Source organism: Pteropus medius, unplaced genomic scaffold (assembly GCF_902729225.1).
Source record: "Pteropus medius unplaced genomic scaffold, Ma_sr-lr_union100, whole genome shotgun sequence".
In the NCBI taxonomy this organism is placed as follows: Eukaryota; Metazoa; Chordata; class Mammalia; order Chiroptera; family Pteropodidae; genus Pteropus; species Pteropus medius.
This window is the reverse complement of record NW_024354503.1, coordinates 14,449,081-14,586,641: the sequence shown is the minus strand read 5'-3', so window position 1 is coordinate 14,586,641 and position 137,561 is coordinate 14,449,081. Positions and strand designations below refer to the sequence as shown.

The 137,561-nt window shown below is 50.5% G+C and overlaps 8 protein-coding genes across 30 annotated transcripts; 5 read left to right on the top strand and 3 right to left on the bottom strand.

Moving 5' to 3' along the window:
* Positions 1 to 29,190: 29,190 nt before the first annotated feature.
* On the bottom strand, positions 29,191 to 40,328 carry MRPL14 (mitochondrial ribosomal protein L14). 2 transcript variants are annotated; one of them, XM_039854832.1, is made up of 3 exons: positions 40,224 to 40,328; positions 31,732 to 31,823; positions 29,191 to 29,680 (listed from the first exon to the last, which is right to left on the bottom strand). In XM_039854832.1, the coding sequence occupies exons 2-3, from the start codon at positions 31,800 to 31,802 to the stop codon at positions 29,314 to 29,316; spliced, it is 438 nt and encodes a 145-aa protein (XP_039710766.1). In that variant the 5' UTR covers positions 31,803 to 31,823; positions 40,224 to 40,328; the 3' UTR covers positions 29,191 to 29,313. The 2 variants fall into 2 exon arrangements, with proteins under 2 accessions (XP_039710766.1, XP_039710767.1); XM_039854833.1 differs by lacking the exon at positions 40,224 to 40,328 and adding an exon at positions 32,085 to 32,260.
* TMEM63B (transmembrane protein 63B) lies at positions 39,632 to 63,762 on the top strand. Of its 6 annotated transcripts, XM_039854826.1 has the most exons (25): positions 39,632 to 39,969; positions 40,612 to 40,756; positions 46,045 to 46,227; positions 46,567 to 46,646; positions 46,899 to 46,937; positions 47,916 to 48,006; positions 49,472 to 49,509; positions 50,546 to 50,688; positions 50,783 to 50,834; positions 51,490 to 51,598; positions 52,208 to 52,278; positions 55,325 to 55,405; positions 55,884 to 56,007; positions 56,597 to 56,730; positions 56,875 to 57,012; positions 57,138 to 57,291; positions 58,239 to 58,345; positions 58,592 to 58,678; positions 58,869 to 58,934; positions 60,159 to 60,321; positions 60,877 to 60,982; positions 61,945 to 62,112; positions 62,353 to 62,468; positions 62,612 to 62,692; positions 62,967 to 63,762. In XM_039854826.1, the coding sequence occupies exons 3-25, from the start codon at positions 46,069 to 46,071 to the stop codon at positions 63,156 to 63,158; spliced, it is 2,499 nt and encodes an 832-aa protein (XP_039710760.1). In that variant the 5' UTR covers positions 39,632 to 39,969; positions 40,612 to 40,756; positions 46,045 to 46,068; the 3' UTR covers positions 63,159 to 63,762. The 6 variants fall into 6 exon arrangements, with proteins under 6 accessions (XP_039710760.1, XP_039710763.1, XP_039710764.1 ...); XM_039854829.1 differs by lacking the exon at positions 40,612 to 40,756; XM_039854830.1 differs by lacking the exon at positions 46,899 to 46,937.
* Positions 63,763 to 72,989: 9,227 nt separating this feature from the next.
* Positions 72,990 to 83,830, top strand: CAPN11 (calpain 11). The gene is made up of 21 exons (XM_039854837.1): positions 72,990 to 73,274; positions 73,651 to 73,720; positions 75,585 to 75,703; positions 76,465 to 76,598; positions 76,770 to 76,938; positions 78,164 to 78,247; positions 78,345 to 78,430; positions 78,669 to 78,743; positions 78,920 to 79,080; positions 79,295 to 79,461; positions 80,723 to 80,734; positions 81,031 to 81,242; positions 81,544 to 81,583; positions 81,682 to 81,750; positions 81,837 to 81,894; positions 82,019 to 82,083; positions 82,365 to 82,433; positions 82,886 to 82,964; positions 83,059 to 83,175; positions 83,633 to 83,691; positions 83,804 to 83,830. Exons 1-21 carry the CDS (start codon positions 73,029 to 73,031, stop codon positions 83,828 to 83,830), a joined length of 2,118 nt encoding a protein of 705 aa, XP_039710771.1. The 5' UTR covers positions 72,990 to 73,028.
* Positions 83,831 to 96,528: 12,698 nt separating this feature from the next.
* MYMX (myomixer, myoblast fusion factor) lies at positions 96,529 to 97,416 on the top strand. The gene has a single exon (XM_039854610.1). The coding sequence runs from the start codon at positions 96,919 to 96,921 to the stop codon at positions 97,171 to 97,173; it is 255 nt and encodes an 84-aa protein (XP_039710544.1). The 5' UTR covers positions 96,529 to 96,918; the 3' UTR covers positions 97,174 to 97,416.
* Positions 97,417 to 98,626: 1,210 nt separating this feature from the next.
* Positions 98,627 to 111,666, top strand: SLC29A1 (solute carrier family 29 member 1 (Augustine blood group)). Of its 15 annotated transcripts, none has more exons than XM_039854598.1 (14): positions 98,627 to 98,906; positions 103,956 to 104,081; positions 105,236 to 105,318; positions 107,279 to 107,360; positions 107,475 to 107,671; positions 107,773 to 107,912; positions 108,193 to 108,327; positions 108,419 to 108,516; positions 108,676 to 108,754; positions 109,189 to 109,313; positions 109,551 to 109,659; positions 109,896 to 109,981; positions 110,370 to 110,569; positions 110,975 to 111,666. In XM_039854598.1, exons 3-14 carry the CDS (start codon positions 105,290 to 105,292, stop codon positions 111,084 to 111,086), a joined length of 1,392 nt encoding a protein of 463 aa, XP_039710532.1. In that variant the 5' UTR covers positions 98,627 to 98,906; positions 103,956 to 104,081; positions 105,236 to 105,289; the 3' UTR covers positions 111,087 to 111,666. The 15 variants fall into 15 exon arrangements, with proteins under 15 accessions (XP_039710532.1, XP_039710538.1, XP_039710530.1 ...); XM_039854596.1 differs by having other exon boundaries at positions 98,628 to 98,896; positions 103,956 to 104,065; XM_039854601.1 differs by having other exon boundaries at positions 98,628 to 98,896; positions 103,956 to 104,065; positions 105,200 to 105,318.
* Positions 111,667 to 119,432: 7,766 nt separating this feature from the next.
* On the top strand, positions 119,433 to 125,345 carry HSP90AB1 (heat shock protein 90 alpha family class B member 1). The gene is made up of 12 exons (XM_039854589.1): positions 119,433 to 119,589; positions 120,959 to 121,105; positions 121,377 to 121,583; positions 121,678 to 121,837; positions 121,993 to 122,126; positions 122,232 to 122,540; positions 122,979 to 123,144; positions 123,350 to 123,540; positions 123,654 to 123,801; positions 123,957 to 124,225; positions 124,514 to 124,847; positions 124,964 to 125,345. The coding sequence occupies exons 2-12, from the start codon at positions 120,959 to 120,961 to the stop codon at positions 125,071 to 125,073; spliced, it is 2,175 nt and encodes a 724-aa protein (XP_039710523.1). The 5' UTR covers positions 119,433 to 119,589; the 3' UTR covers positions 125,074 to 125,345.
* Positions 125,346 to 125,530: 185 nt separating this feature from the next.
* SLC35B2 (solute carrier family 35 member B2) lies at positions 125,531 to 129,032 on the bottom strand. Of its 3 annotated transcripts, none has more exons than XM_039854606.1 (4): positions 128,873 to 129,032; positions 128,135 to 128,328; positions 127,783 to 127,937; positions 125,531 to 127,063 (listed from the first exon to the last, which is right to left on the bottom strand). In XM_039854606.1, the coding sequence occupies exons 1-4, from the start codon at positions 128,881 to 128,883 to the stop codon at positions 126,125 to 126,127; spliced, it is 1,299 nt and encodes a 432-aa protein (XP_039710540.1). In that variant the 5' UTR covers positions 128,884 to 129,032; the 3' UTR covers positions 125,531 to 126,124. The 3 variants fall into 3 exon arrangements, with proteins under 3 accessions (XP_039710540.1, XP_039710541.1, XP_039710542.1); XM_039854607.1 differs by lacking the exon at positions 128,873 to 129,032 and adding an exon at positions 128,665 to 128,769; XM_039854608.1 differs by lacking the exon at positions 128,873 to 129,032 and adding an exon at positions 128,660 to 128,762 and having other exon boundaries at positions 127,783 to 127,933.
* A 609-nt stretch (positions 129,033 to 129,641) lies between these two features.
* NFKBIE (NFKB inhibitor epsilon) lies at positions 129,642 to 137,005 on the bottom strand. The gene is made up of 6 exons (XM_039854609.1): positions 136,381 to 137,005; positions 133,969 to 134,071; positions 133,024 to 133,246; positions 131,869 to 131,957; positions 131,462 to 131,701; positions 129,642 to 130,713 (listed from the first exon to the last, which is right to left on the bottom strand). The coding sequence occupies exons 1-6, from the start codon at positions 136,746 to 136,748 to the stop codon at positions 130,648 to 130,650; spliced, it is 1,089 nt and encodes a 362-aa protein (XP_039710543.1). The 5' UTR covers positions 136,749 to 137,005; the 3' UTR covers positions 129,642 to 130,647.
* Between the last annotated feature and the right edge of the window lie 556 nt (positions 137,006 to 137,561).

The window sequence follows — 137,561 nt, the reverse complement described above, 5'->3', positions numbered from 1 at the left end:
TAGAACCTGTCAAGGTCAGGCAGTATCAGAACCATACCTAGAAACCCCAGCTTTCCAAGAGACTGCCCAAGTGGGCCAGCAAGAACTGAAACCTGAAGGCTCAGGAGTTCCTATGCTCTGTGATGGCTGGGACCAGGGAGCAGCCCATTGGTTCTCATACTCAGATTCAATACCAATTCCTCCAGGAAGCCTTCCAGGCTGATCCACAATGAGTTGGCAGTGTCCCCACCCACCGTCCCCCTCACACACCCAGCTTTTTGACCTCCCAGAGGATATTCTCCCCTCCCCTTCCTCACTCCTGGCCCATCATGTAGGTCCTGCTAACTGTGGGTTCTCCCCATACTTTGACCCAGGAACCCCTGAGGGCAGGGCCATGTGGGCATAGAAGGTACTATGCCCAGTCACAGGGAGGCTTGGAGCAAAAAGCTCTTAGAAAGGACACAGGACTCCGTTTAAGTCATAGAACCTGGAAAGGACCAGCAGTGGGAAGTTACCTCAAATGTCATCTTGTCCAGCCCCCTATGACCTCTCAGTGGGAGGCAGCCTTCTGCCTCAGCACCTGCATCGATGGATGTCTCTTCATATAGTCATTCACTCATTCATGTATCCAGTAAACCTCACCCAGACATCTTCCATGTCTCGGGGGCCCAGGCAACCCAAACTGTTTCCAAGGGCGCGGGCTAAATCCTTAACAAATAGAGTCTGGGGTCCATAGGTCGCCCTTCCTGATGCTGGCTCTGCACTCAGTGAAAGTAAAAGACGCTGACCAGCAGCACCACTCTCATTTATGTGGTACCGTGGCATTTACACACCGCTGGCACACCCTGGGTTTCATTTCAGACCCATAGCAACCCTCCCATGTGGTACTGGCCCTCCTGGATGGGTGGAAGATGAGTCTCAGAAGTGGAACAGCTTTGCATCTGGAAGAGAGGTCAGACAGGGCTTGGCCTGGATCACTGCACTCCCAGCCCAGAGTTCCCTTTACACACCCACTCCCAACTCTCCACCAGCTGGGGTTTCATGTGGAAAACAGACTTTACCCAGGAGGAAAGAAAACATGATTTAGGCTCCTAACTATAAAAATAATAACAGGGAAGACAGGTCAGAGGCCTGCTGGGTCCCAGGCACTGTGCTGAGTTTATTAAATGCAGGAGAGTTGAGTGTTAAACCCAGAACTCCCACCATCCTCCTCTGGGGCCAGGCCTGCAATGCCCTGGGCTAGCACAGCCAGCACATGCATGAGTGCACGCACACCCCCAGGTGGCATGAGTCCCTGCACGTCCCAGGAGACGGGGTGTCCCAGCCCCCTCACTCCCCTCTGATAACCCAGCAGCTTCAAGCAAGACAGGCACGTACCCTTCAGGCTGGCCACGTCTGGCACGTGCCAGACCAGCTGCTGGGGCCCAGGTCTTCAGCCCCTCTGGGACCTAGAGGGTGACCTCCTGACTCTTCTCAACCTCAGGAAAGGGGGTGACTTCCCGGGATGAGAGGCCCAGAGCCTCCACCCAAGGCCCTCAGAGCCGGCATGTGCTGCAGGGCTGGGGCTAACTGAGGAACCTCAGGGATCCCCCTGGCTTCATGTGGGCATCCAGCCCCTGGGCACGCTCCAGGGAGATACAGAGAAACAAAGAGAGGCTCGGGAGGGACCAACAGGGCTCCAGCAATAAAGGGGGTGGCGTGGGGGTGGCAGAGGGGAAAGTAGGAGTGAATTCGGGAAAGGTGGAGGTGTCTATGTGAGGTGTTTGGAATCAAGGAGAACTGTGGAGCGGGCTTAGCCAAGGAATGCTAACGGGGCTTCTGGGATTTAGGAAAAGGAGGATCCATGGGGGCATGGGGACTCTGTAGTAGGCAAGCTGGGATAAAATCCTTGTCCTGCCACGTATAAACTGGATGACCTTGGGCAGGTGGCTTACTCTCTCTGAGCCCCTCAGTATCATCCACAAAATGGGAATAATAATAGTCCCCACCTCACAGTAGGTGAGGCCATGGGTGTAAAGCACCAAGCACAGTGGCCAACATATAGGATCTGCCTGACTCACAAGAGCTGTTGTCAGGAAAGTCCAGAAAGGCTCTGAGAGCAAACTCTGAAAACTAAGCCTAGCCTGCCCTGGGGCCATCAGAGAGGGGCTTTACAGAGCAGACAGGCAGGGAGGGCCTGGCGGCATGGACACTGTGCCCACAATACCCTTGTCCCTTAAAGGATGTGAAGGGGCAAAAAGGGAAAGACATCCACTGCTGCCATGCTGGCATCATTCCTGGAGATTCCAGAGGGTCCTGGGGAGCTTTCCTTCACCCTATGCCCTCATAGTTCACACAAGGGGACTGAGGAAAAGGGACTTGCCCAAGGTCGCTCCGAGGGTGAGGCTAAAAGGCAGATCTGCTAGCCCCCAAGCCATCCTCCTCTTTCCTGTGAAGCCCCCTGGCCTCTGTTTAGAAGGAAAGCCATGGGCAAAGACCACTCGACTTTAGGAAAAAAGAAGACCTAGAAACCGTGTTCTCTGGAATTGGAGGAAAAAAGCTCCACCCCTCTTCCCACTCAGAGTTTTAACTACGACCTTGCTGAGGCCTGCAGAACGCTCGCTTGCTCGCTCTCATGCTTCCTCCAAGGCCCAGACCGAAGGTACCGCCTCCGAGAAGCCCTCTCTGACCAGTGACAACAGTGGTCCAAGCTATGTCCTACAGTCCCCTCTCTCTGAGGCCTAGCTACCACCCTGGTCAGTGGACATGCTTCCCCCCACTGAGCTGGAGTTTTTGAGGCCAGGGGCAGGGTCTTAGTCAAGTTGGAGGCCCCAGGTCCGACACCATGATCCAGCCTAATGTGGGTGTGTGTGAAATGAAAGAACCTTGACCAGTTGGGCCCAGACCTGCCTGGGGCAAGGGCACCCGGGGGGTAGGGACAGGGCTCTGGGGCAGCTGCTATCCTGCCCTGGCCAGTCTCTCCCTCCCCCATGCCTGTGACCCATGCTAAGAGTAAGTTCCTGGTGCAGGCTGTACCCTGTCCTGGACGCCTGGCATTTACCGAAAGGGCAGAGACAGTGAGAAGGGCCTCACCTGTGCCATCCACTCAGAAAGGAGCCGGGTGGCAGGCAGGAGGGAGAGGCATTAGGTTTCAAAGTGCTTGAAGATGACAGAATGACGGCGGGTGCTTGCCATGTCAAAACCAACAGAGGGTTAGTATCTAGCCTAGATAATACAAGCAACATCTGCAGAACAATGAGAGGACAGCAACCCTACCCCAAAACGGACAGGAGCTATGAAGAGGCAGTTTAAAAAGGCAAGACTCTAAAAGCTAAAAAGCATGAGAAGTGCTGAAAATTAGACATCACTTTATAGTAGAGGGGCAAAAATGAGAAAGCTGGACAGAGCCCAGTACTGGCAGGGATGTGGGGACACAGAAGCTCTTTGCTCGGCAGATGTAGGCTAGGCACCCACTCGCCTTGGCTATACTTAGTGAAATGAAATACCCGTGTGTCCTGTGACCCAGCAACTCCATCCCTGATTACATCCTGGAATCTCACCTGGGACCCTACCAGCCAGGAGGAAGGAGCCAGGCAGCTCATTCATGGTGGGAGGAGTGGGCAGTACTTGGTGGGGCTGCACGTCATGGAGTATGATGAAGCAATTTGAAGCAACAAAGCTAGACAGTGTGTTGTGAAGACCCATCACACAATGACATTCATCAAAGTAAAAAAAAAAAAAAAGTTTACAAAACAGCAATACCTGTTTGAAACATACAAACAGGAAGGGAGGCATCAAATACGGAGAGGAGAAGGGGAAGGTGTGGAAAGGGCATAAAAAGGAATAAACACAGACAAAATCAGAAATGCCAGTGATGCCCGCACAGGCCGCTGTGAACGGAGTGAGACTAACTCTGCACCTGAGGGCCATGAAGGGGACAGTCCTCAAGGACTGTGGCATGAAGGTAGAGCCAAGAGCCACGTGCATCAGGGAGAGTGCCAAGCTGACCTCAGATATCACCTCCCCCATTGCCCTCCACTGGCAGGGGAAGGTCTTGGCCAAAGTCAGTCTGCTGCACACTGAGCTGCCCCTCCCCCACCTGGAGCCATTCTCAGGCCCTGGAAATGGAAGCAGAAGGAACCTCAAACCTAGAGCAATGGGGGTTTCCTGAGCTGGATATAAGGAGGAAAGAAGAAGCAAGTCTTTGGCTTTGCAGAAGTCTACCATTAAGGGGTTTTTTTTCTTTTTCTTAAAGAAGAGTCTTTATCTCTAGATGCACATTCAGAAATATCTGTGAAATGATATGCTGTCTGAGGTATGCTTCAAAATAATCTAAAGGTGCAGGCAAGGGAGAGAGGATGGGGATTGATAAAACCAGATTGGCCACGAATGACAGCTGCTGAGTCCGGGAATAGGTGCATAGGTGTTTATTATGTTTTATTCTCTACTTATGTGTATGTTTGAAAGTTTCTATAATAGAAACTTAACAAAGTTCCCAGGAAGAAAGTCTCCCATTTGAGGAGATTAGTCCCTGACCTCAGGGAGTCCCCACTGTGATGGGGAAAACACAGCCCTCTGCCTTCTGGGTGGCAACGACTCCTTGCTGCATCTTCTCAGCCCAACCTCCTGGCCAGGCTCCAGCCTCTGGTCTCGGCCCTTATCATATCAAGAGTCCGGCCCCGGACCTGCTTCTAAACAGACCTGGTTCTGGTTCCAGCTCCACCAGCTTGTGGCCTCAGGCTTCTCACCTTAACAGCACGTGCCTGGAACAGAGGAAACACCCAGTAAATTCCGCTCCTGTCAATGGGGAGACGTCTTCGCTGGCCCAGCCCCTCCCTGACCAAGTCTCTGTTCTTATTATGATTGCTCACCTCTTGTTGCCTCTGCATCTGAGTATGTATAATGAGGACCACAATAACTGGTGAGTTTGAGGGTTAAATGAGGCAATGTTTCATAAATGCTCATACTGTCGCCAGGATCGGGGGAGGGAGCTGGCCAAGATCACACAGCTAGGTAGCAGCACAGCTGGCTTATTCACAGGTGCAGGACACTGAGTCAGCCACGACCCCACCCCCTCTGCCACCACCACTATGAGGCCTGTAGGCTGGTAGACAGAGTCCAGGGTGGTGTCCCTGGGACCAGCCCCTCCAGGCCCCAGTCTGACTCCCAGAGCCACCAGGAACCCTGAGCAGGTGAGATGCAAGCCAAGGAAAGGAGGTCTGGGGAAAGAGGAAGGCAGAAGCCTTTATCTTGCAACCCAGGAACACAGAGGGGTCCAAAGACATCTGTCTGGGAGAGTGTGTCCAGACTCAGGGGCTCTATCAGGGGCTGCTGGGCAACTCCTAAGTCAGGAGTCTTAGCTGGGCCTGGGCCCTCCTTTCATGACGGTCATAATAATAACAACCGACACTCGTAGAGTTCCTGCTGCAGTAGGCCCCCTCTATCTGTGGTTTCGCTTTCTGCGGTTTCAGTTACCTACAGGCAATCACGGTCCAAAATATTAAATGGAAAATTCCAGAAAGACACAGATCACGTTTTAAATTGCACACCATTCTGAGTCGCATGATGAAATCTTGCTCCATCCCGTTCCGTCCCACCTGGGATGTGAATCATCCCTTTGTCCAGCGTCTTCACGCTGTATGCGCCACACGCCCATTAGTTACTTGCTAGTTATCAGATCGACTGTCACAATACCGCAGTACTTATGTTCAAGTAACCTTTATTACTTTAATAATGTCTCACTCACAACTTTTATCACAGTATATTGTTATAATTGTTCTATATTATTGTTGTTGTTGTTGTTAATCTCTTACTGTGCCTAATTTATAAATTAAACTTTATCACAAGTAGGTATATATAGGAAAAAACATAGTGTATACAGGGCTTGGTACTATCCTCAGTTTCGGGCAACCCTGGAGGTCTTGGAACGTATCCCCCTGTGGATGATGGGGGACTACTCTATGTACAAGGCAGTGTTCTATCTGCCTTATGAATGTTATCTCAATCGATTCTCACAACAATCCTAAGAGGCCAATGTTATTATTGTCCCCACTTACAGATGGGGAAACTGAGGCACGGGGTGGGTAAGTAACTTTCTCAGAGTGACTCAGCTTGTAAAAAGCAGAGCTGGGATTTGATTCTAGGCAGTCTGCCTTGAGTCTGTGCTCTTAACCATCCCAATATACTCTCAGAGAGTGACTGCCTGGCTTCTTCTGAGACAGTACTTCTGATTCCCCAGGGGTCTGGTGGTTGTTGGCCATTGGGGAAGGGGGTGAAAGGGCTTTATCACAAAGGGATGCAGGTCAATGGCCATGCCTTTTTCTCTCATGGGAGCCTGAGGCATCCATTCTCCATCTGCCTTATGGGAGCTCAGATGGTGGGAAGACCAGGCAAGGCAGCAACTGGTACCGTTTACACCACAACACATGGGACGGGGTCTTTACCTTAGGCAGCCATCATTGGCAGGTGGGCAGGACCTTCACTCTTCTCTTGCTCAGAAAAACAGAGTGGAAAGAAAGTGAGCAGGGAATGCAGAGAGATGGGCTTGAATTTACTCTTTTTTTTTTTTTTCTTAATTAAAATCATTCACAGAAAGTGAACCAACATCGGGAACAAATTACTTGTGAAGCCCCTTCACAGCCAGACAGAGCACAGCCTGGAGAACCTGTCTTCTGTTGAACAGAGCAGCGAGGGCATCCCCCACCCTCTCCCCCAACCCCTCTCCCTCCTCCTTCCCCTTCCTCTTCCTGGAAGCTTGTCCCTCTGAAGAAAAATGGCATCTGGTACAGTGAGTAGGAGCATGGTCTTCAGAGGCAGACAAAACCAGGGCTCCAGGTGAGTGCTGCCACTTCCGGGCTGTTCAACCCAAGACCACATATTAGTTGTTAATCTCTCTGGGCCTCAGTTTTCTAATCTGTAAAGTGGAGATAATACCATCCCCTCACAGACTTGTTACAAAGTTTAAATGAAGTAATGTACTTAAAGCATTCAGCCTGGGGGCTGGCACATAGTTGGTGTGCAGTGTTGGCTATTAGCATTACTACCGCTTTCAGGACCAGCCTCAGCCAAGCTGCAAGCTCCTTTGGGGAAGGAACTACATCTTGTCTAACTTTGTCTTTCTCGGCATTTTCCACAGGGCTTGGCACACAGTAGGTGCTCCGTGTCTTATGCTGAGTTCCCCGGAAGCAGACCCCGAGATGGGGATTCCCAGTAGGGAAGTGCTCCTTGGGACACAAGAGGGACAGGGAGAAACAGGATGGGAGAAGAAGAGGCAACAAGGTGAAGAGGGTGCCTTCGGCCTGTCCCCAGTGTAAGTTACACCTCAGGGTTGTCCCCATCTGAGGTTAGGGAGCTGGGCCTGCTCTCACCTGTACCCCAGTCATTATCTAAGGGCCACCTTGGATGATAAACTTCCAGGCACTTCTGCGTGCAGTAACTGTGAGCAGTCTGCAGAGAACACACACACAGAAGAGAAAGCACAGAGGGCAGGGAGCAAGCACAGAAATAGAAAAAGGGTCTCGGGGGCTCTGTTACACTCTATAAATATCTTCTGGGTTGAATGGAAATCCGTCCTGGCCCCGCCTCTGAAGAGTCATGGTTCCCTGAGGACTACAGGGTGTTGGAGGCTGTGGAGGGGATGGGGACTGCCAGGCGGAGGGGAGCAGCTGTAACCTACTCCGCAGAGTCTCGGATGGTTGGAGCCAGGAAGGTCTCTGCAGTGGCCAGCCTCTCCCCTAGCTGAGCAAGTGCAGGCTGTGGCTACCTGAGATGGACTTCAGAGTCCCTACTATGTGCCTGGCACGCATGCTGTTTTTTCACTCGTTTCATCCTCATAACAACCCTAGGTAGTATCCTAATTTAGACATGAGGGAACTGAAGCAATGGAGAGAGTGAGAGACCTGCTTGAGGCCCCCTGAAGAGTTAAGGGGCAGAGAAGATCAACATCGTTAGTCATTTAAAACAGTGGTCCCCAACCTTTTTGGTACCAGGGACTAGTGCTCCTATGAGAATCTAATACCTGACGATCTGAGGGGGAGCCGAGGTGATGATGCTGGCACTGGGGAACAATGAAACTTCCCTTGTTCTCCCGCTGCTTACCTCCTGCTGTGAGGCCTGGTTTCTAACCAGCCACAGAGGGTACCGGTCCTTGGCTCAGGGGTTAGGGACCCCTGATTTTAAAAATGCAAACAAAAACTACAATAAGATACCTTTTTACACCCACTAAGATGCCTATAAAAAGGAAAATAAGTTGTTGGCAAAAAAGGTGGAGAAATCAGAAACGTCATATACTGCTGGTGGAAATGTACAATGACGCAGCTGCTGTGGAGAACAGTTTGGCTGTTCTTCAATAAGTTAAACACAGAATTATTATATGACCCAATGATTCCAGTCCTAGTATGTACACACACAAAAAATTGAGAACAGGTGTTCAGACAAAAACCTGGACAAGGATATTCACAGCAGCACCATTCACAATAGCTAAAAGGTAGGAACAACCTGAACGTTCGTCAACTGACAAATGGATGAGCAAAATGTGGCATATCCATACAATGGAACATTATTCAGCCACGCAAAGAAAGGATGTACTGATGCAGCGTGCTGAATAAAAGAAGCCAGTCACAAAACGCCACATCTTGTATGATTCCATTTATATGAAATGTCCAGACACAAAAAGTGGATTAGCGGTTGCCAGGGGCTGGGGGAGGAGGAATAGGGAGTGACTGCTTAATGGGTACTGGAACTAGATGGTGGTGATGGTTGCACAACATTGCGAATATGCTAAATGCTACTGAACTTAGCACACTTCAGTGTTCTGAACTGTTCATGTTTAAATGGTTAAAATGGTAAATTTTATGTTATATGTCTTTTACTACAATTTCCTAAAATGTTTTTTTTAAGTGACGTAAGGGTAGAGCCTGGACCAGACCAGTTCTTGACATTCCTTCCCTGGGCCAGGGAGTGGCTGACACAGAGTCTTAAAACACTTTTGTGCTTTGATGCACCAGAGAAACTAAAGCTCTGGTCTTAGGTTAAGACAGACCTGGATATAAATGTTGGCTCCATCACTGGTTACGTGACCTCATACACACACATTGTGTCTTTCTGGGCTTCAGTTTTCTCATCAGGAAAATGGAGATAAGAAGCAGCAGCTCTCTCTGTCTTGGGCAAAATTCAATGAGTTAACACACGTGGAAAAGCCCAAGCATAGTACCTGACACACAGTGAGGCTCAGTCAAAGCCGGTCCCTTCCCTCCCTCCTGTACCCACACATGCCCTTGACATTTAGCCCAACCAGATTTCACCTGGACAAACACCTTCCTGGAGGCTGTATACACAGTAGCACTTAGTCCAGATTTCCTGATGGATCCTTCCCATGGGATATTTGTACTTTCAAAGAAAACTAGTTAATCCACAGAAGGCCTAAGTGATATAGAAAAGTAAAGAATCTCTGGATTCATCCAAAAAATATCTGGGATGGAGGAACACTTCCTTTTCCCTCTCCAGTCACAGAGCTTAGGCTTCTACACCACTTTCCTTCTCTCTCTCTCTCTCTCTCTCTCTCTCTCTCTCTCTCTCTCACACACACACACACACACACACACACACACTGGAAATCCCTGAGCCAATAATTACAAAGAACTGGTCCCTGCCCACGTTCTCACCTGTCCACAGTACAAAATGTCAGTGTAAGAAGCCAATCGACCTTTCTCAAAAGGACGAACTAGTCTTTGTTTCTATATTTTTGGCATTAAAATGTTCATTTTTTAGGATATAGTAGTAATAAGAAATTAATTTTTTAAACTATGTCTTTACTTAACAAAATAAGTTGCCAGCAACCCTTATATCAATTCCCAAAATGACTTTTTGAAATTTTATTGATAAATCCTCAAATCTGAGGAGCATAGCTCTACTTGCCCATCCCCCAAGCCTCCTTTTCCAGGCAGAGGGTGAATCCTGCCTCACTTGCTCAGTGGATGGGAGGAGGACAAGGCTCTGGGGGTCTGTCACTGCCAGGGTGGCTCTCTTCAGCCCCTTCCCATTGTCCCCATAGCAGTGGACTGATTTCAGGCCAAGTGCCACAGCCTCGAGGGCCAGCCCCCGCATACCAACAGACTGGTTCCTGTGTCCTGGCACAATAGACCTGTCTTCCAGCAGTGCAGTGGGTGACATGCAGCCACGGCATTCTCCCATTTAACGGACCTCCAGTTCGGCTTAAGAAGGGACAAGCCGTATTCAGGGAACAAAGTTCCTGTGAATCAAATAAGGCTTCGTTAGGCTGTGTGGACCTCACTCCTCCAGGGAGACTCACAGCCCAAGCTCCCCAACCTGAGAGGGGCCTGTGGGCATCACTGGGACCTCCTGGCTTTCTCCAAATCTCTCAGGTTAGACCAGACCTTTCTAGGTCGCTGGCCTACCAGCCAAGGTGATTCTGGCTTGGCCAAGGCCTCCATACAACAGCCAGGAATGTACCCCAAACTTCCCGCTTAAAATCCTTTGGCTTGGAAGCAGAGTCAGTGGTAGAGACCTGGTGCCTGCCTGGCATATCCCACTCTGGGAGAGGCCAGGCTCAGCCTGACATGCATTAGAAGCCTTTTTTTCTTTCAAATTTTAACATATGATTTTATTAAAGCTGGGCAAATTGGTGAGGCATACCTCGGTTTCTGGAGATATACAAATGCATGAGGCTGGCGTCATATGCAAATGTGGCTTTACAAATTGGTTTTATTTTCTAGCTGTATTTAATGAAGTGTTCAGAATTACCTACTTAATCAAGAATGAGGAGTGTGAAGGGGAAAAAGGGAGAAAAACAAGAACGGGAGTATCAGGCAGCAAATACAAAGGGCCCAGTCTGGGCCAGGCCCAGTCCTCGGTGCTAAGAATGCAGACAGGAAAGAGACACAGCCCCTGCCCTGACGGGCTCCCAGATGATCAGGCAGAAGAGGCAGGTCCAGGACTGACACTTATGAAGTATATTCATGCTCTACAATTCCAGGGAACAGGAACCCCATTCTCATGGAGCTAACAACCAAGTCAAAAAGTAGGGAAAGTACAGACAGAGGTAAGCCAGAGAAGAAAATAAACAGAAGGCAAGCCCATGACAAATGAGGCAGGCGATTTAGATGGTGCTTGCAGAGGACCTCTCTGAGGAAGTGACATTGGAAATGAAGGGGAGGAGGATAAGAAGAAAGAGTGTTCTAGGTCGAGGGCAGCGAGTGCAAAGGCCAAGAGGCAAGAAAGATCTTAGCATTTTCGAGGAAGAGCAGGGAAACCGGCATAACTGCAGCATGGGAACCACCGGGTGAGAGGGAGGAGATGGGTCAGGCAAGGCCTTACGGGCCGTGGTAAGAAATGTACATTGTATAATAAGAGCTTTATCCCCACTTAGCAGATGAGAAACCCAAGACTCGGGTTACCTACCTTGCCCCAAGCTACACAGCTGGTGAGTAGCCAAGCTGCGACTCCACCTCAAAGTCCACGTCTTCTTTCCTCCACCCGCTGGGCTGGCTGCTCCGAATGTGGTCACTGGTAAGTGACTAATGACAACTGATTTAATGACAGGAGCATGGGTGGTCAGTTTGCCAGGGAAGTCTTCATGGAGGAGCTAACAACTGAATCGGGCATTTGAAAATGAGGAGGACTTTACCAGGTGGACAAGTGGGGAGGGAGTACATTCAAAGCAAGGAGAGAGCGTGAGCGAAGGCAGAGATAAGGAACATGTGGTTTGTCTGGGGGATGAGAGGCAATGAGCTGTGGAGCATGGAAGTCATAGGAGACAGGTGTGAGAAGGCAGGCTGCGCCAGATGACAAGAGACCCTGAATGACTATCGAGGATTTCTGAATTGACTCCTGGGCAATGAAAAGCCAGGGAAGGTTCTCCAACAGGCTAAACTATTCTGTGTTTCGGGAAGATGCCTCTGGTGCAGGAGCCAGGAGGGGCTGGGGCTGGAGGGAAGGAACAGCTAAAATAAATGAGGAAAGGAGAGAGGAAGGAGGGAAGTGGTGAGTCATGAACTGCAGATGGAAGTGGGGAAGCAGGGCAGGCCCCTCAGATCCCAGAGATAACCAGCATTGCTAATCCCCAGCCCTCTACAAGCCGGTGGGTGGGGCGGTATTTGGGAGAACGGAGCTCAGGCAGTAGATAAGGAGGTATTTTTGCAGATCCCAAGAATGAGGCACCACACCCCGTGACTCCTGCCCTGCCGCACTCCACCCCCCGCTGGGCCTGGTCTCGGTCCTTGGTCCATTCTTAGCCATTAGCCCTGACCCCCAACAGCCTAGGGCTGTCCATTCATGCCCCCACAACTCCCAGGCCCATCATCTTCCCTCGGATCCCCCAGACTCCATTATCTGGGGAGCATAAAGGGTGGGATGTCAGCTTCAGAGGGTTGGGTGACCCTCGAATACTGATAACAGCCAACCCTTAACAGCCCTCCCTCTGAGAGGGGCCCTGTTCTAAGTGCTTTATTTTTACTTATTTCATCTTTATAACATCCCTACAAGGTAAATACTATTGTGTTCCAAGGAGAGGAACTGTGGCACCAGGGACTTTGACCCCTGGCAATCTGGTGCCAGGGTCTGCGTGTAGACTGTCTGTCCTGGGCCTTCTGTTAGTCATTGTTCTCCATGGGCTCTGAGTGTCTCTGCCCTTTCTCTTCTCACCCTTCTTTGTTTTCATGACAATTCTGCCAGATGCTCCGATTTCTGCTAGGAGCGAGGGCTGCATGTGGGGATTTGGCACCTGGGCCTCAGCCTCTGCCCCCTCGGGAACCAACTGCCTGCCTGCAACAGGGAGATGGGAAGCTCACCTGATGTCAGAGGGCCCCTCTGGGGAGGCAGGGCCAGCCTGTATGAACCCTCGTCACCCTGCACCCGGCACCAGCGTGGGACCCGCTTGGACCTGGAAGCCTGCCACAGCCAGCCCCAGGCAGCCCTCTCCCACCACTCTGCTCCAGGCGCCCAGCCAGGCAGACCCTGACCAGGATTCCCTGGCACCAGGATCACCCACCAACTCTGAGATCCGGGGAGCTGGGAGCCCTCATGCCCACTAGATGGCGAGATACGCCAAGAAATGTAAGTTTGACGGCCATGCCTCCCCTCTCACCCAGAGGGACTGAATTTTCACCACACACCCTTTGTATTTCTCTCTTTTATCCCTATTCCTCACCGCCGCCCCGCCCCCATAGCCAACCATTTGTACGTGTTTCTGTAAAACATGAGCATGTGTTTTTCAAGTTTTATACTCAGTATTTTTAAAATCCATCCATGTTGCTGTTGAGCACATTTAGTCCCTGGTAGGCACCCTCCATATTTATTTCCCCTATCTGAGTGTGCAGGGCAACCAGGTTCCCTCCAACACCCCTCACCATTCCAGCCATTAGCACCATTGCACTTGACCCCATGGCTCTGAGGACTTAGGGAGTAGAAATGCCAGGTCACAGAGTACATGCCGACTTAATGTGATGTAGCACCACTAGCCAGCTCTCAACTCACCCATCCTTGGAGGATTCTTGGGGAAAAGGCCACTGGCCTCCCACGATGGCACAGCCTGGCATCTCTCCCAAATCCTTTCTGCTTGGGCTTTAGGGGAGTTGGAGAGCTGCTGGCTGGTGGCCTCTGTCAAGAGCATCTTGCAAATGTAAGACCTTAGGTCCTGCTGTCTACCCTAGGCTTGCTCTCTCCACCTTTATTGAGTGCTCACCAAGGCCACATTGGCCCATTAAAAGCCCCACATCCCTGTCTTCAAGAGTCTTTCTGATGCCAAGGCCCATTCTTTCCCTCTTCTCCTTACCACAAAACCACCCCAGTTTTCTGTACTTCCCCAAGTTCTCTTCCTCAGCTCATTTTCCATGTGATCAGTTCTGTACTTTCTAGCTATGCGTCTATGGGCAACTTATTTATATTCTACAACTGTCCTTGTCTGTGATATCCCTTCTGGCTTCTGCACACAGCCCTCTCTCTCTGATGCCCTGCTTCCCACACATTCAAGTAGCTCAAACTTCTCCTCCTCCAGGAAGTCATCTTGGATTGAACGAGGTGTGGTGCCAAAGCCATTAACCCAAGTGTCAGCTAGTAAGAGCTTAAATATCTTTTGAATTGAGATATGAAATAACAATACTGGCTATGATTCATCAAGCACCTGCTATGTGCAAAGAGTTATTTTTCCTACCTCATCTTCACAAGAGCCCTGGAAGGCAGACATCGTCCTATTTCACAGATGAGGAAGTTGAGGCACAGAGTGTTCAGCCTCAAGCCTCATGAACTCAGAGTTCAAACCTAATGACTTGCCCAAGGTTACTGGCAGGTAATTGTCAAGGTCAGAACTGGAATACAGAGTTGTTTAACATGAAGACTTTCCCCTATCCCATGCCACCGCCTTCAGAACCCCTTCCTCCATCCTTCCTTCACCCATTTACTCAGTGTGTGTGCTGCGTTTTATAATTAGTTTTAAATACATAAATAATACAGGGACATAGTCTCCTTATAACAGAATTAAAGCACTATAGATAGGGCTGTGTCGCCTTTGACCAGGACCTTCCACCCTCTCCAAAGTACCACCACTATTAGCAGTGTCTTGATATCATTCCAGCCCTTTAGAAATGCATTCACATGTATTTTTCTACATGTAAGAAATAAGTAATATTCTTGAGTGCTTTTATTTTGTTTTATTTTGCATAAATGATATGTGCGTATCACTCTTCAATAAACTTTTTCCCACTCAACAATATATCTGGGAGAGTTACATCTATTTATACCTATGCCATCCTTTCTTGGAACTGTTGTGTGTTCTGTTGCATAGAAGGGATTTGTTTATTGAATCAGTCCACCACTGATGGCCAAATTCTTTCCAGTTCTTGCTATTAAATGACTGAAATGAACACAGACAAGCAGACCTCCTTGTATACTTTGATATGTGCCCTTTCCAGGGCACAGACAGTCACCTCTTCTTATCTGTCACACTGTTAAGGAACACCTTTCACAGTAATACTCAACCTGGGAGCCACTGGAGGCCTCAGGGCCTTGAACCCCTGAAATCATACCTGAAGTTATCTATGCATGCCTCTGCTTCTGTGGGCTACTGTGGGAGAGGATCCATCACCCTCAGAGGGCTTCAGGTTTTCAAAGGGCCCCCTAAAAGCTAAGAAGCACTGACCCATGTTAATTTTTGTGCTTTTATATAATACCATGTTATGTGCTCAGAAGGACAAGGTGGATAGCATAAAGCCTCTTTCCTCCTAGTGTTTTTGCCAACAAGGATTCCATCCAAGGCTGAAAGGACCTTCCAAGCCAGACCTCGGCCTAAGTCCTGGTTCCATCCCTCTCTGTAGGCAGTTAATTAACACCTGAGCCTTAGTTTCTACTTTATAAAGTGAGGCAATATCTGCTTCATAGGTATGAAGAGTGAATGAAATCACCTGTGCCAAGCATCTAGAGCACGCAGCAGGTGCTGCTACGTGTCCCTGCCCTTGGCCTCCTTCCCTTCTGGCCAAGCCCTTTAGACAACTAGAACCTTCTCCAGGGCAGGAACCAAGGCTCACCCAGAACCTATAACCCCCTTAGGCTCAGAGCCTAAATCTGCCATGGACAAATATAGAAGTGATTATGCTGTAAGCAGAATCCTTACCCGGCCTCTCTGGGTCGCACCCCGGTGAGCACTAGGAAGCCCCAGGACAGGTGCTGCGCCTGAAGAGGTCCTGCTCAGGGGCAGCTCTGAGATGGTGGGAGGTAGAGGTGTGAAGGTGGAGTGTGAGTGTGAGTGTGAGTGTGTGTGTGTGTGTTGTGTTGGGAGAGGCAGAGACCAAAGCGGGACCAGGATTTCCTGACAGGCAGGAGCCCCAGCTCCTTCCCTTGAGGAGATTCCGGAATACTGGAGCAAACCTGCAGTCACTTACCAGGCACCAAGGACTGCTCCTGTCCTTGGGGAACTTACAGGGAACGAAAATAAGACAGCTGGGTTCAAACAATATTTCCAAGTACCAGCACTGTGCCAAGTGCTGGAGATAGAAAAGGACTTTATTTTATTTTTTATTTTTTTGCTTTCTAGAGTCTGACATGACACTCCCCTGGAGTCAGACTCTTAAATCAACAAGCACAATCTCACATGTGGCACCCAAGAACAGAAGCGTGTTCAAGGCCGAGACAGGTTAGAACGGTGGACTAAACTCTGCTCTGGGGCCACAAACCCAATAGGAGAGAGAGGAGGGGGCACTTACCCTGCTAGGCCCTGTTGACCCCAACCCAGGTCAACCCAGCCACCTTCTCATGCCTCCCATCCCCACGTGGTCACTGAACCCTGCTAGACAGACCCCCTCTACTGCACAGGGGGAAGTCATGGGGCTCAGCACCCCAGTACACTGACGACCCTTTCTTCATCCTCAGCTCTCCCTACTTTTGGGCAGCTGGTCCCCGCACCTTCTCCACCCTTACACCCACTCTCAGCGGAGAACTGTCCTCTCTGAAGGCCTTCAGGAGTGAAAGAACCTCAACATCCTGCCTACCCCCCTACACACACACACACACACACTCACACACACTGACTTCCCTGAGTACACAGTCTGCTGCCAGGCGCAGGGACCCAGGTGCCCTTCACTTGCTCCCCTGCCACTCCCTCTGCTGGGGTCTCCTTCCATCAGGCACCGTAGCCTCCTCTCACCTCAGCAGCAGAGGCTAAGCGACTGCCATTTCCTGGCCCTGGGACCTTAGACAGTTATTCCACCAATCTGAGCTTCAGTTCCCGCATCTATAGCACAGGGCAAAACCCAGTGCTATGGATGCGGGAACTGAAGCTCAGATTGGTGGACTGACAGAAACTATCTCCTAAGGTGTTAGGAAGACAAGGTGGTATCGGCACTGAAAATGCTTAGAAGGGGGCTGGTAGGCAAGGAGTGTTCGTTAAATGTGATTGCTCCTGCTCTACCCGCTAGGCAACACCCACAATACCTGAAAGGGCACAAAGGCACCATTAAATCATCATTAGGTGGGCAGGAGTGCAGAGTCCAGGAATGGCACAGAATAGCTGTTTACCCTTCCCATCAAATTATCCTTCAGTCTAAGTCTGATGAATCCCCAAATCCATCCCTCCTAGGGTCTCTGCCCTTCTCCACCCAAGGCCTCCTGGCTCTCTATCAGGCAGTTTTGTTCCACTGCCCTCCCAGGGGTCTGCTTCCTGGGGCCTGGAGGGAAGGCCTTCAGAGTGAAACACAGACTCTGCTAATGGGTCTTTTCATGCTGCTAATATTGACCTTTTAGCACTTACTACATGTCAAAAGTTCAGAAATAACAGAAGTTAGACCAATGAATCACTGAAGTAGTAATTAGTAAAAGTTTATTGTGCACACACCAAAAAGATAGTTTGCAAAACCGAGAGCACTCAAACTAAAACATGGAATGAGGCCCAGGGGTACATTGCTAAGAAGAAGCCTATATAGTGAGAAGGCAGTGACTATTCCTCACAAATTTGTTATAATATTAAAATTTTCTTAAATGATAGGAAATCGGTCAGTGGATACCTATCAACCTTAGGTAACAGTTTAAATTATGATTTCCAGAGGCATAAGTAAGAAATGATACAGGTGAAGTTAGTCTTCCAAATTAAGCTAAATTAAGTTTTGATTATATGACTAAACTGGTTTTGCCTACTCAGAGAATTTTCAAGACTGGTATCCATTTGTTTTTTATTTTAACACATGTTAGCACCTTACCAAAGACTCCCCCTCTCAGAAAGGGGAAGAACTCATGTATCTACAAAAAAGTTGCTCAGGTCTCTACCAGCCTTAAATAGTCTTTATGTCAGCCTCTAGCTACAGCCCATCTGCTCTTAAAGAAGTCTTACACACTCCCAGTGACAGTCCTCTGCCCCATCCTCTTCTCAGGTAAGAGGCGCAAAGCCTCTGACCCAGATCTCTGCCAATGATAGCCATGTGGTCACGTCATCCATTCCTCTGCAGACTTCATTTCAAAGGGCCCCTGCCACATCTGACCAGGTTGATCACTTCCTCCTCACAGCTCACCTGCCTTCCTCTAGGACTCCACTCCCCAGGCCTCCTCCTCCCACCCTGACCATTTATGTCTTCTTGACCTCCTGTCCAGCTTCCTCCTCCTCCACCCACCTCTTAAACATCAGTGTTCTCCAGGGCTCTGCCCTTGTCTTACTGCTCCTCTCTCCTTCTCCTCTCCTCAGGTGACCTCGTGGCCAAGAACCATGTACGATTGATGCCTCTGATATCTCCCCCTCTGTTCTCTCCCCTGACCTTGTGTTCAGTGTAGCCCACTGTCCCCCAAATACAACTCAACAACCAGAAAAGAACTCCCTTCCTCCTTCCTGCTCTGCTCCCAGGATTCCAGACCCCTTGAGAAGCCCCACCAGCCCCCCAAGCCAAGAGACCTAGAAAGAAGGCACCCTGGCCTCCTTCCACCTCCAATCGATCACCAGATCTGGCCTTTTCCACCGCTGGGGCAGTTTATGATCTGGTGGCCCAGCAGCTTTAATGCTCAAGGTGCAGGATGCATGGATGCACTTTATTTCAAGGACGCAGCTCAGAGGAGGGGCAGCCCCTGAGTGCAAAGGCAGGGCTGAGGAGCTGCACAGGGCAGTGGAGCGGGGAGCAAGCCTCACAACTCCAGTCACAGGGCAGTCTGACCACGCCTCCCCCCACCAAAGGGGATGCTGCAGGCTTTGCCCCTTCCCTCCTCAGCCCACGCCACCACCATCCACCCAGAGCTGACCAAGCTCCCCTCCACCACCTGCAGGTTGCCCTGTGTACAGCTCTCCCCTCCCTAGCCACTCTCCTTCACTGTTTGCCACCATATGGTTCTTCTGAAAACAAGACTCACCCTTCAATAACCTATCCCCAAATAGCTTGGTTGTGCTAACCTGAATTTCTGGACCCCTACTCTGTCTCCCAACATGACTTTTCTCTATGCCAAAGTATCTCAACCTGCTAAATACCTATTTTTCCCCAAATATTTCTTGACTGCCATCCTCCATCCCTGCCTTGTCCTGGCCTAATGTTCTGGTCATCTCTTGAACTTACAGATTCTCTACCACCTGCCTGGCCCTCACACCATGCCCTTAGTAGGGGCTCCTCTGTACAGCAGTTGGACAATCTTGACAAATGCACATCTGGGATGAGGAGCCACTGACAATTAAGGCAGGGCAGTGATAAGGTCTAAGTCCTGGCCCCAGTGTGACCCACATCTGTCTCCTTACTCACTACGGTCCTCTAGGACTCCCATCTCACTGGGTGTCACCCTCTGTCACTTGACTAACTCTAATTTTCCAGCTTTCAGGCATCTCCTCAGGAAGGCTTTCTGAGTCTCCCAGGCTAATGATGGCCATGGCATACCAGCATCCTAACACTTACTGCAGAATGAACCAATTCTGTCACCTCCTGGGAGCTTCTCCAGGGCAGAAACCATATTTTGCCCATCTGGGTCCACACAGTAAATGTTTGTATCAGGAGGGGTCTGAGCAGGTAATAGGTGGGCCACTCCAGTTAGGATAATTTGAGGAGGGTATAACAAAGGGACTATTTGCAAAAGTCTGGGCTAGTACAGTGGGTACTTCAGTGCCCTGGGGCCCCTGAAAGGAGCGTGGTGACATACCAACAGTCCTACAGAAAGAAAGCAGGAAGTGGGGGAACGGGGACTGGTGGGGGCAGTGATAAATATCCCACACCCTTTGTTTCCTCCTATCCTTCCAGCTCTGCTGGTGCCCCCCGCTGGCCACACCCAACTGGAAGTCAGAGGGCACGGGAGCTCCCTGATGCAGTTCACACAGATTAGTCTCCTGGGCACGGAGCAGGATGGAAAGGGGCAGGAGGGACCCTGAAGGCAAATTAAGATGCCAATCCTGGGGCTTAATAAATGTCAGTAAACGAGAATTTAACTGATGAGACATCTGAGCAGGGCTGCACAGGATGAATGACTACCTCACCCATAGAAAAGGACATTCCGAGCCAGACACATGCAAAGGCACAGCTGTGGGCTCAGCTTGGCTCATGCTGGGCATGGAGGCAGCAGCAGTCGTGTGGCCATGGCCGCGTGGCTGGAGAGACAAAGAGTGAGTGGAACAAACCCCACTGCCACTCTGGAGGGACCAGGTGAGCAGAGCTGTCTAGCTGGCCTACACAGGACTTCCTTGGCCTGGTTTTCCAGTTGAGGAATGGGTTTGGAGAAGCAGAGGCAGCCTTACATGGGTGTGTGGAGGACACACACATTCATCAAACATTGGGAACCCACTCAGTACTGGTGCTGAGGGCCACACAGTGAGCCAAGATTAGAAGGCGGAGGCCCACTTCCTTGGTCAGAGTAGATGCTCAAGTTAAGAGGGACAGGAAACAGCACTGATAAATAAGTCAGGGAATGGGCCTCTAGCAGGACGCACTGCCCTTGGCTGGCTGGAAGGAGCTGACCTAAGAGAGAACTGGAAGCAACTGTGAATATCTGCAGCGGTCATCCAACTGATATTTCCGGAAGACGATTTTATAGCTGAGGGAGAGCACATTACCAAGAAATATTTCCACCACAGGTCAGTGCAGCAGAAAAGAGCAGGAGCAATGAGGTCAGACAGGCCCGACTTTGGAGCCCAGCCTGCCACTTACTACCCATCCCCTAATTCTTCTTGGGCTGGGCTTCTTACTCATACATTAGGCACAACAATGACCTGTCATCGTGAGGACTACTTGGAACAAAACGTGTAATATGTCTAGTACAAAACTGGCACAAAGTAAGCCCTCAATACATTATTTTCTCTTCTCTCCTCTTACAACCATGTGCTACAGACCCCAGGCTGAAAGAGATGTGATTTCTACATGGAGATGATTGATGGGCAGCTGGATTGTCACAGTAACTCAGCAACAGTGTGCCAAGCCAGGGTTAAGGAATCTGTGATGGAGGAGGGGGAAGACTGCTTCTACCACTGGAGAATGGACCACACGTTCTGAAAACTAAAGATGGACAGGGAAAAGCAGGACAAATCAAAAAGTGACTCCAAAATTATAAGATTTGTAAAGTAGGAAAGTTTCTGGTCCCACTGCAAGGGCAGTCGTGGGGAATGAGGGCAGAGGCAGAAGCCAAAGCTCTGAGAAAAGTGACTGGCCAAGTTGACCCAACCCATGAGCAAGTGACTGAACCCAACCTGTAGCCTTGACCTCAGCCCCAGCCCAAACCTCTCGTGTGGACTAAGTCTCTCCATCTGCACTCTGTGAGCCAAATGCCCATGTCCTCTGATGGCCTTGACTCTGTCAGTCTATTTCTCAACTCTTTAGTAAGCTGCAGCCCTTCTAAATTCCTCATTACTTGCTCTGCTTTTAATGCTCAAGTCTGGGCATTGAGTAGATAAAAGAATGGTCAAGTGCAGAGTTTCATAGATTTCAGTGTGGGTTTCATTCCTATAATTCTACACCATTATTTAGGAACCAACAGTTCACTATGACTCCCGGCTGTCCTCTGTCCCCTTATACATAAAGGTCCCACCTAGTCTTACGCCAGGATTTCCCACCCTTGGCACTATCAACAGATAGTGGAGACTGGATGGTTCTTTGTTGTGGGGACTGTCCTGTATATCACAGCATGTCCAGCAGCATCCCTAGTCCCTATCTACTAGATGCTACCCCCAGTTGTGCAACCAACAATTGTCTCCAGACATTGATAAATGTCCCCAGTTGAGAACCACTGCCTTACCCCTTGTAGTTTTCTTTTCTCTTAAACATAGTAAAGATTTTTAAAATTCTACTTTAGTCCATTATTAAGTATGTTTTCAACATCCTTCTGGATGAGGAAGTTAGAAGAGACACGATCGAGGAGGATGGTAAAGTTCTGTAAAGTTCTGCCACCAAGAAGCAACCAACAGCTTGGGCACTGAAGATCACTGAAGCCAATTTATGGTAACGTACTGTCACTTTCCATCACATGCATCTCTCCTCGTTTCTTTTCTGCTCTTACTCCCTTTCTTTCTGTTCCCTGCCAAAGCCCAAGGACTGCTGATTGCTTCCAGAGATATCATTTAAACCCAATGAACATGAGCCAAGGATTGAGCTGTTTAAGTTTATTTTACCCCTTCCATCCATTCCGTATTTACCCAGCCTGAAGGGATTGCTGCCCTCTGAACCTCTGTAGAAAAAACTGCCTCATAACTCACTTGCAATTACTTTTTTAAAATTTTGCCTGAATATTTGAAAGTATTAAAATTTTTATGATTGAAAGCAAGTTTAGGATAGAACACAACACAGTCTTTCATATTTGGAAAAGAAAGAAACCAAGTTCCAGTTAAATGTTCCTTTTTCATCCTGGCTAGTCGTGGACAGACACACCAAAGGTATGGCCAAAAGCCACACCTCATCATGGGTTCTCTCCAAGAAAGCACACACTGATTCTTTGGACATGAATGTGAACTCCAGTTTAACAGGGTTATCAGTCTAGACCTGTCATAGGAAGGCATCCTATGAGCAAGAAACACTGGGCATCCACCCAGTGTGGGTAAAATCCACTGGGAAAGGATCTACATAGAGATATGCAACCCCCGTCCAGCACCAGTCCTTGAAAATACTCCATCAATGTCTTAATTTTTGCTAATTCCTATATTTGACATCTGTATACAGACTCCTAAATTGAAAATCCAAATTTTAACTTCTGAGCTCTCAACATTTTTTGTGCACCTACTGAGCATGAAGGGGACAGCGGTGAACAAGACGAACACGGTCCTGAGCCCATGGGGCTGAACCAGTGACAGAGGTGTGAAAGTACTATGCTGGAGGGTGCCAGCCACAGTAGGGGCCCTACAGAGCAAAGAAAAGAATACTGGGCCCAACTCAACCGCATATGTACTGAGTTTTCTATCTATAAAATAAGGACATCAGTCCTACCTACCACCCAGAAATGTCACTGAGGCTAGAGTCACAGAAGTTCGAGGCTGGAGGAAACTTTAGCAGTAGGCATGAGGTGAAATCGCGAAGGTGAGAGCATTCTACAGAGGGAGAGGCTTGCCAGCAGCGGTATTCAGAACCCACGAGGAGCCTAATTGGGAAGTGCCCTGCTACTCAGGAGAAGGAAGAGAAAGCAGTGAGGCCAGCTCTGAAGCTCTGGCACCCAGTGGGAAATGAAGGGGACTTCAGACCACAGCAGCAAAACATCCTGCTCCTCCTCATCCCATCACCATCGCACACCCAAACCTCCCTGTCACCGTACCTCAGGAAATTGCACACTCCGCTGCTAAGATTCTCCCAATCCCTCACAAGCAATGCTGCTCTCCACCCCTACAGGTATGGCTGAGTAGGTATGGCTCTATGCAAAAGTGTTTTCAGAAAGTTCATCATGTTTTCAGACTCAGTAGTGAAAAACAGTGCTCACACTGAAAAGAACTGGACTAGGAACCTGAAAATCTGCATTCTCATCCTGAATCTCTTACTTTCATTGTGAAATTTGAGGGCCTCCTCAGCCCCCAAGTCTACATGGTCATAGTGAAATGTTCAAACCATACCAGTTTTGTCTTGAAATAAACTCAAGCCACAGTTGAGTTAGCCCTGAAATGCCCTTGCCCTTGGTGAGAAAGGCACCCTATGCATTCCCAGCCTCATGTCACCAAAGGGAATACTCGAAATACACGCCAGACTAGCAGTGGTTACTTAGGAGGTGCAAAGTTCTCCTTTCCTTTAGAAACTCACAACACACTTGAACAGAAGTAACTTATTAACTTGACATTTACCTAATACCTACTATGTGCCAGGAGCTGGGAACAGAGAGTTAAAAGAAATACGATAGTCACATTCCTAAACTGGAAGAATACAACCCAAACCCAAGCCACAGGGAGAGGGGAGGGGCAGTGCGAAAGGCTGGGCTGGAAGCTGGAGTGGGGGCAGCAGCAAGTGGGCTGGACAGCCAACACTCCTGATCTCTGAACTGTCCAGTCTCCATCAGCCAGCGCGGAGCCAGGGAAAGTACATATCAATCACAGGTTTGGTTTCATCATCAGAATTTAAACACAAAGAGGCAATATTCCTTCTATTTTTTTTTGATCCTTAACATTATGTTGAAAGTGTCAAACCTTAAAAAAGTTGAAAGAATAGTACAATCGCCATATACTCCTCATTTATTTTCATCAATTAATACTTTTTTGCAGACATCATGACACTTCACTCCTAAGTACTTTAGCATCAGGCTTTTTAAAAGCAGAAATACATGATCTTATAAATAAAGGGAATGGATAAGACTAAAATTAATTTTTATATGTAACAAAAGGAAGAAAAAAGGTATATACACAGTCTCTCTGCATGCAGTTTAATTAAGTCCAAAGAGAAGCTTATAGGACTGGAGATCTGCAGCAAAAGCTGTTCAAAATAAATGGAAAACTATATAACTAATTCTCAATTGTGTGTATATTGTGGAGACCAGCCTGAATAAATGAAATTCAAAGACAACCCTGAAACCTCATTTAAAGCAAGAGTGTCATGCTTCTTCACCAGCAAACCTTTAACCAGAGCTGGCAGCAAAATGATAAGTTAACTCAGTTGGCTAAGGACATTGCCAGTAAGGTATGTAGACAAATGAAAGCTCCACTCCCTGGCCTAAGTGTGCCAGCCAGCAAGGGCACTGGGTTAACCTGTGAGGATGGGGCGGCACAGCCCACTCCCAGCCCAGGAAGTCCGTTGGAAACCAAGTGAAACATCCCTTGAAAAGGCCAGTATTCAGGAGAGGTCTCTCATTCTCTCCCCTCCCTGACCTCAGGAGGTGGGACAAATCCAGGGAGCCTGGAGCAGGTGTGGGGAGCAGGGAGGATGCCTCTTATCACTCCCAATTGACCAAGAGTTGCCTCTATTTGGCATGTAAACATTTGGCCTAAAATCAACTGCCAGTCCAAGCTTTCATAATATCCAAGGGCATCCCAATTATTCAAGAACTCTTGTGACATTCTCAAAATCAGTTTAAATTCACTTTCATTTTTAAAAAATGCTGCAGTATGTCTTATCAGTCAGCCTGTCATAATATCAAGCAAATGACAACAGATTATCACTGTTCCTGAATCTGGCTAGAAACCACTGGCTTTAATAAAAATCATAAAGAAACTGGCTTGATAATGAAAGTTGAGAAACAAACTGATGACTGCTTTGAGCCTAGGAAGCCTAAATACTTTGAAAAATTATTACTATTTGGCAAAACAATTCAGCAAGTGTCCAGGTGGAAAAGAAGAAAACAAAATCCTGAAACTTTTCGTTAAAGATTGAATTACAAAATTAGAGGAAGGAAAGAAACGTAGCTGCTGGGACAGATTTGAATTTCAGTTAAGTACTTAATTCCAACATCATGCAATTTTCATCAAAAACAAGAATTCTCAAAGAACATATGGGAGCATGAGGAGCCAAAACAGGCAATGAGAGGATGGAGCATGGACGCTAAGAAGACTGTGCCCAGGTGAGGTCAGAGGTGGAGAAACGAGCCCCAGAGAAACCCAGTGGCCCACCCATGCCTGAGGGCTCTTTCTCCTGCTGAGGGAGGGACTCCCCTCCTTGTTGGGACACCAGAGGAGGCATGCCTCAGATAAATTCTACCTAACAGTGGGCTCTCTCCCTGTCCTCAGCTGCCCTGTGAAAGGCTGAACTTGAGTTTCAGAAGGGAACTGCCTGTCATCCAGGAAGTGGCTTGGCCACCCCTGCCAGAGGTGGTTGGCTTCTCACTGTTTTTCCAGGAGTGTTGATGGTGACAGGATGATTTCTGCACATTCTTTGGCCAGGTTCCCATATGTAGCCAAGGGCACACCATTCAAGGTGGCTGGAGCAAGGGCTAGTCAAAGCCATGCCTGGTTTACTCCAGAGGCACCCCACTGCTGAGTCCCCTGAGCACCAAGCCCCCATAGAACCCCTACCCCCAACTCCCAAATATGTGGCTTGCCCAAAGTCACAAAGCTAGTTAGTAGCACAGGCCCGACTAGAACCCAGGTGTCCCAACCACAATAACCAATTCACAGCCCTTTCTACCACATTTCTTTGGCCGTGGTGAGCAGAGGGAATCAAACCATGGGTGGAGCTGGAGACTTGAGCGGACACTGTGATGAAGTCTGTGAACCCAGAGAAATGAGGCTCTTTGATCTGTCAGGGGCAGCTTCTTCAGGGCATGGAAGGGAAAAAAAACAAAAGCAAGTTTATACTCATAGGGAAACATAATCTGTGATTATAAATATTTCATGAGCAAAGAAAGCAGTACTGGCTGAGAGGCTAGGGTGGAAAGGGTGGACAGCAAATTAGATCCCAGTTTGCTAAATGATAGGGCAGCTGGAACAGCAGCAAAGCTGAGGCTATTCTGGGCTGTGTACTGCGAGGGCCTGCATCACAAATGAAGCGTGGGCTCTGGCCACTGGCTTTGTGGAAACCACAGACTTCCAGCGGTCAGCAAGAATACCTAGTGGGGAGTGGTTGAGTCCCCACTAGAGGAGGGGACAGCAAGGACAGTCATTTGAATGACTTGGGTAAACCTCAACAACTGGGAGGCAGGTGAGGGGATGCAGCAGAGCAGCCAGTACCCTGCATACTCGTGAAAGGATGAACACACTTTCTGCTAAGGATAGAGGAAGAAGTTAGCCTGACCCCAGAAAGCAAATGACCTGCAAAGCTAGAGGGCAGCACAGGTCAAGGGGCACTAGTCAGAGAAAAGGCCCAGCCTCTGAGCAGGTGGTACCAGGCTGAAAATACCAATTCCACTTTTCTTTTATCTCAGGACAGGGGTCTCTTCCTCCCACACCCTTTGAGAAGTAGCCCAGAAAACAGAGAAATTAAGAGCTTGCTGACTACCAGCTGCTGCAACTGGAGAGACACCCACCACTGGCAAAGTAGGCCTGGTTTGGGTGTGATTCCTCCTCCTTATTAGCCAGTTGCCACTGCAGCAGAGCAAGTCAGCTCCACGTTCTATTGGCCCTTCCAGAGGCCAGATGAAGTGGGATATTAGCTCCTAAAATACCCAGAGGTGTTCTTAATCAAGCTTAGTCAGAGGAGCCCTAGGGAGAAGTGCACTCCTCAACCGGGAAGACAGAAAACTAAAAGCTTTCACTTCCTTGCAGTCAAGGCTTAGTGGGCAAGAGGCTCCGAGGTGTCCAGGAAAATTGAATCACTCTCTTCTAGGATCACAGCTAGTGAGAAATCATCTCAAGGTGGAGAGGACACATCAACCGCAAAAGACCCCATAACGGTGTGGGAAGACCTGAGTTAAAAGTCATGGGATTGGGCTTCGAGAACAGTCTTACCACTTATTAGTCGTAGGACCCTGAGAAATGTTACCTCATAAACTTGGCGTCCTCATCTAACAAACAAACTCAAGGACTGTGAGGAACACCAAGAATATGTGTATACATAAATGCCTTCAAAATAGATACCGCTTTTCCAATTTAAGAGATTATTTATATCCAGCTACCTACTTGACATCTGTTAGATGTCTCAAAGGCACCTCCATTCAGATGCCCCCAACTGCTCTTCCTCCCCCACTCTCAGGCCTCTCTTCAGGCACCCCAGCTCAAGGTTTGGCAACACCAACCATACAGGAGTGGAAGCCAGAAACTTAGGACCCATTCTTGGTCCTCCCCCACCATATTAATACATTACCAAGTCCAGTCAAATCAACTCCATCTTCCAACTGCACCTCCTAAATTTAGGCTTCTAGTCCCCTCTATCATCACCATCACCACCTAATCCAACATGTCATCATGTTGCACAGTCTCCTACAAAGCCTACGCCCATCCATTCTGGCCTCCCTCAGCCCCTCTCCACAGAGCAAATCTAACCATGTCTCCCTTCCCACCACCCCTACCACTGCTTGCTACAACAGCATCCCAATGCCCTCCAGATAAGGAAACCTCCTTCCCGGAGCTTACAAGGCCCTGAAAAGTCAGGCCCTGCTCCTCCTCCAGCCTCACCTGAGCTACACCAGGCTCCCTCTGGTTCTCCCTGCTCCAGCCACAGTGGCTTTTTCTTCGAGTCCCTGTTACGTACTCCATTCCCTTCTGCCACAGGGTTTCTGCACATGCTCTTTGCACTGAGTGGAACATTTTCCCTTTCTCACTTACAGTTAATGTCTAGCCATTTATTTTTAACCACTGTTCTTCTATCACAATGTCTGTTCATTCTTCAGAATGCAGCTGATACAATTCTTTCGCAGGAAGATGCCTCCAATCCCACTGAGAAAATCTAACCCCTCTATAACAGGCACTTGTTACACTCAGAGATTTGCATTTGAGTAAATATATGATTTGTGTCCATTTTCCTTAGGACACTATAAGCTCCATAGGACAAGGGCCATATCTGCTTATACTCACCTTTGTTTCCCACTGCTGGCACATGCTTAGTGATAAAACAGCTAATATCTGTGGAGTGCTTATTATCATCAGGCACTTATAGGTACTAACTCATTTAACTCTCACATCAACCCCATGAAGTAGGTATCATCATTATAGCCCTATTTTATAGGTGAGGAAACTGAGAAGTTAAATAATTTGTCCGAAGTCACTATGTGGTAAGTGGTGGAGTCAGGATAAAAATCCAGGCAGTCTGGCTACAGAGCACGTGTTCTTATAATCCTTAAGCTACTCTGCCTCTCTGAGGCCACTGGAATGTTTAATGAGGATATTTTGAACGAATAAATAAATGAATTCATAAATGATGAGGTTCTATCAAAGGAACTACGGGAGACCCCAAACCTCCCCAAGATGACCAGCAAATAAAACAGAAGACAAATTCTCACTCACCTGCACAGGCCCACGATTAGGTCATCTGCAAAACAGAAGAGCTAGTCCTTTTCCCCAGCAGTCAAGGGAAGAAGCTTTCTGCTACAGGCACAGAGGAATGCTTTGGTCACTAGCAGAGGATACGCCACAGTAGAGAAAGGACTACTGTCTGGGTTCTGTCAGAGCCTAAACGCAACATTCCACTAGATTAAACAAGTCACTCTGCTTGTATTCATGCTAACCCAGTAATCTTCATAACCGTTTGGTATCTCAAGCTCTCTGACACAGGGAGAGGATAATTTGAATGTATAAAAAAAAAAAAAGTTTGCCTGGTTAGAAGTGACAGATGCCACTGTTCATGTACAAACGAGCATCTGGTCTGTATCTCCTTTTTCAGAACCAGACACTCCTGGAGGAGCTCACAGGCTACTCCTTATAAAGACTGCCATCTTGTATGGCCAGACACAGATTGGCCACCTTTTAACTGCTTCAGTACCATCTATCTCACAAACATTCTAAAAAGCTCAAGAAGAAAACATATGTGAAAATGTTTATTTGTCACAAGACACTGCTCCCCAAACTCCCCTTCAGCAAAGGCACAGTTCTCAGAACTACTGCATTCATGAGTCCCACTGCAGCCTGCAGCTGGGCTCTGTTCACACGAAGTTCTGAGCAATGGCCAGCACCTTGGAAAACTCGCCTTCCTTCTGGCGTAGGCTGGTGGGGATGGGTGTCTTAATTCGGGTCCCCACAGGGTTCCCATTGTCTTCAATGAGGACCACGTTGTTGGAGTCAAACCTGGGGGTCATCCGGGGACCGGGCATGCGATGCCCCACAATGAGTGCCTTTTTCTTCTGTCCCTTGATGGCCAACAATATCCGGTCGCCCACCTTGCCCACCCCATTCTTGTTATAGACATGAATGCAACGAGGAGGGCGATGGTACGGGGTGTTCCCCAGGGCACTGTTGTCCACCACACGCACCCGTGTCATCTTCTGAATTGCACTGAGGCTCCTGGCAGTGCTGGTGGGAGAGAAAAAAGTTTGAGGTATGTATGTATCGGTCCTGGTCAGGGTGCAGAGGCCTCTGAGAGGGCAAGGCTTGAGACAGAGCACACATTAGCAACAACGCTCTGAACATAGCACAACCCAGGGCCCTGACAGAGTCAGGGGCTTATGAGGACTTCTCTGTGCCCAAGACAATTCCCTTACAGCCAAAAGCTTCTGCTGCCAGGTCAAGATCTTGATTTGGATGGGTTTTAAAGGCAACCTGATTTTCTGTTAAACTTCATGGTAGCCTTAATGTAAAGCCTTTGGTTTCCAAAAGGACTCTGAGAATTAAGGGAATATCTTATGAGCCAGGCTTCACCCACTGCCTAGCCTGTAAAACCTGCTCCCCCAGAATACAGGTTGCCAAATTTTCTCACCTTTATGTTGCTGGGAGCCAGAAGATATGAGTGAGTAGGTTTGCTAAGGGAGTCCCTTGACACAATACAGCAGAAACTAGAAATAAGTCGAGGTAACAATCTTTTGTTTTAATGTGTTTTTCCCCACTAGAAAGGAAATTTTTAAAAGGGTACCTGTTAAAGGCAGATAAGCTATTATTAAGCAATTTGAAAACAGTGGAACTTCTACTTTCCTAATGTTACCACCTTAAATTCTGCTGCTTTCCACGGTAATCCCAGGTCCTCTCCTCTCATTCCACATGCCTACTCTGGGCAATTTTATCTAGTCCCATCGATTCCAACTAGTAGATTCCATTTACAGCCCCATCTCTGTCCTGTATTCTAGTCCTGTATTTCCACTTTAAACTCACATGTCCTACAGATACTTCAAACTCAGGGGGTCCCACGCTAACCTCACTGCCTCCCTTTGCTATCTTCCTCTTGTGGCTGCATTTCTTATTGAGATAATGGCTTCTCCAAAAACTCCAGCTCCCAAGCCATATACCGCTCTCCTCATCAATGTCCCTGCTGCCAAGTTCTATTAAATACCATCTCCTAAGCACCTCTGTCCTCTCCCTCCACCCCATCAACACTTCCTGAATTCAGCAGCTCACTCACTTACACCAAGATTGTCACATTAGTGTCTTAACTGATTCCCAGTGGACCTCACACTGCCAACCAAGAGCTCTTTTTAGAATACAAAACTGAGTCTACTCCCCTGCTTAGAATTATTCTATGGTTCCCCGCTGTCTACACTGTCAACAACCTGGCCCCAACTTACCTGCAATCTGAGGCACATTATCTTCTACCCCTTACACACCCACTCTGTGCCCCAGTGGCCAGGAACCCCTGGAGGTCTCCAAACACACCATGCCTCTCAGCGCCCCCAGAGGCCTAGACAGGGTCTGCTCCCCTCTTCCCTTCGGGGAAGGCCACCTTCACTCTCCTTTCCTCCTCGTCCTCCCTTAGGAGCTCTGACTCAGGCCTTCCAGGGCACCATACAAACCTTTATGTTTATACTTGTCACATTTTCTTAGAGTTATTTGTTTCCAAGTTTGCTCCCACAGCCAACTGTGAGAACTCTTTCAGGGCAGGAAGCAATTCTTATTCATTTCTCTATGACCAATCCTAGGCACAGTGCTTAGTAAACGCTTGTGAAATGAGTGCACGAATGGGGTCAAAAGGCATCTTTGCCTAAAGGAATGCAACCAGTGCTCTCCCCTGGCTTAGCATCTAAAAGGAGGGGAGGTTGTCACATTTTATCAAGCTTGAGTTTTTAGTAATAAGCATGTAATTTTCTAAAATGATTCTATTTTTAAAAGAGAAAGTTTTAATGCACTGGAAGAATGATAGAGTTGAGAGATGTCAGGTTCACTACAAGTCTGGTAAGGAGTGAAAAGTTTCTTCTACCATATGCCATTCTCTATTCCGCTTCCAAGAGCACTGTCACCTCCTTACCTATGCCCTTCACTCGACCTGACCAAACCCCAGCTCAGTCTGATTCCTTTAGCTTACTTGACTCCAAGCCCACTCCCCTGAGTTTCCACGCCCACTCTAGTCACTGTAATGTCAGCGTTGAAGGGAGGCTTACTCAAAGACACAGCTTTAAGAACTTAATGGGAAAAGTTACCTGAAACAGCACTGACTGAGTGCTCTGCTTACATGTGTGAAAGGGCCCCTGAGCCCAGTAAAGAGAGCCATGGGATCCCCAGAGGGCAAATCCTGCAGGAAAAAAGGAGGAGGAAAGGATTTAGTCTAAGTCAGTATCCTTACTCAGAGCCAGTTTTTTTTGTGTTTTTTTGTAAAAGACTGTTGGGGACTTGTGTGGGAGATGGCACTTCTAGCACAAGATCATTAGTCACTAAATATAAATCTTAGTGGCTAAAAGATACGCAGATGAGTAGCTGGAACTCTAGCTACAATTTTGCTGATTCATATTCTAACTGAGGTCAAAGAGCTAGAATGGTCCACAATGGCTCTCACCACAAGGAATGCAACGGCGCAGAGGATCCCTTCATCATGACATCACTTCCATAGGCGGGGAAAGCATGAATCCTCAGGTACACCCCTGGCCAGCGACCACCTTCCAAGTCCCCCACAGAGGAAAACTCACAAACTATTGCCTTGTTGACACTCATGGCCTCCTGAAACCAGAACTTTTACTCCCTGAAAGAAAGCAGATAATCTGAGCAACTGCCCAAGCTGTCTGTCACCACATCACCTCTCTCCCAAAGGTAAAAGCCAGAATACCTGGACAGCTCCAGGCTAGCAATGAAGAGCTAAAAATGCCCCTGCCAAGTCACTGACCAAGGTGTCTATTTGAGTCAATCTCCCAAATAATACTGTAACACAGAAAAACTACCTACCCCATACTATAGTTAGAAGCTAGGTTTGGAAAAGTAAGCTAGAGGTAAAAGAGCAATCACAAACCCAACACTGGTGACTCAAGCTTCCGGAACCTCAACCTGTGGCTCCCCAGCACAGTTTCTTGCAACACCTGGGCATGAGTTAGGGGCACGTTGAAGAAAAACCTACAGCCACCTAGTATTTCCGGCTGCAAAATATGCTTGTTCTTCCATCTAAATATTTGGCTGCAGAGGGCTTCATTCAAGAGCTCTGCTGAGAAAAGCCTCTACCAATGTAGTGTTTACACACAGCGCTGCCTTGTGTAAGTTCAAAGCTCCTCTGATAAGGTTTTATTTAATAAGGGTGGAGGCCCCCACCCCACTATTTACTTCCACAAGAATATCCAGACCCTTAAGACAAGAATATCCAGACCCTTATTAACGACAATTTAGCCTGAAATCGCAAGCTTACTCTCCCAATGTTTTCCTTAAGGCAATCCAAGGAGCGCTGGCCAAAATGTAATTATGATCAGAAAATTAAATGCAAAAAAAAAAAGGCAGCTAACTTACAGAACTAACATCTGACACACAGAATTGAATACTATTAGATGAGGCCAGCTTCACCTTTATAGCTAGGTCACTCTACACAAGAAACTGAGCTTTAGTTCCCCATCTATAACACAGGTTTCCCCATCTGTTAACACGCAGTTTCCCATCTGTAACACCTACTCACAAGGTGATCATGAGATAAGCCATTCAAAGCATAGAACAGTACCTAGCACTCAATACCTATTAGCTATCTTCAGCAGCAGCAGCAGCAGCAACAGCATCATCATCATCATCGTCGTCACATCATCTAGTCACATCACTTCTTATTTCACAGATTAGGAAACTGAGATACAAAGAGATGATGTGACTTATGTACAGCCTCACAACTAGCCGAAGGCAGAACCAGAACCAGAAGTGGACCCAGTTCCATTCAAGGTACTTTTCACAATACCCTACAGTCTCACTCTGCCATACAAAACTCACTTCACACAGGGTTAAGAAGCAGCTTTAAGGGTTGTCTGGTCTTTTTTTGTTTCTTTTATGAAAATATATTGAGTAGCTATAATGTATCAGGCACTAGAAGACTAAGTGCTTTACGTTATCATCTAAGCCTCAAAAAAACCCTATGAAATAGGCACTATTATCAGCCTTACTTCATACAGGCAGAAATGAGGCCCAGAGAGGTTAGATAATTTGCCCAAGGTCACACAGGAGTGACAAAGCTGCAATTTGAACCCTCGTACTCAAGCTTCTTGAATCCATGCTCTTAGTCAAGAGTTAACATGGTAAATTTAAATATTTTTCCAATTGTTAAATCATCCTTGTTTCATCAAGAATACTGACCTCACATGCACATTTTACTCATACTCAACTCGATGTTTCCTGAATCAACTGAAGTGTACACAAAGACTAGGTGAAAATTATTCACTTTAATCCAATTTAAGTTTTGAAGACAATTTGTAGTGTAGGTGGCAAGAAGAGCTCCATACTATGAGCAATAACTGAAAATTGGCTTTAAGGAAAATATATAGCTCTGAAAAGCAGTCCTCCTGGTCCAGGCTGCAGTTACCTTCAATCTCAGCCAAGCTTTCCCATCTGATGCTGGCGGGCCCTTGCTCTCGCTCCCTGGGAGAGAAGAGGCTCCTCAGCTCCTCCACAGCACCGCCCACATTTCCTGAGAATGGTGACACCCTGTCTCTCCACTCAGCACTGCTTCCTCAATAACACTTATGTTAGTCCAAGAACTGCAGAAGTGCCTGGGGGCTTCTCAGAACTTTCCTGACTCAGGTATAACAAATGGCACCATTCAAAGCACCTCTCTAAACTCTGCAGGGCAGTCTATGCACAAATCCAAACCCAGGCCTCCTTCTCCATGCTTGCTCACAAGCTATACCCTCCCAAACTACACCCATCTCTACCCAGCTAAATCTGACCCAGCTCCAAATTTATCTCCTCCATGAAGCCTTGTGTAAAACTGCACCATCAGTTGCTACCTCTCCTGCACACTGAGGACATCCGGGCAACCTGTGCCAAAAGGACTCTCATTGCTCCAACTTTCACTATCCAAACTCAAAAACTGAATAAAGTTAAATGCTTCTTTTAAGATAAGGCTGATATCCCTTAAAATTCTAGTTCTTGCTATTCACTATCCCAAACTCAGAAACCACAGAAATCTTGATAATCTGGCATTTGAACTTACTATAGAAACTCAGAAATCACACAGACTCAGATCATGAGGATTATCTGTACTGCTCTCAAACACAAGAGTTAACACATTCCCATCTCCAGGGAGCACTTCCATTTTCACAAGAAAAGGCCCAATTCAAAGACTTTTCACTTTTCACTAGCGGCTTGATGGCTCTAATGGTGACCTCCAGATGCAAAGGACTTAACTCAAATGTACAATAGTAAGCCTTCCTATGAACTTGAAAGCACAAAAGAACCAAATATATTCACTTATTGGATGTATGTTCTTTTTTCCTCAAAAAAAAAATCTGTGATTCCCTCCACCCCCACCCCAGCAGGTCTCCACTGAGGACTGCAATAAACATTTGTTGGATAAAATAAATGAGGTAGCCAACAGAAAGATAGCCCCTACTCATGGCTCCAAACATACTGTTGAGCTCTTATCTCTCAGGAACCAGGATATCACACAAACATGCTTTAGGAAAACCACGGTGCTGGTTGTGGGAGGATTAGCCCATGCTATGTATACAGACCCCTGGGATCATCTTCCAGGCCTTGTGTCTACACTGCCCACGGTGGAAAAACACCTCATCTCACCACTAAATAACCGGTTTGAATCAGAGAAGAGTAATAGAGGCAGCAATTTACTTCAAAGCAATTTTGATTGGCCTTGATGTTATTTCGTAGCATAAATCCATCCTGTAGACACAGCTCCTGATTCACTTCAGATGTAGTCTATATATAATGCTTTGTTTCAACACAGAGTTTTGTGTTTGCATAGAAAGTAATCCCAACGATATTTCCTCCTCTACAACACTCTCACTCAGAGGGGGTCAGGTGTTCGGAAGACTTCAATGCCAGAGATGGCTTTTCACGCCACTTCCTGGTCAGCATTGAGTATTACCCTCCAGGTTTACAGTATGAATCAAAACCTCTCCACAGAGGGAGAAAGGGAAGGAAGAGTAGAGGAGAGAGAGAGTGGGGAAAAAGGGGTGAGGGAGGGAGGCAGGGAGGAGGGAGGGGAGAGTAGGGGGGAGGGAGAGGAGGTGGGGAAGGGAGGAAGGAAGAAAAGGATAAACTACTTAATATAATCTAAGATCCATGTTCATTTTCCATCCTGATTTAACTTTAAAGATCTCCCTTCAGTTGTGGAGGCCAGGGAGAACTGTACATTTCAGGGGCACAAAGGTGAGTTTTTCACTTGACATCACCTTATAGGTCTCATTGGAAGGACACTCCGTGAGGGCAGGGGACATGCCTGCCTGGCTGCATGCTCAGAACCCAGAACAGTGTCTGGCACACAAATGCAGCTCAATGAGTATCTGTTAAATGAATAAAATTAATCTGCAGTTGCAATTCATTCTGCAGCTCCATGTTGGGGAGGGCGGCGGGGGAGGGGGGGTTGTTGGTCATTCTTGTACCCTTCTCCCAGGTTCCCAGTGATTTGAGCCTCTTACTGAGAGCTCATTTTAAGCTAATTTTAATATACAAAGTCTGAGCTGAAACAAACAAACAAACAAACAAAAAAGAGCCTACACCTCTGATGCTTTGTGGAAATCTGGAAAATACCATTACTTGAGCTTTGAGGTTCATGGAAATGTATTTAGTATCATAGACTTATGTAAAATCATACATTGTTTCCATATGAAAATTTCCATCTGTTAGGAGCTACCATGTTACATACATTTCAAAGGCCTTTCAAGAGGAAATAGGCTCTACAGAAGAGATAAAACAAATAAGTTCCATGGTCAAAAAAGAGTGCTTCAAGGAGGTTCTGTTATTAACAGCAGGGAAAAGAAACAGTAAGAGAAATCAAATGCAATGCCCAGACACAAAAAGGACAAACTGCCAAGTGTGAGGATGTAAATGTCCTTCTTAAAGCAGGAAAAAGCAGTGTTGAGGAATCAAGAAAAGGAAATCCCAGGACCCCGTATTGTCCTGCAGACATAACCTCTGCCATCTCCTGCAGCTTTCACCCCAATCTGGACAAATTAAGTACCTTATTGCTGCTTAAAAACTCATTACTGTTTTGTTGTCCAAAGATCCTCTCCTAGGATTATTTTTTCTTCTTAACCTCACACAAGTATAACATGTTACAAATTCTCAAAGTACTTTCACCCAGATCACTTTCTTGGATGATTTCATTCCTGAGCACCCAATAAAAACACAAAGACAAAAAAAAAGAGCAACAGTCCATAGGGGGTTCAATCAGCTAAGGATTCTGAATGGTTCTGGGGGCACAATAAAGTACCATTTTGCAGAGTAGAAATGAAGTCTGAAATAATAAGCAACTTAATGACTTGTCCAAGATTAGTATATGCTGCATAATACCTGTACAGCTAAGATGCTACTTTAACCACTAATAAACTTCACAGAATAAAAAAACACAGCCCCACACAGGGCAAGTATATTTTCTTCTCTATCAAGCCTGTCACATAATCTTTAAAAACTCAGGAATTAAAATTTATTTTCAATAAATACCTGCACTACATCCAGCACAATCGATAACAAAAGCTGAAGTTGATCTGATTCACCTGCCAAGGTGAGTCTTCGCAGTGTCACTGTCAATAAGCAAAGTATTCCTCAATAGCTCAATGGGCCATCTCTGCCACAGCTGCCACTGAGGACCCCATTTCTCAACTTGATTCACAAAAGAAAAATGTTTCCATGGTTTTTGTCCTATATTTACTTATTCGTTCACCTCATGCCCTACCTTCTTAAAAAATATTTAAAGCAGTGGTTCTTAAATATATCTGACAATTCTCAAATATTCAAGCTGATTTTTCAATGTGTAAATTTTATCTATTCTGGCTTTGCTCCCCCTCCATCCCCACTTCACAAGTGTGCAAACACCTATAGTTCAGGAATAATCAGTATGGTGAAAATCAGAGAGTGAAAATTGTACAAAGTTCTACTGGTGTACATATTTCCATCCTATTATCACCTCTAGTGGGCAAGAAGCCAGGCTTATGGAGCTGTAAGGTGGGCAGAGGGGCAATGGGGGAAAGGAAGAGCCCAGGGTAGTCCCTGGACTCAAATAGGAATGCTGCTGATGGAAAGCGTACCTCCACCCTATCCTCCCCTCACCTTCTGCTAAGTCTGTGACCTTGGAATCAACTTCTCCAGGCCTCAATGACTCTCTGCCAAGCAGGGGTAATTAGGAACAAAGAGGCATGGAAGTGAATGTGCTTTAGCTTCACTCATGTAAGTGATTGTTTTAAAGTGGGAAATCTCTTTCTGAATTAACCGATAGGGGCCAGATCTGCAGGTTAAGCAGTTTGTTTCCCAAATCCTAAACAGGGACAACAGCCTCACTCCCTGATTCTCAGGGCAGAACTACAGGTGTCTCTTTAAGATCAATCAATCCTAAAAGTGCTTTTTAGCTTAAAAGATATGGAAAGTGCTCCCTCTCTTTTCTAAAGGCATTAGATAATTTTTTAAAGTTTTGATAGGCAGACCTTCCCACTTTGAGTTGTTTCACTAGTGAATAATAAGCAGTCTAGTATCTTTCTTAACAAGAGAGCATATTACCTGACCCAGAGCAACATTTCTGGTATCTGAATCTAGCCCTCTCTTACACGCTGGTTGTCACTGTTAGTATATGTATAAAATCACGCCAGGACAAGCTACAACCCGGAACAAACTATCAGCCTTTAAAAAGGAAGGCTAAATCGTAACCTGGTTTTTGAGACCTTCCCAAGCTCCCAGTCATAAAAACTAAACAATATAAAAATCGATCATATGTGGATCCAGGTGTCATAATCCAAGACAAGAGTGGGGCAAGACAGGCTTTAAGGACTCCTGCATCCTCTAAGATTCTAGATGCTGAGTCTAAATAATGATGTTCATTGCCCAACAGAGTACCTCCTGAAATATGGACTCCAGGGAAGGTTTTTAACATTCATATTCAAGGGCAATAATAAACCTTTTGGCCACTGTTATTTCATGGATTCCACAGTACACTAAATTCCATTCTCATTTCAGGCTTTCTGGAATGTTTCCTCTTCCTTCTGTTAACATGTGGTGACCCTAATCAGGCACAGGCAGAAATGGATCAGGAATCCACATGCTCAGATTTATAACTATACTATTAAAAATAATACATAAGAAATGCTTTCAATGATTCTCAGAGTGATCCTCAGTGATCCTCCAAAAACCAGATAACTATGGCCTCCATTTCCACTTTCCAGATATCCATTACAAGTGCTATTTAGCAATGGATCACATCAGCTTTACAACCATATAATCAACTCATTATGTAAAAAGATCCATAGGAAATACACATCAAAGAAGCTCTAAGGGTAAAATGGACAATTCTATCCAAGAGAAAAACAAAAACAACTAGAACAAATCCCTTTTCATCTAACTGCTCATTCCTACCCAAAACAATTCCCAGAATCCAAAGCTACAAAGACGCCTGCCACCAGGCAGTCTACCAAAGACAGCTTCACCTTATCTTCCTTTCTGTCTTTCCTAAGTAAGCCAACCTACTTTCTACCACGACAAAATCTTCAATTGCAGGTATTTCCAATGAGTGAAAAGTGAACTGTCTTCTTGCGCAGTATCCTCGGGGAAGGAAGAAACCCATTCTGTTCCTGGTGTGCTAATGAATCCTGCTGGACAATTCTAAGTGAGAATTCAGGCTGCGGAAGGCAAGAGGGCAAAAGGAGGATATAGAAGACGAATGTTTCGAACTTTTCTGTGACACACTGAAAGAAATACATTGTCTCACACCTCAACACATTCGCACAGGTTTATATACTTGAAGCAAGCGTTAAGAAACAATACTTAACCCTTACTAAAGACAATGCACTGTGATATCTTCGACTGTTTTTAAATGACAGCTGTGATCCATTCAAATTATTTCCAACTAACCAATGGGACTCAGTTTGAACGGGAGTTCAGGTCACCGTCTTTGTGTGGGTGATAGACACATGCGCGTGCACACACACACACACACACAGAGCTATCTCCCTCCCTCTCGCCCTCTCTCCATCTTTCCAGCTTTAATCCCTAGCAGATGCAGCCTCTGGTGAAATGAGAAACCAGGGAACCCCCTGGAGCTGGGGAAGCCACTCATCGGCAGTGGACTCACTCTCCTCACCACAGAAGAACCTGACAAACAAGTCACAAAGTCATCTCCAGACCCAACCTGGGAAGGGGAGGGAGGCCAAGAGAAGCGGACAAACTCGAGGAGCCACGCCAAAGCGACCGGCCGAGGCCACCTAACGAAAGCCTGACCGCAGCTCGCCATTCCACAGGCCGACCCCACATCCCTGGAAAGATAGGTGAGCGCTGGCCGGGGGCGGGCGCTGGGGCACAGAGGCCACGGGAGCCCCCGCCGCTCTTGGGAAGTGAAAGGGAGGAGGTCTGGGTCAGAAGTCTCCCCTCCCCTTGGGGACCCTTCCCACTGCCCTTGTGCACCCAAAAACCCACTATCTGCCCACTCCGGCCTCTTCTCACCCACCCCACGGAGTGACCCTCCCCTAGCGCAGTGAAGAAAAGGGAGTCAGACGCTCCCGTCCCCACCCCCACTTCATACCGCTCTCGCCGCCCCGGAATATCCCGCCGCGGGCCTCGCAGGCCAAGCGCCGCCTTCCCCCACACCCCACGCGGCCTCCCCACCGCGCCTGCGCGCCGGACTCAGCAGGACGGGCGGTGATCTGAGAGTGCGCGCGCGCGCCGTGCGTGTTCTGGCGTGGGGGTGGGATCTGTGCGGCCCCGCCCCCTCTTCCCCCTCCCTCCGCCGGCTCCCCCTCCCCCGACACTGCCGCGGCCGCCGTAGCCCGGAGCTCGAGCACCAAGACATTTCTCTTCCTCTCCCTCTAGCTCCCCGCCCTTGCCTCTAACCCGGGGCTCCGAGCTGGAGCCGAGTCTGCGCCTGGGGGTGAGTACGCGACCCTTCCCCAGCCTCCTCTCTTTTCTTTGAGGATCTCACCACCACCCAAAGAAAAACCCCGGACTCAGCTGCGCGTCCTCTCCCTTCAACCTCCTGCGGGACCCAGAGGTGCCCGGGCCCGCGGGACCCAGTGGTGTCGCGCGCTGCTCCCAACCCCGAACCATCCTGAGCCAAATGTGAGTCCTCTGACCTCTGCGGGGGGTCCAAATGTGCACCGCCCTCTGTCCCCACCCCTCTGGACATCCCGAGGGGTGGGACCCCTGCCCCCGGCCCCCTAGAGCCACTCTTCTCCCACCTGTCTGGTCCAGGTGCGCGTCCTCTCCGGGGTTCCAGCTGCACCCCATCAGCCCGTTGTCGCTGTGGGTAACCTGCCGCCCCCGCCCCTGAGTTTTGGATTTCAGGGTCGCCAAGTCCGATGGCTTCGGTCTCTTTTATGTTTTCCCCTGCTCCCGGAGCTGGCCCAGGACAGGGGTTCGAGCTCGGGCAAGGGCAGGTTTCGTGGGTGCTGGCACGAGGCTGGCCGCTGCCCCCAGCGGATCTAGGGACTGGTCGGCGGGCTGGGGAGGCGGCTGGCTCCGGGAGTGTGTCCTCTCCTTGCGCCCCATACAGTGCAGTTCATTCATGAGCCGCCCGGGCCTGCGTTGGAGGGTGCGGTGGGGAAAGGATTCAGCGGAGAATCGGCAGTGGGGCAAGGCCCTTTTGGGGGGAGGAGGCGGGTTTTGTCCCTCCTGGCCTTCTTCATCACCTAGAGAGGACAGTCCCAAAGCTTTGGCGCCTTGTTCCCCAGAAGAGAAGGGCGTTTGAGAAGTGGAAAGGAGAGGTCAGAGGGGCCAGCTGCCCTTGGGGCTCTGTGCTGCCACCTGCCTGGATCCCCTGGGTGGAGGTCTGGCAGCTCGGCACTCCACTTCCCCAGGGGTTCTCTACCCAATACCACTCTCTAGCTTCACTCTCTAGCTTCTACAGCAGCCTAGGAAGGATGAGGTTGTATCCAACCCCTTCTGAGGAGAGGCCAACAACCCTGCCTCCCAGACAAATGTGAGGAGGGGAGTAGGTAGGAGTGTCTGCCAGGCTTCCAGGGCCTGTGCTTGCAGCATGATGGTCTTCCAGGGCACCAGAGGGTCCAAGCCCTAGCATGCCCCAAGTGGCACATGCCGAGGCCTGCTGTTGGCTCGCCCAGCTCAGTCTTGGCCCATGGGTGGATGGATGGGGATGTGGCAAGGCAGAGGCAGGTGGTGGGTAGCTAAGAACCCCCTTTTGGACATCCTACAAGTTCCCACCAATTATAACAATCTTAAAGACCTCGGTTCAAATTTCAGCTCTGCAATTCTTTAGCTATGTGACCTTGACAAGTTACCTAACCTCTCTGAACCTCAGTTTCAATTAAAAAATGTGTTTACTATCACTTCCTTTCAAGATTTATCATGGGGATAAAACTAGACAATACAGGTAGAGCCTGGCACCCTGCCTGGTAGTTGATCAATAACAGGTGCTCTTCTCTGAACTTCTAACCCATCCTGGTATAGCATCACCCTCCCATACCCCCACCTCTCAGCCTGCTACAGAGGGATCAGGTATGTTTGAAGGGTTTAGGAACATTCCCTGCCTCTCAGTGGCAGAGTCCCAAACGCAGTATAAGCCCTTAGGTCTAAAGAAGCCCATCCTGACTGAGGAGCTCTGTCATATCAAATTCTGTTTTATTTTGATTTTTATCGGTTTTCCTCCACTAAACCAACCCCTTTTATTCCACACTTTATTAATAACAGTAGCTAATTTTTTAGAACCCATTATTTGCCTTTTACATAAGTCATCTTGTTTAATCCTCGAATCAACCACATGATTGAATTATTAGCCCAGGATAGTGAAGTAATTTGCCCAGGTCAGAAGCCAGATCTGTCTCATCTTAGAGCCTGTGCTCTTAACCACCAGACTCTGTTGCCTGCCTTAGAACCTAAAGTCACAAACCCAACGTCTGGGGGCTACAAGTTTGCAAGAGGGAAGACAAATAATAGGGTGTGGCATTTCTCAAGAGTGGTAGCTGGCAGCCCCCAACTCCCTGGTGGAAGTGGCTCCTCTGTTGGCCCAGGCAGCAAAGTACAGGGGTTAAGAGCATAGGCTCTAACCAGGCTGCCTGGGTCCATATCCAGATCTACCACAGACTGGCTGTGTGACATTGCGTAAGTTATGTACCCTCTCAGTATCTCAGTGTCTTCCTAGGGTTGTGATGGGGAATAAATGAGTTAATATTTGTAAAGTGTTTAGAACAGTCCCTGGCACAGAATAAGAGTTAAATATTGATAAATGCATTCTTTTCCTACTACTATTATCCTCATCTGTGGATAGTTTTGCCTATCCTTCTGAAGTTGGTAGAGGTAGAGTGAGGATATTAGTATCTGTTACAGATTGGAAGACTGAGTCCTGGGTTACATAGTAACAGAGCTAGCCTCCATCTTCATCTCCTCCCATCAGACCACACTGCCTTCCTGTGATCCCAAGACCTAAATTAAATCTTCCCAAATAACTCTGTAAGAAAAAACTTGTAATTTATAACTCCCCACCCCTACCATGCACACACTTCTTAATGGTAAAATGACACCTTCAGTTAGCTAGAAATAAAATCTTCCATCAGTCTCTACATAATTCTAGCTAAAAGCCTCAGTGTCAGACTAGAGAAATTTCGAGATATAGCTGGCTCAGGCAATCCCAGTGGAATGGAGGAACTATCCCCCCTCTTACCAACCCCCCAAAAAACTCCCTTATTCTCTTCCCTCACAGCTGCTCAGTGAGGGCTTTGAAAGCAGCTGCCCTTCATGAAACTCAGCCCAGCACCCCCGCCCCCACAATTAAGAGCTTGGAGTAACCCGGTCAGCAAGCAGAGCCACCAGCCCTGGCTCCACCCTTTACCTGACCTGTGACCTCATTCGAGTTGCTTCTTCTCCGTGGGTCGCTGAAAACGGGGATAATGATCTAAATGATCTAATCAAGGCTGCCTTGCTTATGATGTAGGTGGAAAGATCAATGCAGTTGTGGAGGGGAGAGGGCTTTATGACTACAAAAAGGCATATAGCAGGTGGACATGATGATTTCAGTTACTAAGCATCTATCTGGACCCTCACTCACCCTACTGGATCCCCTTAATGTCGAAGCCCCCAGAATGTCTCACCTAACTTCCAAATAGAGATGAGAAGGGGAATGGTGCTCCAGGGGTTTGTACCCATTACATTGTGGGCTGGTGGTACCTTGGAATTGGAGAGGGAAACAGGCAAGGAGTGGGAATAGGCTGTCTTGATTTCTGGAGTACATTGGAGTTGGGAGTTAAGGTGCGGGGAGGGGAGACTAATGTAGAGGCCTTCCAACTACCACAGACCCAAGATACCTATAGCTACTTTTAACATCCTCTGGTGACCCAGGGTTCTGAGTACCTTATGTTTACATACGCAGGCTCCCAGATAAACCCACATATGCATCCCCATTTAGATACCGACAATTCACTTCATATCCGTGGACTGCTATGCAGTCACTTAGCTTCCCCACCACATACACACATGCAAATACACACATCAACATGTATTTACATACCTAAAAACATGTATGTCCACAGTGCTCTGGTGTTCTCTAGCCAGAAAACATTTAATGAGCACATATGAAGCTTCCGTGGTCTTAGGAGTCCTGTTCTAGGCACATCAGAAAAAGCATCGTGGTGCCCTGAAAAGTGTTCTTAGCTTAGAAGAAAGTTGTCCTAGGTTTGAATCCCAGGTCTATTTTATTAGCAGTGTGATTGAGAAAGCTGCTTAACCTCTCAGCCCCTGTGCCCTCATCTTAAAATGACAATGGCGTCCAATTCAGGATCATTGAGGATTAAATGAAATCATGTATGTATTATTCTTGAAACAGTGGGCACTGCTACAATTACTAAATTGGTGGGGTTTGGGGTTTTTTTGTTTGTTTTTTGTTTTTTAAGGCAACTTGAGCTAGAAAGGAAGAGGGAAGCATAGGACACAGGGCAGTAACTCCTCTAGTCTTCCTAACACAGACTTTCCAGAGACTACCTGGGACCAAGTGAAACATATAAACAACGCCCTCGACCTGAGAGCTGGTGCCTCTTGCCAGTTGAAATGTTAGGGAGGGGGCGGGAGGACCAGGGATTGGTGGGCAGGAGAAACCCTCTGAGTCACCCCAGGGGGCTGGAGGACACTGGCTTCCAGAGTTGCAGTCATCGATTCTGGGTTTGTTGTTCTCTTTGTCTGGTTTCCTTTCTTCCCTGGGGACCCCCCCCCCAAAGGCAGCGCTTCAGTGTTGTCAGCAGAAGGGGCTCCCAGGGGCCCTCCAGCAGGATGGGGGTGGGGCGATGATGCCACGGCCACACTTCTCCGCCCTGGGAGCCTTCCCAGAGCCGTGCTTAGCCCCGTCCCCAGGCACTTCCAGAACCCAGGCAAAAGGGCTGCCTGCCCGCTCCCTCCTCCTCCCCACCCCATCCACCTGGATCACTGGACTATCGAGGGCTGGACAGCCTGGCAGTAGCTGGAAGCCGGTACCCGGGCTCAGGGGGCTTGGGCGGGCTAAGAGGCCCCCGCCCACTCTCCTTTCTTTTGCCAATGGAAATGCTCGCTGGAGGCACGGCGTTCCCATCCTGCCCTGCTCTGGAGGCAGGGGCAGGACACTCTGGGAGTTGTAGTCCTCACACATCTCAGGTGACTCCCATGCAGAGATAATTGGAGAGAGATGTAGCTGCTGCTTTGGCGGGGGAAAAGGAATGAAAGTAAGCAGGAGTGAGGGGTTAGGCAAATAATGCAAATCCAGAAATCCTTTTTAACTGGCTTCCCACTCCGACCCTATGCTCAGACCCCTACTCTGGGAACAGAGGGGGCAGCTCTGAAGTCTTATCTTGAAGCCAGGTGTATTGGGAAGGTGATTAACAGAGCTGAAAACTAAGCAAACGGAAATATGCCATTTTTCTAGTGGAGTAGAAAAAGCAGATCAGAGTGAGGTAGCTGGTCCCTGACCCCTCCTCCCTTGACCTAGAAACCTCTCCTCTTAGCCTTAGATCCTCAGATCTAGGACCCCTCCCTCCCCATCTTCTCTCAGGCCGGGTTCTGCCCCTTGCCTTAGGCAGGGAGAGACAGAGACAGAGATAGCATTTTGGAGAGTTTGCTTATGTATGGAGGTGGTGGGAGATAGATGTTAGAGACTCACAGACAACTTCCAAATTAGCAAAACCAGTCTCCCCAGTCCAGATCTGGGCCAAGTTCCCCAGACCTAGGGTGAGGTCACAGCCCAAGAGCCAGCGAAGGTAACTCCATATGACTCAACCCTCCCCTTCCTAGGCTCTTATCTCTGGAAGCCAGAACTTTCACCCACCCAAGCAGCCCAGTGATCTGCCCTCACTGCCCCTTCCCCACACCCACCTTGCTGGAGCCATAACAAGTATAGGGGCTGAGCCTAGCTGACTGATCTGCCCTCTACCCAGGAGGACCATGCGGCAGTAGCAGCCATGCTGCCCTTCCTGCTGGCCACACTGGGCACCACGGCCCTCAACAACAGCAACCCCAAGGACTACTGCTACAGTGCTCGCATCCGCAGCACTGTCCTTCAGGGCCTGCCCTTTGGGGGCGTCCCCACCGTGTTGGCTCTCGACTTCATGTGCTTCCTTGTGAGTGCCCATGCGCCACCCCCACCCTTGGCACCCACACTCTGTATGTAGCTGGCCAACACCTGCAGCTCTAACCACTCTCACCCGACCCTGACTCCACAGGCTTAACTGCTGATGGGATCCCCATCACCCAGCCCAAGCCTAGCCTCTGACCATTCACCCAAGCAAGGGCCTTCCCCTTCTACGGTGCCCAAGGTGTGACTTCTAACCAGCAGACCCACCATGTCCCTAAGGCCTTCCCCTTCTAAGACAAGATTCAGGCCCCTTTGCCCCTGCCCTCCTGGCTAGTCATGTGGGTAAGTGGTCTCTCCACCTGCCAACCACTCCCTCTTCCCTCAGGCATTGCTGTTCCTGTTCTCCATCCTCCGGAAGGTGGCCTGGGACTATGGGCGGCTGGCTTTGGTGACAGATGCAGACAGGTAAAGCTTTGGGACTCTTCCCCACCCCTATACACACACATACACATACACACATGCACGCACCTTGTTCCACACTCCTCAGGGATAGGAAAGAGCCAGCCATCTCTCATCCCCCTCTGTTGGGGGACGAAGAGAGACCAGTCCCAGAGCAGGCATGGAGAGTATGAGGGCCCACAGTTGGGCCTTTGTCCCTTTCCAGTCTCCAGGGACCCTCCCCCACCCCTGCTAACTTTATCTGTTCTCTGTCCCCAGGCTTCGGCGGCAGGAGAGGGACCGAGTGGAACAGGAATAGTATGTGGGGCACCAGCCCCCTCATCCCCACTGAACCAGCTTTCCCCTTTCTTCATCTCTCATGCTTCTCTTCTCTTCCTGCCAAATTGCTGGTTTCTCTTTGCAGTTTTCTCCTCTGCAGGCTCATGTTTCGGATTAACGCAGGCGGTGTGCTTTGCAGAGCAGGGGCTCCCCAACTTGTCTCTGCCTGACCTCCCCCCCTCCCCCCACATCTCTCCCTCTGGCTCTCTGCCTGGGAAAAGTCTCTCCCCGTGCACCTGGCCTTCATGGCCCTGGTTGGCTGGAGTGGAGGGGCCGTCCTCCCTGAAACTCACAGTACACTCACCCTGTTGGTCGCAGAGACAAGGTTGGGTGTCACCAGTGGCTTCCTGTTCCCTAACAGCTAGTTCTTCATATTCCAGGGTTCTCTGCTTACTTTTTCAGGAGGCCTGGGAGGGGGGCTGCCCAAGGAGCCCCAAGTCTGGCCCTTTGTGTCACATCACGGTCTCTGTCTATAGGACTGGTGTTGGAGCTGCGGCAGCTGCTGGGGTCAGGGAAAAGGGCTGATAGGGGCCCACCTGGGAGACACCTCCCAGCCCTCCTTACCCCCACTCTCTGGGGCTCTTCTAGTCCATCCTTTTTTTCACCTCCCTATTGCCCTGTGCATGATATTGGCTGGGTTGCCCCTTTCCCCCCTGCTGGTCGGCTCTGGAACTGCAGGGCCCGTTCACATTCTTACTTCAACCTCCAGGGGCGATGATGAAGACAACCTCTTCCCTCCGCCAGCACCTGGGTCTGTGCCCCCAGATTCCCCTGAAGGCAAGAGGCAGATTTAAGGAAGGCAGGGAGAGGGCAGTCATTCCTCTCAGCTTCAGCCTCTGCGCTTTCTGTGCCTTGTCTACCTCTGGAACTCTGGAGAGGGAGCCCATCCATTTCACCCCCACTCCCCAGGGACTCTGACTCACCAGGCTCTCTCATCTCTCATCTCCCCACCCCCAGTGTGGCCTCAGCTATGCACGGAGACAGTCATGACCGGTATGAGCGTCTCACATCTGTCTCCAGCTCCGTCGACTTTGACCAAAGAGACAATGTGAGTGCCCTCCCCAGACTTCTTAGCCACCACACCCCTCCTCTAGAGCAGATGAACTCAGCAGCCTCTAACTTCCAGGGAGTTGGAGTCAGGTACCCATGGAGTGTGGCCTTCTCCTCAGCAAGGGCAGTGCTTGTCTAAGAACCATAGGGTGACCACCCATACCCAGAACCTCTGGCTCTGTCCTCCATGTCAGCCTCCAAACCAGCACTAGTCTAACATCCATGATTTCAAACTTCGTTCCACAGTATAATTCTGCGCCTGCCTCTGTTGATTAATTCTAAGGACCCGTTTTTCCTTAAACATGATCTTAGCAGTAATAATGAGCCTTCCACGCCACCTAGCAAAATATACAGAATCCATTGTGTTGTTCAGAGGTTGCAAGTTGGCAGCCCCTTGCTGGGCAGGTAGAGCAAGTTGACCAGCTTGTGAATTAGAGCTGAGTGACAGTGGCCCCTATGGACAAGGCTTGTTTCCGGTGATTCACAGCAGTCCCCAGACCCCTTTCCCATCAGAACCAACACTCTGGTGTTCCCCACTTGGCCCCCTGTCATTCTGCCAGGGTGAGATTCCTAGTCGGAACTCTAATCCTCAAGCCCTAGGATGGCCCTAGTCAGTCCAGCTTAGGCTCGGGCTCTCAAGGGTGGTAGCTCCTGTAGCAGCTGTAGCAGAAGAAGCCTATCAGCTTCCTGAGTTGGATTCATACTGGTAAGTGGCTAAGCAAAGTTATCACCCCTAGCACCCAGAGGTGTCCAGGTGGTCCTCAGACTCAGGTGATATTGACAACTGGTAGTATTGTCCCACATCTTGGCTGGAAGGCACCTCTCTCTCCCAGCTTGTGTTGAGCCTGGACCTTCTCCTGGTAGGGAGGTCAGGAGGGTTCTCCCTGCCTAGCCCTCCCCAGCTTATCCCCACCCTGCTCTGAGTGGGGTCTCTGTCTGAAGACAGGTCTGAAGGCTTGTGGGTCAGAGATTGCAGCTCATAGCGACCCAGGGGTTTGGTCTCTCTGGGGTATACCAGAAGATAAGTGAGAGAAACTCAGGCAGTGTGGCCCGCCCCTCTGCTTTTGGCAGCCATGTTGCAAACTCTTCTTATTAGCTACAGGTCTGGAGGTCCCCACTACTCTTCCTAGAACCCTGAATCCCACCCATCTCCATCCTGGGACACACAACTGCAGGACCTCTGGTTCTACTGCCCTGTTGGGTATTTGTGGAGATCTGTAGCTCTGGGCCCGAGAGCACACAGATAAGCCACTTTGGCCTTGGTTCTTTTCTTCTTCGAGGGCTGGCACCTTCCCTTTCCCCCCTCTCTGGGGTGAGTTAGTTTTTTTAGGGGATTGTGGAAGCTGCACCAGGGTGAGCCAAACCCGGGGTGATTATAAGAATTGGGTGGGTGGGACTTGAGGGGAAGGGAGGTTCAGGGTGGTGAGCTGGGGGCTCCAGCTGATAGCTCTCTGTCCCCCCAGGGTTTCTGTTCCTGGCTGACAGCCATCTTCAGGATAAAGTAAGTGAACAGTCTTCAGGTCCTAAAGAAAGGAAGAAACAGAGAAACTTCAGAACCTGTCATCTCCCCACAAAAGCTGAGGCCAGCAGCTTTGAGGGCCCTAGCGCTCCTAGCCAGCCCAACACTCTCCTCCCTACTCCAGGAGCCCAGGTCCTGGGGCTCTGGCCTCTGCTGTCCTCTGAGCTGGCCTCGCTTTACTCCCCGACAGTCTCCTGTGTGCCCCCTGCCTGGAGGGCCCACTCTTCTCACAACTCTCCCTGCCCCTGCCACCCTGTGAGAGCAGGGGCTGGAGCCCCCACCTCGGAGCCCCCACCTCAGAGCCTCCATGCAGCCAGCAGGTGGGGGCAGCAGGCAGGCTAGGAGCAGCCAGCCAGCAGCAGGCAGGAGCCAGTATCCAGCAGGCAGAAGTCAGGAGATCGGGCCACAGTGCGGCAGGCAGGCAGTGAGCACTGAGAGAGGCAGGAAGCCGGACAGGTCAGCACCACCACTGCCACTGGCCCCCCAAAATCCCCCCGCCAAGTGTATCATGTACTGTGCTGCAGCAGCACCCATAAGGTGCCATTGCTGCCTGAACCCCTGTCTTCTAGTCCCCATCCAGTCTCCTGCTTCTGACTCTTCCTGTCACCATTCCTCCTCCTCTTGCCTCATCTTCCCTTTGCCCACCTTCCTCTTCTCCTTTCTCTTTTCTCTCTACATTTGTCTTCTCTCTCTGCAGTCTTCCTTCTCTTATTCCTTCCTCCCTCCCTCCTTCCTAACTTCCTTCCTGTTCCTCTCTGTTATTCCTCTCCTTCTCTATTCTTCCCCTTTTCCTCCCTTTCTCCCTGCATCCTTCTTTTTCTCCTTCCCCTTTTCTCTCTCTCTCTTCTCTCTCTCTTCCCAGAAAATAGGGGTTCCAGAGACCTCATTTCAACCCCACACTGCTGCCAGATCGGCAAGGGCTAGGGTGGATGTGGGTGGGGGTGGGCAAGGGCAGGCAAGTCATGGCCCCTCTGTTACTGTGGTCTTCACTTAATTCCTCTCTCCTGCCACACCACAGAGATGATGAGATCCGGGACAAGTGTGGGGGTGACGCCGTGCACTACCTGTCCTTCCAGCGGCACATCATCGGGCTGCTGGTTGTCGTGGGTGTCCTCTCCGTAGGCATTGTGCTGCCTGTCAACTTCTCAGGGGACCTGCTGGGTCAGTGAGGGCCAGGATAGGTGGGGTGGACAAGGGGGCAGAAGGGGACAGGCCCTAACCCCACCACTGTCTTCTCCCTTTTCCCACCCCCCAGAGAACAATGCGTACAGCTTCGGGAGAACCACCATCGCCAACTTGAAATCAGGGTAAGTTTGGGAACCTGGTCAGTGAGTCCAGGGTCTGTGCTAGAGTCCAGGCCCCGATGAGGAGTAGAGGAAAGGGGACAGGTGGCTGAGGCTGCAGAGATGGCCGTGTGGTCATGAGGGCTTGGGTTGGAGACAAAGGAGGTAGATCCCTGCTGTGGATCACCAGGAATGATCAGATAAGAGAAGGGTGCAGCCTCGGGCAGGCCAGACTGGGGGCAGGTGGAGGGTAGTGTAGCCAGCAGGTAGGGCATGAAGAGATGATCCTGAGACATTTCAGTTGAAATAGAACAGGGTTAGGGTCTAGAGCAGAAGTCCCCAACCATTTTGGCACCAGGGACCGGTGCAGTAAGAATCTAATGACCCGAGGTGGGGCTGAGGTGGTGATAGTAGCGCTGGGGAGTGACTGCAAATACAAATGAAGCTTTGCTTGCTCGCCAGCCACTCATCCGCTATATGGCCTGGTACCAGACTGTGGCCCGAGGGTTGGTCGAGAGGATGTGGAGTGTGGGGCCTGCCCTGCGGGGTGTCAGAGCCAGAAGACGGGTGGCAGTAGAGGCCCTGGATCAAGGTTTAATTAGCACTAAGAGATTGGGTGTGGGGGTGTCTTGAGTGTTTTCCTAGCCCTGGTAGCCTCCATATCCTCTGCTCTGCCCAGGAACAACCTGCTATGGCTGCACACCTCCTTCGCCTTCCTGTACCTGCTGCTCACCGTCTATAGCATGCGTAGACACACCTCCAAGATGCGCTACAAGGAGGACGACCTGGTGAGTGTAGCAGAGCCCAGGTCTGTCCTATCCCCAGCCTCTTCCCTTCCCTCCAGGCCTTTCTTGCCTCAGCTGTAAAGAGTGTTGGCCCCAGGGTTAGTCCAGCTGGGTTTGAATCCTGACTCAGCAGCTCAGGAGTTAATTACCTCCCCAAGCCTCGGTGTCCTTGTCTGTCAAATGAGATAATAGCAGTACCGCTCCCATGGTTGGTGAGAAGGTGAAGTGAGGCGGAGTGTGGAAAGCACCCCGTGCTGTGCCTGGCACTCAGCAAATAGTGGTTGATGGATATGACAGTGAAATTCCTTCCCCTTCTACATTTATTTTCTAAACTAGTAGTAAAGACCCACTCCATGGCAACCACTGTCCTGGGTCCTCATTGCCTGAGGATCAGAGACTAGTACCCTACTCTCCTCCCCCCACCTCAGACCCCTCAAGGAGCAAGGGGCCAGATGGGTCTTTCATTAGGCTCACTGCCTGATTCCTATTAGAAATTCTCTGAGACCCAGCTTATCCCTAAGTCTCCTTCTACCTCATCTGCTCCTCTCTGCTCACCCATTCCCCACCCCTTCCCTGCATCCTCGTGCCCCTCTCACCTGCCTCTCTCCCCAGGTGAAGCGAACACTCTTCATCAATGGAATCTCCAAATATGCAGAGTCAGAAAAGATCAAGAAGCATTTTGAGTGAGTAGCCACTCCTATCCCCAACCCCAGGCCCTGCAGACCCTTCTTTGCCTTTCAACTCCCAAGATCCTCTTCACACACTTCTCACTTGGAGGTCTGGGCTGCAATGGAAGTGAAGGTTAGACGAAAGAATTCTGAGTCCAGGATGGTCTAGCGTTTGGGCTGGGTGACAGGTCTCTCTAAGAACACAAGAGAAATACTTGAGAACAAATTCCTAAAAAGTGAGTCCAGTCTGTACCACATACCCCGCTCCCTCTTCTCCAGCTTGAACTGGGTCAAAGGTTGTTGCCCCAGGGTCCATGGTGAGTAGCTTCTTCGAAATTATATGTGACATTCTGGAATTTGTGTGCAGACTGTCAGGGAGAAGCTCCATGGCTTTCAATGGATCATTAAGGAGCCGAGGAGAACCTGGGCTGTGTGTTCTGAGTTTCTTTCCAACTCTGGAAGTCTGTCTTAGTGGGGAGGGGAATATACATCTCCAGAGTGCCAGGTGGCTGGGATGAGGGATCCTAGCATACATTCATCTGTCCACTCAGCAGACTTTCTCAAATGCTATTAGGCATAAGTTAACTATGGTGGATCTTGGAACTATAAAGGTGAATTAAAGATCATCGAACTCTTAGGGAGTTCACAGTATGGAGGTCACCTTTAGGGGCCAGTGGAGGGTCTGATCGGAGATTGGTCTGAGGTCATTCTGTGTCAAAAGAAGGAGTTGGCCAATGGTCTTGATAAGGGACATTGGTGTTCTGCATCAGGGCTCGGCCTCTGGTCAGGATCAGGATTTTCTGAGGTCTAAATGTACTATAAGTTGGCCTGGATCAGAGGTCAGGCTTTGTTCTGGATCAGGACAACATTGAGAGTGTCTGGTCAGGATCAGATTCCAGACTCCTGTGTTATAGGAAAATGACTGGCTTGTGATCAGTATTAGTGGATGGATATTTATTCATTCAACATTTATTAGTCACTTTCTATTCCCCCAGGCGTAAATAAATGAGAAACAGGCCCTGCCCTCATACAATTTACAGAACAGCAGTCAAAATTAGATCAAAATTGGTCAGTATTAGAGAACGACTTGGGGTCCTATCTGAAGTTCAAGCTGCGATCAGCATTAGTGGGCAGTCTGGGTCAGGATTAAAGACAGTGTGCTCAGAATTAGGTGAGTAATCTTAATATTACTGTCCAGTTGGAATCAGCTGTCAATTTGTACTGACCAGTCCTTTAATAATAAATATCTATTGAGTACCTACTATGTTGATGCACTGGAGTAGGAGCTAGGGAAAGAGCAGTAAACAGAAGAAAAAATCCCATGTCTCATCTGCTTACATTCTAGTGGGCTGAGGCCAACAATAAACAAATCAACTAGTTCAAGACACTGTGTCAAGTAAGGATAGATGCTAAGAAGACAAACAAAGCAGGGAGAGGGATGGAGTGAAGGAAGGGTGTTTGGATCAGGTGGGCCGGGATATTCTGACAGGATGACGTTTGAGCTGCATGCACTGGGGGGGTGAACCCTACTAGTCAAGCATCCATTTATTCAGCATACATTTGTTGTACACCTATGTGCACCATACCAAGGAGACAAAGAAAAACCAGACTTGATGGCTGTCCGTGGGGAGCTCACAGTCCAAGTTGTCTGTTTCAGGGGGTCAGTCTATGGTTTTGTTTAGGAAACAGTCTGTGATTAAAATTAGTGGTTAGCCTATAAGCAGGAGTCGGGGAGACTGTGGTCCTAATTGGAGTTTTTGGGATCAGTGGGGTGAACATTATGGAACAGCCATTTCTTTGACCCAATCATACAGCACATGTTTATTGAGTACCTACTGTGTATAAGCTGTTGACTCAGGCCTGGGTATATGATGATGCACAAAAAGCGGCCTTGTCCTCGTGGGGCTCTTGGGATTGGTGACAGTATGGGCAGGGCTTATGGCCCAGGTCTGGAGTCTGTCTGCATTGGAGGACTCACCCAGCAGAGTTAGGGAATATCCAGTATGCAAACTCTGGAAGCCTATGTGGTGGGGTCCAAACGATCAGAGATTAGTCAGGTGAGATTGAGGGCTCAGCTAGCCACAGAGGTGAGGCCCTTCCAAAGAGGAATCCTAAAATGATTTGAGCAACAACAGTGTCACGGCAAAGGTCTGTAGTCTCCTAAAAAAGTGTTATTTCAAGGACCTCATCTCAGATTTCAGTTTCCAAATTCTCATGGGTTTGTCCAGTCTGTCTTGTTACTTTAGAACGATATCTTGTGCGTCTTTAACACTTAGTGGTCCTTCATTAAAATTTTTTTAAAGACGGGGCTCAGTCTAGATTAGGGATGAGGATCAAGGAGCAAGTGCATGATCAGAATGAAAAAGGAAGTGCTCCTGCACTGAGTTAGCAGGTGTCCCTCAGGTACTGGGCATCAGGAATGGTCTATCTCTGGTCAGTCTTAAGTCAAGGTTGGGGTGAATTTGGGGTCAGGGTTAGAGAATCAGTCTTGTGTCCGGGTTATGGGTCAGTTTGGATCAGGGTAAAGGATCTGGCTCTGTCCAAGGTTAGAGGTCAATCTCAAGTCAAGGTTCAAGATTGATATTTGGTTGGTCTTGGGGCAGGGGTCATTCTGTAGACTGGGCTGTGGATTATTTGGAGTCAGTCCGTGGTGGACTATACAGTGTGGGACTATACCCAGATCTAGGAACAGGGTAAAGGAAACAACCCATAACTAGAAACAGTTTCTCTCAACTTAAAGTCCACAGCCCTGGACAAGAATCAGACCACAGTCATGGCTTGCCTGACACTATGCCGTGTGCACCTACATCCTGGGTCATCAGCCCTACACTATACTCCCACAGTCCCCCATGCCTCTCTGCACATACTCCCCCGACTCAGATAAGCATGAAGAGGAATTTCAAAATTTTATTCAAGGGTAACTCTCATTTTTGTAGACTAAGAAGGAGCTTGAATTGGGGTGGAGGCGGGGTGCGTGTCCTGAAGTTGATGGGGTCATGCATGAAAGTCAGGAGCAGAAGGGCAGAGTCCCTGCAGAAAATGATGGTGGGCTGTGTTTCAGGGAGGCCTACCCCAACTGCACGGTTCTGGAAGCCCGCCCATGTTACAATGTGGCTCGTCTTATGTTCCTCGATGCAGAGAGGTAATGGGGCTGGGAAATGGAGGTGGGGGTGACACCTGAGAGCCCCCTGCCCATTAGGGCATCTTGGTTGTCACAGAGGAGCCTGGCTTCCCTTCCAGGTGTTTCCCAAGGCGTTTGATTTTAATTCAATCCCTAGAATGCCTAACCATTCACTTCTGGAGAAAGCAAGGCCTGGAGATTAGAGTAGGTTGCAAGAGGAGAGGAGCCCACTGTCCTCATCTCATCTGAGGACAGACACTTCTTCAGCTATAGTATGAGAAGTTGAGGCCAGATTATAGGAAGAATTTCTGGCCCTCAAAAGATGGGTAGAGAGACCCTGGGATGGGAATGTGTCTGAACCATGTATCCTAAACAAACCCAAGAGCAAAATAGCTCCTATCTTTGACTAGATGACCCCTGAGCTGGGCTTCCTGCCCATCCTCACAGCTAGCCTCAGCCCCAGCCAGGCAGTGGATGACTGGGCACCTGGGTCCTACAGGAAGAAGGCCGAGCGGGGAAAGTTGTATTTCACAAACCTCCAGAGCAAGGAGAATATCCCCACCATGATCAACCCCAAGCCCTGTGGCCACCTCTGCTGCTGCGTGGTTCGAGGCTGTGAGCAGGTATGAAGTGGGCTGGCCGCGGGGCGTGCCCACCCTTGGCTCAGACCTCAGGGCCCAGGAGCTCCTGATGGAGGGGCTAGAAGATCCTGGGGAGACAGGTCACAGCAGAAATGGATGCTCCTCACTGTGCATGTACCACAACCCCATGAACACACACAAATAGGCCTGCACATAAAACCCAAAAATAAACAAACCATGGAGGAGGCAAAGCCAGGGCTGGAGCCAGGGCTGGGGGCAGGGTACAGCCCCTCTGTCAGCAGGTCCCTACCTGTTCCTACAGTCCTTTAAGCCCTATTCCCATTTTGGGGTTGTCCTCTGTCCCTACAGTGACCAAACTTTCAACCCCCAAATCAGTGTTATACTATATTTACTGGCTCTGTGGCTTTAGGCAAGTTACTTGACTGCTCTGTGCCTCAGTTTCCTCATCTGTAAGATAGAGCTAATTATACTTCCCTCATAGGATTCTTGTGAGAGACACAGGAAGCTTAAAGCACTACCTGGCCTGTAGGAAGTTCTGGGTCAGTATTGGCTGGTGCTGCGGGCACCAACCCAGCTCTCAGCCCAGAGCCTGCCTTGCCCTCCCTGGTAGGTAGAGGCCATCGAGTACTACACGAAGCTGGAGCAGAAGCTGAAGGAGGACTACAAGCGGGAGAAAGAGAAGGTGAACGAGAAGCCTCTTGGCATGGCCTTTGTCACCTTCCACAATGAGACCATCACCGCCATGTGAGCCCCCGCCCGGCCTGTGCACCCTGGCCCTGGTCCCCCAGTGACCCGCTGGGACTCTTGGGTCCCTGTGTTCATGGCCAGCTATCAACAGTGGGGTCCCCAGCACCTGGTGCTGCAGTAAACAGTGTCTCTTACCCCCAGCATCCTGAAGGACTTCAACGTGTGTAAGTGCCAGGGCTGCACTTGCCGTGGGGAGCCACGCTCCTCGTCCTGCAGTGAGTCCCTACACATCTCCAACTGGACCGTGTCCTACGCCCCTGACCCCCAGAACATCTACTGGTGAGTAAAGGGATATGGCAGGGGCAGGCTTCAGTGGGTAGGGTGGATGGCAGGGAGTTCCTGATGTCACCAGGGACCAATCGGGTGTCCAGTCCCAGAAGTGACTGCCTCCCCTGCCTTCCCAGGGAGCACCTCTCCATCCGCGGCTTCATCTGGTGGCTGCGCTGCCTGGTCATCAATGTCGTCCTCTTCATCCTCCTCTTCTTCCTCACCACCCCGGCCATCATCATCACCACCATGGACAAGTTCAACGTCACCAAGCCCGTAGAGTACCTCAACGTGAGGCCACACCCCACCCCACCCTTCTAGACTGTGTCACAAGGGTTGTCCTGGCCCAGATCCCTCCTGGGGATGGGGGAAACCAGAATGCCTTCTACCTAGTCCGGCTCCTCTACTGCCTTTCCCATCCAGCCCCACCAGAAAGCGCCCACAGGACCATGAGCCGCAAACCCCTCTGTGCACTTCCCTTGGCTCCCTGCCACCTTCCCACAGGAGCAGCCACCTTTGGGTGTGCACACACCTAGAGAGACACCCACAGAGAGAGCCCAGGCCCTAACTGGCCGTGTGACATGGGATAAGTCCCTCCTTCACATCCCTCATTCTCCCCAACAGAAGAATGGAAGGTTCAGACTTGATCGTTGTCTTCCAAACTTAGAGTCTGATGCCTTTATCAAAAGGATTGTTACAGTGTGGAAAAACCAGGCTGCTCAGATGGCAGCAAAGCAGGGGCCACTTCACCTGGTCTCCCCTCACCCCTCTAACCATGTACACAGCGTACCTCCTTGGAGCCTCAAAATTCAAAGAAAGATTGAAAATCATTGTGTGATAATAGCATAACAGATAAGACTTAAACTGCCTGGGTTCAGATCTACACCCCACTGCTTACTAACTGGGTTAATTATTGAATCACTTTTTATTTTTGCCTCAGTTTGCTCATCTGTAAAATGGGGTAATATTGTTGTGAGGCTAAATACATGTAAAGTACATGATCAGTGCTTGGCACGTAGTAGGGACTTAGTAAATGCTAAGTAATATTATTCACTCTGGGGTTGTACATGTGGCCCTGGCCCTCACCTTCAACCTTTGCCCTCACATGTTCTGGACTTCTGACATGGGGCCCTGAGAACTGTGAGGCCCAGGCTCAGTGGGGGAGGAGGCAGGTAAGCAAAGCAAGCTGAGCCCACTAGACTGCCCCTGCCTGACACATCCCCCTGTGCCCCCTGCAGAACCCAATCATCACCCAGTTCTTCCCTACCCTGCTGCTGTGGTGCTTCTCGGCCCTGCTCCCCACCATCGTCTACTACTCTGCCTTCTTTGAAGCTCACTGGACACGGTGAGACACCTTCACATACATAGCACCCCGCTCTGGCCCCCTAGGGGCACCTATGCCATTGGGCAGCCCTTTGCCATTCAGACTCCCTGCCCTGGTGGTCCCAGAGTTGGCAGGGAAGGGATGATGCCTCATCCTAACCTCGGGAAGCCCCCCCTTTTTCAGGGGACCCTCCTAGGATACTGTATTGACTGGGGGGCAGAATGGGGGCTGGCCCGCCTCACCTCTGCCCCTGTGCCCCTGCCCCAGCTCCGGAGAGAACAGGACCACCATGCACAAGTGCTACACCTTCCTCATCTTCATGGTGCTGCTCCTGCCCTCACTGGGACTGAGCAGGTAGGTTTTCAGAGGAAGGGATGAGAACTGGGAGTTGGGGAGTGGGTAGCAGGATGGGGAGAGGGAACAGTTCAGGCTCCCACCTCCCCTGCCAAAGCCAAGGGCCCCATGTCTGGGGGGCATCCCCAGGGGCTCTTGGCAGGGACTCTCCCTCCCCATTCCAGCCCCCCACCACACCTCTCCTCTCCAGCCTGGACCTCTTCTTCCGCTGGCTCTTTGACAAGAAATTCTTGGCTGAGGCAGCTATTCGGTTTGAGTGAGTGACCGGGGCCCCTGGGGAATGAGACTGGATGGTGGGGGTGGGTATGCCTGAAAGACACTTCCTTCTCCATGGGAGGGAGCAGCAAAGCTCCCCACCCCCACTGCAGGGAGAAAGAGGGGCTGACATCACAGAGTGGTAGGACCATTCCAAAGGACTCACAGGGTGTGTCTCAGGTATATATCTGGGAGATATTCCTGGGGTCTGTGTTGGAGCTCACACTCTGGGAACCTCTCTGCATTCTACAGTCACCCTCAAGGTGTATTTGGGGCCCCCACTTGGGAGGTTTCTATGTGGGCTCTGGGTGCATATTCTGGGGTAAACTTCACTCGGGAGATTTGGAGAGCTGTCTGTAGTGGGATCTTGGTCATACTGTGGAAATGACTTGGGAGTTCCTAGAAGTATCCCTGAGGATCTCTGGAGCCCACACTTTTGAGTGTCTGTGGGGGGCTCTGGGGCTCACACTTTGGGGTGCTTATGGAGCGCAAGTTCTGAGAACACCTCTGAAGTTTCAGGCTCCTATTCATAGGTGTGATGAGTTCTTTCTGGGATACCTTCTTTCTCTGGGGATCCCCGTGAGGGTGTCTTAGTGGGCACATACCATGGCTGTTCAAGTGGGTGGAAGCTCTAGGATTCTTCCTCTGGGCCATATGCGGTAATCTTGGGATCACGCTTGGAGTGTCGCAAGCATTGACAAAGGTCCCCCCTTCTGAAGTCTCTGGGGGAGGGTCCTGGGCTTTTGTTCTGGAGATGACTGAGGCTTGTACTCTGGGGTAACTCTGGGTTAAGTTAAGGTCTAAGGGAGCCTTCTAGGTATTCCTGGGGCTCACACCATTGGGGGTCTTGGGGGTCTCACAGGATTATCTATGGAGACTTCAGGCAGTCATACCCTGCACACTGGTGGCCTTAGGGGTCTCAAGCACTCTCTCCATGAGTCTTTATGGGTCACAAGTTCTCAGGGTACCTCTGGGCTCACACTCTCAGGTGTTTTCCACGAACACTGAGAGTGTTGGAGGTGTCTGCTGACACTCTGGTGTCTGCCTCTGGGGCTCACATTCTGAGGGGACTAGGGCACAGGTGCTTGAGGGCCGAGCTAGAGACACATGAGTGTGTCCAAAAGGCATGTTGGGGGTGAAGGTGTGGTGCGCTGTAATGCTGGCAGTGGGCAGGTAGCCACCAGGTCCCCCATGGGTGCAATGCTGGAGCACCTGGTGCCCGCAGGTGCGTGTTCCTGCCCGACAACGGCGCCTTCTTCGTGAACTACGTCATTGCCTCAGCCTTTATCGGCAACGCCATGGACCTGCTGCGCATCCCAGGCCTGCTCATGTACATGATCCGGCTCTGCCTGGCGCGCTCCGCCGCCGAGAGGCGCAACGTGAAGCGGGTACGGCCGCCTGGGCCGCAGCGGTCCGCACAGCGCCCTCTGGTGGGACCAACCAGAAACAGCGGCAGCGTGCTAGGGTGTGGGGCACGAGGGTACTGGGACTTGGGGAGCCCAGTTCCGTGGCCCTGGTCTAGCCCTTTCCCATTAGTTTTCCCATATGCGCAGCGATGAATCGACATAGATAACACCGAAGGCCCTGGCCAGTTCTGACAGTCTAGTATTTGTGATGGGAGTTGGGGGAGGTCCAGGTCCCTACACCTAGGGTCCCTGGGCCCTAACCCCACACAAGGGCTCTGGGCATCCCATTCCCAAGCCCACCTCCTGCCAGCCCCTGATCCCTCGGAGGCCCCTCTCTATGCCCCATCATTATCCATCCTGACCACCTTCTCAGCCTTGGCCCCTCTCTCCATCTGCTTTGCCCTGCACTACCCTGGTCATGGGCTTCCTTTTCTCCTTGGCTTCTTTCCTGGCTCCCTCTCCCCTCCCACCTGCCCTGTGCCCCTCCAGTATGTCCCTCCCTTTCCTGAGCCACCCTCCTGCCCATCTCCCCCCCAGCATCAGGCCTACGAGTTCCAGTTTGGCGCAGCCTACGCCTGGATGATGTGCGTCTTCACGGTGGTCATGACCTACAGTATCACCTGCCCCATCATCGTGCCCTTCGGTAGGCACCGCCGCGCCGGGACCTGGGCCCTGCTCGGGGGGACCCAGGACCTCACCTGCTCCACTCTAGTAAGGCAGGCCACCCTGAGTGGACAGGGCCCCGGCTGGGAGACCGGCCCCTCGAGCCTCCCGCCCGGTTCCTGGCTCAGTCTGGGGTCTGGCCTTGCGGGGAGGAGGGGAAAAGCCATCCCAGCTCAGGCCGGACCCAGCTGGTGTGCTGGACCCCTGGGCAAAGTTACACCAATATGGCCATACTCGCCAATACCAGTGCTTTCACTCAACTGGATATACTGGGACACAATCACATACCCACTAAGGTATTCACACACATACTTCTACACAGGATCCATGGGCACACTTGTACACAGCCCTGTAAACACAAGAAGGACCTTTGGATTCCAGGGTGGGGTTGGGTCCTTGCTACTCATGGAGATGCCCTGCTATGACTGAGCTGGGTGACTTGGGCAAGTCCCTCTTCTAAAATTTAGCAGTTTCTCTTCAATGAATACCCCCACTAGTGGCCTCTACATTCCCCTTGATAACATCCCAACCCCTTAACCACTCTCCCTGGTTGTCGAAGGCTCCAAACTAACCTCTTTGTCCTCATTAGAAAGCTCTCATTCCCTCAGCCTCCAGGAAAATAGAACTTACTACCTAATTCATACTCATCTATTTGGAAACAGGGATAGAAAAAGTGGTATGGGTTTTAAAAGGACGCTCATTGACCCAAATGAATAGATTTCTATTCTAGTGAGGGGCTGCAGAATCAAGGGGTTGAAGCAGAGGAAGCTGAGGTTCTCTGGTCCTGCTGAGGGCTTAGGCCACTATCCTGAATGGGGTTGGGGCAGGGTAATGGGGGCCAGCCCTTCAGTGACCTCGGAAGGACCAGACAGCCTGTGACAGACACACACAGAGGTCTGGCGGCACTGGTTTTGAGGTCAGAGCCCATGTGGCTTCCTCCAGGGCTCATGTACATGCTGCTGAAGCACCTGGTAGACAGGTATAATCTCTACTACGCCTACCTGCCGGCCAAGCTGGACAAGAAGATCCACTCCGGGGCTGTGAACCAGGTGGTAGCCGCGCCAATCCTCTGCCTCTTCTGGCTGCTCTTCTTCTCCACCATGCGCACGGGTGAGGGCCTCCCTCGGAGCTGGGGTGGGGCAGGGGAGACTCCCTCCAGAGTCAAAGCAGAGCAGGCCCCTGGAGGTCCATGATGGCTGGGGGCTGCAGACAAGGGGCCTGGGAAAAGCTGCAGCACGTGGGAGTGTGGGACTGCATTCAGAAGGTAGCAAAGTGGGGTGGTGGGCCCCTAAGAGGGAAGCCTAGAGGAGAGGTAGCAACCCCATTCTTTGTCCCCCCACCCCATACCAGGGTTCCTAGCCCCCACGTCCATGTTCACATTCGTGGTCCTGGTCATCACCATTGTCATCTGTCTCTGCCACGTCTGCTTCGGACACTTCAAATACCTCAGTGCCCACAACTACAAGGTGTGGGGCAAGGGGGGCGGGGGACACGGGAATGATTGGGATCTGTGGGCAGGGGCAACATGTGCCAAAGGGTGTGGGGTCATAATTGCAGCTGAGGGTAAGGGCATTTCCCCCACTTCCTGACTCATTCTGGGCTCCTCAAGATTGAGCACACGGAGACAGATGCTGTGGACCCCAGAAGCAATGGACGGCCCCCCACTGCTGCTGCTGTCCCTAAATCTGCGGTGAGTGCCCCACTCCATGACTAAGGGTGGGGAGGGGCCTCCGAGACTTAGCTCCAAAGCTGGGTGTCCCGTTATCCTCCAGAAGGAGAAGTCTGTTCCAGACCCCACAGACTGGAGAACAGGAACAGGGAGAAACCTAGCTTCACCCGGGGCTGCCCGCTTCCCCTGGGCGGAGGATACCACCCCTCCCCCTGTAGGCCCTGCGACTCCCTATCACCCTCTCCCCAGGAGGGTCAGCTGCTCACTCTCACGCCCCACTCTTCTACCCTTTCAGAAATACATCGCTCAGGTGCTGCAGGACTCAGAGGTGGACGGGGATGGGGATGGGGGTCCTGGGAGCTCGGGGGACGAGCCCCCGTCATCCTCGTCCCAAGATGAGGAGCTGCTGATGCCGCCTGGTGGCCTCACGGACACAGATTTCCAGTCTTGCGAGGACAGCCTCATAGAGAATGAAATTCACCAGTAAGGGGAGGGAGGGGCCCTGGAGGCCACGCCCTGCCCCACCCTACCTGCCCCCTACGGACACTAAAAAAAAAACGCTAATAATTTATTAGATCTAAAGCCCTTCCTCCCCATCCCCTGCTTTCATTAAGGTATTTAAACCTGGGGGTTTTGCCACTCTTCCCCACCCCATGGAGGGAGGGAGGGAGCCCCCCAACCTCAGTGAGGAGAGCCCCGAGCCGGCCCGGGGCAACAGGCTATGGACACAGTTCCCCCAGATCAGTGCCCCCCAAGCTAGTAGCTAGTCAGGAAAGGGTTAATGAAAGCCAAGAGGGGTACCTGGTGCCATGGCTGGAGACCTGGGGGAGCAGATGAATCAGGGCAGCCCCCCCAGTTCTCTCCTCCCCCCAAGTCTCCCTGGGATCTGGCACTCCAGGGAAGTGGAGCCTCCAGCCCCTACAGGTTGCATGAGAGGGGAAGGGGTACTGAGTGGGAGGAAGAGTCAGGCCTGAGCCAGGGGGGGTGACCTGGGTGGGGGGTGGCTGACACTGGAAAATGGGTTTTTGCACTGTTTTTTTGTTTTGTTTTGTTTTTTTCCTTTAAAATAAAAATGAAAAGAAAAGCTCTGAGGCAGATATCTGATTGGTGCTGCTGCCCTGGACACACAGGTGGAGTCCAGCCACTTTTCTGTGGGTCTGGAGGACCTGTGCAGATTGCCTACATGACCCTGGGCGGGAAACTGAAGAAGGATCTCTGGGGAGAGGCCTGCTGTGCTCACACTGCCCCGCCCACTTACTCCACTACCTTCCCCTGCGTCTGCCGCCTCTGCCTCCACCCCCGGCCCTAAGGAAATTATGGGACAGGGACACAGGGCCACACTCTGAATCCCTGGGAGCCACACACACAAACAGGACAGAGATTCAGGGGAGAAAGACCATGGAAAGCCAGGTTCCACACTGGCCCTAGAAGGCTTCCTGAAGGAGGACAGGTGCCAGGACAGCTGCTTCCAGAAAGGGACTTGGTGGGCTGCTCTGAAGGGGGAAGAGACAAGAACATGAGGCCACAGTAGTCGACCAGATTCTATTATCATCATTTGTTTTTATTGTTGCTACAGTTTATCAAGTGGTTATTATGTGCCTGGAATTATGCTAAATGACTGAATTAAATGCTTTAATGCATTTACTCAGCTTGCTGGGGTCAGGCGTGAGTTTGCTGTGAGGATTACACGAGATGATTTATGACAAGTGTTCACTTGGCCCAGTACCTAGTACATGGTCAGCACCCAATAAACATCGATTATAATGAATACTATGATCATTAACAGTACCTACAAAGCAAGTATGATTTTCTTTCTTTTTTTTTTTTTTTTTGTGGATGATGACTGGCTCAGAGAAGGAATGGGATTTGCCTGGGAGGGATCCTGAAAGGTCCTGCTGAGTATCTCAGTGAGCTGGTCCCCAGCCCTTCTGTCCCTTTCCACTTCATGAATGTCCAAGGCCTACCCACCTTCCAGTCAAATCTTATCCATCCTCTAAGACCCAACTCAAACTCATCTCTAAGAAATCTCCTGTGACTGATCTAGCCCACCCTCCAGAGGCACACAAAGGCCCACAGAACCACGTGGTCACCCCCTTTTCCCACCACACACACTGAGCATATACTATGTGTGCAGCAGAAGCTAGGAGATCAGGACCCCAAGCCTGGTTCTGTCACTAACTCTCTGTGTAACCCCAGGAAAATTACCTCCTGGGTTTATTTCCTACCAATAAAATCAAGCAGTGTGCCCAGGTGACCCTAAGGCCCTGGGGCATCTTCCTTCCCACTATCCATTCACCACCCACCAGCAAGACCCAAAAAAGCGAGAAAGAGTCAAGGGTCTCCCAGAGGGAAGAAGAGAGCTCAGAGGAGGAGAAACAGGTATCACAGAGGCCTGCAGTCTGTCAACTAGTAACAACCAACAGTGGGGACAGCAAACACAGCATAAAGCCTGACAAGGATTGCCCCCTGGACACCGGTAAGGGGCAGGAAGCAAACTGTCCTGGGGGGAGAGATGCTACCTGCAGAACACAGCTTAGAAAGCCAGTGTTTCCTGGTGGTTGACTGTGGGCAGAGAGTGAGCCAAATACAGTGGAGATAAAGGCCAGGGTGGATCAGCTCTGTGGACTTGTAAAATGTGGAGCCCCAAAGTCCCAGGGCTGTAGGAGCTGCTAGGCCTAGAGCCGGCGAAGGGCAGAGGGTAGTTGGCAGAGTGCCAGCCAGCGGGTGGGCAGAAATTTGCTGTGTTTCAGGCAGGGAGCTCACACAGCAGGCCCCTGAGACCATGAACAGCAGTCTCATTCTTGATCTATCAAACCCTTTTGAGCACCTACCGTGTGCCAGACCCTGAGCTGGGTGCTGGTGACACAGTGAGGATCAAGGCTGTCCCCTAGGCACCCACAGCCCAATGGGCAGGAACAGACGAGAATCCAAACACTTGCCAGGTTCAGTGCTGTTCTTAGCACTTTTCCAAATTAACTAATCGCATCCTCACAGGAGTCTTGTCCCAAACTCGTAGATATGGAACCTGAGGCATGCATCAGTGAGGTCCTTTACCCCAGCTAACATAACTTGTATGCAGTGGAGTAGGACAAGGGTGAAAAAGTCTTAGGATGTTATGGGAGCCTAAAGGACATCTTGCCTCATTCAAACTCAACTTACTGTTTAGCTGAGAAAATTGACATCCAAAGAGGAGGAGTGACAAGGACCCACAATCCTTTCCCGGGTCACTGAGTTAAACCACAGTCATTCCCATTACCTGCCCTGAGGCTGAGAATGGGGGTTAGGGCAGTGAGGTGACCACTCATCAGCTTAGACAGAAAAGTCCAGAAGGCCAAGTGAGGCCGAGGAACTGGGGTGAGGGGCACAGAATGAAGGGAGTGAGTGTCCCAGGTAAGGACTGGCTGGCTTGTTCGCGGAGGCTGAGGGAAACGTCCTGGAGCCCCAGGGGCCCAGGGTCGGCCTCTGAAGGTCCCATGGGCTCCAGATCAGTTCTTCAGAACATAAACAGAGGAAGAGAAAAAACAGATGTGTTCAGGAGACTGATCATGTAGAAATGACCACTGGTATTGATTAGAGTGGGACCAAGCAGGCTCCTGGAGGACAGGATGTAAGAAGCAGCCAGAAAAAAAAAAAAAAAAAAAAAAACACAGCAGCAGCCAGGAGCAGTTCTGAACTGAGAGCCTTGGCTTGGGAAGGCGCCTTGGGGCTCCTGAAGCCTGTCTCTATGTGAGTGGGCCAACACACTACTGCCACTTGTCTGGCAAGCCCTTTTGTCTGCACAGCATGGTCTGGACAGACCTCAGCCTTGGCATCTGGTCAGCCTAGACCCCTCGGTGTTTTGTTTTGTTTTTTTTTTGGTTGATAAGAGCCCATCATTTATTTTTAGTGGAGGCTGCCTTGAATGGGAGGGACTGAGTCTCCCATCCCTGCAGGGAGATGACCCTCAAGCTGGTGGGTGGGGATCGGGCAGATTGAAAGGGGCTAGATTACTGACAGTGCCAGCCTGTGGGGGACCAGTGGCAAAGAGTAGAAAAGAGGAAGGTAGCTGTTAAAACATGCCACTGATCTAGGAATCCCACTGCAACTGGAGAGTTCCAGGTGGGGGTGGGGTACCGCTCCCCCTCCTCCCAGAACCTTCAACTGTCAACCACCATACTAGCCACCAAAACACCGTACTCTACAGGTAGGCGCTGATGGGACCTTGTCCCGCTCCTGTCTCTCTGCAGCCTTGGGCCTCCCCCCAGGAAAAGGGTTGTGTCCTTTTGAGGGTGACTCTCCCTAGGGGCAGGTGCTGAGCCTCTTCCTCAGAGTGTGGGAAAGAACAGGCTGCTCACATTTATTTAGCCTTTCCTCCTCATCTCCATCGAGAGGTTGGAGTTGAGAGAGGAGTTGGGTCACCGCACTGTCAGCCACCTGAGGAAAAGGCTTGCGTGAGAGAAGCCTCAGTGGCAGTTAGAGAAAGTTCAGAGAACAGAGAACCGCTCCCCAGGCCCCTTGGTGCAGAAAGTCCAGATCTTAAGAGGCCTGCGGGAGCAGAACTATGTAGGCAGGTGGGGACAGACCTCAAGACCTAGGGAAGGCAGCACTTGTGGGGAAGGGAGGGGCTGGCAGAGCTGAGTTATTTTGTAGGGTAAGAGTCTAGTGGCAGGAGGCAGCCGATCCCAGCCTGTGAAGGGCTCAGCCCAGCTCCTCAGCCAGCCTAGGAGGGCAGCTGGCTTCTGCTGTAAGTGTGCCCTAGACCCGGCCTCCTGGTTTCTCAGGCCCTCACATCTTCCTGAGCCCTGGAAGTGTAGGCCTGACCCTAGGAGAAGACTCCAACCCAGTTCTGGCTCTTGAGAAGTTCCCTATCTGAGAAGTCTTCATTTCCTCCCAGCTCTGGAAACTCAGCTGTCTGTAAATCCACAGGTCCTGTCTGATGGGGACGAGGCACTGCAGCCTGCACTCTCAGAGATGACTCCTAATATGATGGGGAGACAAGATATGTACCTAGGACAAAACGCTTCCCACCCATTCATGCTCTGGCCATCTGCCTGTCCTTCCCACAGCCAGCTTTGTCTTGCCCACCATGCCCCTACCTAGGCCGTGTGACAGAACTTGGGCCTGTCTCTTTCTCTGGAGACATTTCGTTGATAACTGTAATGGAGTGCGTGTGTGTGTGTGTGTGTGTAAAAGGCCAAGGTGTGTGTGTGTGTGTGTGTGTGTCCTTCCTGCCAGCTGGCTGAGTAACAAGCTCAGACCTGGCAGACTAGATATGCAGGATCTCAAGCAGGGTTTGGAATCAGGACAGAGAGCAATGGCTCCTTGGGCTGGGTGATGACCAGGGGACGCGGGACTCCGGAGAGAGAAGGGAAGTGAGATTTAACCTTCATCACCTTGTCTGCCCTCTTAATATTCTCTTGGCACCAGCATTTTCTGGGGTCCTTCCAGACTCCCAGGAGAATTCTGCACACTCGCTGCTGGGGACAGGCCGGGCACAGAGCAGCTCACCTCACTGTGTGTGTGCTCTTGGCCATTCCCTTAACTCAGGTTTCTCAACCTTGACACACTCTTTTGACATTTAGGGCGGGATAATTGTTTGTTGTGGAGACTGTTCTAAGCACTGTAGGATGTTTAGCAGCAGCCCTGGCCTCTACCCACGGGATGCCAGTAGCACCCCTCACTCCATTCCCCAGTTACGATGACTAAAATGTCTCTATACATTGCCAAGTGTTCCCAGGGTTACGATCGTCCCCAGATGAGAACCATTGACTTAACTTCTCTGGGTGGGCCCTGGGTTGCACCTGGGTCAGAAGGAACAGTCATCCCTGCCTTGCTGGCCATTCTGGGTGAGGACCAGGCAATGAAACAAACAAGCTCTTGGCGCTCATCTTTCTCAGGGGTGCTCTTCACCCTCCCCTCTAGACCCTCTTCATCTGAAGGGGGCTTCACTGTTTCTCCCCCAGGGGTCTCCCTTCACAACCTTTCCCCTGGCTCTTTGGGCAAAGAAATAAGCCATGTATCCTCCCCCCACCCGAAACACACACACGCACACACACTCCACGGACACACACACACTCCACGGACACACCCCTTTATTCCTTTTCCCCTGCTCTGACCGAGTGGGAAGGAGCTTCCTCAATCATTTCTAAGAGAAGCCCAGAGGGCTTGGGTTGGAAGAGAGAGGGTGGAAGGAAAAGGAGCAGGTAAGAACTCCCAGGTTCTGACTTCACCCACCCTCTTCCCTGCCCCCTAGCCCTGATTCTTCCAGAACCAGGAACTCATGGTGCCCCCCACCCTCAGGGGAGTGGAGTGAGCTTAGGGCAGGGAAAAGGAGGCAGTCACTTCCCCCAGAACCTCCCTGATTATCCCCAGCCTAGGTGGCCTCCTTTCCTGGCACTTTCTCCCTGTCTCTGTGGCCCATGGAGATGACCCTGAAGAGGAACAGCTTGGGGATGGTCCTCAGAGCTCTACATGGGGGAGTGTTCACTTCTGACTCCTCAGTGCCCAGCACAGAATAAACGCTCCCAAAGGGTGGCTGAGAGAGCTTTGGGTTGGCTCCAAAGAGCTCAAACCTAGTGGCAGAGACACACAAGCACACAGATAGGCCGAATGTGTTTTGCTGCTTTCTTTATCATCATTAAGTCCTACGAAAGAGGGGTGAGCAGGGGGCCGCGTAATCCTAGTAGGAGCTCAATAAATGTTAGTCAACCTGCCAGGTCAGTGGGGAGAAGGCAACTAACATGTTCTGAGCATGTACTGAATGCCAGTCTTTTTCACATAAGTTGTCTCATTTAATCCTGAAACACCCTTCAAGGTAGGATACAGCAGCCTCTTTATACAGATGAGAAAACCAAGGCTCAGAGACATAGATCAGCTTGCCCAGGGTCACACGGCTACTCACTCTAGCTCTGTGCAGCCCGGGGCACTAGCTCTGCTAAAGATGAATCAGCTGCCTCCCCAAACCCTTTTCCAATACCTTATCCATCCTCAGTTGCCCCTCTCAACTGAGGGTAAGTGGTTTAACAAAGACCACCTAGAGGCTGGAGTGAAATGGAGGAAGGGATGGACCACTTATGTTTCTCTCCAATACAGCCTCTGCCCCTCCATCAAGTCTCCCTCCCAGTAAGGCAGCGATATGATGGATGACAGCATGGACCAGCCTGTCTAAGTGTTACCCTGCCTCTGCTGCCTGCCAGGTGTGCAACCTCAAGGAACTTCAACCTCTCTGTGCCTTAGTTTCTCCCTCTGTAGCAGAGAGACAATAATAATAAACCTAACCAATAGGGCGTGGTGAGGATTTAACGAGCAAAGTGTTTAGAACTATGCCATGCATGTTCTGACTCCTCAAACAACGTTAACTATTCTTTTAATAAATGTTATGTAAGTGCTAGTTGCTTTACTAATGAAGGGAGTATTCCTAATATCCTGTCATTACAAGCCACAGGCTCTGTGGAAGAAGCAAAGGGCAGGATCCCAAGTCTTTCTTCAGCAAACTCACCTTAATCCTTATGCCAATGAACTTTCCTTAGTGGGGCCGGGAGCCTCCAGGTCCCAGGGGCCCCAAGGGGACCCCAGAGAGACCCTTATGCTGTGATCAGGACCACTGTTCAATGCCCACACCAATGCTCTGGCTTTCCTGGGCTTAGCTGGCAAAACGTATCGGAAAAGCTGGGTTGGCGTCTACAGGTCCCACCATTTTTATTGGGCACATGCTTTGGGGAGGTGGGGGGGTCTCCATAATGGAAGCTGCCAGGGAACAGGGAACAGAATTCAAAACATTTATTGAGCACCTACTATGTGCTCAATACAGCAGCAAACAAAACAGACAAAACTCCCTGTTCTCTTGAGTTTTCAATCTAGTGAGGGAGGAAAATAATAAAATATATAGTACATCGGGGACTAGAGTGGGCGCAGGGAGTTGGGAAGGGCAGAGCAGGAGAGAGAAAACATAGATTTGTAAATATAGGTAAAAAGTTACTAGTGCAAGGCAAGGCATTCATTCATTCATTCATCCACCCATCCACTGTAAGCCTTCCTGAGCCTCTGCTTGGCCAGGCACCCTATGAGACAGAGGGAACCCAGTGGTGGACTGGGGGCCCCCTCCACTCTTGAGAGCTCACAAGCAGGTCAACTCAGAGCAGGCAGGCAGTGATGGGTGTCATAACAAAGGAAAAGTTTTGAACACTCATTCAAAAATGGGATGGTGTCGGGGAGGCCTCATGGAGGAGGTGGCACTGAGCAGGAACTGGAAGGCGAAGTAGGACTTTTCCCAGCGGACCCAGTGTGTGCATGCAATCGGTAATGACTCCAGGCAGACGCACAGAGGCAGCAACGGTTTGCTGTAGCTGAGGAACGAAGGGCAGCCTACATGTGAAAGTGCTGGGCAGCCTGGTTTGGCTCTGTCAGGCTAACAGGAGGAGATAACAGAGGTCACTACTGGACCTATGGGGTCCCAGGGAGACACTGATGCTGGAAGAGAGAATGAGTTTGCGTGGCTGGGGCAGCGGGAAGAGTAAGCGGGTATCGGATTATTAGTTCAGCCTGTGACCCCCTTACTTGGGGAGGATGGCACTGGCTTCACAAGCCTTCCTGCTGAGGAGAGAGAGGCGCAGCTCTCAGGAGCCAGTATAAGGGTGAAGATCATGAGCCTTGTCTAGGGTTTACGATCAGATTTAGTCCCAGGCCCAGGTGGCACTCTGTGACCTCGGGTAAGCTACTTGACCTCTGGGCCTCTGCTTCCTCTTCAGATATGTTGGGGTATTGCATGGTCCCATCTCAGGGCTGGTGTGCCAGGTGCAGAGCAGGCGCTCAGGACGGTTAGCTCTGCAGTCGTAACTCTTCTTAGTCTGCCAGCTGGAGGAAGAACAACAAGACTCCCTTGTCTTGCCTCTGAGGAACCGAGCCCTCTGTGGGCTCTGTCCGGGTCTCACCTCTGGACAGCCCAGAACCCTCTTGTCTGTCTCTATAGCTGCCCCTTTCTTTTCCTCACTCTGATTCTTCCCACACCCCAGCCTTTAAAATTTAGACCATATCCTTCTTCTCTTCCCCTTAAGCTCTTCCTTATTCCAGAGTCAGCTGAGAATGAGGGGAGGCTGAGGGAGGACAGGCCCAGTACGTACAGGGTAGGACTGGAGATTCAGAGTTGATCTCGGCTCTGTGGTCTCACTTCCTCTTTTTCCACCTTCATGCTCTTCCCCTGGGTTCGATCCTGGTGACGGAGGGGTCAGTCCCACATGTTGTGGGTGGGGGCCTGTACTCGGGAAAGGATGTAAGCAGATTGCAGTCCCGCCAAGGTGGAGGTGTGGGCAGGGCATCTTGGGTCCCCTGATGCCTGGCTGGCTCAGGATCTGTCAGCCAGCCCGACTATTCCTCTCAGAGGTTCAGCCTCCCACCGCATCAGGGGATTCCCTAACTGGAGTCTCCCTGTGAGAAGCCCATTCCCCTCTGCCCCGCTGCCCTATACACTCTATTATTTCCACTCTCCCCAAAAAGAAGTGTCCTTTGCATGATCTGGAGGTTATTTTTTTTTTAACAGCTTTATTGAGATATGATTCACATGCTCATTTAAAGTGTACAATTCAATGGCTTTTCATACATTCACAGTTATGTCACCATCGCCACAATTAATTTTAGAACATTTTGATTTTTCCCCAAAAGGAACCCCATCTCCATTAGCCATCAACTTCCAATCTACTCTCTGTCTCTACATAGAGTAAGTAGCCTGTTTGGGGCATTTTATATCATTGGAATCATACACTACATGGTCTTTTGTGATTGCTTTCTTCACTTAGCATCATGTTTTCAAGGTTCATCCATGTTGTAGCATGTGTCAGCACTTCATTTATTTTTATTGTTGAAAAATATTCCATCGTGGGTATCTTCCTCATTCAACAGCTGATGGAATTTGGGTTTTTTTCTCACCTCTTGGCTATTGTAAATAATGCTGCTTTGGACATCTGTGTGTGAGGTTTTCAATGGACATATGTTTTCATTTCTCTTGAGTGTATACCTAGGGGTGGAATTGCTGGATCATATGATAATTCTGTGTTTAACTATTTGAGGAACTACCAGACTATTTTCCACAGTGGCTGCACCCTTTTACCTTCCCACCAGCAGTGTATGAGGGTTCCGATTTCTCCACATCCTCACCCACACTTGTTACCATCAGTCTTTGATTATAGCCATCCTAGTAGGTCTAGTGGGTGTTAAGTGGTATATGATTATGCTCTTGATTTGCATTCGTTTGGTGACTCAAAGATGTTGAGCATTTTTTTTTCATGTGAGTATTGGTCATTTGTATCTCTTCTCCAGGAAAAAATATCTATTCGGATCCATTTTTTAACACGGTTATTTCTCTTTTTATTATTAAGTGGAGACCATGTTCACCGATAAGGGAATGGCGGCTCACATAAGCCAGAACCGACTCAAGGCCAGCGGCCTGGGCCAACACCACAATGCCCAGAACTACAGTGACCAGAGCTTTGAGGAGCTGCAAGCACTCTGTCTGAGGAAGGGGGAACTGTTCCAGGACCCCATATTCCCTCCCGAACCCACTTCATTGGGCTTCAAGGAACTGGGACCTGACTCCAAAAATGTGCAGAACATCTGCTGGCAGCGTCCCATTGTGGGCACTGGGAGGGGAGGCATGGACTCATGGGTGGGGGAGGGGCAGATTGTAGCAATGCCCCAGTCACTTTGATAAGTTCCAGTCCGCCACAGCCCTATCCTGGCCCTGGCACTAGGCTCCACCTCCATCAGAGCTGGGGACAGTTCTGGACATGCTTAAGCAAAACCTCTCAGATAACCCCTTGGGAAGTCATTCACTAACCTTTGCTATCACAACTTACAACTGTGCCGAGCTGGTACCGTACCCTCTCCCTTCCCCACATTCATGTTTTCCCCTAGGACTTTGAAATGGGCATCATTTTCCAAGAAAGATGGGAGGGAGGTTGGGAGGGGGGTGTCCTGGGCTCCCTGAAACCTGGATTCCTTCACTGCAGGAAATCACAAGCAATCCTCACTTCATTGTGGATGGTGTCACTCCGACAGACATCTGCCAGGGGATACTTGGTGAGTGGGGAACAGAAAAATTGGTCTCCACTGGGGGATGGGGGTGAACTGGGGAAGAGGGCTGAGGTGGGGGAGTGCCAAAGGTCTTGAGGCTGGAGGGCGGGGACCCCAGATTCAGCGACTCTTCTTTTACCCTGTCGCTCCCCTCCTGAGGAAATGGAGAGAGTGTCAGGTGTGGTTACTGCCTCCTCTACCCAGATTTCATCCGCCTGCACAATCTGGGTCTGGGGAGTAAACTAAAGGGGTGGGGTGGTGGTATATTAGTTATTGACTGCTACACAGTAAATTACCCCAAGACTTCAGTGACTTAAAACAACAAATGCGATACCATCTCACAGTTTCTGGGGGGCAGGAATTCAGAAGCAGCATAACCAGGTGTGGGTCTCTCACGAGGCTGCAGTCAACATGCAAGTCAGGGCTGTGGCCATCCGAAGGTCATCTGAAGGTTGAACGGGAGCTGGAGGATTGGCTTCCAAGATGGTGCGCTCACATGGCAGGAGGCCTGAGTGTCCACACACGGTAGCTGGCTTCCCCCAGAGAGAGTCATCTAAGAGAGAGAACAAGGAGCAAGCCACAATGCCCTTACCACCTAGTCTCAGGTGAATACACACACACACGTACACACACACACTCACTAAGATAACCTCCACCACGTTCTACTTGTTAGATGTAAGTGCAATATCTGGCCCACTCTCGAGGGGAGAGGAAGGAGGCTCCACTTCTTGAGGGGAGGAGTGTCAAAGAACTTGACATATTTTAAAGCCACTGCAGGGGCCAGAACTTCCTCAGTCTGGGGTATCAAGCACAGAAGCTTTGGGCTCCCTCAGCCCGTTCTCCCGGAGGCTCCCAGGGACAGTCCCAAGAAATAGCTTCCTCCTTAAGCCTGGTCCTATTTCACAGGTTCCTCCAAAACCCTCACTGCAGCTTTAGGGAAAAGGCCAGGGTGGGCTTCCTCTGTGGATGAATTCTGTCTTGGTTGTGTGGCAGAGAATGCGGTGGGGTATGGGAAGGGCAGAGGCCAAGGAGACCTCAAGTCCCACAGCAACCCCTGAGGCTTACTAGGCTGGAGCAGCCCGTGCTATTGAAGGAAAAAAATGGCTTCTCTCTAGGTTCCTTTTTGGCAGTGGCGGATTGCAGTGTCTTTAACCCTCCTTTCACACCCTCTGCCTCCCTCCTGAGTACTTCAGGCAACCAGAGGCCACTGGTAATCACAGGAGCTGTCCCAGTGCCCTCAGCCTCAGCCTGGCCCAGAGCACTCACACGAGGCACTGCCTGCCCCACCGCCTCAGCCCATGGGGTCTGAGATATCCAGGAGAGAGATGGCAACAGATGACCTCAGACCAGGCATACTGCCTCTGTGTCCAAAGCCCAGCCCAGAGACCCTGGGGTACAGACTGAGCCCCTTGAGTCTCCAGTATTACGTGGGTCACACCAGGGAGAGACGTCTTGGTCGCGACACCAGTGTAGTCTTGGGGTGGAGGTGGGGAGCCATGGGGGAAGGTGACTGGATTTGTTTGAGGGATGAGAGATGACTGGCTCTCTCCCAAAGAAAACAGCTCCAGAGTGAGGAGCAAGGCCACGTCCAAAAAGTCCTCCTCCTCAAATCCCAAAGCAAAAGCGTCTGGTTCTAATTTGTAAGTCTTTCACTTAACAGAAATGGTAGAGAAACTTACACGCCCATTCCTCACCCCACCCCGACCCGGAGCCTGTTCCTTCATCCCTGCTTCTCCCTGCTTGCTTCCTTAGCAGGAAGGCCAGCTGGGGAGGGGACCACGGAGCCCACTCCTGCTCTTCAAGGTCTTGGATTCCGGGACTTACATAAACGTGAGAGTGCTCAGGGGGAAGCCCCTGCCTGTCTTTCCAGGGGACTGCTGGCTGCTGGCTGCCATCGGCTCCCTTACCACGTGTCCCAAACTGCTGTACCGCGTGGTACCCAAGGGACAGAGCTTCAAGAAGAACTATGCTGGCATATTCCATTTTCAGGTGAAGCGCTGTTTGAAAGCCAGAGTTTCTTTGTGGGGTAGAGGAACAGAGGGAGGGAAAGAGAGAATTAGTATGTGCTTTGCAGTTTACCTTTTCTCTTTTCTCTTTGAAATATGACATTTATTAGTGTGGGTTTTTCTATTATCAGGCAAATAGCTGTTAACTAAAGAAATCACTCAAAATCTGTTCACTAATATTTTAACCCCCTCCCAAAAATAATTATCAGTTTGTGTATCTCCTTCTCCTCCTCTCTCTCTATCTCTCTGTAGATATGTATATGTGTGTGTGTGACATTGGGAGTCTCTGTCACATAATTTTTGTAATCCGCTCTTTAAATTTAGCAACATGTGAATGAATTCCCTATGTCATAAAATGTTCCTGAGACTCATAAGAGTTCAGAAATCCTAAAGTCCAGACAAGGTCAAAAGATGGGTGGGGTCCCCCTGGATGACATGGCAGGACCTGGAAGTGAGCCTGGGAGTGAGGTTCATGCTTTCCATTGCCTTTTACTCACTATTTCGCCATTCTGGGGAGTGGACTCTCTGACATTGGCATGTCACTAAACCTGGCCACCAGGAGGCGCTCATGTAACAGAGTTCTCACATAGGTGTGTGTGTGGGGTGTGTGTGTGTGTGTGTGTGTGTGTGTGTGTGTGTGTGTGTGTGTGTGAATACGCACGAGTTAATATGCATGTGCTTGGAGGGGATCCTGGGGCAGACAGATGCCCCATGCCCTATTGAAGTCCACCTCACTGCCCGCAGATTTGGCAGTTTGGGCAGTGGGTGGACGTGGTGGTGGATGACCTGCTGCCCACAAAGAACGGCAAGCTGGTATTCGTGCACTCAGGCGAGCGCACTGAGTTCTGGAGCGCCCTGCTGGAGAAGGCGTACGCCAAGTGAGTGACCTGAGCCAACGAACCGAGCTTGCCTTCAAACCTGCCCCACTAGGTGGCAGCTATGGGGGCAGCCGGAATCAAGGAAAGAGGCAGGGGCATGGCAGGGCATCCTTTTCTTCCCGCACCACACTCTATCCCAGAGCCCGAACAGTGCCCTCTCCGTGCCCGCAGGCTGAGTGGGTCCTACGAAGCACTGTCAGGGGGCAGCACGGTGGAAGGCTTTGAAGACTTCACGGGGGGAGTGACCCAGAACTTCCAACTCCAGAGGCCCCCTAAGAACCTGCTAAGAATGCTTAGGAAGGCCATAGATCGATCCTCCCTCATGGGCTGCTCTATCGAAGTAAGTCATGCTTGGTCCTGCCTCAGGGCCTTTGCACCTCCGGTTGCTTTCATCTAGAAGGTTCTTTCTGCAAATACCCACCACGGCTGGCTCCTTCTCATTCACATTTCAATTCAAAAGCCCTTTCCTCAGGCTAGTCTTCCCTGCCTCCCAAATTAGCTATTCTTCCTTTTAAATTAGCTGTTCCTACCCCCATCCACTCTCCACTTTGAAATTATAATGTGAAATGATCTATGTATTTATTCATAGCCTATCTTCTCCAGACAGTTTTCACATTCAATGAGGGCAGTGATTTTGTTGTCTCATTCACTGCTGGATCCTGGGACTTAGGATGGGGCTTGGTATGCAATAGATATCCAACAAATATTTGCTCAAATAAATAAATGAATGCAGGATTCTACTGTTTGACCCCACAATTGCAGTCTTGGACATTTATCCCAGAGAAACGAAGACTTATGTCCACAAGAAAAGCCTGAGCACAAATGTTTATAGCAGCTTTATTCATAATAGCCAGAAACTGCAAACAACCTAGATGTCCTTCGAAGGGTGAATAGTTAGACAGTGGTGCGCACACCATGGAACACGCTCAACAATAAAAAGAAATGAACTATTAACACGTATAACGACTTGCGAAAATCTCAAGGGAATTGTGCTGAATTTAAAAAAGGTGCAATCTCGAAAGGGTCCATACTATATGATTTGATTTATATGACAGTGTTGAAATGACCAAATGAAAAAAAAAAAATGGAAAACAGATGAGTGGTTGTCAGAGGTTAGGGAGGAGGGTATTAAGAAGAGGTGGCTGTGGTTATAAAAGGGCAACAGGAGGGATGCTTGAGGTGAGGGACCTCGTCTATATCCTGACTGTGGTGGTGAAGACACAAAAACGCACACGTGACAAAACTGCATAGAACACACGCATGAGTACCAGTAAAACTGGGGGAATCTCTATAGGACTGGTGAACTGCCTCCACACCGACACCCTGGTTTTGATATTGTACTATATATAGTTTTGCAAGATGTTATAGTCACGGGAAACTGAATATGGGGTGCATGAGATCTCTCTGTATCGAGTTTCACAACTGCACGTAAATCTACAATTATCTGAAAATACAAAGCTTACTCTTAAAGAAATGAGCCCGCAGAGTTCACCCCTCTCTGCAGTTGCCCGAGTCCCTCTGACCAGATCCTGAATCGCTTGCTCTCCTTCCTCTCTGTTCTGTAGATCACCAGCAGCAGTGAGTTGGAATCCATGACCCAGAGGATGCTGGTGAGAGGACATGCTTACTCAGTGACTGGCCTTCAGGATGTGAGTCTGACAACTGCATCCTACCCCGAGAGGCATGTGAAGGAAGAGAACTTCCTCCTGCCCCTATGCGCCTGACCTTCACACGCTCTCCACCCAGATCTGGTACCAAGGCAGGACGGAAACCCTGATTCGGGTCCGGAATCCCTGGGGCCGGATTGAGTGGAATGGAGCCTGGAGTGACAAGTAGGTGGCCCTGACCAGTGCTCTCGGGTGAGAGGCAGAGCACATAGCAGGCCCATGAACGAGGCCGTGCCAGAGAGGGACCCACTGGTGCGCCTGGGCGCATCCCTCCTCTCCAGATTCTCCACCTAACTCAGGACGCCCAGTAGGAAGGCATCAGGGGTGAGAGAATGGCTTGGCGAGAAAGGAGGTGCCTCCTGACCCACAGCCCCTCTTCTTTCACTGCCTATCTCTGCTCCAGCTCTGTGGAGTGGGAAGAGGTGTCCCCAGACATCCAGAAGCAGCTGCTGCACAAGATGGAGGATGGGGAGTTCTGGTCAGTGCGGCTTGGATGGGCCTCTCTCGCCACCTCATACTCCACCCCTTCATCTCTCCTGCCCCCTCCCACCTGCACCTTGGACATGGAGCCTCCTGGGACAGGACAGGGAGGAGGGTTCCTGTGGGTGTGGGTATGCCGCTGACAGGCTCTAGTACCCACCCCCTCCACCACAGGATGTCCTACCAAGATTTCCTGAAGAACTTCACATCCCTGGAGATCTGCAGCCTGATGCCTGATGCACTCTCTGGGGACTATAGGAGCTGTTGGCACATCATCTTCTACGAGGGCAGCTGGCGGCGGGGCAGCACTGCGGGGGGCTGCAGAAACCACCTTGGTGGGTGAGGGGATTCAGGGGGCAGGAAGCCAGGAATGGATCCCCGAGTCACCTGTACAACCCTACCTGGGGGACACAGGGTCACAGGAATCAGGGCGCCCAAAGTCAGGGGCCCGTCAGATCCCACTGGGCTCTGTTGAGGAGGTGGGCATGTGGCTGAGAAGCCACTGCACGCTGGGCAGGGCAGAGCCATCCTGACCTGCTTCTTTTACAGACACGTTCTGGACCAACCCCCAGTTTAGGATCTCTCTCCCTCTGGAGGATGACCCAGAGGACGAGGAAGCCATCTGTACCTGCCTGATAGCCCTGATGCAGAAGAACTGGCGGCAGGCGCGACCCCAAGGAGCCCCATTACAGACCATTGGCTTTATCATCTACACGGTGGGCGCCCCAGCCGATCTTCCAGCCACCACTCTTGCTCCCTCACCCTGTCCTCCCTCCCAGGGCCACTGCCCACTTAGGAGTGGGACCCTTTCCAACAGGATCCACAGCCCTGGCTCTTGCTTGAGTGGTGCCTTGTGTTTTTAAAAGCAAGCAGCAGTTTCCTTTTAACAAGTTTTTAGATCTGAAATGTTTCGATAGCACTTCCTTTGTGCTCCGCATTGCTCCAAAGGCCTTCTGAACAGGAAGGAGATTGAGAGCCACAGCAATGAGGCCACTTGCTCAAGCTCACACATCCAAGAGTCAGCAACAGCCTGTGTCCTGATTTCCAGACATTCCGAGACTTCTGCACAAGCCCCGCTGAGCCTACCCCTAGACCTCCCACCAAGAGCCTTGACTCCAGGGGCCAAGAGAAATCCCTGACAAGTGTTTCCCAAACCGCGCTTTTCAAGATCCTAGAAATGGCCATTTGTTCTTTCTCTTATATATTTAATGACGATTTATGGAACTCCTACTGTATGCTGGGCCCCAGTCCAGTCTCCAGTAGTTTAATAGTGAACAAAACAGATGCAAGCAGGGCCCTTTTCCTAGGCTGCAAATCCACCAGGTTAGCAGACACGCCTCAGGACATTTCCAAGGCTAGATGCATTCTTTCCAGCTGTCTTCTGGCCCCCACGCAGAGCTCTACAGTGTCATCAGCATGTTAAAGGTTCTGGTCATCCCTGTAGGAGAACAGAAACCCGTTTATCTGGGTTTAACTCATCTTTTTACTACTTTATTTGTGCTCAATCCTCAATTTCATAATCCCCTATTAGCTTCTTGCAGGGAAATGCTATCATGTTCAGGAAAATGAGCTCCTAGGTTTTCATCCCAGATATGTCACTGTTTAACAGTGAAGTTGGGCAAAGTTACCTCACCTCATGGGGATTCTGTTGCCTGTCCTCAACCTGCAGTGGTAAAACTCTCCCCCTGGCAAAATTCTGTGTAAACTGTACTTTCCTGTCCAAAGCTGAGGAATTATTAATGCTAGGACTTTTAGCTATCAGAGCCCATACCCTACCCCATCACTAGTGTCCCAGTGCCCTGAACACATCCCTGCTCAACACACACATGTACATACCACACACACAATAATACGTCAGTCAATATCACACACATGCACGCCATCACACATCTATTCATGCACACCCCACTGGGCTTTCACAGCCTGAGCCCCTTCACCATCCTGGGGATCTGACCCCCCTGTCTCTCTCTTTCTTAGGTCCCAAAGGAGGTACAGAAGACATGGGGCTTGATCCTGGCCAGGATGCATGTGGATGGGCAAAGGGTGGAATTTGGCGAAGGGCTCTGGAGCCCACTGGGTTAGAAGTCCAGCCCCCTCAGGCCCTGGGTGGGATTCAGGGAAAGAAGAGACCATACCAGGGCTACCTGCCACTTGGATGGGGTCCAGGCCCGGTCAGTTGGTGGACGTATCTCCCTGCAACCTTGCCCAAGCAGGCTTCACCTTGGGGGTCCCTCTCTCCCAGCCCTCCCAGGCCGGCCCTGTACCCACCTCCGGGGCACATATAGTTGCAGAACATCCAAGATATCCACTTGAAGAAGGACTTCTTCATAAAGTATCAGAACCATGGCTTCTCAGAGATCTTCACCAACTCACGTGAAGTGAGCAGCTATCTCCAGCTGCCTCCAGGGGAATATATCATCATTCCCTCCACCTTTGAGCCACACAGGGATGCTGACTTTCTGCTTCGGGTCTTCACAGAGAAGCACAGCATGTCCTGGTGAGGGCCCCCACCTCACTGCTCCAAGGCCGTATGCCCAAGAGCTGTAAGAGGTCAAGCTCAGGAAGCAGTCATCTGGTCCTCCCCAACCCTGTCCCTATTTTACAGTCAGGGAAACTGAGGCATGTGGAGGGGAATCCCAGTTAGTAGCAGAGCCAGAACCAGAACCCAAATGGCATGGAGCCCATTCCATACAGACTCAGATATATGATATAATGCGCCCCCCACTCCGACCACCTCACTGAAATTAATGTCTCCCTGACCCCCTGGTAACCCCCAAGCTTCATTCACTTTTGCCCAGGGAAATGGATGAAGTCAACTGTGCTGAGCTACTCCAAGAGGTGAGGGGAGGCTCTGGTGTCGGGGGACTGGAGGAAGCCTCTGGGGGATGTAAAGGAACTTCCTGGACTGGGTCCCTCTCTCACTCCTTTCCCTCCAGGAAAACGTCTCTGAGCATTACGTAGACCAGGAGTTCAAACATTTGTTTGAGATAGTGGCAGGAGGAGAGGTGAGAGGCTGAGAGCTAGAAGCTGAAAGGAGGTGGATGGGAGCCGAAAAGGGACCAGAACAAAGGTTTACGGTCCCCCTCCCTAGGACAAGGAGATAGGCATGTATGAGCTACAAAGGCTGCTCAACAAGGTGATCCACAAACGTGAGTCTTTCACCCTACTACTCAGCCCTTCCCCTACAGTATTCACCCCACCTTGACCACTCTGCATCCCCCACAACCCCCTACTCACTCCTTCTTTTCTTTCCACCCATCCCCTCCCTCACAGTCAGAAACATCAGCACCAAGGGCTTTAGCCTAGACGCGTGCCGTTGCATGATCAACATCATGGATGTATCTTCCTGCCCAGGGGGCAGTGCTGTCCAGTGTTCTCCCACCCCTATCCCACTACCCCTCAGCCAGGCCTCGAGGTGGCTACTTCTCTGGTCAGCTATGCCCTCTTTCCTGTTGGGGCATAGGTTCTGGGTAGCAAAAGATGCCAGTTCCTCTGGCTGTTATCATAGTTACCATACAGGACACCCTGGTCTCGTCCCCCGTCTGTGAGTCCCACTGCTCTCCTGCCCCCGGGATGCCCCTCCTCATTCCTTTCTCCGATATCCTTGACCGCCCTTCAGAAAGATTGCTCTGGCAAGCTGGGACTTCCAGAATTCCAGATCCTGTGGAAAAAAATCAAGAAATGGACGGTAAAGGGTATTGAGGGGGCACTTTAAGGGGTGAGAAAAGAAGGTCCTCAAGAGGCATGGGAACTAGTAAGGATGAAGCTAGAACTGGAGCACCTGACTACACACACACACATTGACACACACACACACACACACCTACAAGGGACAGGATCTGTTGCAGTGTTGATGTATTATTTAGTCAAAACATTTAATAGGCAGTATAATCCTGCTATCTGCCAGCATAAGGGATACATGCAGAGAGCCCTGGGCACAGTGCCAGAGGCCCTCTGTGAGGCCTGGAATTCACCCTACAGTCACCAGATAATAGACATAGTGGGAGCTCGGCGGGTAGACCAGGGGAGGGAGCCCCTGGGCTCTTGAGTAGCAGTTGCAAGTCAGCCATACTGAAGTATTTCATTACTTCAACCACCATGCCATGCACATGGCCCTACCTCATCTGTGTGTCTCTTCAGGACATCTTCCAAGAGTGTGACCAGGACAACTCAGGTTCCTTGAACTCCTATGAGTTGCGCTTAGCAATTGAGAAAGCAGGTGGCCAGGGGTCGGAAGGGGCTTTGGGGCAGGGAAGGGGGAAGCCGTGGTCAGAGGGCGGGACTCCCCACCTCCATACTCCTCTCTCTCACAGGCATCAAGGTGAATAACAAGGTGGTGCAGGTGCTGGTGGCCAGGTATGCAAATGAGGACATGATCATGGATTTCGACAGCTTCATCGGTTGTTTCATGAGGCTGAAGGCCATGTTCGGTAAGTCAGGCACCTGCCATTCTCCACCCTAAGCCGGACTACTGGCCTTCTCCCACATATCCGCATGAGGGGCTCTGCTTCAGAGCCACGCCCTCTTATGGGTCACAGGTGATCTGGGTTCACATTCTAGCTCCACCACTTGCTGGCTCAGTGCCTTCAGCCAGTCACTTTATCTCTCTGTGCCTCCATTGCCTCGCCTATAAAATGGGGATAATAGTCCTGCCCTCATGGGTTAGAGGTACAGATTAAATGAGTTAGCATATGGAGAGCACTTAGAACTGGGCCTGGCTCATAGCAAGGCTCTATGAGTTGTTATCATCAGTCCCCTGCTTGGCGGGGGTGGCGGGGTGGAGGGTTTAGCTGGGGAGCATCAAGGGACAGACAACCTCTTATGCCCTTACCAGTTGGGTCTGACTCAGCTGTCAACCCCTTTCTCCTTGCCTCCTCCCTCAAACAGCATACTTTCTAACCATGGACCCCAAGAATACTGGCTATATTTGCTTGAACCTGAACCAGGTACATGGAAGGGATCTTACGATAGCCCCACCCATGGCTCCACCCTCTCTCTGCTCTCCCCAGCCATCCTGCCCCACCCCACCTCTCCCATCTGCTTCTTCTTTACCCACAGTGGCTGCAGATAACCATGTGGGGATAGAGGGACTTCAGGATCCTTGCTCCCTGCCACCACCACCACCAGCCGCAGGGGGCTTCTGCCCGAAGGGGCAGGTACTCTTTGCGGCTCTCAGCTCTTATGTCTCTGCTGATGGAATGGGCTCCAGGTAGCAACACCTGGGCCCAAGATGTCATGCTTACTCCAGCAGTAGACCTCCATGCCTCTGCCCACCCCCAGCTCAAAGTGTTTCATTTTTTACCCAGCCTGGCTTCTGGCGGCTAGATTTACCCCATAGTCAATCTCTCTCTCTCTCTCTCTTTATATTTTATTAAAGATTAAGTGACACTTCCCCAATGTCCCCTGGCTGGGGAGGCTCACCACCCTTTCTGTCCTGCCCACAATGGCCTGCTGCCCACCCCTCCCGGCATAGCCTCTCTCTTCTCTCTCTCACTCAGAGGCATTATTATAATAAACAACACATGCAACTGGCTTCCATGTCTCTATGTTTCTGTGCCAGGAAAGGACTGGCATCAGCACCAAAGAGGGGCCCCAGTAGCTCCCAGGGTGTACCACCCAACCTCCAGGGAGCATTTGGAAATGTGATTGTCGCAAAAGCTAGAGGGTGCTGTTGGTGTTTATGGGCAGTGCCAGTAATGCTAAATGCACAGCAGTCCCTATAAACTACTGAGCAGTACAGTGCCGCAGCATCGACTGCGAGCTGAGCAAAGTTAGGGATCCACGGGTCCCTGAGCCTCCTACAAAAGCCAGCATGTCAGATATGAACTGACCCTCCTGGGTGGGCGTGAGGCTGGGAGGGGTGAGGGCTGTGGCAACAGATGAGTTCATTCCTGCCTCAGAGGTGTTTAGATTCAAATCATTATTATTGTTAGAAAATTGCTCCTGCCAAACTAGTGCCCTTCCAGAGAGCATCGAAGAGTCTTGGTCCACCAGGGTTTGATCTTGGAGTCTCCGCCCCAGACGCCTTTTCCCCCACCCCAGCCTCCCACTGCAGTGAGAAGACAGAGACCACCTGCCACAGCTGCTCGGCAACACTTGTCCTTCTCCCGCCCTTCTGAATGCTCCATGGCTTCCAGAGCTCTGGTCTCTCTGGCCTGGACCCTGGCGCCTGGATATGCGAGCTTTTCAACCTCTTGGAGAGGAACAGCCTCCAAATTCCCTTCGATTAGGGGGCCGTCAGCCCCCAAGGCCTCTAACTCCTTCCTGGTCTGTGTATACTTCCAGCTTCCCGGGGTAGCCGGCTTCGCGTTTCCTCCCGCAGTAGTGCTCAGAGGCTCCCCTCCATTCGCACTAATCCACTCGCCACGCTTACGCTTAGCTAAGGGGGTGGGATTCCAATCTCTCTTGATCTGGTGACTGACTCTGCACCAGCCCCACCCCCTGCCTCCTTTGTGACTTCAAAGTCCGCGGCGCTCCCTCCAGAGCCACCCCCACCACCTCCTGAGGAATCGTTTCCGGCCCTGCCACTGCCTTCTGCCTTCCTCTCCCCTGTGCATTTCTACCTGACAGAGAAAGTCACACTCCGTTAAGGCCCTTAAAGACTGATTGTGCCACCCTTGTCTTCCACCACCTTTTCTCCACAGAACCGCTCTCTAAGGAGCGAAGGTCTCCAGGAGCGGAGACAGGGATCATTTGAGAAGGCCCCAAATCCCAGCGGGTCCTCTGAGCTTTTGAGAGGTCCACAGCAGTCCCAGTTGGTTCTAGGAAGCCTAGTGCTTGTTCCACAGCGAAGGCCAACTTCTGGCCTGGTGGCCTTGGACAAGTTACGTTCCTTCTCTAACAGAGTCTTTTCCCTCATCTGTCAATTAGGGGTGACAGTGCCTATCTCAGAAGTGTGTTGTGGCGACAATTGAGATAAAAGTGAAGCAGCGTGCTCAGTGCTTTGCACACAGTAAGCATTTCATAGAAGCTCATCATTGTCACCCTTAGGTTCCAGCAAAGCCCCACATACAGAGTTTGTGTGCTGAGCAACTCAAGGTGGCATCACACATCTGGATCATGATGTGAGGGGTACCCCCTTCCCAGAGTTTTACCACATGGCTGCCTCGTATTGGAGATGTGAGAAAAATTAGCATACATTTAATAAATATATCTAATTAAAACATGCATTCAACACATATGCAAACATGCAAGCTTCACATTCCTCCACATCCAAATCTAAAATAGAAGTTCCCTCCAAGCTACAACCAGGCCTGGCTACTCCTTTCTTCTGCCTGCCAAATCTGGTCTCTGCACCTTACCTCCATCATCATTGCTACAGCCTCTTCTGACTCAGTCCCAGTTCAACCTCACCTGCCTCCTTGCCCAGCCTAATGCCCTGGGAGGTCATTCCCACTATGTCTTTGCTATCTCCCGTGGGTCTGTAACAACACTTTCTGCTCTTTTCTGATCCTCAGTACTGGTAGCTTCCTCCGTTCACAGCACTGGGCGGCGGGGTTCTGCTGGGGAAGGGTACTAAACCATGCTGCCTGCACCCTCCACAGCTCGTGCTGGGGTGGCCTCTGCTGAAGCCACCTGGCAATCTAGATTTCATCTCTTAACTGCTGTTCTCTACAGCTGCTGCCCCCATTTCCTCCAGACCCTTCTCCACAGCCTCCAATTTTCCTGCAAAGGCGACAAGGCCACATCAGAGGAACAGCTTCAACTCAACTTCTTTAGTCCCACAGAATACATCCATAGCTTCATCTTCTGGTCTCTGAGAAAGTGGGATCTAATATGCGCTGGAAATTTTGCCACTTGCAACAACATGGATGGACCTTGAGGGCATTGTGCCAAGTGAAATAAGTCAGATGTGAAATCTAAAATAAAATAAACTCATACGCACACAGAACAAATTGGTAGTTGCCAGAGGCAGGGGGTCATGAGTGGGCAAAATGGGTGATTGTGGTCAAAAGGTACAAACTTCCAGTTATAAAATAAGTCCTGGGGAGGTAATTTACAGCATGACGACTGTAGTTAACAGTACTGTATTGCATATTTAAAAGTTGCTAAGAGAGCAGATCTTAAAAGTTCTCATCACGATAAATAAAAATGTGTTACTATATATGGTAATGGATGGTAAGTAGACTTATTGTGGTTATTATTTCTCTAACTAGACTTATCGTGGTTATTATTTCTCAATGCATACAAATATCAAATCATTATGTTGTACACCAAAAACTAATATAATGTTATATGTCAATTATATCTCAATAAAAAAATAAATGAAACGTGCTAGGAAAACCATGGACTATCATGCCACAGTTAGAAGCAATGGACTAGATGTCACACAGCAACCGCTATATAGCCTAAAAACATACTGAGTGGAAAACAGTAAAGCAAAATAAACGCGATAGCTTTTTTCCCATATTAAAAAAAATGGTAGATTTTAAGAGAACATAAAATCTACCATCTTAACTACTTTTAAGTATGCACTTCAGTGGCATCAAGTACATTCACATTGTTGTGCAACCATCACCACCACTACTACGAATAATGCTGCTATGAACATTTGCGTACGAATTCTTGTGGGAACATACATTTTCTATTCTCTTGATAGATTTTAGAGTTTCTCTATGCAAATACGAATATATATTTTTATTTCTCTACCCTCTTTGCATAAAAGATAACATACACATCAGTGAGCACCCTCTGTTTTTTTACTTAAAAAATATATATCTTGGGGATATTCCAGATAAACAAGGGGAAGAGGCTAGAATGTTCCATGTGGTGATTGATTAGATTTTGAGATAGCATATGAATTCATGTTGAGCTTAATATAGATAGAGATGGTTGCATAAAATAAAGTTATATAGACACACAAACATACAGGAGTTGCTATACACACATGCATTTCCTTACTCTGTCAGCTGAGAGGGCCCAAAACCAACACCCCAGTAGCAATGAACACACCTACTACCCAGTACTTGATTTTTAATACCATTCTCCAATAAATAGAACCAGGGCTCCTTAGAGAAATGTCTGATTCTAGGACTGGGGCAGGAAATGCACAAGATTAGCCTGGGTCATCTTTTACTGCCAGAAAGTAAGGAAATGCTCAAAAAAATAGCAAAACCAAAAAAAAACAAAAACAAAAACCCACAATGATGGATTATGTCATTTTAAACAGAGAAAATATTTCTATAAGATAAATTTCTAAAAGTGGGATATTGAGCTAAAGAGTATGCACATCAGTAATTCAAATAAATATTAAATTCCCCGCCGTAAAGGTCATGCCAATTTATAATCCCACCAGCAATGTAAGAGAGTACATATTTTCCCATAGCCTCATCATAGGGTGTGTAATCAAACTTTTGCATATTTCTGATCTGCTAGAAGGAATATGTTTTTTCAGTGTCCTTGTAGCTTGCATTTCTCTTTTTGCAAGTGAAGCTGAGCAAATATTCATGTTTTGTTTGCATTTTGTTTCCTGCGAGCTATCTCTCAATATTCTTTGCCTGTTTTTATACAGGCTTTTTGTGGTTTTCCCCATAAAATTCTAATAGCTATTTATATTTTAGGAAGATTTGACTTTTGCATAGGGGCTGCAAATATTTTTCTTTGTCATTTGTCTTTCCACTAGGTTTTTAGTGTCTGCTACATGAACTCTGCCCCTTCACTCCAGCAGAACTGCCATTTCCGGGCAACCTGTCCCCTCTGAAAGCTACATCTTAAAGCTAGTTCCTCTTTTCCTGGTGAAAGCTGACTCTATACTAAAGACTCCTCTTGTGTGTAAATGACATTTATTGTGTCCTTGTCTGCTTCAGGGGTCACATAGTCTCATTAGAACATGGAAAATACAGGAGAGCACACAGAAGAAAACCTCCCAGGATAACTGCTTCCTATTTATCAATGCCTGTCAACGTTTGTATGTGTATGTGTGTGTATGTGTGTGTTTATTTATATACAAAATAAATTTCTTATATGTATCCAGTGCCCTTGGGAGTCTATAACTTCAGCTTTTCTGCCTCTTGGATTGCTCTTGTGCTTATTCTGTCTCTACAAGGAGGTGAACAGGTAACGTGAGCAGGAACTCTTCCCTCCTGCCTATCCCCACAACAGCCTCATCCTCTCTCCTGGACCATCCACCTTTCTCCTGCTCCCTCGCCCCCACAACCCTTTCTAAGCTTCATCACTGCCCACACTCTTGTCAGAGACATCAGACGCTATGTTTAATCAAATCTTCAGACCACCTTGTTGGAAACCTGGGTTCATCAACCCATTTCCCCAAAATGATCCTGATTTCCTACTATTAGCGACACCAGCCAGCAGGAATGTCCAGGACTCACCTAAGCATTGCTTTGGCCTGATGCCTGTGCACACCAAATATTTCCTGAATTCACCTCACTCTGTTTTTGTTCATGCTCTTCTTCGCCTGGACTCTGTCCCCACCATATAGCAGGTCTCCCCACAGTATGTGTCACATTCTTCCCGTCCTCTGCCCCCTGAGCATCCTTTGCCTCTCTTCTTCTTCCTCTTGAGTCCTCCTCCTTCTTGGCCACTCCTCCTTCAAGCCTCAGCTCAGAAGCTCTATCCTTCAGGAGGCCTTCTCTGAGAAGTTCCACACAGGCGCGGACACACATCCCGGGTCCCATGCTGGCCAGGTGCCCGGGACTCCTAAGGTACCAGTCGCTTTCTCTGGCAGAGCATTTATCTCTCTGTATTGTTATTTCCTGTTTACTCCTCTATCTCCCCTGCTGACCACATATTGGCACAGGACTATCTTTTTCACTGATACATGGATGAACACTAAACAAGTTTGTTGACTAAGAAAACGAAATGCTCTCCCGGCTAATGTGAACACTCCCAACAATTTAAACCGTTAAAGGTCTCCATGGAAGATGCCTCCTGAAGAGCCAAGGTATCCCTGTTGGAAGTGGAACCCTCTCGGGTCTGACATGCAAACACTTCTACCTCAACTGTCTTCCTGCCAGCCTCTTCCTACTGTCACTGAGATCCTCTCTGAACCTCAGTTTGTTTATCTGTCCATAGACAAGAACACTCAGAGGAAAATTATAAAGACCATACGAATCACATACTTTGTAAATGGCAATGTGATAAATGAAGTATTATTTGGTTTGAGAGCTGTCCTTTTCAATTAATTAATTAATTGGGTCGTCTGACCTCTCCCAGCACGATTCTAACTCGAATATAAACTCTGCAGGTAGATTTTTGTGTAGATAATCGTTTATGTATCCCAAGAATGAAGACATGTTCAAAATGTAGCTCTTTAGAAAGAACCATATTTTCTGTTATTCAACATTTGTGTTATCAGATTCAAATAGAATAAATACTCATCAGTTGAATCAAACACAGAGAAGTCTAATGGCATCTGTTTTGTCATAACTGACATGGACTTACCATCAGTGGTCTTGACAGATGTGTATTTCCCACACCCACCATTCCGGGTCCTCCAATCGCTCAGGATGAGGTATCTAGTCCCTTCCCTCATATTTTCAGAATTCCCTCACCAAGAGGGAGATGTGGGTGAGGGAGGGGAGAGAAAAGGACTGCCTGGGTGGGTCCCCACTTGGATTCACAAGGGGCAGGTGAAGGGAGATAAGCAGAGGTTTGGAGGCCACCAGCAATCTTTCCGGGCCAGTGACTCAGGGAGCAGGCTGTGATCCCCTGGATTGCCATGGGAGTCGTGTGGCAAGGTCACCTCCACATAAGTAGGTTCCCCTGGCCTCCCTCTTTTGCCTGTCCTGTTCCCACTCCCCTGATGCCAGCCTCATCCCTGGCACAAAGCAGCAACTCTTGCCTATGGGAGCGAGATAAGGCAGAAAGGGGCTAGCCCCGGACATCCAAGGAGTAACTGAGGACAGAAAGGAGGATGCCCGCCAAGGGAAAAGCCAGAGCTAGAGGCCTGCCTTCCAGCACCATGCTTCCTAACTTCCAGACAACACTGCCTTTACTGCTGGGGGCCAGAAACTTGCGGGAGACAGGGAAGAGAAGGAAAGAGGGGAAAAGATGGAAGAAAGTTAGGGAGGTCCAGAAAAAAAGAGTAAGAGGTTAGGGAAACCAACACATGTTTTCACTATTAAATAAATGATATGCAGAATAATAATAAAGTACAGAGGACGGCAAATAATATAAGAGAATGCTTCCATGTATTCACTACCAAGATTAAACAGTGTTAACATTTTGCCATATTTCCTTTAGCTTTCTTCATTTCTTTAAAGGGATAATATTTTACAGACACAGCTATAATCCCCTCCCCCTACCTGTGGACCATCATTTCCTCTGTTCCTCTTCCCTTAAAGGGGGCCATTCTCCTAAGTCCTGTCTGTCTTTCCAATCTGTTTCTACTTTTACCACATGGGTATGTATACACAAATATATATATATACAATTGCTTACGTGTTTTAAATTTTTACATAAATGGCATCATTTGGCTCTAATTCTTTTGCCAGTTGGTTTTCCTCAACATCATGTCTTTGATACTTATACCCATTGATATGTGAGAGTTAGTACATTCATATTATCTGCTGTAGAGTATTCCATTTTATGACTGTTTACTTTTCTCCTCTTGTGGACATTTGTTTAGTTTTTTGTTGTTGTTGTTATTACAAAAAAAGCATAAAAGAACATCCTCGTACACATCTCTCTGTGCACATCTGTGAGAATTTCTCTAGAGTCACACCTACAAATGGAATTGTTGGGTTCCAAGGAAATGTTTCCAGCTTTACCAGATATTGCCAAATTGCGCTCCCAAATGACTGAGCCCGTTAACCCTCCCTTCCAGTACTCCATGAATTTCCACTGCTCAGGGGTACTAAACGGTAGCTCTTTCAAGATATTGTTTATACTTTTCACATTTATGAGCCACACGTATTTTCTCCTTAGGAAATGACCCACTTATATTCTTTCTTTATTTTTCTTTGGCTATTTTTTTTTGGTCCTTTTCTTATTTATTATAAAAATACTTTATTTATAATTGGTACTAAATCTTTTTCGGTTATTTGGATTGCAATTGTTTTCTCCAAGTCTCTGAGGGACTGTCTTTTCATTTCGTTTGTAGTGTCTTTTATGAATTTAAAGCTTTGGAATTATTACTGAAGCTGAATGATTGATAAACGGGAGTTCATTATACTATTATCTCTACTTTTGTGTAATTTTGAAAATTACCATAACAAGAAGTTTGTAAAAATCTCTAAAACAAATAATTCTCTACTATCCCAAATTCCTAAAGATCAGCTCCTATATGTTTTACTTTCCACATACAGGTCCCTAATGCCAGTGGAAGTTCTTTTTGTAGTTGGTGTGTCAGAGGATCAAACCTATCTTTCCCTCGTGGATGGCCGACTGTCGCAACTCCAATTTCTCACTAGTCCTTTCTCCTCTAAACACAACTTCCACCTCTGCCCCATATATTCTTGGACTTGTTTCTAAACTCTCTATTTCATTCATTAGTCACTGTGTCTACTCTTGCACCTTGCCACACTGTTTTCATTCCCATATGACCAGATTGGTATCTATAGAGCCAGATTTGCATCCCCTCTTTTTTCATCTTCAGATTGATTTGGCTATTCTTGGCCCCTTTTCCATATAAATTTTATTATCAGCTTATCCAATTCTAGAAAAGGAAAAAAAAAACAAACAACTGTTGGGTTTTCGATCGGAATCTCATTGACTTTCCAGATAAATTTCAAGAACTAACATCTTTGTAACTATACTTTCCTGACACCTTGGCACACCCATCCAATATTTAGATCTTTTTTTGCAAAAATTTTGTTTGTTTTCTCCCTGAAGGTTTTGCTCAATCTTTCTTAGGTTTATTCTCGGGGCCTGTGGGTTTTGCTGCTCTCCCTCCTCCAATCAAATATGCCAGGCATGTCCTTCCTTACCCTTATTCCAGCCCCTTGATCCATGTCCTTCTTCCAGCCCCTTGATCCATGCCTGGGAAGCAGCTGTCTTATCCCAACAGCTGACTGTTCCTGAGAGGCCTTGATAGAAGGGCTGGGCTCACATTTCCACTCTGAGTCCTGTCAGCTGAGTCTGGGGAGAGTGACAGTTGTTTCAGTGGGGACAATGGGCTGCATTCTATTCAGGCTCCTCTCTGAGCCTCCTGCTTCCCAGACATAGCAACTGCTCTGGTGGATAGGGTAGCCCACCTGTCAACTCTTTTAGGCAACATCCAACTCCCTAACCCACTTTCTTTGGGTCTTACGAGCATGTCTAGTGTGTGTCTTACTGCCCCATTGCCTGTTCATGGGTCTTTCATTGCCTGGCATTGGTGAGCAGAGGAATGGTGGTCATGGGTAAGGGCCTGTCTCTCCTGCATGTATAATCTCTTACCTCAGAGATGTGGTTCACAAAGTGTTCTCTCAATTGTCATCACATTCAGGCCTTGGATCCTCCCAACAGCCCCACTTCTTCCTTCTACTTTTTTGAGCCCCACTCAGGAAGGTGTTTTCAGGATTACTGATGCTATGATTGGTAACAGGGCTGAACACCGGATTCTGGGCTAGTATTCTGCCTTACCCGCCGATACTTCCTCTACTTGGCTGGCCTACGCACCTGCTCTAGGTACTGTGCCTCTCAGCACTTCCTGCCCTTGATGAGGCCTCCCTGGCCTTTTTTCAGAACTCCTTGTTTGGAGTTCAGCACTGCCCTCAGCCTCCCATAACCAGGAAGCTCTCCAGGCCAGTGCTGATCCCTTGGAGGGAATGACAGGAGAGTGAAACATGACAGCCAGGTCCCAGGGCCTCTATCAATTCTTCAAGCATTAACTGAGCCTCAGCATCAACTCCTGGTGGCTGCTCATGAGCATCAGGGGGCCTTGTGGCAGGGCTTCGAGGAGTAGCCCATTGGGAAAATGCAAAATGATGAAAGGAAGAAAATTCCTGTTTATTGGACACTTTCTAGGAGCCAAGCTCTGGACCTAGTATTCTCCTATCTTTGAATCCTGCCCTTGGTAGGTGTTATGATCATCCCCACTTTAAGGAAGAAGACCACCATACAGCACAACTCTAGAGGGTGTCATGCCACCTGCAGTCTGAGTCTGCTCATGCAGCAGAGTGACCCTGAGACAGGGTGCCAGAGCCAGTACTTTAATCAAGTGAGCAATGCAGAAGCACTCTTCACCTCCTCGTGCAGGTGGGTACTGTGTCAGAGGTGATAGCCAGGTTGTAGAGTGCTTTGGACCCCTGAATGGGATAAGCAGAAAGAGGTGGGAGGAGCAGGAGGAGCAGGAGGCCCAGTGCTCCCAGGTCTTGCAAAAATTCTTAGCTCTATTACTATTCTCACCACCTCATCTTCAGTTTACCCATCTGGTTGCCTGCTGACTCTCTTGGTCTGTCCATCCTGTCTTTGGCACCTTGCATAGGCCTGGCACACAATAGGCACTCAAGGCTTATTGTTTACATGAACGGTTTGATGAACCGATACCTATGTATAGGGGTGGTAGGAGTCCCCAGGATGCTTCTAGATGGCTCTGAGGATCTAGGAAGAGAATCAGGGAGGATGACTCCAGGGGTCACTTAATGCCCAGCCCACAGGTTTCCACTTCACGAGCTGGCCTCCAGATACTTTTTTTGACTTTAAAACACAGAAGTTATGACCAATTTCCTCAGAGTTTCCTGGCCACTCCCTGGCCAGCAGAGGAAAAGGGGTAGAGGTCAGGATGGTGTAGGCAAGATACATTATAAAAGGCTAAATCAGGAACTAGAAGCAGCTTTTTTGAGAAAAGACATAAGTCCATACTCTCATGGAGTTTGTATTCTAGTTGGGGAGGCAGATAATCAACAAGATAAGGAGGTAAAATACATAGCATGTCAGACTGTGATTTGCTGTGGAGACAGCAGAGGAGGAGGTAGAGAGGAGGCAGTAGGAGATGGGGTGGAAGGAATATACTTTTAAATAGAACGGAAGGATAATATTTGGGCAAAGACTTAAAGGAGGTAAGAGATGGAGCCATGTGGCTACCTAAAGAGCCTTGCGGGCAGGAGCAATAGTAGGTGCAAAGGCCCTAAGGCAGAAACATGTCTGATACAGTTAAAGAGCTGCAAAGAGGCCGGTGTGGTTGGAGCAGAGGGAGAGAGGCAAGAACCAGAGGTTGAATCAGGAAGCCAGGGAAGGTCAGACCGTCTAGGACCCTGAGGATCATAATTAAAGCCTTTGGCTTTAACGCTGAGTGAATGGGAGTCATTGGACAGTTTGAACAACAACAACAACAACAACAACAACAAGATTTGATTCATGTTTTATAAAGATTATTATTCTGGTCACTGTGTGGAAAAGAGAAAAAGTAACACCAGTTAGGCAGCTACTATGGTAATTTAGGCAAGAGGCGATGAATGCTCAGACGAGGGTAGTAATGGTGACATTGGTGAGAAGTGGTGAGATTCTGAGTACTTTCAGAGTAGAGGCACCTGGATTTACTAATGTAGGTAATGAACTGCAATGGGAAGACAGAAGTCAGCATAACTTCTAAGATTTTGGCCAGACTAACTAGAAAGGTGCAGTTGCCATTTACAGAGATGGGAAAGCTTGAGGGAGAGGCAGGTTTGCGGGGAGATCAGGCCATGTATTTGCTGTGTGATTCTAGATAAGTTGCTTAACCACATTGAACCTGTTTCTTTATGTGTACAATGGTTAATAATCACTCCCTTGCAGCGTGATGGTGAGGATTGAGTAAGATCACGAACTCACAGGCTTGGTACGTTTGTTTAGATAAATACACGTCCCACAACGGCTCAGGGATAACAAATGGCCATCATATCTTTTCAGGAAGCAACAAGAAAAAGAGGAAGATAATGCCTATAAATTTGTATTCTAGGTCCTGCTGCCTCCTGGTAGAAATGGAGCAGAACTTTTTGATGGTTAAGTTTTCTTTCTTCAAGATCTTCACTGGTTTTGGAGGTGCGATGATGCTAATGGAGGCTGGTAGTGGGATGATGATAAATGATCACATTCCTAAGGCTGTGACGTTTACAAAACACTTTCACTGCTATTACCTCATTATTTCCATTTTATGAAATAGAATGAGGTATTTAAAAACAAAACAAACTCAGGTTGTCTCTATATCTTGCTATCACATGAAACTTCATTTAATTTCAAGGCAGGGGTGGAGAGGGACAGGGGGGAGAGGGGCAGGAAGGAAGGAGTAAGTGGAGAAGAGGATCCTGAAGTATGTATTTCTCTTCCTGTCCCTAAGTGGGAGTGACACCTAGCTCTATATAACTGGGCCCAGCCGAGTTGGGCTGCAACCTCACTCCTCTACCTCAAATGCCTCCCCAGGTCCTGTTCTCCCTGTCTTGGCCATTCAGAGCATGCCTGGTGTGTCTGGGTTGCAGTCTTACCTGCTTCTGGGGTTTGGGCAAGTGGGTCTCAGACAGTCTCATTCCAGTTAGTTACTCCTCCCAGCTATTCTTGGTTACTGAAGTAACCAAGGAGGGGATTGGAGCCCCAAAGAATCAATGTGCCTATGGTCACATCATTAGAAAGTCTAGTCTGGGTTCCAACTCTAAGGTCTGCACTCAGCAGGGAGAATTCCTACATCTGTTCCCATTTCTTGCAGTCCAGCTGCCCCTCCCCCATATACCAGGTGCCAGCAGGCAGCTGTCTCTTGCTTGCTCCCCCTATCCAGGCAAGCTGTCCTGGGTGGGGCCGAGCTGGGTGGGGCAGCCCAATGTATTGAATGTCCGTCCTCTGAGGCTGTGTCCCCACAGGCAAATTCAACCAGAGATTGCTTCTGAGCGGTGCTTCTGACTGGTGAGAGTTGCTGCCCATGGATGGGGGTGGGTGATTAGGAGGGTAAGAAGTGTCAGGTCAGCGTGGATCAAGGGCCTGCTAAAGACAACTTAAAATTGCCTGGAGAAGAACTCCTGCTGGATTGAGGGAGAAGGGATGGAGAATGTCAGGAGACTGAGGGTGTGGAAGAGGAGGGGAGGGTCCAGGAAACAGTAAGAGTCCCAGCTTTACTATGTAGTGAGAACCCTCCAGCCAACAGCTACCTGCCAAGAGAAAGGGCTTCAGGAAAACAAATGTGACCTGTGAATTGAGGTCTGGAGAGAGAGAGAATGTAAACCAAAGTGTGTGTTGTGGGGAGATACTGCCCACCCCATGTCTTTACCAGGAGCAGGAAAGGCAAGCCTAAAGTCTGGATTGCCTTCGAAGTCGCTGACCCAGCCATGCCCGTTCCACTGCTCCCGTTACTGCTTCGAATGCTGCTGTCCCGCCTGCTCCTGCCCGCTGCCCGCCTGGCCCGCCAGCACCTCCTGCCCCTGCTGCGTCGATTGGCCCGCCGCCTAGGCTCCCAGAACACGCGAGAGGCTTTGCTGGGCTGTCTGTTGTTTGTCTTCAGCCAGGGACACCCGCCAGATGCTGAGGAGGCCTCCAGAGTGGCACACCCAGAGAGGAGGGAGAGGCTAGCCCGGCAAAAATGAGGCCACGAGTCCTGGGAGCAGCAGAAACTAAATGCTTTCTTTTGGAATGAGACAGTCTTGGCACCATCACTGACTACAGCCTGCCCAGTAGGCATCAAGATATGGTTCAGGGCTGAGCATGAGATGGGTCCAACTAAGACATGTCTCCTGGCTCCCAGCAGAAAGGCCTGGAACGATGCCCTGGATCTAGAGAAGACCCCATTTTTACCCCTCCCTCCCTGCATTCCTCCCAAGACCTTTCTGAATCACCCCGGGCCTCAGCAGCGAAAAAAAATGACTCTCCCCCCTCTCCCCACCACCAGATAAGTGGAGACATAAGGTCCAATGATGGACAATGCTTAACCCAGAGAGAATTGACAATTTAGTGCAGATGCAAGGTTTTAATCTAGATTGTCTTCCAAACTCAGGATTTATCTTAAAAGAATAAGACCTTGATTCCCCGAGAAGCAGTCCTGCCCCCAAAGCCCAGCATGTAGGAGGTGCTCAATAAATACTTCTTTATTCTTGGGATTCCTCTGAAAGTCTTGTTACCCATACCTGAGCCGAGCCTGCACTGCACCTGAGTGGGAGTGGAGGACAACTCAAGGCTTTCTCTGATCCCCTATTCCATGTCCCTGTCAATCCTCATCTCCTGGAAGTTCTTTTGTTTCAATTCAGCCAATAGGCACACTCTGATCCAGCAGTCCTGGGGCTCTCTTGGAGAGAGTTTGGTCATCCAGCTCAAGGTAAGAAGGAAAACGTCCTTGACTGAGTTTGGAGACTCTTCTCAGCTAATGGTGGTTGGGAAGAGGGAGATTTGTTGGCTTGGGGACCCCTGTGGTCAGTCTCCCAGGGGAGCAGAGCAAAAATAATGCATGCTCCTGAGAGGGACTCTGTCTCTGAAGAGATGGGGTGGGGGAGGGTGGCCTGAGGAATTCACTGCTTTACATACCTCCCCAGTAGGAGGCCCCTCAGGGGTCAAATATGAGTTGTCAAAAGTATCTGCATTTCAGCCTCGAATAATTTGCTTAGGGTTCCCCTGCAATAGTCCTCCCTCCCTTCCTTAACCAGCGAGTCTCGGGCTCCGGGGTCTGAGGGAGACGGTAAGGAATACAGGCATCTTTTAGTACCCCCATCCGGTCCCCACACCCGTCATAAGGTTAGGCGTGGGTAAGACCTGAGACCAGAGCTATGCGGCCCCATCCCAGCCCTGCGGGGTTTTCCTCCAGACTCTCCCTCCACCCACCCTCCTCACCACCGCTCGACCATCTGCTTCCACCCGGTGTCCTCAAAAGCCAGTGCACATGCTCGCCCCGCACGGAAAGTCGGCCTGGGGTTAGAGGTGGAGTGAAGCGGGTGTGAGCTCCTGGCCTCCTAACCCAGTTCCCTCTCGAGTCACAAAGCAATTTTTTTTTTTTTTGACTCCTGCTCCCAGGCTCCCTTTCCGTCCGCTTCCCCCGAAGCGCGCCGCGCTCCCGAGCAACGGCAGGCAGGACAGAGGCCGCCGCAGAGCTCCGGGCGGGCGCGGGATTGCCGGTTGCAGCCCCTCTCCGCCCCGCCCCTTCCCCACCTCACTCTACCCTCCCCGCGCCTCCTTCGGCAGCTCAGACTGGTCGGACGCGGCGCGAACTGCGATTTCCGGCTACCGCCCCAACCCCGAAGTGAGGGGCCCAGGAGGGCAACCAGAGGCCTGACGGCCTGGGAATTTCCGTCTCTTCTCTGCAACTTCGGATGCACCTCTAAGGTCTCCGCAGGTGTGCGGGGAGCAGAGGCGGGAGCCGCGGGGGCCGGGGCGGTGTCTGCGGTGTTCCCAGGCAGCACGGTGGGGCGGGGCGGAGAGTGGTGCTGGTAGGGCTCTCTTTGCGATGGGGCTATCAAAAGAGTCGGCTTCTGCTGTTTCTGGCGGAGTGGATACTTTTCTGGGATTTTGAGGGCCGCTGTTAGATGACTGCCCCTCACCCCAACCACATACAGATCACTCAAGGTCAGAGGCCAGCCAGCCCAGAGCAGGGTGTAAGTAAGGGCAGAGGTCTGAGAAATTAGAAGGGCAAGCCCAGACCTAGCTAACAGAGTCCATACCCACTCTAAAGGAAGATGAGGGAAGTGATCCTGTCTCTATTTTAAATGTTGATGTTTTGTTCATCATGGGTTTTTTGCAATAACTTTGATTTTTTTAAAGTATTGCATTAAAATATTATTTATCTTAATTCCTGAATTATTGGCTGTCCCCTTAAAATTTGCGCCTCAGGCAAGTGCCTCACTGTCCTCACCCTAGTCCCAGTCCTGCCACAAGGCCGTGGAGATATAACCACTAATTCAGCTGACAACACACAATCATGAGACACGTCCTGGCGACAACGCTGGGCTGAGCAAACACACTTCCAGCAAACAGATGGACACAGGGCTGGGGGAAGATAGGACTTTGTTTGTGAGGTGGTGAGGCAGGCTTGAGGCCTGGGGAGGAGGGAGTCTGGGGCAAGCCAGTCTCAAATAGGGTGGGGGTGGGGTGCAGCTGGATCAGCCCTTCCCACCCCACTCCTGTGCCAGGGACCTGAGGGAGCCCAGGGAGGGAGCGAGCCATAAGATTGGGTGGATGGTGGCAAGGACTGCCTGGACCTGGCTAGAAAAACTCCAGGCACAAGCTGGTGTGAGTTGGAGCTTTAAGGCTGTCCAGCAGAGGGCCCTAGCACCCAGAAACCATCTCTGTCCAGGGAGGTAACTCTGGAGGGGTGTGGGTGCTGGCTGGCAGCCCAGGTAGGGTGAGTGCCAGATGGGCTTCTCTCCAGCAATAACAGCCCTAGCTGTTGCCATTTAGAGAGCAGTCCAGGCTTCAGCGGGGGTGGGGAGAGGAGCCATCCTTCCCCTTTATGGCCTTGGACCCTCACCACTTCCCTCCAGTTTCTTTCCACTTCCAGCCCCCTTGGCACACAACTGCAGCCACTGGCCACCAGCCTGGCTATGCTTGGCAGATCTGTCTGACCCCTAAGGCCTGCCATCCCCCAAAAGCCCACAGCCGGGCAATGACAGTGGGGAGAGAGGCAGGGGCCAAAGAAGAGGAGAAAGGAGGGCCAGGAGAGGAAGAGAGAAAGACTGGACAAACACTGGGTGGGAAGGGGGGGGGTGTTGTTGATCCAGACATGAAGCCGTTTTCAAGCCATGGGTCGGTGCCTAGAAAAATAACCACCAATATCCCTCTTCCTGCCCTCTGCTTGGTTAAGGCTTCGGATGATGCTGTGTCATGTCTCTGTGGGACAAGTTGTAGGAAGGCTGGGAGCACCCCTTCTGGAGCATCCCTTGATCCTAAGTAGAAAAGCTGTCTCCCCTCCCAGGGCCCCATCTGTTCTCTGGGGAGAGGATGTGACTGCCTTATCCCTATGATGTTAGTACTCCTAATTGTTAATTAGTGTCTGTGGCTTCGCCAGAGAACAGGCCTCTTGGTGCAGGAAGGGAGGAGTGCTGGACTGGATTTTCTCTCCTCAGTGCCTCTCCAGACTTTGGATTATCTTCCAGCACTGAGGGCTGCTGTAGGGGCAGAGATTCTCCTTCTTCCCAATTTACTAACCAACAAAGAAGGAGGGAATCCCTTCACCCTCCCTTGGAGGTACTAGAAGGACTGACCACTCCTCAGCATACCCACCCGCTTCCTTCTCTACTAGTGGAGGATGTGAAGCTGGGCAAGGCTTCTGCCTCAGAGTATCAGGACTATAGGATTCACTCAGGATATAAGGCTGTTCCCTTGCTTTTTCTCTTTGCTTCAGTCTTTCCAAAGTTCTAGATTTAGAAAGGGTGAATCATGAAGGTGCTATAGGGCTGTGCCTCTACCTATCTCCCCATACAGAGCCACACATCCCCCTCCAAGTCACAGTTGTGGGTGGCTGTGGTGTTTGTATAGGTGCGTGGGTCTGTGTGTGTTAGAGGTGGGAAAACCCACCATGCTGGTCACTGATTATATATGTCAGAGGGATCCCAAGGTGTGTGAGGGGTGGGGGTGGGGGGAAGAGCAGAAGACAGGACAGGTCTGAAAGGAAGAAAGTGACACCGAAAAGTTCACTGCAAAGGAAGAAGGTACACTGTGGGGAAAAAGTGGCGTGGGAGGGGATTTGGGGAGTGATGGCTGAACATCTGAGATATAGTATGGGTGGACGTGGGGGCGTCTGGGCCTGTTTGAGCAGGTTTGTCTCTGGGAAATCCCCGAGACGAGTTATGTAGGATTTGTGTAGCCCCGGCGCGCAGAAGACTAGGGGTACCAGTGTGGGGTTGTACGCTCCAGCGCCACGTGCACCTTGATGGGGCAGGGATTGGTGGGGCCAGGCCCAGAAAAGTACGAGCTACAGAAATAACAACGCGAAGCGTGGGCCAGGCGGCGATGCGGGGAGCAGGGTCTTGGGATGTGGGCCCCTTCGGGTTCGGAGCAGCTGTGCTGTTGGCAGGGGCGGGCCGGGGCGGGCCGGGGCGGGGCCGGGACGGCTGCGGGTGGGGGAGGACGGGGAGAGCCAGCGGCGTGGGGGCGCGCCCGGGGCGGGCCCAGTGGAAGGCGGGTATGAATGCGCTGCAGCGGGCGCGGGAAACGGCTAGAGAGTGCGCGGATATCAGCGTTGGAGGGAGGACTCCTTCCTGGCAGGTGCTGCCTGGGGTCGGCGGGGCTGGGGAGCCGTGGGGCTGGGGAGCGCCGGGACGTAAGGCACCGCTTCCCGCCTGCCACGAGGGCAGGGAGGCCCGGCCTGGCAGCTGCGCAGCTAGCAGAGGGGACGCCAGGTGGGGGCACCCCTGCGTAGAGCATGCGGAGCGGCGCAGCACGTGGCGTGCAAAGGGTCGGGGCTCAGAGGGACCCTGCAGGGACCGGAACGCGAGAGGGGCAGGACGGAGTGCCTCCTGGGCCTGGAACCAGCTGTCGCCGAGTTGACCTCCGGAAAGGGCGGGCGAGTAGATGGTTAATAGCGATCAATCTGGTTGGTACAGGGGAGGGGCTGCGCCGTTAACCGCTATGCGTGAGGGGAATGGGGCTGAGAGCACACAAAACCGAGCTGGAGAGACTCTCTTTAACCCCCGCCTTTTATTAGCAAACTCGTGTCCCTAGCTACCCCTTCCTAGGTCCTTATTAATTCCCAGAAAGAGGACCCTTCTTTAACTCAGAAAGGACAAGGACACACACCCCAGGTGTTCTTCCCGAGGAAGAGCAGTGGTGGGTGAGGGCTGGTCCCACTCTGCCCCTCGCCCCTCTTGGAGCCTCCCCTCTGCCCATTTCTCTGGTAACCTTTAGGCCCTCCCATTTGTCCTGCTTGTGAACTTTTCCATGCCAGGATGTGGGAGGGAAGGTTGCCTTACACGTGACACCCATGTCAGGCTGCAGATGACCTGGGCCTTCACCTTATTTTTCTCCCTTAGTTGGAGTAGAACACCCCCACCTCCCAGTATATTGGGCTAGTTGGGTAGCAGCCTTTATACCTCCCTCTTCACCCCAGAAGGAGCGTAGAATAAGCTACATGTAGAGTTTGAATTCTAGCTCACTCCTTCACCACTAGCTCTGTGACCTCAGACAAGTGATTCGATCTCTCTGAACTTTAGCTGCCTCTATCTGTTCAATGGGGACAATTTAAAACTAGCTAATAGGTGGTTGTGAGGGAAGAGAGGGTACCTGCAGGTAGTGGCTGGCCCCATATGGAATCCTGGGGAGTGGAGAATTTGATGTTACCACAAGGATCTGTCTGGAAGCTGGGATGCATGAAAGGTGTTAGGAGCATGGGGGTGGGGAGGTATTCAGTTTGGTGGCTGCTTTCAGGGCCTCATCTCGGCAGGCCAAGGCATGGCTGGAGGGACACCAGATTCTCTGAGCTGTTATCAAATCCCCGGTTGCTGCTGGGCAAAGGCAGACAAGAATAAAACACCTGGGCTGGCCTGCTGAGTGTCAAGATGTGGGCGGGGGAGGGGGCTGCCCCAGGAGTTGAATTGTGCCCAGGACTGGGGTGGGTTTGGCTAGAACAAAGAACAGGTATGTAGCTGGGGGAGAGGGCAGAAATTAATACTTCTCTAAGCCTAAGGCAGATTTCACTAAGGAAGGAGACGTACCCTATTCTCTCCACTCAGTCTCTGGTCTGGTTTGAAACAGCGTCCATATGCTCTTTACTGCCTGGAACTTTGCCTGTGGGGGTGGGGGTGGAGCACAGTATGCTGAGGTGGGAAGCTCAGGGTTCTCCTCCCTGCTCCCTAGTAGAAAACTTGTCTTGAGCCTTCTCTATCCACCCCTCAGGGTACAGCTCTCTTTTCCTATCTCTCTAGAAAATGTAAAAACATGTTGTTCTCCACTCTGTGCCCACTGCCTAGAACCTGGTTAGCATGCAGAGGTTCTCGGTAAATATTTGTGGAAAGGATGAATGAAAGAAGCCCTTTGCCTCTATCTGGAGGCCTGTGATTCTGCTCCTCCCTTCCTTGTTCTACAACCCAGGTGTGGGCTGGGGGACTGAAGAGAGCTTTTAGAGAGTCTGGAGTTTACCCAGGAAGGGGTTGAGAAGACTTACAGGAACAGGTAGAAAAACCCCTCGATGGTCTGGGGTACTGGATGGTATCTCTTTGTCTTGAGGTTCAGATCTGGAGCACTGGCTGCACCTGAGTTGACCCACCCCCTCAGCTCCCCTGCTGAGACAATTGGGTCTCTTATCTCCCAAGCTACAGGGGTAGTGTTTTATCTTCTGGTTGAGTGTATGTGAGGCTTCTCAGAATGAGGAAACTTCCTCCCACAGCAAGGCCTGGGGGGTTCTCTCCCCATATGCCCTGTGCCACTGTCTTCATTCTGGACCCTTACCCAGGAGGAGCCCATGGACAAGGCCTGCTGCCTGAGCCGGAGCTAGGACGACCTCCCAGGGACTGCCCAGGCCCCCTCTGCTCTCACCCTTCTGCTGGCAAGTCTGGGCATCTGGTGAGTGCTGGCCCAGGTAGGCAAGAGGGGAAGCCAGTCCTCGCTCCAGAGCTAGGCCTGGATGCACCAGGACACGCCTGCCTGCCTTTCCATGCCATCTAAAGGGAAAGCTGTTTCATCTGCTGGTTCCAAAGAGGTCCTAGCTACAGAAATAACAGGGGCGAGCAGGAGAGGGACGCTGAGGGGGAAGGCAGGAGAGGGACACAGAGGAGGAGGCTAGGAGCTTTGGGACTATGCAGTTAGTCAGGCCTGTGCCCCCATTCCCCGCAATCTTCCCTCTAAGTTTGCTCTCAGAAAGGGAAAGAGGACATGGGCCTGAGAGTAAGTTAGAGAGGAACCAAGGGGGGATGGGGTACCGCCGGGACCAGGACTAAGGGTCAGGGGCGAGGCCAGTCTAGGTTGTGGAAAGGGCTGTGTCGCATATCTATCGGAAAGTATTTTCCTGGAAAACTGGCTAGGAACTAGGAAGCCCCTGGGCAGTAGCTGGAAAGGAAGATTGAAGTGCCACCAGCAGAGGGGCTAGAGTCTGAGGTGCCTCTAGGAGGGAACAGGCTCTCTAGAGCCCACTATAGCCATGAGTCCAAGGGCTCCCTGGGAGGGCGGAGAGGTCAGATTTGCAGAGAGGTCCTGGAGGGGGAGGCCTCTCTGGCTTGGCCTCAGTCATCATTGATCCCTGTGGCTGCTGCTACTACAGATCTGTTTGTTTTGTGCCTCCCTCCTCCCCCCACCTCTCCCTCTCTGCTCTATCTCTTTTCTGTTTCCCTCCTCCTCTCCCTCCTTCCATAGTTGTCACTGTCCCTGACCCCTCTCATCTTCCTTGCCTTTGCCTGTCTTTCTCTCCCTCTCAGTCAGAGTCCTCCTCCTTCCCTCCTGCTCTCCACCCGCTGGTTTCCCAGCTTACAAACTGCTTCGCTGCTAGATAAAAATAGCGATGGCAGCAGCCAGGCCAGGCCTGGCGCCAGGTAGAGCCTGAGCAGGCAGGGGGGCCCAACAGGATTGCCCAGAGGGGTCAGATCGAGCAGTCCTGAGAGGCAGGGCCGATAGAGGGTCCTGCTGGATTGTAAGGCTTGCCAGCTCAGCCTGCCTTGCCCGGTCCTGGCCCCCAAGAGTCTGAAGAGGCCTGTGGGGAAACAGGGCGAAGACAAGGCCTCGCACTGCTTCTGCCCCCAGCAAGCCTCAGAAGAAGGGAGCTGTCAGCCAAGCAAAACCAAGAACGCTGTCACCATGACAACCAGTCACCAGCCTCAGGACAGGTACTGGGGGACCTGGGTTGGAGACCCAGGGGAGTGAAATGGGTCTCCAGGGGGCTGGGTGTGGTATCCTTTGGAATTTGGAGTTGTCACTGCTAACTGGCCTTCTAGCCAGGTAGCTGTGAGTCAGGTCTGCATCTGGGGTGGGGGCTATGCATGCCTTGGCTGGCTGCTGGCTGGGGTTTCTGTGGGGAGGGCAAAGATGGGTGGGTGGCAGCCCCTCCCCGGCCTTGTCAGTATTTCCACTGTTGCTTTCTGGCCAGCCAGAAGCTTCCAGCTCCTCCCACCATCACCGTGGGGAGATATTTGTCAGCACCCCTCATCCCTGAGCGCATCTGGCAGGACTACCCGTCCCTCAGGGCTGCCTCTGCCTTAGATGACCTCTTCCCACCCCAGTCCTTGCTCTGACCTCTCACTTCCCCACCTCTGGAGCCTGTGAACTGCCTCAAGTTAGACCCATAACTGTGATTGTACATATGTGTTTTAGGGTAAGAGGCTGTAGCTTGATTCAAGTTCTCCAAGGAGTCTAGGACCCAAGGAAGGTGACGGAGTCATGCCTCAGATCTAAAGCTCTTCGACTCAGGCCCCTGACCCCATCACCTCTCCCTGCTCATTCTGTCTCCTTCCTATGCCAAAGGCTAGAGAACTAGACCGCTTCTGGCTGTGGGACCTTAGGCACTTAGTTTAATCTCTCCAAGATTGTTTTCCATCTGTAAAATAGAGGCGAGGTTTATTTGGAGGGAGAGAATGTAAGGAGACAGAATTTAAGGTGTACAGGCTCCAGGTTGGCTCCCACCGCCTCCACTCCCAGGCTGCCTGCCTGCCCCTTCTCAACCTCACCACTCCCAGCCGTTCTCTGAGCCCCTCTCCATTGCCATCACCTGTTGCACTCATGCAGCCTCCACTCTCACCCTCTATCCCGTGTGACCTTGGCTGGGAGTTTCTCCCTTCATCCTGGGTCTCTGAATCAAACCCTTAGCTCTCTTTTTCAAGGTGGGGAGGATATGAGAGAATTGGGGAGATAACAGTTATAATGGCTCAGACCTGCGCAGTTGGTGTGTTCACCCAGGCCCTCCCTGTGTGAGGTCAGGCCCTAGTCTCACTGCTTTGGGCTTTGTCTTTGTCTCTCTGAGAAAGCAGATGTTGGTTGGGAGGATATGGTTGACACATCTTGAGACCACAGTGGGAGGGTCTAGGGCTGCCTGGGGGAAGCTGGCCCATCCTAGACAGGCCCTGAGGTATAGCGCTTGGGGCCGTGCCCTGGCCAAAGCTGGGGTGGCACTTATTTACACTCTGGGGCCCGGGTGACGTCCAGTGGCCTGATACCTCTTGGCCTACCCTAGGCGGTGTGACCTACAAAGCCGGTTCTGTCTGGGCCCGGAAAAAACAGCTTTCACTTACCAGCTGCCCAAAGGCACCCCGCCTGCCTATCCCACTAGGTCTGGAATAGTCTGGGAGTTTCTTGACCTCAGAATCCTCTTTGGGGAGCCACACAGTCCCTGCCCAGACTGCATAATCATAATCACTTCCAGCCTTCCTGGCGGGGGTGGAAGACACTTGCTATTTGCTTTCTCACTCACCCACCACCCCCAGTCTTTAGCAGGATTTCTAAAACTACCTCCGGATGTGTGGGTCACACTGGTTCCCAAGGCTGCAAGCTCCCCTGAGTCTTTGGGGGCTGAGAACCACCGTCCTGCGGTCATGCCCTTCAGCCCTGTGTCCCTGGTCCGCCTCCCGCTCTGGACTTGACTGGGCCCTTTTCCATATCCCAGGACACCTCCCCCTCTGCACACACCCATAGGAGGACATGTGCACATGGACACAAACACAATGCCCTGTACCCTGGGACAGCCGGAGAGAATAAAAGTCAGGGAGGGACGAGCTTCTCCAGGTTTGATCTGGGGAGGAGGGTAGGATGGTGCGTGGTGCGTCACTTGGTCCCTCTTCCCTTTCCCATCTGCAGGTACAAAGCCGTCTGGCTTATCTTCTTCATGCTGGGTCTGGGGACCCTGCTCCCCTGGAATTTTTTTATGACAGCCACTCAGGTGAGACCAAGGGGACTGGGCCCCGGGGGGTATGTCCACTGGGCATGTAAGGCCTGCATCTGTACTCGTGGGCACAGGGAGAGAGGTTCCAACACTTCTCTGCATCCCCCATAGTACTTCACAAACCGCCTGGACCAGTATCAGAACATGTCCTCTACTGAACCGAGCAGGGATATCCAGGCCTTGGCCACCACCACAGCACCCTCTCCAAAGCGGAATTCTCTGAGTGCCATTTTCAACAATGTCATGACCCTGTGTGCCATGTTGCCCCTGCTGCTCTTCACCTGCCTCAACTCCTTCCTGCATCAGAAGTGAGCACCAGAACCAGCCTGACCCTCGGCTGCCTCCCATGTGCCCTGGGCTGAGCCTCCGCTTTAACCACTCTTCTCTGCCGCCTTGTCCTCTCCTGCAGGATCTCCCAGTCTGTTCGGATCCTGGGTAGCCTGGTGGCTATCCTGCTGGTGTTCCTGATCACTGCTATTCTGGTGAAGGTGCACCTGGATGCCCTCCCCTTCTTCATCATCACCATGATCAAGATCATGCTCATTAATTGTAAGCAGGGCTGGGAGGGGATCTGGGGCAAAGACTTTTTCACATACCCCCACCCTTCTTTCAGACCCACAGGCAGCCGTTCCCCAGAGGAAATGGATGCTGTGGGCAGTCAGGGTTCAGAGGCCTGAGCAGGCAGAGACCAGGGCTGAGAGTCTGGGCAGAGAGAAGGGCCACTGAGTGTCAAAGACTCACTGGGAGGAAAGAAGGAGTTACAGGGACCTGTTTTCCCATGAACCCCAGCCTGCCCCCTCCCCTGCTAATGCCCGCCTTGTTCCCCCAGCGTTTGGTGCCATCCTGCAGGGCAGCCTGTTTGGTCTGGCTGGCCTCCTGCCTGCTAACTACACGGCCCCCATCATGAGTGGCCAGGGCCTGGCAGGCATCTTCGCCTCAGTGGCCATGATCTGTGCCATTGCCAGTAAGTCTTGCTGTCTCTCTGTCTGTTGCTCTGGATTTTGTGGAGAGATGGGGGTGGGGCCTGTCTCATCACAGACACCCTCCACCCCCAGGTGGCTCAGAACTCTCAGAAAGCGCCTTCGGCTATTTTATCACAGCCTGTGGGGTCATTGTTTTGGCTATCATCTGTTACCTGGGCCTGTCCCGGCTGGTGAGCAAAAGAAGAAAGCAGGGGTTTGGAGGCTGGGGGTGGGGTGGGGGCGTCTAGGGTTCCAGACCAAGGGTATTCTGAGGCTGAAACCTGTGGGGGGACGCAGGGTTTCGGGAGATACCACCTCTGAATCCACCTCCCGTCTCCCTCACTTTATAGGCATTCTACCGCTACTACCAGCAGCTCAAGCTCGAAGGGCCTGGGGAACAGGAGACCAAGTTGGACCTCATTAGTAAAGGTCTGAATAGCCTGAGGAAGCCGGGTGGAGGACAGCCTCCTGGCAGGGGGACAGCTGAGCTCAGAGGGCAGAAACCAGTATATTGTTAGCTGGCAGAAATGAGCCAGAGGCCAGAGGGACCACAGGTGGAGTGAGGGGGACAATGGGAAATAAGGGTTGGGAAAAATAAAGTTGGGGGGAGATCCTGGATTACCCTGAATACCTGAGGACAGTGGGAAGCAATTTCGGATTCTCGGACAAGGTCAAACATGAGCTGAGGCTCCCGGGAGAGGTCAGGACGTAAGGACTGGTGCTATGGGGATTTAGAGAAGGTCTGGGCTAGGTTTTAGGATATGGCTATACACTGTAAGGGGTGTCTACCCCCAACTAACTCCAGCCCTTTTGGGGGATGTGTGTGTCATTTTCTGTTGCTCTGTCCTTTCTGCAACTTGAAGATCCTTCCACAACCTGTCACCCTCCAGGAGAACAGCCAAGAGCAGGCAAAGAGGAGCCTGGAGTTTCAGCCCCCAACTCTCAGACCACCAACAAAAGCCACTCAATCCTAGCCATCCTCAAAAATGTGCGTGGGGAATGGGGCATGGGGCATGGGGCATGGGTGTCCTGCCCTCTACCTCTCAGCCTCTTTCTCTCCTCATCCCAACCCCCCTGACATTGTCCATCGAATCCCTTTCTGACCTGAGACTGGCTACTCTCCTGGATTCTTGTTCGTGCGTGCGTGCATGCGTGCGTGCGTGTATTCATGGTTCTTCAATGCACGGCCACCATGAAGACATGGGCCTGGGTTCCTTTCCTCCAGATCTTGGTCCCGGCTCTCTCCGTCTGCTTCATCTTTACGGTCACCATTGGGGTGTTTCCTGCTGTGACCGCGGAGGTCAAGTCCAGCATTGCAGGCACCAGTACCTGGCGTAAGGACACCATAGGTTCCCAGGATGGAGACAGGGACTTGAGCTGGACTGGGGTTGGGGAAGAGGGGACCCTGGGCTGCCATCTCCCCACCTTGACTCTTCTGTTACATTTGCCCTTCCTTGGGCTAAAAGCATCTCTACTTTACAGTTGGAAAAACAGTCCAAGTGAGGGTCAAGGTTGTTAAATCTGCCTGCGGACCTCATAAACATCCCCTAATGTAGTCTTCCTCTTCCAGAGGATTACTTCATTCCCGTTTCCTGTTTCTTGACTTTCAATGTCTTTGACTGGCTGGGCCGGAGCCTCACAGCCATATCCATGTGGGTAAGTGGAAGAGGGTATCAAGCTCCTGTGAGAGGGAAGAGTCCACCCTGAGACCAAGAACCTATGGTGGCAAGGGGATCATGCTTTTTTAAAAACCAAGAACATGATCTATAGTAAGGTATACAAGTCTTAAGTGTATAGCTTAATGAGTATAACACACACACACACACACACACACTCCCTCCCTCCCTCTCTCCTCCCTCCCCTCCATAATCACCAGCCAGGTCCAGAGGAAGAACATTTCCAGCATTCCAGAAGGTTCTACTCTACCCTCTCCCAGTCAGTACCCCTAAGGGTATCCAGGCTCTGAGGTTTCAATTCAGATCCTGAGTGACTAAATGGAGCCCTGGGGGCCACCCCCAGCTGAGGCACTGCCTGGTTGCTACAGCCTGGGAAGGACAGCCTCTTGCTGCCATGCTTGGTGCTGGCCCGGCTGGTGTTTGTGCCCCTGCTGCTGCTGTGCAATGTCCAGCCCCGCCGATACCTGACTGTGGTCTTTGAGCACGATGCCTGGTTCATCATCTTCGTGGCTGCCTTCGCCTTCTCCAATGGCTACCTCGCCAGTCTCTGCATGTGCTTCGGGCCCAAGTGAGTGGGGAACCCAGAGGCATCAGGCAGGATCTAGAGTTCCAGCAGGGGATATTTGATAGACGGAGAGAGGGTAAAAGGAGACTCCCTGATCCTGGAGCTTAAGGTTTCCAGGCTAAGAGAGGAGATGCTTGGGAAGGGGCACCTAGGCTAAAGGGGTTTTTGTGGGAAGTGCGGGGGTGGGGTGCACAAGCTAATAGGGATGTGGGAGGGGGCTCTCAGGTTAGGTGGAGGGCAGACCCCAGGATGTGTTTCTCTAAGAGGGAAAAGCCAGATTGGGGTTGGGAAAGGAGGATGTGTTGGCTAGCAGAATTAGGTGCTCAGGCAAATCTCCCCACCCTTGATGCTCTAGGGGGGTGGGAGGGCTGGAGTAGGGCCCATCCTAAGGTAGCCTTGCCTCTCTAGGAAAGTGAAGCCGGCTGAGGCAGAGACAGCTGGAACCATCATGGCCTTCTTTCTGTCTCTTGGCCTGGCACTGGGGGCTGTCTTCTCCTTCCTGTTCCGGGCAATTGTGTGACCATTGATGAACAGAGGACTGCACCAACTGTCTGCTCCTGCCCCTTCCTTCTGCAGAGATGGGCAGGGGTGGGCTGTAGGTTTTCTCTTCTAGCCAACTTCTGCTTTTTCATGGCCTGTGGTAGGCCCTGGTGTCCAGGCCCTGAGGAGGGAGCCTCTGGGTAGACAGTGGGGGGATATTGTGGGCCTCAGGGTCAGAGTTGAGAGAGAGGACACATTCTATGCATATGCTAGAAACCCCCACACTTGGATCTTACTGATCCTTGATTGAGCGGGACAATGGAGGTTCCTAGGCTCAGTGTGTGTGTGTGTGTCTGTGTGTGTCTGTGTGTGTTTGTGTTGCCTGTACTAGGGGCTAGGACTGTCTCTTCTAAGGTCCAGTCTATATCATTTGCAATCCCTCCTTATCCCCCTGTCCCTCTTCCTCCAACCTCTCCTTGTCCCTCTCCTGCTCCCCCTGCCTTGTTCCCACCCATCATGCACCCTATACAGTTGCCATTTTACTGCCTTTTTTATACTCAACAAACCAGGTACCTTCAGAGGCTCTCTGACTAAATAAACCATTTTTTTCCCTCCATGGCTTCCTGTGTCCTCCAGCCATGGCTTCATGCCCTGGGGACTGTTTAGGGATGGAGTCTGGGGGGATGAGCATGACCCAGCTGTGGGGTCTTGGCCAGCACTGGGCCTGGGTCTAAGGTTAGGGGTGGAGGTGGGGGGAGTTAGCCCTCTTACCCTCAGAGGGGCTGCAGTGCCCCCTGCTGCGGCCACAGAGGAGAGACAGGCCTAGAGCCAGGACACTCAAATTGTTGGATTGTTGCTTCATTCCTTCCATGGGACTGGAGATGGAGACAGCACCCCGACTTTCTTTTGTTTTTACTGTCACCCCCTCCACTCTCTCCTCACCCCTCAGCCCCGGTAATGAGCTCTGCAAAACTAGCCATCTTTCCCCTCATCAGACTCCCCCCACTCAGCTCCTGACCATACTCCCATACCTCCCAGCAAGAACACCTAGGGTTCTCCCTTACCTGGCACTCTGCCCTGACACCAAAGCTTAGACCTCCCCTTCTCTTCTCAAACTCTGGCATAGGGAGGGGTGGGATGGGATGGTATAGGACCATGAGAGTGTCTCAGTGGAGGGAGCCATACCACTGGGTCCCGTATATCAAAAATGGCTCTTCCGACAGAAAATGGAACTAGAGCTCTGGCACTGTGGACCTCCCTCCCCCCCCCCCCCCGCCACTGCCCCCACTTCCCCGCAATCTCACTGGCCCTGGCCCTGAGCACATGTCTCAGAAGGGGAGGAGGTATTCCCACACAACCCAGACTGCTCACTGGTCCCTGACCAGCAGGTTGCTAGAGTTGGCACCAATGTCAAGGCTTCATTCTTCAGTTTAATTTAATTAAAGGCTTCAGGCTTCATTAAAGTTAGTTAAGTATATCATTGTATGGGAAATGAGTCCATGTACTCCAATATCAAACCTGCATATATAGCTGAGGTTGGTGAAAAAATAAGGTATTCCTTTCCTAGCAGATGCAAAAGTAAGGGGTTCCCTGAGTATTCTCTAGTCTTTGCAGTGCCCTTTGGCAATGAGTCAGGCTGAGTTAAACCTGTACTCCTCTCTGTCCTTGAGAAGTCTCCATTGTACCCAAACCTGAGAGTCCTATTGGGCTCCTTCCTAGCACCATTAGCCCCTCAGGGAGCCTGCATTTCTTCCCTGGATCTCCTCACTGCCTCCTGCCTGGCCTTTCAGGACTCCTGCCCTGGTCTCCTTCCACACATGGCCACAGGATAACCTGAAAACAAATTTAGTCATATGCTGGTCTCTCTCCTTGGAGCATGCCAAGCATTTCCAGAACTTCCACCACCTCCACCGCCACCACCAAAACAGCCAGTTCTTCCACCTTTGCACCCCAGAACTGTTTTAACTTTGTGACATATCTTTTATCATGCTGTTACCTTAATCCAACCAGCAGACTCATGTTTTTCAGGTTAGTGTCTACATTCTATTCATGTGTTGACTCTTTAAGCTACAAGTGCAATATCTGGCTCCCAGAGGTACTCAAAAAACGTTTGTTTCACTCATCCGCTTTTTCCTCCCCACATGGTCTTCACATGCCTGACTCCAGCTGTGTGGTAGCACTCATTTGTGCTGCTTGTACCCATGGGTTAGATATGAATATTAAATAGGCTTCTGTCAAGCCCAGCAATGCTTTGAAGGAAGAAAAAACATTACAGTCACTTCTTTCTCTACTTACATTGATGTTGAAGAAAATTACTAGAATATTTCCCCCCCTAAATTCTCTTAGACTCCTCCCAGAAGGGCAGGTTTTCTAATGCGAATGACAAAAAATTTGCAGTCTCACTCATTTCCATTCTGACCACAGGGTTTCCACCTGAAACCGAGAGGAGGAGAGGTCAGAAAAAGCAGCTCCCTTGCCTCCTGTCTGCCCAACTGCAGTGATTGCTCCAGACCACAAGGGGGCGCTCTGCAGAAAAATCACTTGTGGGAGGCGGTCCCCTATTGGGCCTCACCATTTTCCTCTTAGCACTTTGCTTCATGTAAGGTGGGGAGGTCTGGGCATGAGAATCTGCCAAATAGCCCTGATTCTGCCATGACTTGTGCTGGTCATCACCTGTGTGGTGTTTCTGGCCAAAGCATCAGTCTGTGTATTCATCCGATGTCCTAGCTGGGGTGGCTGCCACTGCAACACAGAAATTTACCTCTAGTTTAATCTTCTATGGTGAATCGTTGGGCTTAAACTTTTGAAAAGCTAAGAGCCCCAGTAAAATCAGGCTCAAGTATAACTGATAAATATATCAGTTCTTTGAGGTAAATATGTAAAGAGGATGATGAGGGCAGTATAAGTATGTGTGTGGGTGGGGGTGGCTTGACAAAAGAACCCCAATTGCTAGGGATGTAAATTATTCTCAGAATGTTAAGTTATGATAATGATTTAAAATGGATGTGAACAGAGAAATTTAGTTACTTTAGAGAGCCCTTCTCTCTGGGCAGCAGGCCCTGCTTGAAACCGTCTCAGTACACAGGCAGAGTGGCGGTCTGAGGGGAGTCAGCCAGCCAGCAGATGTGACAGGGAGGTCAGGCTAGTGTTCAGGCCCGTCTGGTACCTGGGTCAAGGTGGCAGGGAGTGTGGAGATGGCACCTCAGATGGGCAGAGCCCATCCCCCCCCCAACCCATCAATGACCTGTGTCCTAGCTGGGCGGCTCTAGCTGTCTCCTCATGGCCTGGTTTCCTATGTGGGTACCCTCTGGGAGAGGATGTGCTCACTCAGTCCTCTACAGCCTTGGCAGTCCTGGTGCTTCCTGTCAATGAGCCAGATGGCGTTCTGGCTCCAGACTGCCGGGTGGGTGATAAATGAGTCAGCAGGACCCCACAAATTAGGGGCCTCTGCCTGTGATGGCCGCCTTCTTCCAGGCCTTTCTATGGGGTTATGGGGTGGTTCAGATTCAGAGCATGGATTTCCATCTTGGGCCTGCTAGATACCAGCTGTGGGACCCTGGACAAACCACTCATCTATGACCCAGCTCCTTGTTCTTAAAATGGGGTGACATGTGTATGGACTTGCTAAGGAAATTAAAGGAGTCCGTGTCTGAGAGCCTGGACAAAAGAGGTGAGGACCCTGGAAATGCGTGGCACCAAAAGTCATTAGGATGAGCCTCAGCACAGTGCTCTCCCGGTCCCCCTCTAAGCGGCCTGGTGCTTTTCCCCACACGCCGTTCCTCTACTCCGTACCTCCAGCCCTGGAAAGCTTCCAGAACCAAACCTCATTTCCCCCATCGCAGCTATTCCCAGTGCGAACCACAATTTGAGTTCCCGCCTGGTGCGGGACAGCGAATTTCAGGGCCCGGGCGCGGCCGGATGCGGTGGTGCGGAAGCAACATGAGCGCAGACACTCCGCTCCGCCCCGCGAAGACGGGGAGGGGAGGAGGGTGATGTCACCTGGCCCATGCGCCCCCTGGCGGGAGCTCGGCCCCCACCCAGGTCTCCACATCTGACCCCTGGCCAGGGAGACCGAAAGTGTCATCAGGACGGCTGCACTGCTTTTTAAATCTAAGTGACCTTGAACCAGGCACTTTCCATCTCGGAGCCACTCATCTGTAAAGCAGGGGTAGTAACACTTGCCCTGCTTAGCTCTCCTGGTTGTGAAACTGCTGAGATATTGAATAACAACCATTACTTTCACCTGTCAATGCTCCTGGTCTTAATCATGTGTTCTCTCCAATGATCTCCCAATACTCTATGAGATGCCAACTATTGCTATGCCCATTTTACTCCAGAAAACCGAGGCTGGAAGGGTTAATGATGGAAAAATATTCTGTAAAATGCAAAGCACTAGGTAATTATGTCTGTCCCTCTCTGTCTCTCTCAATCTCTTTTCTCTCCGGCACCCACACACAGAGATGGGAGAGTTCCCAGACAGTGAAGGGGATGGAAAGACACAAGGCTTTATGTGATCCTGTGCTATTGTAATGCATGCTTGGTGCAGCTTCCTCCCCTGCCTCCAAAACATTCCACAGAATCATCTTCTCTTTTCACATCTCCAGGGATCCCAAGCATCCTAGAATTCTGAATTCCCATGTTATCCTTTCCAGGTGAAACCAGCAAAGTCCTTCCTGACATCTAACCTCAGTTCCTGCCTTATCCCCTTCCCTCCTCCCCCAATAGCACTACCAGTTCCTTATCTGGATGCAGGTGGGCCAGGCAGGCACTGGACCCAGTAAATGACCCAGAAATCCAGTCATTTGAGACCTGAATGTTGAGGAGCGACTTGACTTGTGCCTGGGGCTGGACAGGTTGCAGGCAGAACAGTTAAGTAGGTCAGGGTTGTCTGTGGTGCCACCTGCCCCCTGCACCTTTCCCTGCCTATAATCTGCTCTGGGCTGAACCGATTTGGGGTTAAGTTTTACTTTTTTCGTCAAAGGGAGCCTGGAACACTGAACAACACCCAAGGCAAAAAGGGACACCTGGCGGGCATGATGGCAGGTAGAGGACAGACATTTTGGGGCTGGACTGACAATGGCAGGTAGGGACTGAGTCATACCCCTTAGGTCACTGATACTATACCCTTGGAGAGTCAAGACACAGTCATATGTGTATAAATAGAGCAAGTTACCGAAGATGCCTGGTGTACAATTCCAGAATGGCATAGGTCACAATTTTTGGCTTCACCACACTTCCTAAGTGACTTCGTTCTTGCCCATGAATTCAGCTATCAGCCTCTGCCTCCTGGACAGCTCTCCTTTGTGTCCCACAATGTGCCTAAAACAAATTTCCTGAACCCTCCAACCTAGAGTGGTATTTATTCTCCCCCCCCTCAGCTGCCACATTCTGTCATGCTATCTTAGAAGAGATATACACCACATCTCTTCCCCACTCCTGTCTGATCTCTCTACCTTCAGCCTCTCCCTTCTTCAAGCTATGGCCCATGGAGTCTCTAAGTGTTTTTTGTTTCTGTTTTTTTTGTTGGAACAACACAATTATCTGTCTTGGCTTAACAGATATAACATATTTAGATCTTTACCCAACTACTAGGTATATATTTTTCTCAAGCATGCATGGAACATTTATAAATATTAGCCACATTATAGATTACATAAGAAGTCTCAAATACAAAAGAGCCAGTATTATACACACCACATTGTATGTCTACAACACAATTAAAGGATAATATTTTTAAAATTTGAGAATTCCCAGTTCGAGCAGCAGCAGGAGGCCTCTGCCCAGGCTGTCTATGTTCCCCCCATGGCCATCTTTAATAGCCTTCAGTGGCTTCTCTCACCCTAAGGTCAGAACTTCTTAGCATGGCATTTGTGGCCCTCTGTGACCTGACTCCTGCCTGCAGGGTCACTTTCAGCTCCTCTTGACTCCCTCAGGGGTTCCTGGGCTATGGTCCCGCTGTCAGGGCTATGCCTTGCCATGCTTTTCTCTCTCCTGGGAGTAAACCTGAGCCTTGACCTGGCTAGCCATAGCCCTATGCCTGCCCCCTTCCCTAGGCTGAACTTAGGAGTCTCTGATCTTATCCCATGCTGCTGTGATTCACACTTGGCCTGCTGTAGCCCGCAGTGACTGAGGACTCCCTGTCCTTCCGCATCTCCAGGCGAGGCTCACAGTAGGAGCTTAGTGAACCGTCAGTGAGTGGGAGAAGTCATTTTGGAAAACTTCCAGAAGAGAAGGTGTAATTTCTGTGCTGGTGCAAGATTTGAGATTTATCCATTAGGAAACCCCTGAGTCGCCTCTGGTCCTGACATGATCCATAGGAGATCCTGCTCTTCTTTGGACTTGGGTCCTGAGAGGAGAAACAGCATTCTTACTCCATTTCTGGAGCAGGGAGCAAGGGAGTTAGTGAAGCAAAGGCTCTGAGCTGACCAACCCTGCAGTAGTCCCTGAAGCCTTTCTTTTCCAGTCCATGGAATGTGCAGACCTGCTTTTACCTCTTTGCAGGACTGTGAGATGTTGTGAATACTCCTTTTGAACTGAGAGCAGATTTTTCATTAGCTAGGCCCCTTCTACCCCAAGGGAGAGCGTGTGTTGAGGGATGATGCTCCTAGTTTGAGATTTCAGTCAGGAACAGAGAATCCTGGGGGTTTCCTGGCAGTAGCACCATGCCCCTTCCCACACTCATTTACATCTCCCAGCCACAGGCTTCTCACAGACCATAATGAAGGATAGTAGATGGGTAAGGAGAGATGAAATTGGGGTGCTGGTGGCAGGGGTGATGAGGTCTGGAATGTGGAGCAAGGAAAGCGAGGGTCCTTTCTTTGGAATTCAACACATGAACAAAGAAAATATGAATGAAGGAATACTGGGTGCAAAACTGGTGAGGGAGGATTTAGGGTGTTGGTGAGGGAACCCCTCCCAAGCATTTCAGGGGTGGACAGAGTAGGCCAGGAAGGAAGGTGATGGACATCTACAGGGTGACAGAGCAGAGAGTCGCCATTCTCTTCTGGAGAAGCTGTGGGTCCCTCTAGCTTCAAAGAGAAGGCCTTGAAAAGGCAAGAACTGCTCGCCAGCTCGAGGGCATGCAAAGTGGCAGAGCCTGGCGAGGCAAGGCATCCTGCAGCTCGCTGAGCATCAGGCGCCACAGCTTGAGAACAACTTGGTTCTGACTGCCTTAAGTGGGCGCTCTCTGGCCAGCATCTCCGTGAGGCCTTCGAGAGGCCTGCCATCCTCAGAGGTCCCTGGAAACCCTCTCCTCCTCAAGTCTAGCTAGGCAGCTGCGGAAGGAGCGGGAAGGGGGAAAAGAAACGAAACCAGCCTGAGAAACACCTCGATGTGCTTATGAAGGGAGGTTCCATGTCTCAGCGATCCACACACGTGAGCGGCTGCCGAGACTGGGAGGGTCCCTTCTGCAGCGATCCCATCCCCCATCTCGGCTCCCTCAAGTCTGCGCCTGCAGAGCAGGGTGCTTGTGTGATTGATGGGGGAGAGGAGCGGTCAGCCAATCATTCCCTTTTTGCTCCATCCCACCTCCGAGAAAGCGCCAGGCTAACTGGGCCTCGCGGGTACGTTAGAAGGCTCTACCCGCGTCTTCCTGAAGTACAGGAGGTTGGGTAGCCTACTCTCTTGCAGGTGACTCGCGGAGAATTGTCGCGGGCGGGGCCGCCAGAGACACCGCCTAGGCTGCAGCGAGCGGGGCGGAGCCTCGAGAGAAGGAGGCGGGGCGGGGGCGGGACCGCCAATTCGGTTCTGGAAACTGCTGGAAGTAATTGCAGTACTGCTTCTGTTGCTCCTTCCGCCACAAAGAGTCCCTCCGGCAGCTCAAGCGGGCGCTACGCCTTGTGGTGAAACACTGTACTTTCTCCCGTCCCATTACTCCCCAAAATCTGCGAGGGCCAGGATCCGGGAGCTGCCTGAAGGTGGGCCTGGAGTTCCGTACCATCCACAGAGAAAACTCTTTCCCCTTATAGGAATGTAGGAACGTGTAGGGCAGATTCTAGGAGGAAAGTCAAGCCTTGGAATGGAGGTCGGAGTGATTGGCCACCTCTACTTGCCCTTTTTTAAGTCTCTCTCGAGACTGGGACTCTTCGGGAGAGGCGCCTGCCCTACAGAATTTTAGGGAGGTTAGTGGGATTCTAGCCCCTGGATCCACCGTTTATGTAATCTAAGTACTCTCAATTTCTAGTTGTGGTGGGATTATGCTCGGGAAGTGCGAAGGGTGGGGCTGCGGAAACCAGCAAATGCGTGTGCTCTTTGGATACAGAGACTGAGGCCGGCTACTCCCGCTCTTCACCGCCGCCTCCTTTATTTGGGCAATGACGTCAAGGTGGGCGGGCGACGGCAGGTGTGGGGCTGACAGGCATCCTCCTTTAAGGCGGAGGGATCCGTGGGCGGAGAGCTGGGCTGTGCTTCGCCTTATATAGAGCGACTGGGGGGCACGTATCCCCTCTCTTCAGTCACCTGCGGGCACGCTTGCTTCTGTGCGCGAGCCGGCCGCAGTCCCTGCCCATCTTTCTCTGTGGTACTTGTAGCTCTTCATCTTTAAGGTAAGGCTGCAGTCTCATCGTTCAGGGTCTTTTATCTTAAGGGCTCTTTCGAGTTGCCTTCGTTCCTCCTTTCCTTCCCAAAGCCCGATTTTGTTGTATTGGGTGGCTTTAGGGATAACACTTCTTAATGGTTGGTGGGAGGGGGCTCTTGAATGTAGTTTTATTTCTGTGTTCAAACGGCAAGGTTCCCCCAGGCAGCGACTAGCTTTGGCTGGGGTCGGCCACAGAGTGGGCTTGGGTAGGGGGCAACTGCACGTGGTAGCCGCGCGGTCCCGGGACGCTGCCATTTTTGCCCCTCCATTTCCGGACGCGGCTACAGGGCGCTGGAGGGTCCACAAGGGCTGTGGGTGTGCGCGTTCTGTGTGACTCAGCACAGCCTGGTGCTGGCCTGGTTTTGCCACCTTTCCTGTTAGATGCGTTTCTCAAGTGCGTGAGGGTCCGCGCGAGGAACGTTCTAGACCTTTACTGGCCTAAGGTTCTTCCAGTTCTTTTCTGCAGTCCCAGGGGAGGAGGAGGAGGGAGGGGGGCGGATTCTGCTCTGGAAGATGCAAGGGCTCTTCTCCCTCCCGCCCTTCCCCGAGAGCTGAGATTGTTCTAGAAGCTTCTGGAGCCCGGCGCCCCGCCCTGGTGCCCGAATGCCGGAGCGCAGGGAGCCTGCGCGGCTGCTTCCCCTCCACGCGTGGCCCCGGCCGACGCATGTCCGGCAGTGACGAGGGTCTGCCTGTCGGGTTACGGCCACCATCTTAGTTGTGTGGTTTGGCCCTATATTTTAGTCACGTGTGCTGAGGGGTCATGATTGAGCTCTTTTTCGGTTCTTTGTCTTGATAGTACACCCCTACCCCGGCGGGTATCCCACCTATCTCTCGGGTCACCCTCTCCTGTCTGGTGAGGCAGTAGTCCCACATTTCCTTGAGGTAGGAGATACCTAATGGGGAAGCAGTTATTAGATCATTGCCGTTTAACATAATATTTGTGACCTTGGAGGCCATCCCCCCCCCCACACACACCTAATACTAAAAACGGGATAATAGAACTGGTGATTTCTAAATTTAAATGTGCATGTGGATTACCTGGGATTCTTATTCGAGATACCTGGGTTGGGGCCAGTATTCTACATTTCTAACAGGCTACCAAGTGATGCCTGGGCTGCTAGTCCATGGATCATTTAATAGTAGTTTGACCTCCAAAAAAACCTGGCTTTCTATTTTGTTGAAGAATGCGTCCGTCCCACCCTTCCTGAATTTTTGTTTCCGACTAAGGGCACAAACAAAAATCTTTGTGTTCCATTGTGATTGGGATGAACTTCAGGAGTCAAATTAAGAGCCATCATGTTCCTTTGTAATTACTGAAATTATTGACAATTCTTCAGATGCCTGAGGAAGTGCACCATGGAGAGGAGGAGGTGGAGACTTTTGCCTTCCAGGCAGAAATTGCCCAACTCATGTCTCTCATCATCAATACCTTCTATTCCAACAAGGAAATTTTCCTTCGGGAATTGATCAGCAATGCTTCTGATGTGAGTGTTCTGGTTTGTTTGTTTTTTTCTTTAAAGCATTCCAGAAAAGTGATTATGGGATGGTTTGGTATTTCGAGGGGTGTACTACTGAAGGAGATAGATGTGTTATTTTTGTCTATGTGGATAGATGGGATATCGTAACTGGTTTTTAAACTTCAAGTTAAGGAGTAGTCAGAATTGAGAGTATTCGAGAGTAAAAAAAAGTTTCCTTTTACATGAAGAAGTGGGTTTTAAGAAAGCAGAATTGTAAGATTGCAATTTCTATTTCCAGGCCTTGGACAAGATACGCTATGAGAGCCTGACCGACCCTTCCAAGTTGGACAGTGGTAAAGAGCTGAAAATTGACATCATCCCCAACCCCCAGGAACGCACCCTGACTCTAGTGGACACAGGCATTGGCATGACCAAAGCTGATCTCATAAATAATCTGGGAACAATTGCCAAGTCTGGTACTAAAGCATTTATGGAGGCTCTTCAGGTATGTGGTATTTATCCATGGCACACACAAAAAACATGTTTTCGGTTATTTTTTTTTCACAATTTGTGTTTGACTTCTTAAAACTTTTTGCCAGGCTGGTGCAGACATCTCCATGATTGGACAATTTGGTGTTGGGTTTTATTCTGCTTACCTGGTGGCAGAGAAAGTAGTTGTAATCACAAAGCACAATGATGATGAGCAGTATGCCTGGGAGTCTTCTGCTGGAGGTTCCTTCACTGTACGAGCTGACCATGGTAAGTTGGCTTTCCTGTAAAGGTGTCTGGATTAGAATTTTGGGGAAACCTAGAATAGACATCTTGAGTGTTCTACATGTAAAACAGTTATCCTTCACTGCAGTTACATGTTTAGTTTTATTTTCTCATACTCTTGTGATTGATTTTTTTTCTAGGTGAGCCCATTGGCCGAGGTACTAAAGTGATCCTCCACCTTAAGGAAGACCAGACAGAGTATTTAGAGGAGAGGCGGGTCAAAGAAGTAGTGAAGAAGCACTCACAGTTCATAGGTTATCCCATCACTCTTTATGTGAGTATGGACTGGAAACTTACATGCATGTCCACTGCTCTAGAGAATTAATTGCATGGTCTCAGGTGTTCTGTACTCTGAAAGTATTGTTTTTGGTACTTCCAGTTGGAGAAGGAACGAGAGAAAGAAATCAGTGATGACGAAGCAGAGGAAGAGAAAGGTGAGAAAGAAGAGGAAGATAAAGATGATGAAGAGAAGCCTAAGATAGAAGATGTGGGCTCAGATGAGGAGGATGATAGTGCTAAGGATAAGAAAAAGAAAACAAAGAAGATTAAGGAGAAGTATATCGATCAGGAAGAACTGAACAAGACTAAGCCCATTTGGACCAGAAACCCTGATGACATCACCCAGGAGGAATATGGAGAGTTCTACAAGAGCCTGACCAATGACTGGGAAGACCACTTGGCAGTCAAGGTGAGAACTTGCATGCTGGCTCAATAGGAGCAGGTAGAAGGGTGTTGCTGTTATAGACAAATTGAACTTGTCCAGCTGGTTAGTAGCTAGAAACTATGAATGCCATGGAGCCACATAAGTTTACTTAACTGGTGACACTTCCACCGGATGGAAAAATGGCATCCTTCCAGTGACCTCACTTTGTCTCCATAGCAGTCTTACACATCCTGGGTCTGACTTTTTTTGTTAACTCAAGGATTATACAGAACTTGTACCATTCTAGATTCATTTGAGACATTAGGGCTTAATTTTTTCAACAAGTCCCCTGTAGAGTACTCTATCTGTAGTGCTTAGGGAAGGAAGATCTTGGTTCTAAACAGTCTGATAATTTGGTGTTGGAACTAAAAGTAATTCTTTACCTTGAAATGTATTATTGGCTTAACTTGGAATTTCTTTCAGCACTTCTCTGTAGAAGGTCAGTTGGAATTCAGGGCATTGTTATTCATCCCCCGTCGGGCTCCTTTTGACCTTTTTGAGAACAAGAAGAAGAAGAACAACATCAAACTTTATGTCCGCCGTGTGTTCATCATGGACAGTTGTGATGAGTTGATACCAGAGTATCTCAGTGAGTATCTTAGCCAAATGTAGTTAGTTGGGTAAAGTCCTGTTGAAGCCTTTAGCATTCTCAAGGAGATTAAAGTTTTTAAATCTCAGGTAATTAAGGATGGTTTGCAATAGCAAGTGAAGATTCAGTGAGAAAATGTGTTATGCTGAATCTAGATGACCCCATCTCCTTTTTTTTTAAACTGAGTTTCCTTCCCTGTTTGCAGATTTTATCCGTGGTGTGGTTGACTCTGAGGACTTGCCCCTGAACATCTCCCGAGAAATGCTCCAGCAGAGCAAAATCTTGAAGGTCATTCGTAAAAACATTGTTAAGAAGTGCCTTGAGCTCTTCTCTGAGCTGGCAGAAGACAAGGAGAACTATAAGAAATTCTATGAGGCATTCTCTAAAAATCTAAAGGTAAGAAAGAAGCAGGGGCTTACTTTTTTAATTATGGAATTTTTTGCATTCACAAAGAAGAGCAAGAGAGTATTTCCAAGTAAGATATTTTTTTCTGCTTTCCACCCTTAAAGCTTGGAATCCATGAGGACTCTACTAATCGGCGACGCCTTTCTGAGCTGCTGCGCTATCACACCTCCCAGTCTGGAGATGAAATGACTTCTCTTTCAGAATATGTCTCTCGCATGAAGGAGACCCAGAAGTCCATCTATTACATCACTGGTGTGTTGGACCCTGGGTCTGATCAAAGACTCCTTAGAGGTGTAGGGAAGAGGTGCAGCGGGAGGATGCGGAGGCGGGGCATTCAGGGGTGCCTGGGGAACTGGTGGTGCGTGCGAGGTGTTCTCATTTCTGAGTCACGTTTAATAACCCTACAGGTGAGAGCAAAGAGCAGGTTGCCAACTCTGCTTTTGTGGAGCGCGTGCGGAAGCGGGGTTTTGAGGTAGTATATATGACAGAGCCTATTGATGAGTACTGCGTGCAGCAGCTCAAGGAGTTTGATGGCAAGAGCTTGGTCTCAGTTACCAAGGAGGGCCTGGAACTACCTGAGGATGAAGAGGAGAAAAAGAAAATGGAAGAGAGCAAGGCCAAGTTTGAGAACCTGTGCAAACTCATGAAAGAAATCTTGGATAAGAAGGTTGAGAAGGTAAGCAATTTTGGGACTAGGATCTATTTTGTAATAAATGCCCTCAGGGCTGTTACCCTCAGAATCTTGTGGCACTATTAGTGATTTAAACAATCTAATTTATTTAGAGCCATCTTAACTTTTTGCTCTCTTAACCAGGCAGATTTAAGGTTGTCATTTCTCTAAAGTTTGGCAAAGATTAGATGTTGCTTCTGAGTTTTTTTCTGAGTGGAACTTAAAATACCATGTTTTGCTTTGCAAGTGGTAACTTGGTTTAATATAAACCTAAGATTTTTTGATTGTCCATAGGTAACAATCTCCAATAGGCTTGTGTCTTCACCCTGCTGCATTGTGACAAGCACCTATGGCTGGACAGCCAACATGGAGCGGATCATGAAAGCCCAGGCACTTCGGGACAACTCTACGATGGGCTACATGATGGCCAAAAAGCACCTGGAGATCAACCCGGACCACCCTATTGTGGAGACTCTGCGGCAGAAGGCAGAGGCAGACAAGAATGATAAGGCTGTCAAGGACCTTGTGGTGCTGCTGTTTGAAACTGCGCTGCTCTCTTCTGGCTTCTCACTTGAGGATCCCCAGACCCACTCCAACCGCATCTATCGCATGATCAAACTAGGTCTAGGTGAGCACCCATTTACCCAGGTGTGGCAAGGAGTTGGGGAACTGGTCTCATGGGGACAGAATGGATTTACTGCTTTTTGAATCAAATCTCATGTGACTTTCTTTTTCCATTTTTAGGCATTGATGAAGATGAAGTAACAGCAGAAGAACCCAGTGCTGCTGTTCCTGATGAGATCCCCCCCCTTGAGGGTGATGAGGATGCCTCTCGCATGGAAGAAGTAGATTAGATTAGTTTTTACTTGCAGGTCTTATGCCCTTTGTATAGTGTCTCTATTTCTTCCCCAGCAGCCTTGAGTGGCCCTGGCCCACGTGGTTTCCTCTACTGATGTCTAGTGTTTTTTTCTGTCCTGTCTTTCTGCCTAAGGCAGGATACAAGGGCCTCAAGCCTTCCCTTCCCACATTTGACATCGGGTTAGGATGTTGTGTGTTGTGGGGTTTTTTTTGTTTTGTTTGTTCTGAAATTAAAGTATGCAAAATAAAGAAGATGCCGTTTTATACAGTTTTGTGCTCCCTTGTAAAGTGGGTAGAATTCTGCCTTTGAGTTTCCTTAGCTTTTCTATCCCAAGTTTTAACCTGACGTCCCAAGGTACAGGTTAATAGTACATGTATATACATCGAAAGCTTTAGGGTCACTGGGGACCATGTGTAGTAGTATCTGAAAGCACAGTCAAACCAAAACAGGACTAAGACCACTGCAGCAATTTAATTTAATAAAATAAAATTATGAGCAGAAAGATACATTTCCAAAGTACCAACACCTGCAACTGGCTCATGGTGCAGAGCCTAGGGATCCAGGAGCATGGTGGGGTGCTGGCCTCTCCCATCCCCCTCCCCTAGCACAGCACCATCTCTCACTTCTAGGAAAGCAGCATCAGAGCTGACAATACTTGTGCTTTTCTCACCAGAGTAAGAAATGCAGGTCTCTGGAAGTCTGAAAGGGTGGCTATTCAAGGTGTAGGGGACAAGCACAGGTGAGAGGTGTTGGTGGCAGAGCCAACAGGGTGAGACTTCAAAGAACTTGATGGGGGAAGACAGCCCCCCCTCCACACTGAGGACTTATATACCCTGGGGCTCAGAATTCCTGCCTACTAGAGGACTGGTGACTTAAGGCAAAAGGGAAGGCTGCCTCCTGGGCTCCCTACTCCCAACTGCAGAGCTGGTTTGTGATACTGAGAAAACACCTGCATTTTGCTCTTGAACCAGATGCCTCTGAGAAATTACAGTAGGAGAGGAAAACAGTATGGTAGATATGGTCAGAATACCAGTTCATCTCAGGTCTCAAACCTTCTGCACAGGGGACTCTACAGGCACAGCCTTCTTTCCCCGTTGTTTTAGCCGGCCCCGGGCATAGACTCGGAGGAATAGGGCAGCAAAGACCACAGCCACCCCCAGCCCCCCAACTACAGTGATGGTGTGACCATAGAGGAGGCAGGAGAGGAGAATGGCAAAGGCCTGGCGGAGGGTCATGATAATGGTGAAGACAGCAGCCCCAAACTGTCCAATGGTGTAGAAGATGAAAAGCTGGCCACACGCAGAGCAGACTGAGAGCAGCAGAGCATGTGCAGCAAACTCACTATGTCGCCCCATGAAACGGGTCCCTTCTAGGAGGGCCCCCTGCTCCAGCAGGGAGCCCACTGTGAAGAGGCAGGAGAAGAAGTTGACCCCAAACATCATCTGCACTGATGACATCTTATAGGCAAATAGGGCATCCTGCCAGTTTGAGGTGAAACTGTCAAAGGCGATGTAGCCAGCCAGCAGGATCAGGCCTGAGACCGTGGTGGCCGGAGAGCTGCGGGGCTCTGGTCCACTGGACAGCAGAAACATGCTGACTCCAATGGAGATGAGGCCAGCTGTCAAGTATTCCCAGTATTCGTAGCTGCGCCGAGATACCAACTTTCCCATCAGCATGACAGGAATCACCTTAGAGGCTTTGGCCAGCACCTGGGTGGGGAAGCTGACAAACTTGAGAGCTTCATATTGGCACCAGCTGCTGAGCACGTTTGACAGGCTGGCAAAAGAGTACCGGTACATGGGTGCCCCATGCCGGGGCTGCTTGCAGAGGAGGCAGTAGACACCAGCCACGATCAGTGCCAGCACTCGGTTCATTAGCACCAGGAACTGTGAGTCTGTAAAGCGCTCACCTGCCCACGTGGCTGTGGCCCCGTAGTTGCGGGTCATCACTCTTTCCTGAAGCACTCCCCAGGTCAGGTAAGACACCTGGGTGGGGGAGAGTAGAGAGGTGAAGATAAGAAAAGGAGAATGTGGGCAAAAAAAGATAATCTCCACCAGAATGCTATTTAAATGACTATAGGGCAGCATACCTATTTTGATTACTCTGTAGTAACTAGAAGTTTCCCCACCGGTCAAGTCTGGTTTGACTTTGCAGGGAATCAAGTGTGTGTGAAACACTTAAAACGACAAGTGCTTTAAGACTGCCCAGACCCACGGAAGAGTATGTTACAGCCGACTCCATCCCAAATATGTTTGTCTTTTCCCAACCAATATAGTGAGGCAAGAATTAGAGAAGGCTGGACACCTGTCAGTTTAACATTGTAAGGTGGAATAGTGCCCACTCTAAAATGCCATCTGGTCATCATCTTAGCGCCCTTCTCACATGCAGTATGGGAGAAGGCTGAATGGCTTCCCCCAAGTTTTATCAGTGGGTTTACAGTATATTAGACACATCATTGCGGGGGATGGGAGGGGAGTGTAATAACGGCACAGTAACCACAGAAGGTAAGAGGAGAGGAAATAGACATCTCCAACCATTTCTAAGAAGACAGTGGTACGGTGTGCCCCTGAGAGAAGGGGGGCACATAACACACCAACAAGCACACTGTTGGGACTGGTAGGGTGAAAACTTTGATTCCAGAATCTCTGGAACCGCCCACAAGGAGCAACCCAGGAATAAAAGCAGAGCCTGCCAGCATACCTACCTGGAGTCCCACTGCACAGAAGAGCAGCTTCAAGGCCTGCCAAGTGGGAGTGGTCTCTGCTGGCTCTGTCCGGGGAGCCAGGGGAACCTCATCCGAGGCCTTGGGCTCATTGCCAAACACACAAGCTTTCACCAAGGGGAAGCAGAGACCCCTGCCTGAAGAAGGTACACAAGGTCAAGCCCCAGGCTTCCCCCTAACACCTAATCATCTTCCCCAGGGCAGCCAGCGTGCCCTGTTGTCTGTCCTGCTGCCGTTCCTCCCAGCCTCCCTTTCCAAGCCACATCCCTGTTTGGACAGCTGGCCAGCACTCAATATGAACCTAGCACACTTTCCCAACCCCTTCCCTACACACCTGTCTCTAGGTAGTTCTTCCGCCTGAAGTACTGCACCAGCAGGTAGCCAGGTACCATAAAGCTGGCATAACCAGCAGCATTCACCAAAAAGCGTAAAAACCATAGCGGGGTCCATGACTCCGGAGGGGCTTCGGGATTCTCCCCACCTGTCCCCAAGGAGGGGAGCGCAGCCAACACCACCACTGCCCACCACCTGCAGGGACAGCGGAAATAAGAATTAGGGTGCAGCTCCTCATTCACTCGTCACTCCAGAGGGGACCACACTGGGAGAAGGGCCCGGAGTCGCCTCCCCGCCCCTCTCAGCTGCGGCCCAGGCCGGACAAAGAGCCTCTCTCTCTCCTTGGGGGGCCGGCGCCGGCTAGGCAGGGCTCCCTCCCTCCGGGAGGACGGACCCGCCCCTCCGGCCACACAGGTTCCCTCTGTTCCCTTGAGCGCTCGCCGGCTGCTTCGGCCAGAAACGGCGCCCCATTCCCCCACCCTGCCCTCTAGGTTCCAGGAGCCCCAGGGTTTCCCAATTGCACCGCCTGACACTTTTTAAGTCCTCCAAGGAGCACAAGTCCGCGCCGCGACCTCAACCCCATAGGCTCGGCCGGCTCGCGGCAGCGCTCTGCAGTCCCACCGCCCGGCAGCTGGGACCCCGCCCGGCAGCTGGGACCCCACCCGGCCCCCCGTGTTGAGGAGCTGCAGTCACGTGACGCGGGGGCTCGGTCACGTGGACTCATCCCTCAGCCCCCCACCTGATATCCATGGTCCGGGCCGCGTGGGGCGGAGGGGGCTGGGGAATGCGGGGCCCCGGGCCGCGCGCTCCCTCCGCTCCCGCCGGCGCCTCCAGAAGCAGCCAGCGAGCCAGCGGCTAGCGGAAGTGCAGAGATCTTCCTGCCTCCCTCCCTCTCCGCGGCCGCCCCTTCGTCCCCCGCCGCGACCACGCAGCGCCCCGGGCCGCTGCTGGGCCACAGCGCCCCCGCGCGGCGCGGAGGGAGACGCGACTCGGTGCCCGGGGCAGGGAAGGCTCGGGGACCCCAGCCCTATGCCTCCCGCTGCTTGGTCATCACTCTTAGCCCTCACAACCAGCGGAGGAGGTAGTAGTGACCACTGGCATCCTAGAGACGGGGACATTGAGGTTCCACATCCCGAGCATTTTCTTTTGTTACCATTTTCTGACAGGAAGACGTCTCCTTTTTTTGGTTGGGCTACCAGTTCTGTCCCCTCACTCCCCATGACCTTCAAGGCTCCGCATGACCTGGCCTCAGTCTACCTCGCCCACTTACCCACGCCCTGTAGAGCCCCACTGGCCTGTTTTCAGTTCCCCTAATTCACCAAAGGCCTTTCCCCAATGCCTTCCCTCATCCTTTATGTCCAAGTAGAGATGACAGTCAGAGGCCTTCCCTGACCACCCAAAGTATGGCCCTTCATCCACTCCATTGTTCTCCTTCCCATTTTTTTCTTCACAGCACCCACTGCAATATGTAATTACATATTTACATATTACATATAAATACACATTTATGATTTTAATGGCCATCTCACTCACTAGACTATGTGATCCAGGTAGCGAGAGACTGTTGATTTATTCCCCCATATTCTTCATCTCATCATAGGCCTGACCTAATAGGCCCCTCAAACACATACGGAATATGAGAAAAAAACAAAAAGCCACAGCTCTCTTGTGTTACCCTCCCTAGGCTGGTCTTTCCCTCCAGGGTCCTCCAGATGGCACCCCCCAGGGCAGTGGTGAGGCCTCCCGCCTGTGTCTTCTTATTTCTCTTTTCCTCCATACTTTTGCATTTCTACAGAAAGGGCAAGGGTCTGTGCTGGACAGAGATGCCTGAGGACTGTTAGCCCCGCTACCCTACCCAGCAAAGTCCTACCCTGCTCAGGTTACAATTTTCTTCTCTCTGTCTCTACCACAAGGTCACAGGGCAGGCCTGTTAAAAATCCCCAATGCACATGGACATGCATGCACGCAAAACAACTCAAGGCGGGGGGAAACTTTTTAAAAGTCTTTGCTGTTTTAGTGTCATGTTATTGAAACTTCCCCTTCCCCAAAGGCTCAGTTTGGGGCCTTCTGTGTGAAGTCTTTAAACAACAGTGTTTGAGTCCTCAATAGCAGTGGGAAGGAACCCTTCAGGGCCCTGCTCACTCATATTTCAGTTTCTCTCCTCACTCAGGAGAGTCCATGTTTTCCTCCTGGTTGGCAGTTTCAGGGTGACCCAATGTAGGTAGCAACAAGAGCCCTTGCCATCTTCCAGAGAGGTAAACAGACTTCGCCCAGGATACCTTGGGCTTTGGGGGAGGGGTCTTCCAAGGATCTCTGTCCACCTGGGAAGCTCTTCCTTCCAGAATGGCTCTCTCTCATTTGCGATCCCTCCTCTCAGCTCAGGACTGTGCTGGCTTCAGCAGTCCCCATGATACCAGAAGGGCGCATTGCCTGGGCCCAAACTGTAGCAACTGTGGCTCCAGCTTCTAGATGGGAAGAGGTGAAGCCTCTGGGATCCCAGATCCTGTCCTGGCTTCAGTCAGCACATAGCAGTGGCTTCCCAGAGATCTTGAGGTCATCGAAGGGCAAAAAAGCAAAGGGCTGAGAAAGAGAATAGACAGAAGCAAGATCAGGGCCCGGGGAAAAAGACCGCAATGGGGAAAGGGAGCTGGGTAGACCTACTGGGCCATTTCCTCCCCACCAAATGACAGTTGGATATCAGGGAACAAATCTCCCTACTAATCTCCCAAATGGTGGTTCCTCTGAGCTAAGTAGAGCCCTGAGACCTTAGGCAAGCAAGCTCTCACTCTCTAAGATAGTACCAGAATATCACAGATAAGGACCAAAGAGGTGATCCAGTCCATGTATCTGCTTCTTTGGGGGAGAAGGTAATAAGGGAAAGATACTTTTAAAAAAAATTTGCATATATTTTTAAAATTGAACGTTTAAAAAGGGGAGACTGTTTAGAAAATCTAGGTTTCACCTCTCTAAAAATTCCCAAGACCTGGAAATATTGGCCCCATATTTCTCCTCTGCAACCATCTGCTGAAACTGAATAGAGTGACCCTCAGGAAGATATTCTCTGGTCTCCTACAGGCCTCACTACTCTGCTATTTAACACCTGGCCTGCTTCACTCATCCTATAGGAGTCCAAGTTTGGGCTCCCTGAACCTGACCAACTAAAAAAACAAGTTGAGAGAGGCTTGCCCAAGGTCCCACAGTTGGTGAGTGGCAGAGTTGTGGATTGGACCCCCGGAATCCTAACACTTTGGCTGTTTCAGCTATTACAGCGCCTGTCTCTGCCATGGGTGTGGGTCCTGGAGTGCAGAGCCGAGTATATGCCTCTTACATCCTCAGCCAGGTCCTGGGGAGTCTCATCCTCCACGTTCCGCAGAAGAGAGTCAGCACCGGCCTCGCACAGAGTGGATGAAATGCTGTTGAGGCCCCGGCCCACTGCGAGGTGCAGGGGTGTGCACCCATTGAGCATGCGGGCGTCTACCCGGGCACCAGCCTGGAGTAAGAACTGCACCAGACCCCTCTCCTGGGTCTCCACGGCCAGGTGCAGTGCCGTCTTCCCACTTGTGCCCTCCTGGAGGAGAAGAATGTTAGCCAAGGCCCTCAAGAGGAATTTTGCTGGGCCTGGGCCCAGGTTAAGAAGGTGAGTACCATCACTTCTGACACTGGGAGGGAACCTGGGGTTGGACCAAGTGGTGGAGCAGGCCCTGGGTCGGGCAGCACCCTGACTGGCCGCCTCACCTGCACGTCAATGTCAGCTCCGTTTTCAAGCAGCAGTTCTATGAGTGGCCGGTTCCTCTGCAGAGTAGCGATGTGGAGGCAGGCCAGACCTGGGATGGGTGAACGTGGGGGCTGCTAATCTGCATCTACCAATTCTCTCTCTCTCTCTCCCTCTCTCTCTCTCATTCTCGTCTCTCACTCTCTTGCTCTTCAGGGACCTCCTTATCCCTCAGCCCCAAGGGACCTGCTGCCCACTCAACACCTCTGATCACAGGGCTGTTAAAACATAAACCCAAAAACCCCCTCAAAAGTCTGAGGGGAAAGGAACACAAAGTTTCCACCTTTTCAGAGTCATGTTATTGAAACTTTCACGCTTCAGGGGTCAGGTTGCTGAGTGACACCCCCATATACTCACTCTCCCTCAACACTCCCCTTCCCCATTCTCTATAATTCTAACTGCCTGCCTTCAAGCCCTATCTAAAGCCACCTTTTTCAGAGGTCTCTAGGATCCTTATGCCCCACCCCCTCCCCAGGGCCACTTCCTCCCATGTGCTCCCCTAGCCTTTTGCTATCTCCTTTCTGGCCTGGATTCCCCTCTGCTTAGAGAACTAGATTCAGATTCACATCCCTTACTTCCCCTCAAGTCTCTGCTCAAATGTCCCTGATCTATGAGGCTTTTCCCGACCACCTGTTTAATCAAATATAATCACACACCCCATCTCCCATATTCCAGTTCTCATTCTGCTTTATCTTCCCATAGCACTTACTTACTGCCTTTTAACCTACTAGAGAAATCACTATTTATATTTATTATCTGTCTCAATCATTCTGTTAAGTTTATAGATGTAAGCCCAGCTCTAGAATACTGTCTGGCACATAGAGGCCCTCAGTACATTTTTGTTGAATGAATTAATGAGTTTATCTGACCTCTATTAAACTGAATATCTTGAAGGCAAGATTTAGCTCTCTGTTTAGCACACAGTATGTTCTCAGTAAATTCTAAATCAAATTCATTCATTCATTCATTCATTCATTCATTCAGCAAAGATGTAGTGAGTGCCTATGTACTTAGAACCGAAGGTATATCAATGGACAAGCTATGAACCCCCTTTCCTGAGAGTAGAGTCTTTGTCTCCTGTCCCCTCCTCATGCCACAAGTTCTGAGGCTGCCTGTACCTTGCCAGTTTTGCAGCTGGAGGTCCAGGCAGTGAGGTGGTCCTCTGCCTGGCTCTGGCCGCCCCTCCAGCAGGCAGCGGGCACAGGCCAGGTGCTGGCGCTGGCAGGCCACATGCAGGGCTGTGTCACCATGACGGTCCTGTAGTACCCGGCTGGCCCCCTTCAGCACTAAGGCCCGAACTGTACCTGGCTGGTCTAGATGTACAGCCAGATGGAGTGCTGTCTGTAGACACAAACAGAGGGTCACATGGCCACTGCAGCATGCTCCTACCTCTGAGAACATGCTCCAGTGGGCACAGGAATCGCCAAGTTCTAGCACCTTCCTTGAAGGCAGTTTATAGAGGCTATGACCCTGGTCTTCCAAGGCAACGCTACCAAGCCCTTCCCCCTGTCATCTCCCACCAAGTTTTTGGGACCCCAATTCTGGAGGCAGGGTGAGGGAAGTGGTTCTCTGCTCTTCTTGTAGGTCCCCTTAGCCCTTGGAGAAAGGACAGATGGGGGCAGGGTCTACCTTCTCACCCTCTGGGGAGACCTCTGTTATCCTCAGAGACTAAGTGACAGTGAGGGGTTGGGAGGAGGAAAGACAGAGGCATCAAGAAGTCTCTGCCTGCCACACTCCTTTTTAAGGTTCCATGCAGATGTCACCTCCTGTATTAACCCCTCCCTGGCTGCTCCCCAGAGACGCTGGATCCCACAGCAGCTGGCAAGTGTCTCCATTGCAACTTGTCACCAAACTGTGTGATTAGGTGTTGACATAAGTCTCCTAGCCCAAGCCTGAACACCTTGTGGGCAAGGGCTGTGTATTATTCATGTTTGTATCCTCAGCTTCTAGACCAGTGTCTGGCATATGGTTTCCCAAGCAGCCTAAGGACACTTATGTGGCTGCTGGGGATGGCTGCCAGGGCAGATACGAGTATCTAGGCACAACCCATTCCCTCCACTCACCTGGTAAAGATTGTTCTGAATATCGAGGACCTCCTGGGGCAGCAAAGCCAGGCAAAAGAGCAGCACAGCTGGGGCCTCATGAATCACTGCCAAGTGGACCAGCCTGAAGGGCAGGGCAGGGTTTATTGTCAGGGCCCAGACCAGAGAGAGTGAGCTAGGGTCCTTGGGTTAGAAGGAACACATCTCTAAGAAGCCACACATAGGGAAGGTGCAGGAAGTGAGAGTTTGGGCCAGGAAGTGAGGGTTGGTGTGGGAAGCCAGGATCCTGGGGGTGGCAGCTCCAAGTTCCTATCTCTGGCCTTCAAAGAGGGCCTTGGCTCAGTGGAAGTGTGGGCAGGGTGCGAATGGGCCAAGGTCCTTCCTGTCCAGCCTGCCCACACTCTACTCCCCTCTGGCCCCAGGGTCCAGCCAGGCCAGCTGCAGCCCATAGCCAAACTGAAAGCTGCTGGGGTAGTGCAGAGGTGTTTTCCAGGGCTGAGCTCCCCGCACCCCAAGAGGGAGAACAGAGAGGGTAGGAGTGCCCCCCGCCCCGCCCCAGCAACTCTATGCCAAGGGAGAGAAAATGGAAGCTCTTGGATGAGGAGCAAGGAGACAATGCAACGTCCTATCCTGTTGTCCCTTACAGGAGAGTCAAGAGGGCCACTCTTCAGACAGCACAAACTGGGTAGGTCAGCCAGAGCCCTCCATTCTGTGTGCACTCCAAGGGAAGTCTGTGCAGTGCAGAAGATGACTTGGTGGGGACAAGAGCTCCAACCTAGTGGGGTAGGGGGGCAGCTGGGAGGGGAAGTTCCAGTACTGGGGTTTCCCCACATCAGGTGGGGAAAATGAAAGCCAGAGCTGGAGGGTCTAGGCTGGGACAGCTGCCTTGGGGGATTAATGAGGTGGGGTTAGCTTGGCTAAAAAGCCTATTTGGGCTGGGGAAGGGGCTGCTCAGGAAGGAGGGAGGCAGGCTTGGCGGCCAGGCAGCAGGAGAGGCCCAGGAGAGAGTGACGGAGGAAGGAACCGCTCTGGAAATCCCCTCAGCCAGGACCTGCTCTCTGGGTCACATTCCTGCAGCCACCTCCCTCTCTCCCTCAGTCTCCCTCCTCCCACTTCCTCTTCCCACTTCCATATGTCCCACAGCTCAGACACGTCGGAGGGAAGAAAGTGCTCCCTTCTCTCCAGGGACCCCCTGGGGGGTCTTGACACCTCCCCCTGTCCAGTCTAGATCCCTGTCTCTAACTAGAGATGGTAAGGGCTGGGACGATAGGCTAACAAAGGAGGGCAATGCCAAAAGTCCCCACTCCCTGGGTCAAAGGTCAGCCATAGGTAATCCACATGGAGTCCCCAAAGTCTTGATTCTGGGCCTGAGGGCGGGTAACTGGGCACAGAGTATAAAAGGCCTGGGGTCACTCCTCTCCCTCCTACTAGGTCCTGAGACTATCTTTATCAAAGGCCACCCAGAATTAAGACCCTTGTATCTCCAAAAAGCAGATCAAGGCAGACACCACCTGCCTCCCTTGTTCGGCATCCCTCATCTGGGACCACAGCCCCCTCCACTGTTTCTCACCCCCAAATCCCAGCCACCCTCTCTCCTAACATTGTTTCTTCTTCCTGAGGGGCACATCCTGAAATGGCCAACCCCTCCCAAATGACTGCTTCTTACTTCAGCCGCCCCCTAGCCTAGTCCCCACTAACTTCCACCTCGATCTGGGGGAGAAATGGTAAAGTAAGCGGGTCAGACAGGATAGTGAGGGGGGACTTGGAGGGCTCAGGAGATGAAAGGTGTCGATAAGGCTGACTCCAGACCTCACTTCCCCTTTCTCAGCAGAGGAGGAAGTAAGCTGGGGCAGCCAGCAGCCTGTCTGTCTGCTGGGGCAAGAGTGCCCCAGCCTGGCTCACCCCCTCTTCCTCAGGGTCAGCCTCAGCTCTGCAATATGCCAGTACCCTCACCCCTAGCTTCCTAGTCCCCATTGGCAACCTGTAACTGACACCTCCTGTTCCTTGAGACAGGGCATCCTGAGGGTCAGGGCCCGGGAATCCCAGATATCGAGCAAGGATGCCCTCTACCCCAGCAAGAAAAAAAACTGGACTGGTCAGGGGAATTTTCTCTTCCTAGTGGTAGGTTATTGGTAGGTTTCCAAGATGCTAGCTGGGGTTCCAGGTGCTTTGTAAGGGCCTTGCCAACTCTGCCCACCTCCAAAAGGAAGGGCATAGAGATGATGCCAGGTCCTCTGGTATGGGCCTGGCCAGAGCTCAAAAGTGGCCTGAGAATTAAGTTTGGAAGAGAGAATAAGGACTGCCCACTTCCAGGGCAGGTGCCTTGAGGGATCCTTATAGAGGGGTGTCCGGCCTGTTGCAGTTCCTGGGGAGGCGCAGAGTTAGTAGCATCGGGAAGAAGGGGTGCTGTCTCAGCCTAGCCCCCATACTCACGTGTCTCCGTCCTCGGAGATGTAAGTGAGTGCTTCCAGCTGCTGAGGGCTCAGCTTCCCCGCTGGAGGGAGCGGCGAGCCTGGCGATGGGTTTTCGGTCTCGAGGCTCCCCCAAAAGTTCAGGGGTTCGGTGAGCGACGAGGAGCCATACGTGGAGTCAGCCCTTTCCCCATCTGTGTCTTCCTTCTCCCGTAGCTCCTTGGCGGTTCCCGGAGGATGGGTCCAGGGCTGGGGGCCTCTGCTGTCAGAGGGCCCAGAAGCTGGGGTAGGGGTGGGTTCGGGTAGGGAACGCAGAGAGCGCAGAGACTCGATGCCCGAGTCATACTGGCTCTCATCCGAGTCATCCGGCCCTTTCCGCGCCTCCGACATGCCCGCGGCACTGGCCCGCGGGGGCCTGGTCCGAGCAGGATCCGGCTTCGGGCTCTGCCGCACCGCCTTTCCGGGTTGCGGGTCTGCCTTGCAGAATGAGCTCCTGGGCTGGAGTAGCCTCCTTACCAGGCTGCGGGGGCCCGAGGGGTTGGCAAGAAGTGAGGGCGAGGTTCGGAGAGATGGTGGGGTCTACCGCAGAGGCTACTCAGGGCAGCCCGGCTGCCCAGTTTGACGCGCTCTCTCGCCCCGCCCCTTGGGCCCGCCCCCGATAGGCGCTTCCGGGCCGAGGCCCCGCCCTCCGGAATCCCCCTTTCCCCGCCCTCTGCGTTGGCTGGGAGTCAGGGGTTACCCAGTTCTGACTCACTCGCGCGTTAATTTACTCAATCATCATTCATTCATCCATCCATCTATCCACTAATTCATTCATTTTTCCCCTTCATTCTATTCATTAATTCCATGTATTCTTCCTTTCCTTCCTTCACTTTCTCCATTTCTTTTTTTCCTCTCCATTTCTTCATTCATTGTTTCTATTCATTCATTTATTCATTCGTTTGTTTTATATTAATTGTACAAACTAGGGGTCTTGAAGGGAGAACACATGGGTGGCGGGATGGGGAAGATTGCTTCCTATTTCCTACCCATTTCTCTTAATTTCACTTGCTTTCTCATCTACCAGTGCCCAAAAGTTTGGGGAGGGAAATGGGACACCTATTGTCTTTAAAGGAGTGATTCTCCCTTTGGGTCTTGGATAGAGGATCTCCTGTATCAACTTCCCGGATCACATAGAATTGGGCATGACTAAGTGCTCTTCAA

Excerpts from the sequence above, each read along its gene's own strand:
- MRPL14 (XM_039854832.1), bottom strand. The coding sequence starts at position 31,802 with ATGGCTCTCTTTACTGGGCTCAGGGGCCCTTTCACACATGTAAGCAGA. Across the intron at positions 29,681-31,731 it reads CTCAGTCAGTGCTGTTTCAG|CACTGCCAGGAGCCTCAGTG; the intron begins GTAACTTTTCCC and ends CTCTCCCACCAG.
- TMEM63B (XM_039854829.1), top strand. The coding sequence starts at position 46,069 with ATGCTGCCCTTCCTGCTGGCCACACTGGGCACCACGGCCCTCAACAAC. Across the intron at positions 56,731-56,874 it reads AATGAGACCATCACCGCCAT|CATCCTGAAGGACTTCAACG; the intron begins GTGAGCCCCCGC and ends TCTTACCCCCAG. Across the intron at positions 60,983-61,944 it reads CCCCATCATCGTGCCCTTCG|GGCTCATGTACATGCTGCTG; the intron begins GTAGGCACCGCC and ends GGCTTCCTCCAG.
- CAPN11 (XM_039854837.1), top strand. The coding sequence starts at position 73,029 with ATGTTCACCGATAAGGGAATGGCGGCTCACATAAGCCAGAACCGACTC. Across the intron at positions 78,248-78,344 it reads CAGTGACTGGCCTTCAGGAT|ATCTGGTACCAAGGCAGGAC; the intron begins GTGAGTCTGACA and ends CTCTCCACCCAG. Across the intron at positions 83,692-83,803 it reads TTTGCTTGAACCTGAACCAG|TGGCTGCAGATAACCATGTG; the intron begins GTACATGGAAGG and ends CTTTACCCACAG.
- MYMX (XM_039854610.1), top strand. The coding sequence starts at position 96,919 with ATGCCCGTTCCACTGCTCCCGTTACTGCTTCGAATGCTGCTGTCCCGC.
- SLC29A1 (XM_039854604.1), top strand. The coding sequence starts at position 105,290 with ATGACAACCAGTCACCAGCCTCAGGACAG. Across the intron at positions 109,982-110,369 it reads TCACAGCCATATCCATGTGG|CCTGGGAAGGACAGCCTCTT; the intron begins GTAAGTGGAAGA and ends TGGTTGCTACAG. Across the intron at positions 110,570-110,974 it reads TGCATGTGCTTCGGGCCCAA|GAAAGTGAAGCCGGCTGAGG; the intron begins GTGAGTGGGGAA and ends TTGCCTCTCTAG.
- HSP90AB1 (XM_039854589.1), top strand. The coding sequence starts at position 120,959 with ATGCCTGAGGAAGTGCACCATGGAGAGGAGGAGGTGGAGACTTTTGCC. Across the intron at positions 121,106-121,376 it reads TGATCAGCAATGCTTCTGAT|GCCTTGGACAAGATACGCTA; the intron begins GTGAGTGTTCTG and ends TTCTATTTCCAG. Across the intron at positions 123,145-123,349 it reads GTTGATACCAGAGTATCTCA|ATTTTATCCGTGGTGTGGTT; the intron begins GTGAGTATCTTA and ends CCCTGTTTGCAG.
- SLC35B2 (XM_039854608.1), bottom strand. The coding sequence starts at position 128,716 with ATGGGGTTGAGGTCGCGGCGCGGACTTGTGCTCCTTGGAGGACTTAAA. Across the intron at positions 128,329-128,659 it reads GAGGACTTAAAAAGTGTCAG|GTGGTGGGCAGTGGTGGTGT; the intron begins GCGGTGCAATTG and ends CTGTCCCTGCAG. Across the intron at positions 127,934-128,134 it reads GAAGAACTACCTAGAGACAG|GGGTCTCTGCTTCCCCTTGG; the intron begins GTGTGTAGGGAA and ends TTCTTCAGGCAG.
- NFKBIE (XM_039854609.1), bottom strand. The coding sequence starts at position 136,748 with ATGTCGGAGGCGCGGAAAGGGCCGGATGACTCGGATGAGAGCCAGTAT. Across the intron at positions 133,247-133,968 it reads TTCAGAACAATCTTTACCAG|ACAGCACTCCATCTGGCTGT; the intron begins GTGAGTGGAGGG and ends TTGTGTCTACAG. Across the intron at positions 131,958-133,023 it reads CCAGCTGCAAAACTGGCAAG|GTCTGGCCTGCCTCCACATC; the intron begins GTACAGGCAGCC and ends CACCCATCCCAG.